General features: G+C 49.1%; 3 protein-coding genes, 1 long non-coding RNA gene and 1 pseudogene across 4 annotated transcripts; 3 read left to right on the top strand and 2 right to left on the bottom strand.

The window, feature by feature from the left end:
• The first annotated feature begins 25934 nt into the window (after window positions 1–25934).
• LOC146756401 (obscurin-like) lies at window positions 25935–28562 on the top strand. The gene is made up of 5 exons (XM_085524384.1): window positions 25935–25951; window positions 25984–25987; window positions 27711–27732; window positions 27771–28037; window positions 28248–28562. Exons 1-5 carry the CDS (start codon window positions 25935–25937, stop codon window positions 28520–28522), a joined length of 585 nt encoding a protein of 194 aa, XP_085380510.1. The 3' UTR covers window positions 28523–28562.
• Window positions 28563–53245: 24683 nt separating this feature from the next.
• On the bottom strand, window positions 53246–57529 carry LOC146756400 (uncharacterized). Its single transcript, XR_014937480.1, has 5 exons — window positions 57185–57529; window positions 56023–56153; window positions 54535–54606; window positions 54138–54197; window positions 53246–53373 (listed from the first exon to the last, which is right to left on the bottom strand). It is a non-coding gene; the product is annotated as an uncharacterized LOC146756400 (long non-coding RNA).
• A 1579-nt stretch (window positions 57530–59108) lies between these two features.
• Window positions 59109–114009, top strand: LOC146756399 (uncharacterized). Its single transcript, XM_085524383.1, has 4 exons — window positions 59109–59314; window positions 59389–59470; window positions 59856–60050; window positions 113897–114009. Exons 1-4 carry the CDS (start codon window positions 59249–59251, stop codon window positions 114007–114009), a joined length of 456 nt encoding a protein of 151 aa, XP_085380509.1. The 5' UTR covers window positions 59109–59248.
• A 1082-nt stretch (window positions 114010–115091) lies between these two features.
• On the top strand, window positions 115092–116075 carry LOC146756398 (olfactory receptor 14J1-like). Its single transcript, XM_085524382.1, has one exon. It carries the CDS (start codon window positions 115110–115112, stop codon window positions 116073–116075), a length of 966 nt encoding a protein of 321 aa, XP_085380508.1. The 5' UTR covers window positions 115092–115109.
• A 23763-nt stretch (window positions 116076–139838) lies between these two features.
• LOC146756397 (olfactory receptor 14J1-like) lies at window positions 139839–140877 on the bottom strand (annotated as a pseudogene).
• Window positions 140878–144179: the final 3302 nt, after the last annotated feature.

Here is a 144179-nt window from a genome sequence, read left to right as displayed (position 1 = left end):
GGCTGAGAGAGATGGGGCTCTTCAGCCTGGAGAAGACTCCAAGGAGACCTTAGAGTGGCCTTCCAGTATCTGAAGAGGGCCTACAGGGAAGGCTGGGGAGGGACTTTTCATAAGGGCAGGTAGCAACAGAATGAGGGGAAATGGCTTTACATGGGAAGAAGGTAGATTAGGATTGGATATTAGGAAGAAATGCTTTACTGTGGGTGTGGTGAGACACTGGAGCAGGTTGCCCAGCAAGGCTCCAATATGATTGCTTTGCAAGTTCCAAACTATGGCTAACAGCTAATGGAAGTCCTCAGTCCAGCAGCACAAAATTTTATATTATCTTCTTAATATTCTAATTGTGGATTTGACGTTCATATAAAGAGCAGAAGGGAAATTACTCTTAGAGCTCAAGTCATCTTTCACAGCCTGCGTCAACAAGAGCAGCACCTCACAACCTTTGGTTTGAAGACCCGGACCACAAGCTAGTTAATGATTTTACACAGAATTCCAGAGTTCAAGTCATTGTTTATGTTAGGGCTGCAATTCTACTGAAAGCCTTCCAGTTCATCACACTTCATTATCAATGGCACCACAGATACCTCACAAAGAAGCATTATGACATCACAAAGGGGCATTATGACGTCAGAAAGGGCATTATGACATAACAAAGGGCATTATGAATCACAAAGGAGCATTATGACATCACAAAGGAGCATTATGACGTCTCAAAGGGCATTATGACGTCACAAAGGGCGTTATGACGTCACAAAGTAGCATTATGACATCACAAAGAAGCATTATGACACCACAAAGAAGCATTATGACATCACAAAGGGGAATTATGACGTCAAAAAGGGTCATTATGACGTCTGAAAGGGGCATTATGATGTCACAAAGGGGTGTTATGACATCACAAAGGGGTATTGTGACATCACAAAAGAGCATTAAGACATCACAAAGGGGAATTAAGACGTCACAAAGGGCATTATGACGTCACAAAGAGGCATTATCACGTCACAAAGAGGCATTATGAAAACAAAGGAGCCTTATGACGTCTCAAATGGCATTATGACATCACAAAGGGCATTATGACATCACAAAGGGGCATTAAGACATCACAATGGGTCATTATGACGTCAGAAATGGGCATTATGACATCAGAAAGGTGCATTATGATGTCACAAAGGGTGTTATGATGTCACAAAGGGGCATTATGATGTCACAAAGGGGCGCTGGGAAAAGATCTCTGTGTGGAGATTGCTTCTACTAGAGGTAGTTCTATAAGACTGTTATATAGAGCTGTGCAGGGGCTGTAAATCTGTCTGCAGAGGGTGATGATCAGTTCCAAGTGTCTGCAGTCAATGCTCATGGACAGAACCCATCCAACCTGGCCTTGAATGCTTGCAGGCCTTGAATGGGGCATCAACAGCCTCCTTGGGCAACCTGTTCCAGTGTGTCACCACCCTCTGAGCAAAAAACATCTACCTAAGATCCAACCTATACCTCCCCAGTCTCAGTTTTAAACCATTCCCCCTTGTTCTATCACTGTCCACCCTCATAAAAAGCCATTCCCCCTCCTGTTTATACGCTCCAATCAAGTACTCAAAGGCCACAGTGAGGTCTCCCCACAGCCTTCCATTCTCCAGGCTAAACAAGCCCAGATCCCTCCACCTTTCCTCATAGGAGAGCTGCTCCAGCCCTCTGATCATCACAGTGGCCCTCCTCTGGACCCCCCCCAACAGCTCCACATCCTTCCCAGGCCTGGACACAGTGCTGCAAATATGGCCTCACAAGAGCTGAGCAGGAGTGGACAATCACCTCCCTCTCCTGCTGGCCACCCCTTTTTCAGTGCAGCCCAGAACACACATGGATCTATCTTTTCCATACGGATATTCCCATCTGTGTACATATATATACTACACCTACACCCCCACAATCTGCTACAACTCCATAGAATTTTCAAGGTTGGAAAAGACCTGGATGATCTTATGATCCTATGATCTTATGATCTGGATGATCTGGATGATCTTATGATCATCCAGTCCAACCATCGCCAATACTTCCCAGTTAAATCACATCCCTCAACACAACACCCAAACTTTTTGTGAACTTCCTAGGGTTGGTGACTCTACATGAGAGAAAAGGGCACTCAGATAAGGGATTCTGCATTTGCTATTAGCAGAGGTGGGATGAGACCGAGCACTGCCCCAGCTCCTGGGATAATGCAGAAGGGCTGAGACCTTCCAGCTGCTTCCACCCAGGGTCACACAGCAAAGCCGACCCTGCAGGAGTCTGCATCATTCTTTGCATGGCATTGCTAAGAGGAAGATCCCCCCCCTACCCTTGGCTCTACACTCCAGCTGCTGTCTGCCATCTGTAAAGCCACCACAGCTCTCCTACTGGAGTTCCCATCTGCACAGTGACAGCTTGGTTTCTTCTTACTGTCAAAGCAGCCACAGCCTCAGTGCTTCTCAAATCTCCCCTTTTCAGCTGATTTCCTCTTTCTTGTGGCTGGGCAATTCCTCCCTCTCACAGTCATCCCTCTGCCCCACTCTGTGCCCACAGACCCAGAGAGGGCACACAGAGCCAGCCCTGTCCCAGCTGCTGCTGCTTCACATCTGACAGTCTCAGGAGCTGAGATCCAGGCCGAGACAGCAATGCCCAGACATGGTTTGTAGGACGTTTGTGATAGGAAATAGGGAGGCTTGTGATTAAACCTGCCCCCTAAGGAGGAAGGCAATGCTGCCTTCAGCCCCAGCAGGCATTACAAAACATCCCCATTTACAGGAGGGTTTTAAATAGCACAATTCAGGAACTACAACTGCACAAATTCCCGCATGCCCTGGAATAAGTTTGGGAATGGACATGGTTCTACCACCTGTGCAATGCCATAGAAATAACAACCATCCACCTGTAAACCTCCATCCTCTCCCCTGCTGCACAAAGGGAAGCTCAACAGCAGTGCACAAATGTCCCAGCAATGTCTGAGCACTGCTCTGTGCATCCCAACCTGCTCATCCCATCCACTCCTGGCTGGGCAGCAGGATTGGGGTGGCACATTGCAATGGGCACAGAGGAACATGGAAGCCCCACACATGTGAGGAAGGGGCTGGCTGTGCTCCACACTCACGTTATCAGACGTGATTTGCCCTTCTGTGGGGAGCCTCTGCTCTTTCCCAGCTCATCCTCCAGCGTCTGGGACTCCAGGATCTCATTCAGGCTGTTGTTGGCTGCGGGGCAGCTCCATGAAGAGCAGCCCCTCCAACGACCGGCACACAACAGCCGCTCCCGTGCACTGCGGCTCAGCCAATCGGAGCTGGCGGAGCTGCCGCTGCCCGATGGGACCCCCCCCTCCACATATTGACCCCCCAGACGAGGAAGAGGAGGAGGAGAGCGACAAGGAGCTGCCGCAGGAGCTGACGTTGGGGCGGGGGGGCAACGCGGGGGGGGGGTCGGCAGTGGGGGGTGGGGGAGGGGGTGGGGCAGCATTACCCCCGGACCCCGTGGACCCCCCCCAGCCAAAGTGCTGCTCTCCGACCCCCGCGGGCTCTTTGTGCAGCCACTGCCCTCCAGTTATAGGACCCCCCCCCCCCATACCATATTGTTCTTTGCTCACCCCCACCTCCGGAACCCCCCCCCCACTCACCACATCGCCCCCTCCCCCCCCGGGTGGGGTTATGGGGGGTGGGGTGGGGTCGACGATGTGCCGTAAGCCGCGCCGGGGTCGTGTGACAAACCCCCCCCCCCATCAAGATGAATGGGGCGCTGTCGGGGGGGGGCTCAGCCGTAAGGATAAAGCGGGGGGGTTAATGACGGGGGGGGCAGTGCTATAGGGAACGCAACTAATCTAAGCCCCCCCCCCCACATTAACACCCCATTGTGTGTGGGGGTGGTGGGGGTGGGGCACACAATAACCCCCCCCAAAGGCCAAACAGCCCCAACACCCCCCCTCAAAGCCGCTGACTTACGCTGTGCCCCCCCTGCATGAAGGGCCCCCCCCCATCGATTGAGCCCCCCCCAATCCCATCTATAGTTGAGAGCTATGCTTTTTGTAACCCCCCCCTTTTAACGCCCCCCCCCCCCACAATGTTGTGCACGATGTGCTGCCCCCCATGAGCCCCTGACCCCCCCCTTAAAAGATGGGGTGGGGGGGGTGGTCTCGGACCCCCCCTCCTTTAAACGATGGGGTGGGGGGGCGGATTGTCACTGCCCCCCAACACCAAAATGGACACCCCCCTTTTAAAGGATGGGGTGGGGATGGGGGGGTGGGGGGTGAAGGTGATCTCGGCCCCCCCCCCATTAAAACGGACCCCCCACCCCTTTAAAGGATGGGTGGGGGTCGGTTACGGGCCCCCCCGGCGCTGTGTGTGTATATGCCCCCACCGTTTTGCTCCCCCCGTGGCGCAGTGTGCTGGGAAAGGATCTCTGTGTGGAGATTGCTTCTACTAGAGGTAGTTCTATAAGACTGTTATATAGAGCTGTGCAGGGCCTGTAAAGAGAGTTGAGGGGGACTCTAGTGGGCATATGGGGCTGTGGTGGGCAATAGGAGGACTAGGGGCTCTAGGGGGCTCTGAGGGTGTGTAGGGGTTGTGGATCAGGTTGGATCTTAGGAAGATGTTTTTCGCTCAGAGGGTGGTGACGCACTGGAACAGGTTGCCCAAGGAGGCTGTGGATGCCCCATCCCTGCAGGCATTCAAGGCCAGGCTGGATGTGGCTCTGGGCAGCCTGGTCTGGTGGATGGCATCCCTGCACATAGCAGGGGGTTGGAACTGGATGATCTTTGGGATCCTTTTCAACCCAGGCCATTCTATGACTGTACAGTTCCATAGTGGAACAAATATAATATGCTAACTATGTAAAACATGGAGTCAGACCTGTGTGATTTGTCCACACCAGGAGGTGATTAGAAAACAATTTGTAAGCTACAAAGCTGCTTGCTGGAAAGGAAAAGAAAATAAAACTACAAGAAAAAGGGAAATCATTTCTTCCTGAAAATAGGAAGAATTATAGATCTGACATGAAATTTGAGTGAAGCTCCTGATTTTATGAAGCTATTCCCATTATTTTCTTGGTGCTGTGTTTCCCAAATGAGTGGTTTCTGGCTCTGCTGCAGCACCAGTCTGCATGTGAACATCAACTCTGTTCACCATCTGGGAAGATTAGGACTTCCCTTCTCCTACCAGCACCACTGAATTACAGTTACTCAGTGGTTAAACAAAGGAATCCTTAAAGAAGGGTTTACAGCTGTCCTGTTGTCTGAAGTGCTTGGGGCATTCTGATGCTATTAAGCTCTATGTATTAACAAGTTAAAAAAGAAAAGGTAGGCATCTGATTGTTGTGACAGTTTCTAAGCGATTTGGAAAGCTGTACCACCCAACCACTCCTTCTATTTGATGGAGGTGACAAAGCTCAGTTTAATTTCTGACTGCTGTTTAAATTCTGAAGCTCGAGCTGGTTCCTGGAGCAGAAAAAGCTCGGAAGCTGTCCCTCCTACAAGCAGGCACCTCTGAGCAAAATATGACATCTCAGTTTCTGATGGTAAGGTCAGGAGATCTGATTCCAGCATCTAGCTTTTGGCTTAATACTGTGTTAGTGGGACCTTTGGCATCTAGCACTTAATGATCTTGAAGGTTTCTTCCAACCCAAGCCCTCCCATGATCCTATGATTCTGTGATTTCATTCAGGTTTATTGAGATGAGTTCTCCTGAATGTGCTGTTCTCCATATGATTATAATTGGAGTCCAGATGGGTGACTGAAACCAGACACCAAACTTTCTGATGGCCAAAATTAAATGAAATCAATCCTTTACTGTGTCAGTAGTCTGTAACTAGAGCCCATCAGGTAATTCCCAGCCTCCTGCCTGTATCAGTGCCTGCACACAGTGAAAAAGTCTGATGGGATTTTAACCTCTAAAATGTTCCAAAGCAACCAGAGGGTGAATATATTCACTATGTAAATACCTGCAGGAATAAGCTTGTCATGTATGTCCTCAGGTACCACAGTAGTTAATGGTGGGACTCAGTAGGTCATGCTGAAAGTTGAGTCTGCTGATTTTGAAGGTCTTTTGAAGGTCTTTTCCAGCCTACATGACCTTATGCTAATATTTCTGAAATTTATTTCTGTTCAGCTCCCAGAAAACCTCCCACCCAGCCCCCAACTGACCCCGTGGTGAAAAATAAAACAGAAACCTCAGTGATGCTGGCATGGTCCCCTCCGAAGATGCACCGCCCCATTCCAGTCGATGGCTACATTGTGGAATGCAAGAAACTAACTGGCTTCACCTGGGTGAGGTGCCACGAGTCTCATGTCCCCGTCCCAGAGTTCAAGGTGAGCAATCTGTCTGAAGAGGCTGATGATCAGTTCCGAGTGTCTGCAGTCAATGCGCATGGACAGAGCCCGTCTCTGGAATTCCCAGGGAGCGTGCACCTTGGTAAGCACAAAAACCCCAATGGAAATGGGTCAGTGTGTGCTGAGCAGCTGTGTTGGTTCCCTAAAGATGCTTCCTTTGACTTTAAGGATAGCAGTGCATTAACACACCAAAGGCTTTCCTTTATTCCTAGTTCTCCTATCTCCTATCAACCTCCAGCTACCACTAAAGTGATACGAGTTGTTTCTGTGACAGAGACATGAATATCCTTATATTTTGATATCTCACATGTGCAAGAGGCAGAACTTTCTGTAACAGATCTTAAGCACAGAAGTGCTTCTTCTAGCACTCATGCAAAGGGAGAAGTAGAAATGTACCTATGATTTAATCTTCCATCTCTAAATGAGATACCAGACTTGCATCTAAAGAGCATTAAGACATACATGTTCTTCCTTAGACCCAGTCCTGGCTGTGAAATCCCCCCTAACAACTGGTGAAGCTGTACCTGGAGGGGATGCCATGTTTACTATTGACCTTACAACAACGTGCAAGCATGCCAGCTGATGAATGTCTGCAGTTCACAGCTATTGGCCAGTGCATTCAGTCACCAGGTTTACCACTGCATGACCATAGAGCAGTACTTTCAGCTGCAGGTTCAGACAGCCTTTCTGATTGCACTGGAATAGTTTAAAAGTAGGGGAGCAATCATTCCAATAATATCTCTATCAATCAGCTTTGCATGACAAAGTAGAACAAATAAACATTCATGATGGGAGGACCTGTTTGTCATTGGGTGGAAACCTCTGCAGAAGCATGTTTAGAGCATTATTAATCAGTAGAAGGAGATGTTTGGTTGATTTTTACTTAGTAAATCCAGCAAGAAGACCAAATGAAATATCGTGAATTGCTCAGCACTGACACAATGATGAGTGCAGGAACAGAAGGTGATACTTTTTCAGAGATCTTGCAGCAAACATTGACCACGTTAGCCTGATATAAATTGAAATAACGAGGCCTTTGCTCCTGACAGGTGCTGCAGTGAGATTTACCAAGAAGAGCAAAGATGTAGAAAAGATCTGCGCTCGGCTGCGTGAGGAAGCCAAACTGCAGGCTGAGCTTTCAGACACAGGTGCTACTGTGGAGTGGATGAAGGATGGGAAGGAGCTCAAGGCCAGTGAAAATTATGAACTGCAAATTGTGGGGAAGAAACACGCCCTGAAAATTCACAACGACTCAATGGATGATGCTGCAAGTTATCAGTGCATCTGTGAGGGGGATAAAATGCTCTGTCAGCTTTCAGTGAAAGGTATGTGACAGTCTGGGCTGTGCTTTTCCTGCCCAGGGCCAGCAGACTGCATTCACCTGACTCCCCAACAGTCCAGCTGTTGTCAGACAGCATCTGGGGTGTTTTCAGTGGCTGTTTTGACTTGAACTGGCCAATCTGCTTTGTAGAGCCATTTGATTTCTGTGTTCTGTCCTGTGATTCGTCCCTAAGATATAGAGGAAATCAAGGGAAAGACAGGAAAAAGAGCATCCCAGCCTTCCTGCTCTTCTGTCAGGGTGGCCACAAGAGATGATGTCAACATCTCTTTTTGTAGCAGTGATCCCAAATGTAGAAAACACCTGTGAAGAGTCACAGGGACTAAATTGATGGAGAGCAGAACTTCCTGCCAAGGCTTGTCAGCTAGTCTTAATTTTGCTTTTCTTCTCTCTCTTTGTCATGTTAGCATAATATTTCATACTGGCAGGTCTGCCCACAGAATTAACTGGCACAGGCTGCCCAGGTAGGTGGTGGGATCCCTGGAGGTGTTCAGGAGCTGTCGAGATGTGGCCCTGATGGATGTTATCAGGGGGCATGGTGGGGTGGGTTGGGGTTGGAATCAAAGGAGGACCCCCATGTATTTCATCGGGAAGCACTACTGGTAATAAGACCTTTGGAGCAAATCCTGGTAGGGCCACGCTCAGCTGGTCCAGTCTGGAGGCTGTTTCTCCTTACTGCAGTATCTGCAGTGAAAACCAGCAGCTGCTTTTGTGTGGTTGGGCTCACATCCAGCAGTGGTGAGGGGACTACAATGATAAGAGACAGTTCCTGAAAAAATGAATGAAATTTGACTGTATGATAGGATGGAGTTAAATGTATTGACAGGATCTCAGTCATCCCAGTGTCCATCAGCTGGCTCTCGAGCTCCTAAATACAGGCATTCTGTAGAACGTTGTTGAATTTGTATTATACATGCGTGTTCTTGGAACTGCAGAACAAATGCATGCATAATCCAGACTTTGATTTTAGCAGCTCTGACTGCGCTGTCTCAACAGACCCAACTCAGTTGTGTGCGCTGTTTTGAAATGATATGTTAACAAGAAGTTGGAAAACAAGCTCAATTACCCTCAGTAAAATAGGACCGTGGACTTAGGCTTGAACTTTTGGCTAAGACAGTGGTGAGATTTTGAATCTTTGAAGTCAATTATTCCACTGTGTGTTAATAGGGGCCAGTTTTATCATCTAACTTTTGCGCTCCAATTAATTTCCATAAAGGAATTCTGTTTTTTCTTTTTTCTTTTCAGTCCTAAGTGATATCTCTATCTTTTAGGCTTGATTTGTTTGCCAGGGGGTTACAGTGCAGTAATAGATACCCCCTCCATTGATTTCCTTCTAGTTTGCTTGTTCCAATTCTTTCCTCAGTTTTCCTATTTTAGACATTTTCTTGAAGCCTTGGGCTTCTTCCTTTGGCTCTGTCCCCTGTACAGTGTATGTTCTTCAACTTGTGGAGATAAGGTAATCTGGTACGTGGTTTATAAAAGCTGCCAATTTGCCAGCTTCTGAATTAGAATCTAGCAATTAGAACTAGGATTAAACGTGCATGTTTGATCTTATGATAAATGAATGCCTCATGGTCACCAATGTCCCTGCATTTCTTTACCATCATATGTATTTTGTGTCTTCATATTTTGTTTCAGCACTGGCAAACTTCGTAATCAAAGAGACAAGTGGAGGAGTAATCAGGGCCGTTGCTGGAAAACAAGCTGAATTTGTTTCTGAGACCTCTGAAGCCAATGTCATGGTGAAGTGGTACAAAAATGGCAAAGAAATCAAGACCAGTAAGAAATTCACAATGGAAGATAAAGGGAAACTGCATAAGCTTGTGGCTTCAGCTGTAACGAAAGAAGACGAGGGAACATACATCTACACAATTGGATATGACACTCTGATTTTTGATTGAAAAGTCTCAGGTAAGTTTGTGAGGCAAACATAGGATCACAATCCATGTAAAGCACTTCAGACTTAATTCATTTTATTTGTCCAACGCTGTGGGTTTCCAGTATTTAGGACAAAGATTGCATAGCTCTATTGAAGCAATTCTGACCTTCCTGTTGTCCCTATGCAAATCCACAGTACGAGCAAATAATGTAACTGTGTTGTGATGAATTCAAGACAGCCTTAGCTCCAGCTGGGGCTGGAGTAACGGCTTGAGCCCTGACATCTGGGCTTCATTCACCTAGTTCATGTATTGCCTCAGCACTTACATCATCTTTAAACCTATGACTGAAATGGTCCTAAGTTATTAGCATGGGAATCCTGTCTCCTCTTTGGACAAATTAAACTCCACATTTGGAGAGTTGAGTGTCTCCTGCTGTACCCGAAGGACATTGTGATCTCTGAGGTGTCTCCCTGAGGTGCTGTAAGCACAGCCATTAGCTCATAGTGCAAGTAAAGCACTGTTAGGTCAAGCCTGGAGGAGTAATGCTTGTCACTGACATGTTCCTGTTCAGGGTGGAGCTGGAGGGTAAAATAACACAAGAAATTGTCATTGAAATTCAATATCTGTGAAATTCAGCTGGTTGCATTCACAGAACCTGGCGTTAAGATCTGTTTTCTGTTTTATATCTTGAGCCTATTTTCCATAACCCAGTCCTCATTTATGAACTGAAGCTCTACTGAAAGCCTTTCGCTGTGTATGCTCATGCTGCAGTGCAGCGCTTGTGACCTTTAACAGCACATTCACGTTCCTCTGATCACAGGATCCTTATGGTTGATTAAGACCCTCTAGTCCGACTGCTCACCCATCACCACCGTGATGCTCACCATCAGCTTGCTAAAAACTCAGCAGAGATGATAGATCAAGCACAACACTGGATTTGGGGTGGCTAGAGATTCCTAAGATACTGAAGGATTGCTTGCAGGTGGTGTTGGCTCAGGTATTCACCCTGCATCCCACCTGCTATTCTGTTTGGTTGAGAATCATGCATTCTGCAATTTCACTTTGTAATTCAAAGACCCTGGCTTTATCTGTTGAAAAACTGATCTAAAACAAGCCAAGAAGACTCCGTTGGAACTGGTTGATGCAGAACAAAGGCATCCCCAAAGGACAAGTTGCACTGTTTGATGAACATTATTGGATGAGAGCTAAGCTAAGATTTAAAAAGTTCTGGGGCTGTCTCTGAGCATCAAATACAGAGGAAGCCTGCATGATTCCCTGAGAATGGATACCTCCTACTTTGGTGTAGGGTTAAGGGAACACTAGCAGTAACTCCTATCACAAAATGTCGCATGGCTCAGACAAAATGCCATCAAGAGGGCTTAATTAGGAGCACCAAATGGTCGCAAGATGGTCTTAGGGCAGGGAAGTAATCTATCTATGTGATATTGATTGATGCTATTAGTTCTTAACAGCTTGACTCTAGAAGGACTGTTGTTCTTTGGTCACCTAGTTATAAAAGAATAAATGGCTCCTGTCTATTACAATTTTTAACGCATTTTTTGTTCACTGATGCCATAAATGTTCCTGGCATAGTAATTGGCCTTGGTATATTCAGTGACTGAAAGCAACAGTTGTTGCTCTAAGAAATGCAGTACAAAGCTAGGTCTGCCTGTAGCTGACAGCCATCAGCTTGCTCCTCAGGCAGGTTCTGTCTGTGTATGGGAGATCACAATGTGAACCACTGATTGATCAGCTGAGGCAAGTGTGGGGTCAGCTGTGGGAGCACAGGTGAAAGTTATGTAGCTGTGCTCCCTGGAGGGGTGGAGTTCAACTCCACCTCCTCTGAGACCTCATTTAAGGGCTGACCCTCACTGAGGCAGCATCTCTTGGAGATTGCTCACCAGGGAGGATTGCGTCAGCTCTGGTGAGTTCCCTTTTCCTTATATCTTCTGTATTTCTACCATTTTGCTTGTAATTGCTATCCTTGTTAATAGCAGCATAGTTATTGCCAATACATTTGGTGAGCCAGGCAGGAGCCACTGACTTGGCATCTAGAAATATAAGGAAAAAAAATGTCCTTTGTGTGGAAAATCTTTAATTGGTACAAGGGGGAGAAGACCACCCCCTTAGGGACATGCCTTCCTGGACAAATTCCAGGTTTTGAGGTGTCCCCATATTACCAATTAGCAACAATTATTGAACAATGGGGCCCTTTAAGAGTACCAAATAACATGGACGCCTATTGTCTAACTGATTACTTTCTAGAACTACAAAAAGATATCTTAATTACAAAAGAAAAGCGAATGGCTGCATCTATGGCAGCCTGGCCATTATTAAATGCTTTAAATCGGGCAGAGATAAAATCAAACAACATTGCACATGAAAATGAATTGTTAAAGGCCCGTATTGAAAAATTGGAGGGTGAGATCAATCTATTGACAGGAAAAAAACCGTCATTTTCTTCCTCCAACCCTCAAATTAGATACATTTCATTTAATGACGATCAAGATCCTGAAGAAATGAATCAAAATAAGATCACTAAATCTGATCTAGAAAAACCATCTGAGACGGACTCACTAGAAGTCCGTCCAGTAATAACTCAAAAAACAAAGAAAATTCAAGATCGACCAGCAGGAGTGCCTCCTGATCAATGGCCCCCTGCCGAATCTGTTTTACATGTAACAGCCCGTCCATATACGCCTACTGAACTCATGGACCTAGTGCAACGATTTAGGCAAAGGCCAAGGGAAAGTGTTCCGGCTTGGTTATTACGGTTATGGGATTCAGGGGCAGATAGTGTACTGGTTAGTGGCCCCGAAGTATCTAAGTTGGCCACAATAACAGTACATCCTGCCCTTCGGCAGAGACTGTATGCTGGGACTCAGTTCCCTGAAGAAAACCATTCAATTGTAGAATGGATAATGGCTGCTTGCCGCATGGTGTGGACAAATAAAACTGACATGCCAGTAAACACAGGGATGTGGTCTTCTATGGAAGACCTTCAAAATTATATACGCGAATTAGGTATGAGAGAGGCTATCTACGAAGACACATTCAATAGCCCTGATATGGTTAAATTTTCTGCGGGAATGAGGGACCTAATTTTACAGCAAGCACCCTCTCATATGTATGGAACCTTGGTTTCCATACTTAATCCAGTAGTATCCGCAGAGGCAGTAGTCCAACAAGCCGCCCAATTGGTAGCAGACCTCGGAGAAACTGAGCGTTTACGAGCTAAGCGCAATATCAGGGTGATTGAGGATGCCAAGGCTTTTCCAATAGTGCGAGCCAGAAGATCGGCCCCGCGAACTTCTCGGGCAGGACCTGTTAGGGTATCCCGGAAACAAATGTTTAATGATCTGCTCCGGGCAGGCGTTCAGTTTTCAAAAATTGATGGGCAGCCCAATCAGGTTCTCCTTCAGTTGTGGAAGCAACTGAAGGATGAACAAAAATTTCAGAATAAACCCAAAAGGCCAGGGATAAGATTTATAGAGCGGCGACCAACAACAACATGGAATTTAGAAGATTTTATAGTTCCAAATAGGAAAAAGAAGCCACCTCAGGTGCCTCGGGTTACGACACCGGAGGTATCGGAGGTAAAAGACTTGAATCTGGCTCAGTTCATGGCTTGACGAGGGATGTCAGTCCTCCTAGGGCCTCTAGACGGGACCGGAGGCCCTATGTGGAACTGACGATATACTGGTCCCGAAAGAATATACAGAAGGTTATGGCCCTAGTTGATACCGGGGCAGAGACATCTATAATATATGGAGACCCAACTAAATTTAAAGGTAATAGAGTGATGATTGGAGGTTTTGGGGGACAAACCATTCCGGTCACCCAAACCTGGGTAAAACTGGGGGTCGGGCGTCTTCCACCACGGGAGTACAAGGTATCCATTGCCCCAATTCCAGAGTATATATTAGGAATTGATATCCTGTGGGGTCTGGCTCTCCATACAACAGTGGGAGAGTTCCGATTGCGGCAGAGATGCATTAGTATCCGGGCAATCCAGACAATATTGAGAGGCCATGCAAAACATGAGCCTATTTGTTTGCCGAAGCCACGCCGGATTACTAATGTGAAACAGTACAGACTCCCGGGTGGGCAGGATGAAATAACAAAGACGGTGCAGGAATTAGAAAGAGTGGGTATTATAAGGCCTGCACATAGCCCATATAACTCCCCAATATGGCCAGTGCGAAAACCGGATGGAACATGGAGGATGACAGTAGACTATAGGGAATTAAATAAGGTCACGCCACCTGTTCATGCGGCTGTACCCAATATTGCCTCCCTAATGGACACACTAAGCAGGGAAATCAAAACATATCACTGTGTCTTGGATTTGGCGAATGCATTCTTCAGTATTCCAATCAGTGAAGAATCGCAAGATCAGTTTGCATTTACATGGGAAGGGAGGCAATGGACTTTCCAGGTCCTACCCCAAGGGTACGTACATTCGCCCACTTTTTGTCATAATTTAGTGGCACGTGATCTGGCTAAGTGGGAAAAGCCAAATAATGTCAATTTATATCATTATATTGATGACCTCCTGTTAACATCTGATTCGTTAGAGGAGGTGAGACAAGCAGCAGATTTGTTGATAGCTTACCTGCAGAAAAGAGGGTGGGCTATAAACCCACAGAAGGTGCAAGGTCCGGGGCTATCTGTAAAATTCCTGGGAGTAATTTGGTCCGGGAAAACCAAAGTACTACCCAGTGCGGTAGTAGATAAAGTCCAAGCGTTTCCAGTCCCTACAACATCAAAACAATTGCAAGAATGTTTGGGTATATTGGGGTATTGGCGCTCCTTTATACCTCATTTAGCTCAGCTATTAAGGCCATTATACAAGCTTACAAAGAAGGGTCAATCATGGAATTGGGGAAAGATAGAACAGGATGCTTTCCAACAGGCAAAACTGGCAGTTAAACAAGCTCAGGCGTTGGGTATATTTGATCCGACCCTCCCAGCTGAACTAGATGTTCATGTTACTCAAGATGGTTTTGGCTGGGGCCTGTGGCAACGCCAGAGTTCTGTTCGAACCCCCATTGGATTCTGGTCTCAGGTTTGGCACGGAGCAGAAGAACGATATAGCATGATTGAGAAACAGTTATTGGCTGCCTATTCGGCATTACAAGCAGTAGAGCCGATAACACAAACAGCAGAGGTCATAGTTAAGACTTCATTACCAATCCAGGGGTGGGTGAGAGATTTGACTCACCTTCCTAAGACGGGGGTGGCCCAAGCACAAACGGTGGCACGATGGGTCGCCTATCTAAGCCAGAGAAGCAGTCTGTCTTCATCTCCACTTAAAGAAGAACTACAGAAGATCCTAGGCCCAGTGACATATCACAGTGATACATCAAAAGAACCGATGGTTGCTCCACCAGAGAAGAGTCCCGTTCAGGAAGGAAGATATCCTATTCCTGAAGATGCCTGGTATACGGATGGGTCCAGCAGAGGCAACCCGAGCAAGTGGCGAGCAATAGCATACCATCCCTCTACTGAGACCATCTGGTTTGATGAGGGGGATGGTCAAAGCAGCCAATGGGCAGAATTGTGAGCCGTGTGGATGGTTATAACTAAAGAACCTGGTGACGGCGTCCTGAACATCTGTACAGATAGTTGGGCTGTGTACCGGGGGCTCACTCTGTGGATTACGCAATGGGCTACCCAGGAATGGACTATCCACGCCCGACCGATTTGGGGTAAAGACACGTGGGTAGACATTTGGAATACGGTCAAACACAGGACAGTATGTGTCTACCATGTCTCTGGTCATCAACCCTTGCAGTCACCAGGAAATGATGAAGCTGACACACTGGCCCGAATCCGATGGATTGAGAATTCACAATCTGAAAATATTGCCCGTTGGTTACATCAGAAGCTACGGCATGCTGGACAGAAGATAATGTGGGCAGCTGCTAAAGCATGGGGGCTGCCTGTACAACTATCTGATATCGTTCAAGCATGTCAGGATTGCGATGCTTGCTCGAAGATGAGACCGAGACCGTTGCCTGAAACAACATCCCACATTGCTAGAGGATATAGTCCTCTTCAGAGATGGCAGGTCGACTACATTGGGCCCCTCCCTCGGTCTGAGGGGGCGAGATATGCCCTGACCTGCGTTGACACTGTAAGTGGACTGCTGCAAGCCTATCCTGTACCAAAGGCAAATCAAGCATACACAATTAAGGCACTTACTAAACTGATGTCTGCATACGGGACACCTCAAGTTATTGAGAGTGACCAAGGGACTCACTTCACTGGAGCGATGATACAGCGCTGGGCAGAAGAAAACAACATTGAATGGCGATTCCACCTGCCATATAACCCAACAGGGGCAGGCCTTATTGAACGTTATAATGGTATCCTTAAGGCTGCCCTGAAAACAGACTCTCAGTCCCTGCAGGGGTGGACAAAAAGATTATATGAAACCGTGCGGGACCTGAATGAAAGACCTCGGGATGGCAGACCCAGTGCCCTGAAAATGTTACAAACTATATGGGCCTCCCCTCTTAGGATCCAAATTACAGGCACCGATAATAAGGTAAAACCGCAGGTTGGTACTGAAAATAATCTTCTGCTCCCTGCCCCTGAGAATTTAGAACCGGGAATCCATAAGATAAATTGGCCTTGGAAGGTGCAGGTAGGACCCAAATGGTGTGGCCTACTTGCACCTTGGGGGAGATTATTGGAGGTGGGAGGTTCAGTCACCCCCTCGGTGATAGGTACATGGCCTACTGACATCGTGGTCAATACTCCGGCCTTTTTTGCTAAAGGAACACCTATTATGTCCCTATGGCAGATCAAGACTCCTCCTCTGGTGCCAGATATAGTTATACAGCCACAGATATCTGGCCAGAGGGTATGGTATCGGAGGCCGGGACATAATCCAGTACAAGCAGAAGTATTGACCCAAGATAAGAATATGGCCTGTATCTTGCCCTGGAGGGCGGATCTTCCCCTCCTACTAGTACCCTTGAAACATCTATATTACTCCCCTTAAGATTGATTCTAAGCCTCTAGGACCATTACTCTGGACTGATGAAACACAGACGGACCTGCACTTCAAGATGATTTGTCTCCAGTAACATCTATCAAGCACTGGCCCATGGAAGATCATAAACACCCATCCAATCATCATCATTTGAATAATATCAACATCTAATGCGACGGGAGATTGTATCAGCGTCGTGATTGGGTCTCTGTAATAAGGGGAACTCACCTAATCATTGGTTCACGTTGTGAAGGGGTGGAGTGTATGGGAGATCACAATGTGAACCACTGATTGATCAGCTGAGGCAAGTGTGGGGTCAGCTGTGGGAGCACAGGTGAAAGTTATGTAGCTGTGCTCCCTGGAGGGGTGGAGTTCGACTCCACCTCCTCTGAGACCTCATTTAAGGGCTGACCCTCACTGAGGCAGCATCTCTTGGAGATCGCTCACCAGGGAGGATCGCCTCAGCTCTGGTGAGTTCCCTTTTCCTTATATCTTCTGTATTTCTACCATTTTGCTTGTAATTGCTATCCTTGTTAATACCAGCATAGTTATTGCCAATACAGTCTGGATGGAATGAAGGGCATGAAATACTGATGTGCTCATCAAACGCTGCTTGTTAGCTTAGAGACAAGGTGTTGAATTGGTTTGTTCATGTATTGCAAACAGGTTACTTAGCTGCCTTCATTTTAGCTTCAGAAGAACATGTGCAGAATACAGAATTGATTAAAAGAAATAAGAACTGTCTGCATAGAACTTACTCTTTCCTTACACAGGAGAATCAAGCACACGTTTGTATGTGAGTACCTCCAGAGGTGAAACTTGATCCCCCAGATGTAATGAGCAGAGACATTACAATCAGTTCTAACTGTATCTTCATGCTGTGCTGAATAAGCCTGAGTCAGGATGTAAACCACTTTCTCTTTTTTTCTTCAGATGAAGCCATTAATTTTGTCAGCAAGTCCAAAACGACTCCAGAAATATCAGTCAGTCCTTCTGAAGACCTGGAGCTGGTGTGTGAGGTGTCAGCTGCAAGCGGAGCTGTCGTATAGAAGAAAGATCAAATAGAGGTGAAGCAGGACCAGAGGACAACCATCATCTCCCAGGGGACGCACCGTAAGCTCATGGTCAAAAATGTGACCCTGAAAGACCAAGGGAGCTACAGCTGTGAAACAAAAGATGACAAAGCAACGTTCCAAGTGAAAGTCAGAGGTGAGAAAATGCTTGGAATCCCAGAGATAAAGGAACACTTCATTTTGTGTGTCTTGCATTTGGAGGATCAACTGACAGCCTCTCTGGTGCAAAACATTTTGGCTATAGGACTTTCTTTGTCATCTAGTGTCATAGCAACACTTTTCTACATGTGCTTTTCCATCCAGGAATGAATTACTGCAACAAACAATAGGCAAGGAGGGTAACTTGTGCAGCTCTTGTAGTCAGCTGGTGTCTGCAGGGTTACAGTGCAAGAGCACACCAGGCATGCAAGGAGTGAGAAAAGGGGAGGTGTTTGATGAGATCTGGTTACAAAATTTGAATGACACAATGAGGTGGAAAATGCCACTAATCAGACTCATAAATGGCCTGGGTTGCAAAGGCCCACAGTGCTCATCCAGTTCCAACCCCCTTCTTCCTATGTGCAGGGTTGCCAACCAGCAGCCCAGGCTGCCCAGAACCACATCCAGCCTGGCCTTGAATGCCTGCAGGGATGGAGCATCCACAGTCTCCTTGGGCAACCTGTTCTAGAGGGCCATTCCCTTCTGATTTACTGGAAATGTAGAGAGACATCAGAAGAAACAAAGAGAAGGGAGGAGGTTCAGCAGTGCATGCAGGTGTTCTAAATCTCATGTCCAAATCTGCTATCAGACTGCGAAATGTTTAGATTTATGATATGATATGAAATGATATGCCTATTCATTTCCCAAGGCAAAATAGAGGGGAAAGTATTTTCCTGTCTTAATGAGGCATCATGATGGTCCCTGTGAAGGGCAAGTATAATGAAAATGGGGAACTGGAGTAAGCTCTGCAGCAGACTACAGCAAAATGGTGTGACTGTTGTGATGTCCCTGCAGAGAAAGAAGACGTGTTTACAAACAAGGACAAGGTACAAAAGGAGGTGAAGGCTGCACTGACTCAAAATGCCACGCTGAGCTGCGAGGTGGCCCAGGAGAAGATGGAGGTGAAGTGGTACAAGAAGGGGAAACTGATCACCTCGAGCAAGAAGTTCAAGGTGGAGTCAGAGGGCAAACAGTGTCAGCTGGTGGTGATCCAGGTAGAGAAGAAAGATGCAGGGGAGTACAGCTGCGAGGCTGCTGGCCAGAAACTCACCTTCAAGATTCATGTCACAGGTAAGACAGGTGTTGTATGAAATACAGCAGAGAACAGTAAAGTAAAATCTAGTTTCTATTATACAGTGATCCAGGTGCAGTAGTCTGTGCTGAGGTTTTTTCCTTAGACTTGATTGCCTGGGTTTGTAGAAAGTATTTGGTTTCAGTATGACACAAAGACCTGTTTCAGTCTGTCTGTAGAGCAATAATTAGTAATATATGTACAGTGGAAGCAATATTCAAGATATTATTCAAATCTCTCCTGTGCCTGAGATCCCAAACTGTAATTCTTGTTCACCTAAACATTTGACTAAGATAAGTATGTGCAGTGAGGCTGGAGTGCATGTTGTACGTGCAGCCTTTCATGGCAGGAGAAGCAGGAACTTCTCCTAGTAGTACACTGCCTTTTTACTATGCCTTTATGTTGGAGGCTGCATCTGGATAGGTGAGTCTGCTACTCACAGTAAGAGACCTGGTAGAGCTGACTATTGCCAGAGCTCAAAGTAAGATAGATATCAGCAAATCACACACAAAGAACAAAGGACTGCGTTGGTGAGCATATTTCCTTTGTGCCTTTGACAGTCACAGTTGTGGCAATGGTAGAGGCCATGAGGAGTCTGTTCAGGAAGCCAGGAGTACTGTTCTGGGTCATGAAAAGGCAGCCAGTGGTTTGACTATCACACGTTTATGTGTTTTGATGTTTCACAGTGGGTCTTAAGTAAAAGGAACTCAGGTTTTGGTTGCCTGCAGGACAGATGTTCTTTTGGGTTCAATATGTTTGCATAGTGACTTGCAACCATGGGACTGGTGTTCAAGGACCCTCTTGGTTCCTTCAGTTCCTAGGATCTTTCTTGCCTAGATTTGACACTTTGTTTCAACAGATGATATTCTCTAGTGAAGGCTATTAGTTTGGGCACAAGTGGTAACCTAAACCTGTTCCAGCCTGTACATACAAACCTGCAAGTTGGTCTCATTTCAGTCCCTCAGTCAATACTTTTTCTTTTCTTCCCTCAGAGCCAAAACCTGTGTTTATAAACCAGGAGCAGGTGCAGAAAGAGGTGAGTGCTGCCCTGGCAGCAAGTGCCTCCCTCAGCTGTGAAGTAGCACAGGATCCAAGCGAAGTAAAATGGTACAAGGATGGAAGACTGCTTGCCTCCTCCAGAAAGTTCAGAATGGAATCTGTGGGCAAAACACGGCGTCTGTTTGTGGAGCAGCTGGAGAAGAAAGATGCTGGAGAATACATCTGCGAGGCTGCTGGCCAGAAGATGACCTTCAATTTGGAAACAACTGGTGAGCATTCGCTTTGGGAGCACTAAGCAGCTTTTTATGTGGCTTAGAGGAAGACTGGCTGTCTTCTACCCTGTGGGCATGGAACAGCCACAGTTCCCCCCGGAACAACATCAATGACCCACACCACAAGTTGGATTCTCCTTTTTAATGTAGTGGTAGCGAGGTGAAAATCTGGCTGTGGAATATTTTTGACTAAGGAACTTCTACTTTAATTTCTAGATGCGCTGAATTACCCTCTAGAGTGTCTTTCTGAATATATAAGCAACCATGGGTGACTATGATCCTGATTTATATCTAGGTTCAGGCTTACTTTTTCAGTTAGGTTAGATCAATAGCTCCAGAGAAGATAGGGAAATACAGCAGTTCACTGATACCATGTGTCAGAAGAATGCAGCTCAGTGCTGGGCAGTTTGCTGCTTCATTCCCTCTTACAAGTTGCACCCAAGGCTGGAAAAGACCACTGAGATAGCTGAGTCCAACGCAGCCCACCCTCACTGGACTTACTAACCACGTCCCCAGTGCCACATACCCGTGGCTCTTGAGCACCTCCAGTGACTGCGGTATATCAGTGTGGTTGCTTCAGTTGTGGGAGTTTTCAGACACTGGCTGTTGTTCTAGCGAGACAAAAAACCCAAACTGATGGAACAGTGTCTATACAGGAAGCAACTGGCTGTCCTGATGGCTGCCAACAGTTTTACACAAGGTGTGTCATGCAAGCTTGCATGAGTCTGGTTTAAAAACTTGCTGTTCTGATGGAAGGAGAGGATGTTGGTACAGGATAACTGCGGGATTTGTGCTCTCCCGACATCCAGTTGCAATCACAGCTTATTGTTGCTATAGAAAACAGCTTCTCTGTAGACAAATTGAGTTAGTTCCAATAAGTGGCTGAAGCCCTAAGTGATCCAAGGTGAAGCATGATCCAAACTGGAATTTAACTAATTGTAGTAGGGAATCCAAGCCTTAATGAGATGAGTTATTTAAAATATGAGTCCTCCATCTAAAACAGCATTGAACTCTTACCCTGGTTTATGATAGAAGTGAGAGTTTAACAGCAGAAGTCTGAAGTTATGCTCCATATTTCTCATCACTGAAGAGAATATTTGAATATATGAATTCCTTTGGCTATGTTAGAGCTCATAATGTGGTCAGCTGATGTTCTTTAAATGCTTGGAGTCTAGCAATGTGGGGAAGTGGACTGCTATTTGCTGTTGAGTTTTAGGCTGAGAAGCCTGATTTTAGAGGACCATAGACTTCCCCTTTCCCTTCCCTTCTCCTCCCCTTCTCCCTGGACTGATCCCGCATGGTTTGAGAATGAGTTCAGAGCAAGGTAAATGAGGAATAGCCATGTGAAAACCTGTTGTTTTAGTGCACTATAAAAGACACTTAGTCAAAAGACAAGTCTGTGTTCCTAGCTTAAGATTACAGGAGATCCTAGAAACAACTCAGCTGCTCAAACCTGTAGTCTGGCTGAATATTTTATTGTCAGTTATGGTCAGGAGGAGATGCTTGAGTAAGACAAATAAAAGGTCATGGGTAACTTGGTCCTTCTTGTGATATACTTCTAGGCTTTCATCAGGGAAAAGCTTAATTAGTCCAAATCATTCATCGGGGAGGCTCACTGTGACAGGTATTGGTTGGTGCAAGGTGTCATTATCTGCTCCTGTCCCAGATTACTTTAACAGCAGAACCAGCTTCCCTTCCAGCTGCAAAGAATGTTTTGGACTGGGCCATTACCACCAGAGTATCCCTCAAATATCAAGAGGATTTTTGGAACGTTATTGTCCCTAGCACAAGTAATGATAATGTGCTCAAAACAATAGGTTTTTTTAATGTTAATTACAAGTTCTAGTAAGCATGGAGAGTAGGCACTGCCTTTCATTATTCCTTACGCCAGATGCTCCTAGAGACCTCATTCCCAACTAAATCCGCATCCTTCTTTCTCCTTCTCAGAATTGCCTGTGAAAATCAGCAAACCATTGGCAGACATTAGCGTCACTCAGAAGGACAAGGTCACATTTGAGTGTGAGCTGTCCAGGCCCATGGTGGACGTCAAGTGGTTCAAGGTATGGCATGTAATGGTATTTTCCTTTCTGACTTCTCTGGAAGTGAATGAGAGCCTTTAATTTCACTTCCAAGGGATGCGAGTCTGAGCTTTTGCTTGATAGCTTTTGCATTGCTCTCTTTTCTTAGTGCTCTTTTACTTGCCCAGATCAGCACTCTTTGTTATTATGTCCTGAGTTCATTTATCAAGTAGAAATGGAAGTTTGTTTTGGGTTTCTTGTGAACTCCTGAGGTCTTGCTGCACAAAATATTGTTGGTTGGAGTACAGTCTTGAGCTTCAAGTCTAACACAGAAATTCTCAGCCAGGATTTTGTAGCCTTGTTGTGAACTGGGTTTTAGGGTGAAATCTGAGTTTTCTTTGCACCTGACAGTGTGAGAATTTGCTCTGGCACTTTGTGTAACTCCCCGGTGCTCAGCTGTTCCTTCCCTTACTTGGGGATAACATCATTTATTCAAGGTGATGTCCAAACAGGCTTGTTAACAGTCCTCCGCAGTGCTTTAAGCTGTCATAGGTCAGCCAGAATTTATGCATGTTCTATAGCCATTCCTACATGTTGAAAACACTGCACTGTGCTTAAGCTTCAGCATATGTTCCAGTAAGCACAGTTCCATTAATTCTAGGGGAGTGGGTGAATTAAGCATAGATCTGAAGGCTCCCTTTGCTCAGTGCAGAGATGGAAGGACTCATGGAGATCTGACTTGATATTTTCCCTTCTAGGATGGGAAGGAGCTCTGTCAAAGTAAAAAAGTGGGCATTACTTCCCAGGGAAATAAGAGAAGTCTCATTATTCACAAGTGTGAATATGAAGATCAGGGAACATCCACATGCTGAGCAGCCTAAGACAAGACATCAGCTACCCTAAAGGTTCATTTTATGTTTAACTGAAAGTACAAATAAATCCTATTGTGGTATTTTGCACCACGGGAAGAAATGCTTCATGGGCAGTTTGGGCATTTCTTGGTTAGTCCTTTTGGATACCTTTCTCTTTCTTCTTTATGCTCAAGACAGATTTTCCCTCCATGTGTTGCATTGGTTAAACCCCAGTTTGTAGCTCATCACCAGGCTCTGAAGCATCAGACTTGTTACTGAACACACGGGTCTGCTGTGCCCTGGTAGATGCCACCTTCCCAAGGGACGTATGAAAGGATGCTTTTTTCTGATTTCCTACTAGATGCTGTCCTCATGTGGCCACTTGGGTTCAGTGTTAGCATGAACATGAACATCTGTCCTGTCCCATGACTTTGGTGATCTCTCATTTTCTCTCTCATTCTGCAACCAGGTTGGGTTGCTGTTTCAGTACTGGCTGTTTTATGCAGCCATTCCATTTGTTCTGGTTTAGGTTCTTTTTTTTTTTTTTTTCCTTTTCTTTTTTTCAGACATCATTTCTATACAGTAGACAAAGCCAGCCTATTACATTTGATTTACAGGTTTTAGCTTTTGCTGGTAAGCATTTCAGCTCTCAGGCAGTTTTACCAACAGCTTTGAAGAGCTGAAATGAACCTGCCTGGACACGATGGTCTGTTTTTGTTGGTGTAATGAATTTATGAAGTTAAACTGATTGACCCCATAAGGTTTTACAGTGTATGACTCACGTCTGGCATAGTTATCACAGCAATGAGTTTATATACTTAGCATTTCAGGAGGCAAATGGTTGGGGATACTCTTTCATTTCCTTGCGTCTCAGAGTGAATCACTAGTATGTAAACCATCCTTCATCTCCTTTGTATTGCTTTTGTGTGTGTCTGTGTGTGGTTTCCCCTGTGAATTTCATTCTTTCCAGTTATATGTAAGTTCTCTTTTGAGCAGTGAAATTAGATGTTCGATCATCAGTCATAATGGTAAAGCTGAGTTGCCACGTTATCTGTGTCCTTTCTGTCTGGTGTCTCAATAACTGCTGCCCCACCACAATATCTGTCTAATACTTCAGCTCCATGGATGCCTCCTTGTGCAAACTGAGAGCCTGTATTTGGTGTGCATAGATCTGGGCTTACATCTGTGCTGGTAAATGCACTAGTGCATGGGCTAAGCAGTCCTGCCTCCTGTGCTGTGGGCATTGAGATGGGGCTCCTACAAGCTGCCCATTGCAAGATATTTAGAAACTAATTGCTGCGGAGGTTTCCATCCTCTTTTCAGACTAACTAAAATTTGGTTAGTGGGATCAAAACAGAAGGGGCAGGGAGGGAGAGCTGACCAAGGACTACTGATGGAACAACTATGAATCCTTGGTTCCTCAGGATTCCCTGCATCAGCAGTTGGCAACAGGAGTAAGGGGGCTCAGGAGGACACTGTAGAGTAGTGTGAAAAATGAGCGAAGAGAGTTACTAATTGATGCCTCTTGGAAAGTAGTCCAAGAGTAGTCCTCTTCATAAACTCTCCTCTTGTGTGTGGTTTTATCTTTATGAGGTGTTCATAACAAGTGATGTGTAGATCTCCCTTATCTCATAATGTCTTTGCCTGCCTGCAGTGAATATGCAGGATACTGGATCATATACCAGCTTCTTTGAATTACTGCTCATGTCAGGAGATAAAATCTGCCTATTCTTTGAACTAACACTGGCGAGGGTTAGTTATTCTGGCTACTGAGAGAATGACACAGCAGATTAAACTCTTTCATTTCCTTCTTTGTCAAATGCCTTTTCATCCAACTGTGTGTCCCATAGAAATTCAGAGCAGTGTTGGCTGAGGGAAGTGGAAATATTTATCTCCTGTGTGTATCTGCCACCCTATTTAGACATGCTGGCAGAGCGCAGAGATTGGAGGAGTTGGATTAGGCAGTAGTTTCCCTATTGCTCACAGAACCACTTTTTCTGTGGTCTCCCAGCTACCCTGTGCCCAGTGGCCTATGCAAGATGGAGCAGAAAAGGCTCATTTTATGAACAAACAGGAACCTTTCTGGTCAGATTAATACCTGTGCTCTTTTAGAGAGATTTAGGTACTAGAGATTTTAGGTACTGGAATAGGCTCCCCAGAAAGGTGGTTGAATCGCCATCCCTGGTTGTGTTTAAGAGCCTTTTGGATGTGGTACTCAGGGATATGATTTAGTGTAGGGTTTTTAGAGTTAGGGTACTGGTTAGGCTGCGATTGGACTTGATGATCTTCAATGTCTTTTCCAACCTGGGTAAATCTATGATTCTATACAGGAACTCTGCTCCTGAGGTTAATCCAAGTTGTATCCAGGCCCTTCAGAAGGAAAGGGATATAGCAGCACAGAAATATGGCCTGATTCTGACATAACTAAATGCAGACCTGGAGAGTTAAAAGGGATTGTGTGATGTTCAAAGGATTTTGAAGCAAAGATGTCCCCTAGGTAAGATTTGTGGCTGACATTCCCCATACATTGTTTGTGGGCACACAAGCTAAGGAGAGACTAGTGATGAGCATGCAGAGAAGCCAATGGTTCAGACAGGTTTGTAGTGACACGACATTGTAGAGTTCTGTCTATTTCTCCTTGGCATAGTTTGGAAAATAAAGATGAGGTAATTGGTGGTAACCAATATGGCTTCCTCAAAGTCAAGCCATGCCTGACAAACTTGGTGGCCTTTCATGATGGAGTAACAGCATCAGTGGATAATGGGAGAGCAACTGACATCATCTACTGGGACTTGTGCAGAGCATTTGATCCCATCCTGCATGACATCCTGGTCACCAAACTGGAGAAAAATGGTTTTGATGGATGGACCAGTTGCAGGATAGGGAACTGTCTGGATGGTCACACTCAGAGAGTTGCAGTGAGTAGCTGAGTGTCCAGGTGGAGGGTGGTGTTGGGACCAGTGTTATTTAACATTTTTGTAGGCAACATGGAGAGTGGAATCAAATGAACCCTCAGCAAGTTTGCAGATGACACCAAGCTGAGCAGTGCTGTTGATGTGCTAGAGGGAAGGGATGCTACCCAGAGGGACCTGGACAGGCTGGAGAGGTGGGCCCTTGGCAGCCTCATGAACTTGAGTGAGGCCAAGTACAAGGCCCTGCACCTGGGTCAGGGCAATCCCAAGCACAGGCACAGGCTTAGAGGAGAATGATTTGAGAGAAGCCTTGACCCTGAGGAGAAGAGTTGGTGTGGAGGGAGGTGTCCCTGCCTATAGCAGGGGGACTGGAACTAAATGACCTTAAAGATTCAGTCAGTTCTATTGTTTTTCTACCCTTAATTTTGCTTGAAAGGTTTTAGAATAAATGAGATTCTGGTTTCCATGAAAACTGTTTGCAGGGAGCTCCATTGTAGCTAGTAAGTCTGTCTTTAAGTTCAAGGGCAATAATGCATTGACTGTGTTGAAGAGAGAAATGACTCAGGAATGGATGATGGTTTAGAATAAAACATAATCCTACTTATTTTCTATGCAAATATGTGTAAGGAAAAGATGCTGCACTCAGTTCTGGAAATACCCTGACAAATATGTCTCTACTGTTTCACAGCTGGAGATATCAAGATTGTTAAAGCACTGGAAGATGTGGAAGTGAATGAATATGGGAGTGCATCTTTTGTCTGTGAGATTTCACACGATGAGGTTCAGACCCAGTGGTACAAAGAGGACAACAAGCTGAAGGCTGATGACAACATCAGAATGCAACAAGATGGTAGGGTGTAAGCGGGGGATCTTTCTCCTGAGTGGGGGGTGGGTTGGAGATCAAGCATATAAGACATCTGAAATGAAGTGAAGAGGGTTCAGAAGGGAGTTCCCCTTTTGTTTTGGGACTGAGGTTAGGGTGGAACAAGTGACATGGTGGGATGCTTAGTGTGGGAAGTGTGATGCTATCCCACCATCCCACACTGCCAGGAGCAGGTAGGAAATCAGTGCAGTTATTTCCAACGTGGGGGTGAACAGGGCAGTCAGTTCACCTCTCCAAAGAGGTTTTGTCTGACAGTGAGTGTGATCCTTCTGTATCAGGTACTTTGAAGGTGACGACAGCCACATTCGGTCAGTCCTTGTAGAAGCCATGTTTAGGTTCTGCTTTGGTCTGCTCCATTTCCAGTTCAAAGTCGTTGGACACTAAATGAGACAGCTGCATCTCAGTAAAAGATCTGTTTGAATAGCTGTGATGTGCTTACTATTCAGATTTACAGAGCTGAGGTTTTGTCCTTGGCTATAGCAAAGAAGTCAAATCAGGTGAAATTAATTGTATTTCTGAACTAGACAAGTTTAAGTTTGGTAGCACCTAAATTTGGTGCGGTTTGTCATTGATTTCATCTGAAAGAAACTTGCAGGCTTTTTATCTGCTGTTGTCCCCAGCGTAAGATTATCCATTCACATCCTAAAGTACTTGTTATATTTTCAACTCACTCTTATTTGAATAAAAGCCTCAACTGGGAGCAATTTAATAAGCACAAAACAAGAGCTGGACCTTGCATTTGGTAGATACTGTACAGTATTACTTCATAGAAATGTAGTCAATGGCATTCCCTATAGACAATCGTTTGTTTTATCTTTAGAGTCGTTCAAAGAACCATTGTGAACATGACATTAAATGGAATGGAATACACGCAAGGGACTTTCCTCTTCTTCCAATTGTCTTCATCCTTTCTTCTCTTCCACCCCTGCTTTGCAGATTACCATATAGAAATCACCAGGAAGTTGGAGGACAAGACAGCTTTGGAACGTCATTCTGTCATCCTGTCCTGTGACTTCAGGCCTTCTCCAAAGGTTGTGAAATGGTTCAAGGGCCGCACACCCATCGAGCCCTCTGAGAAGTACAAGATCAAGAGGGATAAGCATTCAGTAGAGCTCAGAATTCTGAAGCTGAAGCCCGATGATGCTGGTGTGTACAAGTGCAAGGCAGGAATTGCAGAGACTGAGGCCACGCTGACAGCTGAAGGTATGAGCAGGGAGGGTGGCCTCTTCCATGTCCTATTTCACCTCAGATTTCTCTCCTTGGGGTTGATTTGTGCTGTTCTCTCCTGCTAACTTTATAAATGTATTATCTTCACATAGATGATTACACAAAGATCATCTAGTCCAACCATTCTACCACATCCCAGTATCATTTATAGTAACAGTGGTAACAGTTCACCTTGTTTCCCCACAGCCCGCAATGTAGAAGTAACGAAGCACCTGCAGGATGTAGAAATTGAAGAAGAGAGCTCTGCTGTCTTCTCCTGCGAGCTGTCCCATAATGACGAGGACATGGAATGGTTCCTGAATGGCAACCTCCTTTACACCAACAATTACAATGACATCAAGAACGTTGGCAATTGCTGCACACTGACAATGAAGCAGGTTAAGCCTGAGGATGCTGGCACAGTGACAGTGAAGTCAGACAAGGTGTCAGAAAGCGCACCTGAAGGTGATAGGTGGGTCTGATCACACCCCTCCTGGATGTAAGAGATGCTAAGGAGCCCCAGTTCATTCTATTGTGCAGCAGTCCTGCTTCTAAAGCTGACCTCTCTGGGGTGACAAGTCATCAGAGGCTTTCTTCCAGTGGAAGGTTCCATTGCAGCAGATATCAAGGAAGGAGGATGGTTTTGGTGTCCTGTCAAAGCATTCCATTGCTTTTTATCATCATTTTACTTAACACAAGGAGAGTTACAGAAGCAATTTCTTTTACTGCTTCAGTAACATGCAGTGTCAATGCTGTTGTCTCCAAGGATTTATGACTGAAGGAGAGATCATTCAGTGTGTGTTTTGCCTCTGGGATGACTAATGACCAGGCTGTGAGCAACCTGATCTAGCTGTGAATGTCCCTTTTTATTGCAGGGGAGCTGGGCTAGATGGCCTTTAAGGGTCTCTTCCAATTCTAAGGAACTTGTGCCTGAAGTGCAGAAGTGGATGAATTATACCACTTCTTCATATCCTCCCCATGATTACAGAGGAAATACAACAAAACAGCATGCATGGTCTTACTGTTGTCATTTGCTTGAATACGAAGACGTCTCTTTTTTATGGTTGAGATTTTTGTTGATATGGGTCAGGAGGAACTCACACTTTTTAGCTTTCTCAATAGGCAAAAAGTTCCAGTTGCTGCAAGCCACCGAGGTAACCAATAGAGGGGCCCTGATCCCCCTTGTGCCATCGGGATGCTCTGGCACGGGATGTGCCTCAAATTCAAAGCTCCTTCCCACCTCCCAAGGAAAAGCAAAGCAACTCAAGCATCTCCTGCAAAGCTGCCCAGGAGACAGCAGGGAATGCAAACAGCTTCTGGCTGCTCCCCTGCACTCCTGTCCTAAGTGACTGACCCCTCGAGGACTGGATGGGAAATCAGTGCATGACACACGTGAGTGTGCACAGCATTGTGCAAAGCAGTGGGGATCCGTGTGTGTATGTGTATTTGTGCATGGATGGTGTTGTACACACATTTGTGTCCATGAGTGTACAAACCAGTGGTGTTGCTCAGGTGTGTGTAGGTCTGTGGGTATGTGTGCAAGGACGAGCATGCACATATATGTACGTGCACAGGGGTGTGCAGAGTGTTGGAGCTGCACAAGGACATTGTGGTACCGGTGTGTGCGTGCACTTTGGGAGTGAAAGGAAGGGGTTACACGTGTGAGTGTGTGTGCGCACAGGGCTGCACTAAGGGATGTGGTTGTGTGAGTGTGTGTGAGCACATAGTGCGTGGATGCGGTGGCACAAATGTGTGCTTGCACAGGGCTGTGCTGAGGAGTTGGGCTGCACACAGGTGCACACAAAGGGATGTTTGAACCCTTTGCCCCTAAGAACAGTTTTCCAGTGTCCCTCGTCCAAGAATTCTTTGAACAGCCTGCAGCTGACTCTCCTGAAGCTCAGGGTCCTGACTTTGCTTTTTGCCAGGCCCGCATTCCTTGAGATGAGGAACTCTAGGAGGGCATGGTCACTACAGCCCTGAGCACCTCCAGTCTTAACCCCTGCTGTGCAGCATGTCCAGTAATGCTTCCCTTCTGCTTGGTGTGCTTAATGCTTGGCCCACAAAGTTATTCCCAGTGCAGTCCAGCAGTCTCTCAGACAGCTTGCAGCCAGCCATGCTGATTTCCCAGCCTGACTGGAATCCCCCAGCAAGTTGAGAGTCAGTGAGCGCAGTGCTTCTGGTAGCTGCAGTAAGCAGGGCCCATCAACAGGCTCCCTTGACCAGGCGGCCTGGAGCAGACCCTCACCTCCAGAAGCCCATTATTGGTTCAGTCCCGAATTTTACCCGCAAGTTCTCAACGTGATCGTGGCTGTTCTTAGTCCTTTGCAGTCAGCTTCTTCATAGAGAGGGCAAATACCTTGCCCTCCGGAATTCCATAGTAACAATCATGTCTCCTTTATGTCAGGTGAGGTGTTTTTTGTTGTTGTTGTTTTTTGTTTGCTTGTTTGTTTGTTTTCCATTTTCTAGGTAGAAAATTTAATTTCTGAGCCAGGAGAAGAAGAAGTGCAACATGTAACAATCTTCCTGGCACTGTGCAGTTTGCATGAGTAGCCAAGTGCTCCTCAGGTAACGTGTGCTGCAGAGCTGACCTTGGTGGCAGGGGTTGTGTCTTCATTTTCTTCCTGTCATGTGGGAACATAAGAAGACTCTTCAGAGCAGGAGCTGCAGAGGAAGATGAACGGCATGAGAAGGTAAGGCTAGGAACCAAGGACACCTCCAGAAAGAACAGAAAAACTAAGTCATTTAAGATGCATGATGGCCGTGTGATACTGTCCATGACTGGAGGAGAAGCACATGGCTAGGAATGACTGATGGCTCTGGTGGGATGAGTGCCTACGTGCGCCGTAAAGGAGAGTTTGTGGGATGTTCTGTGGACATGTGAAGGCTGTGGGAAAGTTAAGAGAGAAAACGTGTGAATTCACAGAAGTGGTATTAGAACCTGGAATAAACCATTTGGATCACTCACATCTGAGTCCGTGCCAGATTGTCGCACTGTCAGAACCTGAGGCCTGGGATTTTCCTTTAGTAGTGCCAACTGCCTGTTGTAAATGAGAAAAGATATTACTAAACATAGCTTCCCTCCTTGTAGGTTTGATATTTCTGTCTTTGCATTCCTTTAGCACCGAGGGTGTTGATGCAGCTGCACAAATCCGCTGTACTGTCCTCCTGTTTTGCATGGAAGAATGGTAAAATAGCAATCTCTGGGTGAAATTTTGTTCAGGCGCTTTCCTTTCTGTGCTCCTAGGAAGCAATGGCTTGGAAATGGCAGTGCCGCCTGGGAACCCACACAGCAACCCAGTATCTCATTGTCTGGGTCTGTGAAAAACCACAATGATGACAAAAGATGTTTCAATTCTGTTTGTGCTGTCAGTGCAGCCCTGAGGAGCGGTGTGGGCATGGCATGGCAGGGAGAAGGGATTTCCCTTCCAATGGGAAAGTGCCTGTTCATGTGTTGGTATGTAACCAACCGCTCCATGGCCTGCCCCACGTGCTTCTGAATGGGCAGCTCAACTTTTGTGTCACTCAGGCACCTGTGGCAGAGGTCAGGATTTCTGCAGGTATGGGATATATCCCATCACTTAGTGCCTTACAAGGAGCTGAGAAGCTTTTCTTGCTCAAGTCCTGCTTAACCACCTACAATGAAGTTGATGTCATTTTTCTAGTGTCCTTCAATTCCGTGTCCGCATTTTCCCAAAAGCAAAAGAATTTGGAGGTAACCAGCTGCAGTGAAGTGAGCGATTTCAGTGCCCATTTCTGATGGTGGCAGTGAGTTCAGAGGTCACACTGAATTGACAGTGCCTGTCTCCATTCTGACAAAGGCTGTAGTTTCAGCTGACTTCCCGAGGCTGCCATACGTGGTGGTGACGCAGCCTTGGGCTTGTGCGTTTGCATGACTCCCACCTTTCCTTTCTGTGAATTGCAGGTCAGCTGGTGCTGGAAGCGGCCAGTATCTGAGTAGGGATGAAGGTGAGCGCAGGAGCAGCTGCTGAGCGGAGGAAGGAAGTCCATGCTAATGAGCTCTGAAGCATCTGCGGGTCTGGTACCAGAATAGGCAGCAGTGATGCAGGGGGCTCCCCAGCAGGAAGCTGGCTGATCCAAATGCTTGCTGAGAGTTTGGAAGCCCAAACCCTTATTGTCTCTGTAAGGGTGGCTAATAAAAAGATGTTAACCAAGATGGTGGTAAATAGTCAAAGGTTATTAGCAAAGGGAAACTCACCAATATCGATACCTTGACCAGAACGCTGAGGCAGTCTCAACTGGGGAGCAATCTCCAAGAGATGCTGCCTCAGTGGTGGTCAGCCTTTAAATGAGGCCTCAGAGGAGGTTGAGTCGAGGTCCACCCCTTCTGGGAGCACAGCTAGATTACTCTCACCTGTGCTCCCGCAGCTGACCCAACACTTGCCTCAGCTGATTAATCAGAGGTTCAAGCTGTGATTTCCCATACAGTCTCAAAGCTGAAGGCAGCATCTCCTTGATCTGATGGTGGTGTGCCTGAGTGAGGGAGTGATCCAAGCTGGATGCAGAAGAGTCATCTTAATTTCTCTGCTATTTTACTTCAGATGACACCTATTGGGTGTTGATTTCTTAAAATTTGGATCTAGGAGGTGGCCTCTCCCTTTGCTTCTGGTGAAAGCACAGAAGTGCAGCAGGAGTAGAAGATAAAGAGGTTTTCTTCGTGACAGGAACACCAATTATTTGATTCAAATGTGTAACTGTGATGAAGATGCTGAAGAACAGATCTGCCTCAAAGACATGCTTGATCACATAAGGAATGAGCATGTGATCCAAGACAGCCAGCGTGGCTTTAGCAGGGGAAGGCCATGCCGAACTAGTCTGGTGGCCTTCTATGATGGAGTGATGGCATTTGTGGACAAAAGGAAGGTAACAGATGTCATTGACCTGGACTTGAGCAAGATCTTTGACATGGCCCTCCACCACATCCTTATCTCTAAACTGGAGGGATGTGGATTTGACAGGTGGACCACCTGGTGGATAAGGGATTGGTTGAAAGGCCACAGACAGAGGGTGGTGATTCATGGTTCGATGTCCAGGTGGAGGCCGATAACAAGTGGTGTTATCCAAGAATCTGTCTTGGGACCAGTGCTTTTTTACATGGTTATCAGTGACACCAATGATGCAATCGTGTGCACCCTCTGCTGTTTGCTGAGTGTTACGGCTGACGCAGTGGAAGGAAGGGATGCCATTCAGAGGGAGCTCAACCCAGAGGTTGGCCTAGGTGAATCTAATGAGGTTCAACACAGCAAAGTGCAAGGACACTTCAGCCGGACAGCCCGGCTGAAGTGCCTTTATACTAATGCACGGAGCCTGAGTAACAAGCAGGAGGAACTGGAAACTGTGATGCACTCTGAAAATTATGACATTGTTGCTATCACAGAAACATGGTGGGATGACGCCCACAATTGGGATACTACCATCGATGGCTATAGGCTCTTTAGGAGAGATAGGCGAGGTAGGAAGGTTGGGGGAGTCGCCCTTTATGTCAGAGATTGGATAAACTGTGAGGAGCTCCCCTTGAGAAACAGTCAAGAACAGGTTGAGAGCCTGTGGGTTAGGATTAGAGATGGGACTAATAAAGGTCAGCTGGTATTAGGGGTATACTACAGGCCACCTGATCAAGGGGAGGCTGCTGATGAGGCTTTCTTGCTCCAGATGTGTGAGGCGTCTGGCTCACAGACTCTTGTCCTGGTGGGGGACTTCAACCATCCTGACATCTGTTGGGAAAACCACACGGCGAGCTGCAAGAGCTCCAGAAGGCTCTTGGAATCCATTGATGATAGCTTTCTGGTTCAGGTATTGGACAGACCGACCAGAGGTCAAGCGTTGCTGGACCTGCTGCTCACCAACGCTGAGGAGATCATCAAAGGCGTCAAGGTTGGAGGCTGCCTGGGCTCCAGCGATCATGCCCTGGTTGAGTTTGTGATCTCAAGCGATGTGGGCCTGGCAAAGAGCAGGACCAGGATGCTGAACTTTAGAAGAGCTGACTTCAAGCTTCTCAATGGAATGCTGGCCAAGATCCCCTGGCGCGCTGCCCTCAAAGATAAGGACGTTGAGGAGAGCTGGCTGCTCTTCAAGGATGCCCTCCTGGCAGCACAAGAGGTCTCCATTCCCCTGATTAAGAAAGTGGGCAGGAGAGGTAGAAAACCGGCATGGCTCAGCAAGGACCTGCTAAGAGAACTGAGGGTGAAGAAAGGGGTGTACAAGCTCTGGAAACAAGGCTGTGTCACCCGGGAAGAATACAGGGATGCAATAATATTATAATAATATAATAATATAATAACAATAATAATAATATAATAATATAATATATATAATAATAATATATAATAATAATAATAATATAGTAATATAATAATATGTAGTAATATTACATCCCGAACGCTAATCCTTAATCCTAATATAAAAATGTTAGTCTCTATAATTTAAACTTAATAAGTTATCTAAAAAGTGAGGTAGACAAGCTACAGAGGTAGGTAGTGCAATATCTAATAACATCAGTAGTTTTCTAATGATTATATCCAAGGCATCTTGGTTTTATTGGGTTTATAGGCATCTTGGGTTTATACAGTTCCTTCTTCTTCTCAAAGTTTATCATATACCCGTTGATACTCCATTTTTTCGTTAAACATTCTTTCTATCATACGCTGTAAACAACCCTGGACACACTGAAACAAACAAGGTAAGCAAATCATTAAAGCTAAAAAGAATAAAATACCTATGATTAATACTTTGAGAAACTGCTTAAGCCATGGGCCCAGATTACCAAACAGTCCCTCCAACCAGCTTCCGAATGCATCGTCTATTGCGATCTTTTTCGTGTGTTCTTGCATCCATTCCAACTTCCTATGTATCGAATCGCTGTGGTCGCTCAGATTGAAACAACACATCCCTTCAAAGTCCTTGCACCCGTGCCCTTGAGCAAGCAGCAGAAAGTCAATTGCAGCTCTATTTTGAAGAACAGCGTGTCTGATGTTGTTAACGTCCATCAGGAGTTCCGACAGGACTGCTGTGGTGACATTAGCTTGCTTCACGGACCAGCATGCCAATCTCTCAATTTCTCTTAGGGCCTGGGCTGAAGCTACTCCCGGAGCTAAGACGGATGCAAAGATTCTAGCTGTGGGACCCCACAGCTGAACCTCATCACTACAATCCTGGTCCAATGTTTTTATTGACCTTTTCTGGCATCGAGCTCGATCGATCTTTTTCATAACACTTATCATTGCAGTGTGATTGGGAGCCAACAATGTCAGCTTTCCCAAATAACACGGCCCCCCAACTGGATTCTTTGGTATCCCTTGCCAAGCTCTATCCCCACATATCAAAAATATGTCCTTAGGAAGGGCCTTGGCTGTACCATTGCAGTTTATTCCTTCCCCAGCTAAAGGTTCCTTTTGAGAACAACAACCAGAACATGCCAGATCGTCAGGGCCCCAGTAGCATGAGAGATTATAGGTGGACCCGTTAGGATGACATACCACATACTTCTGATTGTAAGAGAGCCACCTCCCACCCTGCCTTATGCATTGGTCTGCAAATCCATTCTTGGAGCCATCCCCGGAGCAGGGACGGGAGAATCCCTCCACCCTTTCAGCTGAGAAACCACAATATGCCCCTGACAAGTTATATGTGTCAAATTGAATGGGGTTAAGTAAAGTAAAGGGTTCCGACCCAGTTGTTCCCGAGAATGGTGCCCCATTCCCGAGTAGGCCTTCCCATACCCTGCGATTGGACAGTTGACCCGGTGTCCTAAAACCCGAAAAATACAAACATCTAACCGGGCGTTCCCACTTTTGAGAGTTCTTATTCCATGTTACGTTACCAACCGATTGGGATCCAAGAAGCTGCAACTCTGGTGGATCCCAGGGCAAGGAGATGTTCAAGGATCTAATAAAACATGCAGACATTCTGGCCCAGTCAGTGAATTTAAACGGTGATGTGGCTGACTGCAGGCTAAGGCAGAAATCTTTCTGCCCAGTTCGATTAGACCATGTAACCCAAATATTTTCTGGTTGTGATGTTAAGTGAGTACCCTCTCCCCCGGTAATGAATGCAATTACACAAAGACACACAGCAAGTGATACAACAGATGTCCTTCTCGTTGGTACTAGCAGCAGTTCTTTATCTGTTCTTTTTCCTTTTTCTGAAGAGTCACTTCGCGGTTGCGGCTGGCGGGTTCCCATCAACCATGCCTGAAAAGAATCCTTTATAACAGAAGTCAGCGCTTCCTTAGGCAGTTCCGATCCTTCTACTGCCCGTATCAATCGATTGGCAAACTCAGAGAATGACTCTGAGGGACCCTGCATAATCTCTGACCACGGGGCTACAGGCTCTGCTTTTCTTATAAAGTGTATAAAAGCAGAGGTAGCTGCCCCCGTGGTGGCAAGCAGCTCTCCTGGGCGGAGGTCCCTAAGCTGCCTCTCTGCAGATCCAGCCAAATCCGCAGATGAACCTGAAAGCCTCATTAAATCAGTTTTTGGATCTCCCTCCTTCCCATTTGCTGGATGCTGTGGATCGCGCGCAGCCTGTGCTAAAACAGCTTTGAGTTGTATTATCCACTCCTCCTTCCACACAGTAAACTGTACTGGTTCGAGGGCTACTCTCATAAGGCTTTCAATATCATATGGGAGTAGGGGACCTGGGGCTACGAGAGCCTCAAAGGCACTCATTGTCATCGGGGATCTCAATCCCTTTTTGTCAATCGCCTCTATAAATTGAGCAACTGCTTTTGCTTCCAAAGGTACCCAAACCGGTCCCTCCTGTTTGACTACAATTGGGAACACCGCCCAGTCCCGCTCCTTGAGCCCCACCTCTCGCATTGTATCGCAAATGTCAGTCCAATCAGTGGGCTTACGCGATATCTCTCGCTCCTCCCACTTCTCCCCCCTCCTCCGGGGAACCACGACCGACTGGGTGGGAACAGGCAATTCCTTCCGTTCCTCCCCTTTCTCCTCCCCCTTCGCGGGAGACGAAACCGACGGGGTGAAGGCAGACAGTACCTTTTGTTCCTCCCCTTTCTCCTCCCCCTCCTCGGGAGGCGAAACCAAAGGGGTAGGGGCAGGCAGTACCTTTCGTTCCTCCCCTTTCGCGGGATGAGGTCCCTCCTCCGGGGGCGGGTCTAGGGGTGGCTTAACGCCTCCACGGCGCGCCTCCCCCCATGACTCTCCCTCCCTCGGACAGGACCCACCCCCCTCAGGTGAACGAAAGCTCTGCAAACAGGGGTATAGGCGGGGATAATATGGCGGCGCCTCCCCAGATGAGGCAACTTCCGCCATCCCTTCCGGAGTTGTTTCGGGCGCCGCCATGGCCATTGTGAAAACGGCCGGCGTGGTCGGTGCCATCTTGGGTACGGAGTCGCCGCAAGGGAGCGGTTCCTCCGCACCCTCCGGGACCCCAGACGTCCCGGAACCCACCCCAAAAACCCCATTCGCGACTGCCTGGATCTTTTTCTCCTCCTTAGCCGCTTTAAGCGCACCCAGGACCAAAACCCAGGTTTTTAACTCCTCCGCCTTATAATCGTTTGTTGCTCTTAGGAGCAGGGCAGCGGTGAAAGATTCCCACCGCTCCGAATCGAGCAAATTACAAGGGGAGGGTGAAAGCTCCGCTTCCTGCAAAAAAGTAATAACGGCAACAATCTCCTTCTTAGAAGGAGCATTCCTACCGCAGTGGGTTTTACAAACCCGTAATAGTACCTTTGTGACGGAATCCATGTTTTTTCTGGTGCTCGACACCGTATGTCCTCGCACCCTTTGTATATATACCCGGGCCCAAAGTCCCACGGTCTTCCACGGTCTCACCGCAGGATAATCAGTAGCTGCAGTCAATATATCGCCCCTCCGGCGCTTCCACGGGATCTAACCGTAGGATTCGCGTCCGTCTCGCGGTTAGCCGTCGCACACTCACTCTCAGGACTGCCTCACACGGGGCACCAATTGTTGCCTTGTGTAAGGTAACCTAAAGAACTACGTCCATCATTGAGAATGTGCATCTGACGGCCCCATGACCAAGTTACACGCTGATCACACCAATATGGTGAGCTGTAAAATGGCCTTTAATGAACCGTGTGAGACCCTTATATAGGGCTCCAATTTCAGCCTCATACATATACATTACCGAGCACGGGGAGGCCTATCGCGTTACATCCCGTGAGTTCGTGCTGCCTAATACATCAACGTCCCTAAGTCTTGCACCCCCATACTTCTATGTGGGGACCAAGGAGGTAAATCCCTCCCCACTGTAAGGGTAGAGCAAGTCCGAGAGTGCCTCCTTAGACTGAATGAGTATAAGTCTATGGGGCCAGATGGCGTGCATCCCAGGGTCCTAAAGGAGCTGGCTGAAGTGGTTGCTGAGCCGCTCTCCATCATATTTGAGAAGTCGTGGCTGTCAGGTGAGGTCCCGGATGATTGGAGGAAGGGTCACGTCACTCCCATTTACAAGAAGGGGAGCAGGGAGGACCCGGGGAACTACAGGCCGGTGAGTCTCACCTCTGTGCCTGGGAAGATTATGGAACAGATCCTCCTGGACAACATGCTTGATCACATAAAGAACGAGCATGTGATCCGAGACAGCCAGCATGGCTTCACCAGGGGAAGGTCATGCTTAACTAATCCTGTGGCCTTCTATGATGGAGTGACGGCGTTGGTGGATGAAGGGAAGGCGACCGATGTCATTTACCTGGACCTGAGCAAGGCCTTTGACATGGTCCCCCATCACATCCTCATCTCCAAATTGGAGGGAGGTGGATTTGATGGGTGGAAAACTCGATGGATAAGCAATTGGTTGAAAGGCCGCAGACAGAGGGTGGTGGTCAATGGCTCTATGTCCAGGTGGAGGCCGGTAACGAGCGGTGTCCCTCAAGGGTCTGTCTTGGGACCGGTGCTCTTTAACATCTTTATTAATGACATCGATGAGGGAATGGAGTGCACCCTCAGCAAGTTTGCTGATGACACCAAGCTGAGTGGTGCAGTTGATACGGTGGAGGGAACGGATGCCATTCAGAGGGACCTTGACAGGCTGGAAAGCTGGGCTTGGGTGAACCTAATGAGGTTCAACACGGCAAAGTGCAAGGTTTTGCACTTGGGCCGGAAGAACCCCAGGCACCTGTACAGGCTGGGAGGAGTGGTCCTTGAGAGCAGCTCGGCAAAAAAAGACCTAGGGGTCCTGATAGATGAGAAACTTAACATGAGCCAGCATTGCGCTCTGGCAGCCCGGAAAGCAAATGGGATCCTGGGCTCCATCAGGAGAGGGGTGGTCAGCAGGGATAGGGAGGTGATCGTCCCTCTCTACTCTGCTCTTGTGAGGCCCCATCTGTTGTACCGTGTCCAGGTGTGGAGCCCTCAGTACAAAAAAGATATGGAGATTTTGGAAAGGGTCCAGAGGAGGGCCACGAAGATGATCAGGGGGCTGGAGCACCTCAACTATGAGGACAGGCTGAGGGAGTTGGGTTTGTTCAGCCTGGAGAAGAGAAGGTTGCGGGGTGACCTCATTGCAGCCTTTCAGTACCTGAAGGGAACTTACTCCCAGGAGAAGAGTAAACTCTTCGAAAGGGCTGATAATAGCAGGACTAGGGGAAATGGTTTTAAGTTGAAGGAGGGAAGATTTAGGTTGGATGTTAGGGGAAAGTTCTTTACTAGAAGAGTGGTTAGGTCCTGGAATAGGCTGCCCAGGGAGGTTGTGGATGCCCCGTCCTTGGAGGCGTTCAAGACCAGGTTGGACGGGGCCCTGGGCAACCTGATCTAGTAAAGGTGTATGTTTGGTGGCCCTGCTAGGCAGGGGGGTTGGAACTACATGATCCTTGAGGTCCCTTCCAACCCGGGTAATTCTTTGATTCTGTGATTTCAATTGCCTGCAAAGAAGGAAGTGTGTAGGTCCCTACTTAAGAGCGGTTGTACAGGGATGGGCTGCGGATCTGGAGTGGTAGAAGCGAATGGTCCACTCGTAATGGGAAGAAGTGTGTTGTTATCCCCTGTGCTGGGTAGCCCAGCTGCGGTCCCAGCGCTCCAGCTGTGACCTCCTCAGGGCTGAGCAGAGGGCGGGATAACCGCCCTTCACCCACGGGTGGCACCTGGCCTCACGCAGCCCAGGACAGCGTTCGGCAAGGCAGCCCGGGTGGGTTCCTTGCAGGTTCAGCCTGGTGTCCAGCAGGACTGGTGGTTCTGCTCCAGCTGGCTGACCCCAGCTGTAGCACGGCCTGTGGATGTTGGTCCCCAGGAGCAGAGATTTGCCATTGCCCTCTCTGAAGCCCGTGGGGTTCGTGTCTGGAATGCAACAGTGGCAGCAGTTGCACGGCAGTAGGAAAAAGGGGAGAGAGCGTCAAGGATGGGGAAGCGTCAACAGCTGTGCTGTTATCAATACCAACACTCAATACCAACACTTTGTTTTTCAGTTGTTTTCAATGTTAATTTATTGTTTGCAGTCTTTCTGTTTTCTATTTGAGGTTGAATTGGACGGTGATGACAATGGTCCGTTGGGGCCAGTGTGTGTCCCAGGTGCTGCCTGGCCCCAGCCTCCTCAGCTGCCCCATGGGCTTTTCTATTGCTGCCGGCGGGGTGGCCTATTCTTTGATGGTGCTGAGGCCTGTGAGTCGCCGGCCTTCCTCTTCGGGGCTCGCCGGGTCCCCTCAGGTGGGCTGGTGCCGGAGGGCCCTGCCACAGGCTCTCCTGGCTCCTCCTGAGGTGCTGCCTGCTCTGTGGTGACAGTTGCAGGGTTGCCGTGTGGGCGGCTGGGATGCCCACGAACCTCTTGTGTTGCCCTGCCCAGCATTTCGTCCCTGTTGGAGCTGGCAGGGCTGCTGGAGGGTGCTGAGCCAGGGACAGGTGGCTCCTCTGGTGTGGCAGCTCTGGGCTCTGCTGCTGTGGCCTCCTGTGCCCCAGGAGCAGGGGGGATGTTGAGGCCCAGGAAGCGGCCTGCCACCCGGCTGCACCTCCACACCGCAAAGGCGATGAAGTGCCTCACAAAGGTCACCGTGTGGCCGTGCAGGTCAGGATCCAGCATCTCTATCAGGATCCCCTCTGCCAAGCCTACGAGGAGCAGGGCCCAGATGACACTGTCAACCAGGATATTTGCCTGTGGCCCCTCGGTGCCCAGGATGCGGTGCAGGTTCTGGCGCAGCCAGGACCGCAGGGGCCGCAGCAGGGCCGGCTGCTCCCTGAAGAGGGAAGCCCAGGTGGCAGGGGAGAGGCCGCCCAGAGGATGAGGATGCGTGGGCACTGCAGGCCATGGCCGGGCTGCGTGGTGGAGTGCGGGTCTCCGTGTAGCAACGGACACCTGTGCAGCTGGTCTGACCTCCACCTCCTTGTAGTTGTCGTCCGCTTGCACGGAGTGAATGATGGTCTTCACGTCCCGTTTGCACAGCGGACACTGGGGCCTGGTGCTTGTCCACCGCTGGATGCAGCGGAAGCAGAACTGGTGGCAGCAAGGCATGGCGTATGCTGCGCTGTCCCAGTTCTCCAGGCACACGGGGCAGCGGGTCTCAAACTCTGCCTCCATCCTTCCACCAGTTGCGGTGGGCCAGTGGGAGCGGGAGATGGTAACGTGCTCCCCAGCACTAACGCTGCAGCAGCAGCAGCAGGTGACACGCTGGAAGAGGACAAGAGACATTAGTCAGACTCCGGCCTGGGAAGGGTCCCTCAAGTTGTGCCCCCCCGCTGCCAGTCTCTGTGCCGCCTACCTGCGCTGCTGCACACGCTTTTTTCTCTAGGATGTCCCGTCTGCCTGCTCCCGGCAGGCTCGGGGAAAGAACAAATGGCTCTGAGAAGGCCGCTGGGAGCTGTGCTAACAGCACCCAGAGCACTTTCCAGCACTGTCCACACTCCAGTCCTCGCACACACGCTCGGTCGGAGGCCAGGCACGAACTGCTGGGCTGAGCTGCTGCGCCCGCGTCAAAGCCGGCGTGGCCTATGGGGTCACAATCCGTTGTTGCCTGGTGATGTCTCCAACCATGGCTTGGCCAAGCTGCTGGGCGTCACCTTCGCTTGACCTTCGCTTGGGTACATCACTGCCCGTCTCACAGCGATGCTGCAGTCCACTGCTGGCTCATCACAGTGAGCCGTCCTCACCCACAGCACGTGCTCCAGCCCCAGCTCAAGTTTCTGGGCTTTTCCCAGTGCCACTGCCCTCTCCCTTCCCCACATCTCATGTGCTTGGCATGGGTGTTTCCTACCAGAGTGGGGCCTCAGCCATGTGATCCCATGATCCCCCTCAGGTCTCCCTGGCCATTACACACATGCAAAACACATATGGCGTGTAGTATTCAATAAAAGTTCATGTTTGTCTCTGATAGATGGACGTGATGATCTTAGTGGTGATTTAACACGTCATGGACTTTGAGTGTCCTGTTTTCACGCACGTAATGTTCTTGTGTGATCAGTACTTTCTGTCTTTTGTCGCATCCATTTCATTTGTCAAAAGAATTATTAATCCCTCTGAGCAATCTAAGTGTTGCATGGATATGCTATTTGAATTTTTTGGGTGCAATCATTATATTCCTTGTAGAAGGACCATGTATTGAAAAATTTAACTTGAAAGCCGTTTTTGCAATTACTGTTAATATACACTGTACCAAGTTCTGATTAGATTTAAATGGAACCAATAGTATATGTGGATATTATTTATGAATACTTTAGATATCACATCAATTGACGCTGTGAAGTAGAGCTCATGTATTTGTTGCCCAAGGCATGCATTTGCTGGGTAGTGTTAATATCCATCTTGTACTCCTGAAGAGCTCACTGTTTACAAATGGCACCTGTTCTACTGCTCTTCTGATGGTCTAGAAATGGAATTCAGCTAACTGTAAAGACTGCAAGTACTGCAGTGTTGCAAGGATCGAGTTGCAATGCTTTAATGTAGTAGGTGCCTTCTCTCTGACAGCCTTAAAGTATTTTCTTGTATGTATGTGTCATCTTCTTTCCTGAGAGTTTAAGCTCTAGGGTACAATGTTTTGGAGGTCTTGATGCTCTTTGATACAGATTTGAGAGGGTTTTTGACATTTATTGTTTCTGAAATGGTTTGATCTTGTCTTAGAGAGTCGAATGCCACAAATAGGTAAATACTATCTCCTGTTGCTGAATCATTACAACATTTATGGCATCCTGCTGGTTTTTTATTTGTTTTTTAATTTCCTGATTGATCTATACATTATTGCTGCATATGAGCTCACAGATGAGTTAACAGGTGATGAGAACTCTAATGCCGGGCAGGGCATGACTGCTCTTCATCTTGTGTAACAAAACAGGGGCTGCTACTGTGACCTGATTTTTAAAGGATATGTTGAGTGAATAAAAAGATGCCTGAAGTTGAACCCAATAATTGTGAGGAAATAGAATGTATTTTTTTTGTTAATCATCTCTTCCTCTTTTTATGAAGGGTATGGGTTTGCCAGATATTTTCAGATTCATTTCAGATAAATGATTTTGTGCTTCTGTCATTTGGTAGGTTGATCGCACAGTTTGTTTTGGGGCAGTGCCTTTGCTGAGGGATGGTGAGAGAAAGCACCTCTGGTACTATGAGTTCGTGCCACCTGGTGGCTTTGCTGGGCAGCCTGGGCTTCAGATACACAGTTAAAAACACAGGTGTAAAGTGTCTGTAAAATCCTCTACATTCCAGTACTGTAGTTTTTTTCTACTAACCCAGTGAGAGTTAAACTTTTAGTATATGCAGATCGACTTAAGCTGGTTCTTATCTTTGTTAGCAGTTTTTAGCTTGTGGTTCTTTTGATCTGATATCAATGACATAAGTCAGAGCATTTGTAAATACAGATTCTGAGTGGAATGCACAGATGGTTTGTCTCCAGAACAAAACAAGCCTTCAGTAAAAGGATTTTGTAGGTATTTATAGATAACTATTATCCTGTTGCTAATTACATACTGTGAATTTAAAGTGGAAAATATTCTTTCTTGTCTCACTTAGAATACAAAGAGGTGCCTAATGTTGTGCTGTTTCCCAGCTTCATTAATTGACTTTTTTTTTTTTTTTTCCCCAGGCGTCAGTATAGGGGTAGGTCCTGTTTAATATCTTTATTGATGATCTGAATGGGGGGATTGAGTGTATCCTCAGTGAGTTTGCAGATGACTCCTCACTGGAAGGAAGTGTTGATTTGCCTGAGAGTAGGAAGGCCTTACAGAGGGATCTGAATTGGCTGGATCAATGAGCTGAAGGCAATTGTATAAGCTTCAACAAAGTCAAGTGCCAGCTACTGCACTTTGATCACAATATCATGCCACTCCATTTTGCAGGCTTGTGGCTAGAATCTAGATTCTGGTGGTGTTCGTTGACAGCCAGATGAATGTGAGCCAGCAGTGTGCCTGGTAGCCTAGAAGGCCTGGCTTGTATCAGAAATAGTGTTGCCAGCAGGACCAGGGAGGTGATAATCTCTCAGTACTTGGCACTGGTGAAGCTGTGACTTGAGCACTGTGTTCATTTTTGGGCCCCCTCACTACAAGAAAGACCCTGGCACATGTTCATAGAATGGTAATGAGGCTGGTGCGGGGTCTGGAGCATAAGTCTTGTGAGGAGCAGCTGAGGAAGCTGGGGGTATTTAGTCCGGCGAAGAGGAGGCTTGGGGGGAGACCTCATTGCTCTCTACAACTTCCTGAAGGGGGGTTGTGGTGAGGTGAGGTTCAACCTCTTTTTGTGTGTAACTAGTGACAGGACAAGAGGGAGTGGCTTAGAGTTGTGCCAGGAGAGGTTCTACTGGATGTTCGGAGAAACAACTTCTCAAAAATAGTCATTAGGTATTGGAAAGGTTTGCCCAGGGTGATGGTGGAATCACCATCCCTGCAGACGTCCAAGAAACGTGTAGATGTGGCTCTGAGGGACATAGTGGGCATGCTGGGAGTGGGTTGATGGTTGAACTAGATGACCTTCAGTGGTCTTTTCCAACCTTAAGTCACAGAATCATAGAACCATAGAGTCATTCGTTCTTCTAAGAACCAGCTACACTCTGAAATGCTATACAGCTTGGTTGGTCCTTCTGATCCTTCTCATTTATGGCTCTGTATTATCTTATCCTCAGTGATCCTGCCGTCCTTCAAGAAAGGTGCTTTAGATATACTTCTGTTATACTTCAGCTTGATTGCTTTAAGTGTATCTCTCAATACCACAGTCCAAGGAAATGTGTGTGTACATTCTTCCGGCTAGATAAATAAATAAAAACACAAAGCATCTCTGAAGCTCGGACTCACTGTGTTTATTAAATGTTTTATTAACTTCATAATGACTCACAAAGAAACATTTTAATTTTGATTGTGTGTTTCTGTCTCTGCTCTGATTTCTGTTAAAATCAGCTTTTGGATATGTAGAGGGAGAATTTTTTCGGTGAATAAGTGTGTGTTTAGGGCAGGAATGGATGATCCTTGATTTCACATGGTAGATGTTCTTTACCTGCTCTGTACTCATTTTACAAATCATTTCATGCTGTAACAGTAAACAAATGGTGAATTCTTCATCAGATACGTCTGCTACTGTAAGGTCTTTGTCTGATTTCAAAGTTAAAGTCAGGAGTCAAACTAAAAGAAGAAAAAACTAGTTTGATAAGGACGTATAGAAATTCTGCCTTTCTGTAACACAGCTTTGTTGGAAGTAACCGCGGGAGACAAGTCTCATGCTATCATGGTCAACAAGTCTCGTTTATTAGGTGTTACAGCATCTCATTTATACAATCAGTAATAAGTTCATGCATATTGCAGAAGTAAAGCTCAGGATTGGTGGGTTACACATTACTTCATCTGACCTTTGTGGTTAGTCTTATGGATACTTTTTCTTTGCAGCTCTGTCTACACCTTGCTACACATCTTGCTTTTCCCTCAGGCCGTCCTTGCCTCTAGATACATATTTCGTCTTTAGCTACATACCCTGTCTTTTCACATCCTGATTTCTCCATAGCTGCTTAGCCCGTGATCGGCCCTAGGATAGACCGTCTTTGTCTTTAATCACATTCATTCTTTTACAATTTAACTAGTGGAATCTCTTCATGTCCTTTCTCATGAAGCCATTCTGCATAAACATTCTCCACATAGATCTGACCCACATCAGACGCACAGCAGCTCCCGCCCCATAGATCTGACCCACATCAGCCCCAAAGAAGCTCCTGCCCCATAGATCAGACCCACATCAGCCAAACAGCAGCTCCTGTCCCATAGATCGGACCCACATCACCCCCACAGCAGCTCCAGCCCCATAGATCTAGTCCCATCAGACCCACAGCTGCTCCAGTCCCATAGATCTGACCCACATCTACACCACAGCAGCTCCTGCCCCATAGATCTGACCAAAATGTGCCCCAGAGAAGCTCCTGTCCAAGAGATCTGCCCCACAGCAGCTCCTGCCACATAGATCTGACCCACATCTGCCCCACAGCAGCTCCTGCCCCATAGATCTGACCAACATGTGCCCCAGAGCAGATCCTGCCCCATAGATCTGACGCCCATCAACCCCACAGCATCTTCTGCCCCATCGATCTGACCCACATCTGCCCCACAGAGCCTTCTGCCCTAAAAATCTGACCCACATCAGCCACAGATCAGCTCCTGCCCCATAGATCTGATCCCAATCAGCACCATAGCAGCTCCTGCCCCATAGATCTGACCCTCATCAGCCCCACAGCAGCTCCTGCCCCATAGATCAGACCCACATCTGCCCCACAGCAGCTCCTGCCCCAATAGATCTGACCCACTTCAGCCCCACAGCAGCTCCTGCCCCATAGATCTGACCCACATCTGCCCCACAGCATCTCCTGCCCCATAGATCTGACCCACATGCGCCCTACAGCAGCTCCTGCCCAACAAATCTGACACACATATGCCCCACTGCAGCTCCTGCCTTACAGATCAGAACCTCATCAGCCTCACAACTGCTCCTGCCCCAAAGATCTACCCCACAGCATCTCCTGCTACATAGATGTGACCCTCATCATCCCCACAGCATCTTCTGCCCCATAGATCTGACCCTCAGCAGCAACACAGCAGCACCTGCCCCACAGATATGACCCACATATACCCCACAGCAGCTCCTGCCCCATAGATCTTACCAACAGCAGCACCACAGCAGCACCTACCCCATAGATCTGACCCACATCTGCCCCAAAGCAGCTCCTGCCCATAGATCTGACGCACATCTGCCCCACAGCAGCTCCTGCCCCATAGATCTGACCCGCATCAGCCACACAGCAGCTCCTGCCCCATACATCTGACCCACTTGCGCCCCACAGCAGCTTCTGCCTTATAGATCAGACCATCATCAGCCTCACAACAGCTCCTGCCCCATAGATCTGACCCTCATCATCCCCACAGCAGCTCCTGCCCCATTGATCTGACTCACATCTGCCCCACTGCAGCTCCTGCCCCATAGATCTGACCCACATCTGCCCCGTAGCAGCTCCTGCCCCATATATCTGACCCATATCAGATCCACAGCAACGCCTGCCCCATAGATCTCAACCACATGAGCCCCACAGCAGCTCCTGTCCCACAGATCTGACCCACATAGGCCCCACAGCAGCTCCTGCCCCATAGATCTGACCCTCAGCAGCAACACAGCAGCTCCTGCCCCACAGATCTGACCAACACCAGCACCACAGCAGCTCCTGCCCCATAGATCTGACCAACATCAGCTCCACAGCAGCACCTACCCCATAGATCTGACCCACATCAGCCCAACAGCAGCTCCTGCCACATAGATCTACCGACATGTGCCCCACAACAGCTCCTGCCCCAATGATCTGATACCCATGTGCCCCACAACAGCTCCTGCCCCATAGATCTGACCAACATGTGCCCCACAGAAGCTCCTGTCTCATAGATCTTACCCACATCAGCACCACAGCAGCTCCTGCCACATAGATCTGACCCTCATCAGCCACAGAACAGCTCCTGCCCCATAGATCTGACCCACATCAGCCCCAAAGCATCTCCTGCCCCATAGATCCGACCCACATCTGCCCCTTAGGAGCACCAACCCCATAGATCTGACCAACAGCTTCTCCTGCCACATAGATCTGACCCACATCTGCCCCAGAACAGCTCCCGCCCCATAGATCTGACCCACATCAGCCCCAAAGAAGCTCCTGCCCGATAGATCAGACCCACATCAGCCACACAGCAGCTCCTGACCCATAGATCTGATCCCAATCAGCCCCACAGCAGCTCCTGCCCCATAGATCTGACCCTCATCAGCCCCACAGCAGCTCCTGCCCCATAGATCAGACCCACATCTGCCCCACAGCAGCTCCTGCCCCATAGATCTGACCCACATCTGCCCCACAGCAGCTCCAGTCCCATAGATCTGACCCACATCTACCCCACAGAAGCTCCTGCCCCATAGATCTGACACACAGCACCCCCACAGCAGCTCCTGCTCCATAGATCTGACCCACGTCTTCCCCACAGAAGCTCCTGCCCCATAGATCTCAACCACATGAGCCACACAGCAGCTCCTGTCCCACAGATCTGACCCACATAGGACCCACAGCAGCTCCTGCCCCATAGATCTAACCAACATCAGCTCCACAGCTGCTCCTTCCCTATAGATCTGACCCACATAAGACCACAGCAGCACCTGTTCCGTAGATCTGACACACATCATCCCCACAACTGCTCCTGCCCCAACGATCTGATATACATGTGCCCCACAGGAGCTCCTGCCCCATAGATGTGACCCACATCAGCCCCACAGCAGCTCCTGCCCAGTACATCTGACCCACAGCAGCTCCTGCCCCATAGATCTGACCAACATGTGCCCCAGAGCAGATCCTGCCCCATAGACCTTACCCACATCAGCCGCACAGCAGCTCCTGGTCTATAGATCTGACCCACATGTGCACCACAGCACCTCCTGTCCCATAGATCTGCCCCACAGCAGCTCCTGCCCCATAGATCTGACTCACTTCTTCACTACAGCTGCTCCTGCCCCATAGATCTCACTCACATGTGCCCCAGAGCAGATCCTGCCCCATAGATCTGACCCACAACTACCCCACAGCAGCTCCTGCCCCATAGATCTGACCCACACCAGGCCCACAGCAGCTCCTGCCCCATAGATATGACACACACCTGCCCCACAGCAGCTCCTTCCCTATAGATCTGACCCACATAAGCCCCACAGCAGCACCTGTTCCGTAGATGTGACACACATCAGCCCCACAGCAGCTCCTGCCCCATAGATATGACCCACCTCAGCCCCTGCCTCAGAGATCTGACCCACATGTGCCCCTTTGCAGGGGGGCTCCTCTGCCTGGTGGTCATGGCGGGCCCCCTCGTCCTTCTCACTCCTAGGGCCCCCAGCTCCATCCTCCCGCCTGAAACAGGGAAAACTTCTACCCTAGCCCTCTTAGCTGCCGACATGGCTGCTAGCTGCCACAGCTGTCAGAGGCGAGTGCGTTGCGCGCGGCAGCGGTGACCAAGGTGACGTGGAGAGGGTTCTAAAATGGCGGCCGCACTGCTGGCACTGGTGTTCCACATAGGATGAGGAGGGGGCTGGTAATAGCAGGACAAGGGGAAACTGATTTAAGTTGAAAGAGGGAAGATTTAAGTTGGATGTTAGGGGGAAAGTTGTTTACTAGCAGAGTGGTTAGGCCCTGGAACGGGCTGCCCAGGGAGGTTGTGGATGCCCCGTCCTTGGGGGTGTTCAGGGCCAGGTTGGACAGGGCCCTGGGCAACCTGATCTAGTAAAGGTGTATGTCTGGTGGCCCTGCCAGGCAGGGGGGTTTGTTCTTCATGATCCATGAGGTCCCTTCCAACCTGGGTCATTCTGTGACTCTGTGATACTGGTGTGTGGCTGCTTGTCCCAGCGCGCTGACCTTTTGTCTTCAGGTTCACCAACAAGACTGTAACTGATTTATGGAGGAGGCAAGTGATGGGTGCTACTGTGTGACAATCAACATCACTTTGTGGACATTTGAAAGCACCTTCCTCCAGAGCTGTTCACCTCCAGAAGAGGGTGCTCAGAAGTGTTTACTGGCAGAAGATCTGGCTCCAGCTTGGTATGGAAAAACTGGGGAATGATACCATCGTGTCCGGTGAAGAACAAGAAGCAGGTGGGCGTCCCTGCTCCCTCTTGTCTGCTGGCAAGGTCCAGATGAGATCCCAGAGCCAGAAGCTGCCATTCCAAGGAGAGCTTACTCAAACATTTTGGATTTGAGCTGTCACACCAAGGAGAGCTGACTGAACCACGTTGGACTTATTTGTAAGTTTATACTATCATTGGAAACTGTTGCCGTGGTCACAGTCATCGTCAGCGGAACAACAACTCCTGATGACCCACCACTACTGAAGATCAATGACTGAACTACTAAACACGTCAGATCCATGCTGGTGACTCTCTCTCCCTCTTGCTTCCTATAAAGACTCCTTGATTCTTTTTCCTGTCTTTTCTATTGCCCGCCTTCCCTTCCTAATCACCCTAAATCGTAATAGCGTCCGTCCTCCAACATTTGAACCATGCTCAGGCATACACGTATGGACCTCCTCTCCTTCCTATAAATTGGAGCAGGACAGAGAACCACAAGGATTGTCAGCTCCCAAGTCATGCAAGTATTGCACACAACACAGATAACTTCATCTGTTGGCCCCGCTGTCTCTGCATACCACCAAGCGAGGACCTGCAGTGCCCAGGCGAGACGATGTGCCTGCCAGTGCAAAGCCAGCCCACGTGTGTGCAGATGGCAAGGAGCGTGTGGCACTGTGCAGCGACAGCCCTTGCCTGCCCAGGACTGCGTGTGGAGGGCGTTCTCCACTGCAGCCCTGCCCAACAGTCAGTAGGGGTGTGCGGCCATGATGGCAGTAATGAACAAACTGCTGCTTCACAAAGATCTTGGCCCAATTAGAAATCTTTGAGTAGTGCTGTTACAGCAGACAGAATGTGATAAGCGCAAGTAGTCTCCTACACTTCACATCCTTGCTACTTCATTCTGGGTGTTGTCACTGAGCAGCATCTAACACAAGTTCTGCCCTGGTCAGCTGGCTGCCTTAGCTTGAGCCCTGATGGCAACGCTGTGACGTGATGTTAGTATTGCTGTTTTCTCCTCGTCAGAATACTCTGCCTTTTGAAGGAAGCAGCTTCTTGGTTATTTTGTTTTGTTGTTGAATTTTATTGAATTAATTTACAATATCTATATTCCATATAGTTATAGATGTTTTGAATATGATCATCTGTGGTGCTGAGAATTTTTGTAGAAAAGGTATACTCAGTTCGGAAGGTGTAATAAGGATGTTAAAGAAAGAACCCCCTGTTGTATTGACCAGTGATGATGCTCCCACCCCCTGACCAATGGTGGAGAGGAGCATGAAGAGAGAGGTGGTGCTGGGGGGATCTTGGGGCTGCTGGGCCTGTCATACTTTTTCCAGGCAGAGGTTTTACAGGTGTTGCCCCCATGCCGACCCTGTGGGGGGGGGCACTCCCACATCCTGAAGGATGGAGGAGAGGAGCGGGAGGGCAGAGTTGGTGCTGTGGGGGGCTGGGAGCTGTGGGGCCTGGTATGTTTTCCCCTGGCTGTAGTTTTCTGGGTGTCGGATGATGCCCTCAAACTGCCACCCTGTGGGGGCTGCTCCAACCTCCTGAAGGATGGTGAAGGAAAGTTGGTGACAGTTCCTGGGGGGGACAGGGGGCTGCTGGGCCAGTTGGCTTCCCCCAGGCAATGGTCGTCCGTCTGTTGGATGATGTCCCCAGGTCTATACTCTGCTGGGGTCGCTTCCATCCCCTGATGGATGGTGGAGGGGAGGGTGAGGGCAGAGATGGTGCTGGAGGCTGACAGGCCTCTCAAGCTTCCCTGAGGCAGTGGCTGCCTGCGGGTGACACTTTGAGGGAGCCACTGCCAACCCCTGAAGAATGGTGGTGGGGGACAGGAGGGTGGTGTTGATGCCAGGGTGCTGCTGTTTGGGTGCCAGCCGATGACTGCAAGCTTCCAAACCAGGTGGGTCCCTCCTGTCCCCTGAAAGAGGTGTTGATGCCCAAGGTGGATAGGGGCCACTGGGCATGATGTACTTCCCAGGGGCCACGGAGCCTGGGCTGGTGGGCTACGGGGGCTGCACTGGGGGCAGCTGAGCCCGACAGCCGTCAGGCCTGGCAGGGGCCGCTCTGGTGGTGCTCTGCGGCTGGTGGGCAGATTGTCACTGCACAGGCACCGGTTGTTTGTGCCACGTCTTTTCTGTCCGGCGCACTGAGGCGAGCAAGCTGTTTGTCCAAGCGTGAGGTGTTGCTGCGGGCAATATGCTGGACTGCAGCATCTTCAGCAAGGCGCCTGCAGGGAGAGAAACATGCTGAGGGCACAGGAGAACCCCCTGCTCTCCTTCCTCACAGTGCATGATAGAGTCACTCTCAGCTCCGGGCCTGTCTCAGGCCCAGCAGTAAGAACATGCAGCAGGAATGGCGAGGCCAGTTAAATGTCTGACAGTGTCAATCTCAGACAGTGTTAGGCAACAACTAACTGGCTTCTCTATGCTGCTTTAACTAGAAATGCCTCCTTGCTCACAGGATCCCTATAGTAAAGAGAGGGGGCAGGATGGGGTTGGGGGTGAACAAGAACTCACTGGTTTATCTGCCTCCGTTGTCGGACAAGACGATAGCACAAAAACATTGCCATCAGCATGGTAACGAAGATAGCCACACCAAATCCCAGGCAGTACTTCTTGATAAAATTATTGTCTGCGGCATTTGCGTGTTCCTCACCATCCGCACCTGGAAAAACAATGTGGATCTGTTTCACCAGCTGCTGCTTTGAGTGACGTGGACAAGAACAACCACAGGAAGGATCCCGCTCCGGGCTGCTGTTGTGCCTGGTGGCTCAGGGGAAGCACAGCAAGCTCTGGAATGCAGGGTCTGTGCACAGGAGGTACTATGGAGGGTCCTGTTTCCTCTCCTTATCTGCTGAATGTGGTTCTGGTGGCCTAGTTCCCAAAAGGACAAAGTTCCTAAGTCCCTGGGAACTGGCTGCAGTGGGAGGGGAGCAACCTCTAACCACGGCCACGGAGCTCTATGAGCGGCCCTTACCTGGAGTGACAGTTGTTGTGTGCATGGCCTCTATTACTCTCAGGGGGACAGTCAGTGTGCGAACTCTGCCGTTCCAAAATGCAAGCCAGCGCATAGGTGCTCCACCTGTCTCTTTAGAAAGGAGGTAAGGGAGTGGGACTGTAAGTAACTGCTTCTCATCAGGAAGATGGTGCAGTTTCTCCACATGTATTTCTAGAAATTCAGTTTCACAAGCCTTTCAGGGAACAGACGGAAATACACCTACCACGTGCTTTGTCCTCCATGACTTTCATTAGCAGAGGGGGCAGTGTCTGCAGATATTTTCCTGTTTCCAGGGCCTCTTTCTGTTTCTCAGGACCTAAACAGAAAGCATTAAGATAACTTTCAGACAAACAAGATATTAAACTGAACGGTCTTTTCAGTGAAGTCAGTAACGACAACAGCCACCCCTGGGATGCCTGTGGGGTTCCAGCACAACTAAGGATTTAGCACGGCCTTCCCTGGAGGCACTTCTGCAACCAAAGAATGAGAACTTTTCACCACACACTGCAGCTTACCTAAACGCATAACGGCATCACTGAATGGGACAAGGGCATTGTGCGAGGGCAGGGCACACACACACAGGTGTGCATTCTCACTCACACCTGCAGACGCGCCTGGCTGACATTAGGACTGTGAGCTGGCATCTCTCAAAGGAAGTAAAATCTCATGACATGGTATGCTGTAATTTCTCTCTTCCTTAGGGACCTGCAGTGACTGGAAGGGGCTCAGGTGATGACATGGCACTCAGACCTGGGTCAAAAGTTGCAAAGCTGCAGAGAAGCCAGGTGGGCAGTTGGCTGGCACTCAGCAGCTTTCCAGATACTCTCTCCAGGCCATGTAAAACAATCTTCAGAGAAGGCATAGAAGAACATTTGGCCCCTCAAGGTTTTTTTAGTGGGGAGATCTCTGATGTATGGAGACAAAGTCAACGGGATGCTGGGAGCATGCAGCACCCAAGAAACAGTGACTACCCAAGCTTCTCATGGAGAAGAAATCACCAGGCAGTGAAAAGATGAACCCCTCCTGAACTTCCACAACCAAATATGAGCAAAGATCATGAGATGAAGACTGGTGACTTACGTCTGGCATCCACCCCAGGCTCAGGGACGCGACTTTGCTTTCGAAATGCACCAAAGGGGCCTGCAGGCACAAGAGTGATCAGACACAGGTGAGGAGAGCTTCCACTGTGCACTGGGGTCTGCCTTGTTTTTTTTCCTGCAGTGACCTGTGAGGACTGGCTGCAGGTCAGGGAATGACATGGCCCAAACAGCAAAGGAATAGGAGCAAAGACTGGCAAGGGCCGCCTTCCCACTGAAATGTGACAATTCTCCAAGTAAAGAAATACTAATGACTGATCTGTGTACGACCTTCAAAGCACAAAGAGACTTGAAAGACCTTTGGAGAGCCTTACGTACCCAAATAAGCTATTATAGCACTAATTTTTCGACTTCCAAGGAAACAGACACTCACAACTTGCCTCGGAGTTTCCCCTGAGGCACAAAAGCAGTCTCCTTCCAGTCATCTGAGGAAGGAGTACCAATGTCATCATCTAGAAGAAAGAACAGAAGAGGGATGTTCCCATTGCATGCTGTGATCTTCCTCTCCCTTAGTGACAGGGAAGGGGCCAGGGAAGGGGACAGGTAACAGGATGGGAGACTCAGGCCTTGATCGCCAAAGCTATAGAGGGGCCAGGGTGACCTGGAGCCTAGCACTCGGCAGCTTTACAAATGCTCCCTCCTGGCCACATGCAGCACCCCTCCGGGACCGCGTGGAAGAGCATACAAAGAAAAGGTGCCTGAAACACACTGGGCTACAGCTGGGGGTCTCTGTTGGGAACCAGGATTTTTCTATGGGGAGCATCAGGCAGCTGGAGCAGAAATGCTCATGCTTTTCCCAGCACACACCTTCCACGTTCTCCCCTGGCACACCCCCAGGATGAAGAGCATGCTCCACCCAGCCAGCGGCAGAGCCGTGGGAGCACAGGGCTTCCTCATGACCTTGCCCAGCTCCTGTGGTGCTGCCTGTCCCCCTTTTCCAATACCCCCCCGCCCCCATCGAAGGCAGCCTTAGGGCTATAAGGCACAGAGCCACTGGAACCAGAACCTGGGCTTCTCACTCTCATTTCCGCTTATTTTTTACCCCATCTCTGCCCACCCACCTGCTCCTGCTGCTCGCCCTGGAGCAGCACAAGTCTCCTGACAACACATGGCTATCAGTAGGAGGACGGCAAGGCAGGTGGGGGCCGTGGCCCCCAGTACTCGTGCCATGCTGCTACCACCACTGCTACAGCCACAACGAGTGCTGCTATTGGGGCACAGAACACCTAGAGCACGCAGCTGGGCATTGTGATCTTGTGGCACAAGGCAGCAATGTGGCAGGGCATAGTGACCTCACATCCCCAGGCTGCTGGCTGGGCCTCCCCACGGGCTGCTCCTCCTGTGCAGCAGGGCTGCATAGAGTGGGTGCTTGTGGCACCCCTTAGTGGGTGAGTGCCAGGCTGCTGGGGAAGAATTACTGGGAGCGTGTCCCACTGGGTAGATCTGTTCCACCGCAAGGACCAGGCTCCCCCTGGGCTTGTTATGGACGCTGAGGATTCCCAGTCATCTAGAGCAGCAGGAGACCATGGCAGATATTTTCACATTTACATTGTGGAAATATATTATTGTGGAATGGTTTGGGTGGGAAGGGACATTAAAGACCCAGAGACTCTGTCAAAGGATAAAGAAAATCGCTCCAGTGTTGTTTTTACTGCTTTGTGCAAATCAAAAGATTGCATTTTGTCTTTTAATGGCCAAAAAAGCCATTTCTTCAGGGACACTGTATTTGTTGTCACAGACTCTAACAAAAATGCAAACTGAGCTTTATCTGTAGCATCAATACTTTAGTATTTCGTATCTTGTATTTGACAGTTCCCTCCCAGCCAGTTGCCCGTGCCTTTCTCTCAGCCCATGAGAGCACCACTTACTGCCTCTGGGAACTTGGAAACTGGCAGCATGATGGCCAGCACACACACAAGGTGCTCGTGACGCAGCTCCAGACGGCTCTCCTGAGGCCCAGCTTCATTTCACGGCCACTCACGCTCTGCTGCTGGACATTCTGTAACGGAAAAGCCACCGGATGCAAATCCCATCCCTCACAGATGGTATCAGACCCCTGCTCTCATGGCAGTCACCACCGCCCGGCATTGGACAGCGCTTCCACTGCCCTTGCTCCTGCCACAAGACACCAACGTCTGCTTCTAGTTCGGCTCCACCATGGGATCCTGTTTGCAACAGAAAAACACACGGAGGCTGCCAGCCACTGCAACACGCGCTGTGAAACCCCTGGCACTGCTGAGTCCCATGAGCAGAGGAGAGAAGCGTCTGCCTGCCATGGACGGGCTGCGGCGGGATTGAATCCTGCCTTCCAATCGGGACACCTCCAGGGAGAGCCTCCCTGGGGACCCAAAGACTTACGGCAGCGCCAACACAGCAGGCAGAAACGCGACTTGCTCCTGACTGCCCGCACTGTTCAAAGCTCCCTGACTTGCGGAATCAAACTCTATAATCCAGAGATGGGTTATAAAGCAGGTATGTTTTATTCCAGCTCTGGGTGCAAGGGGGATAGCTCCTCCAAACTTGCACACCAACTTGTAAAACCGTGATACAGATATAGGTACACCTCATGCATAGTCAATGATTTCCCGTAATTCTAACATGCATCCCTTAATTCTAATACACATTCTTTATCATGCAGACCCCCTCTTGTTATCGCCCATCTTGTCAGGGAGATGCAAATATCAAAAGAGGAGTTGCAACACCTAATCCCCTTCTCGCCAGGTGTCTCAGGGAGTTCTCACTCCTTAATCTTCATCCTTCCTGCTCTTCCAGACCCACTGTCTCCATTCCCTGTTATTCTAACTAAATCATTTTCTGTAAACTACCTTTAACTATCCCCCTTTTAGCCCCCCTTTATTCTGAATTCCAGCAGAGCATCTGTTTTCTTCTTCCCTGTTCATCCCTCCCTCTCCCTCTCCCTCCCTCCGCCCTATGACGGCAGCCCTTCAAAGCAACCAACATAACCACGCCAAACCGCAGCCCGGACTCGTCCCGCTCACTGCAATCCAGACCCACTCCATCCGTACAAACCTTCATCCACGCCGTTTCTTAACCGGGCCTCAGCGCCACCCGGATCTTACAGCCAGCGAGCGGCCGGCAAACGAACGGCCGTCTTCCTCTTGGTGCCGCACAGCCCAGCACGGCCGGAGCCGCACCACACGATCCGGGCCGGGGCCGGCTCAGGCTCTGCCTCCAGGCTTTTGGGGCCGGCCGGGTGACTCTGCAGCACAGCGAGACCGTGGAGCCGGCCGGGAGCCGCCTCTGGGTGCCGGCAGCGCCGCGAGCTCCTCCCCCGACAGCCCCTCCGTGCCCCCGCACCGAGGCCCGACCCCGTTCGCAGCACAGAGCCCGCTCCTCCCGGCCCCGCTCATGGCCGCCATGGCCCGGAAGTGCTCTCCGCCGCCTGCAGGAAGCACTTCCTGTCACTGTCACGTGGCTCAGGCCGGGCTGGGGCCTGTTGGGGGGGGGGGCAGCTGCCAGATCTTCTGCCAGTAAACACTTCTGAGCACCCTCTTCTGGAGGTGAACAGCTCTGGAGGAAGGTGCTTTCAAATGTCCACAAAGTGATGTTGATTGTCACTCAGTAGCACCCATCACTTGCCTCCTCCATAAATCAGTTACAGTCTTGTTGGTGAACCTGAAGACAAAAGGTCAGCGCGCTGGGACAAACAGCCACACACCAGTATCACAGAGTCACAGAATGACCCAGGTTGGAAGGGACCTCATGGATCATGAAGAACAAACCCCCCTGCCTTGCAGGGCCACCAAACGTACACCTTTATTAGATCAGGTTGCCCAGGGCCCTGTCCAACCTGGCCCTGAACACCCCCAAGGACAGGGCATCCACAACCTCCCTGGGCAGCCCGTTCCAGGGCCTAACCACTCTCCTAGTAAACAACTTTCCCCCTAACATCCAACCTAAATCTTCCCTCTTTCAACTTAAATCAGTTTCCCCTTGTCCTGCTATTACCAGCCCCCTCCTCATCCTATGTGGAACACCAGTGCCAGCAGTGCGGCCGCCATTTTAGAACCCTCTCCACGTCACCTTGGTCACCGCTGCCGCGCGCAACGCACTCGCCTCTGACAGCTGTGGCAGTTAGCAGCCATGTCGGCAGCTAAGAGGGCTAGGGTAGAAGTTTTCCCTGTTTCAGGCGGGAGGATGGAGCTGGGGGCCCTAGGAGTGAGAAGGACGAGGGGGCCCGCCATGACCACCAGGCAGAGGATGGGTAAGAGAGCCATATTCCATCATGCCTGGACCAGCCCCGTGACCACCACCCATGTGGAGCCTATGGAGGTGGATCCACCTCCAGATGAGCGAATGGAGGTGGATCCACCTGCAGAGGAGCCCATGGAGCTGGATCCACCTGCAGAGGAGCCCATGGAGGTGGATCCGCCCGCGGCATAGCTGGCCTGGCACCACACCACCGTGCCAGGCCCCGCGCTGGCATGGTCACAGCTCCACCGTGGCTGGTCCAGGCGCTGAGCTCCTTACCCGCTGCACGGCCCCCGCCCCCTGCATTAGCTGGGTGGCATTTTTGTAACATCTGTTCCTCCTTTGGGCCTATTCTGCAGCCACATTCTGTGGGCCCCCAGTCCCATCTTTACCCTGTTTGTTCCAGTCCCTGTTTCTATAGTTGGTTTTTGGGTTTAGTTTAGTTTTAGAGTTAGGTGTAGGTTGTTGTTAGTGTTTTTGAGTTAGGCATAGGTTATTGTTTGTGTTTTTGAGTTAGGCATTGCTTATTGTTCATTTTTTAGTGTTAGGAGTAGGTTAGGAGTAGGTTTAGTGTTAGTAGTTGGTGTTTTCCTGTTAGGAGTTTGTTCCTCTTCATTCTTTAGTGTTAGGAGTAGATTGTTGTTCCCATAGTAGAGTTAGGCATAGGTTACTGTTGGTACTGTAGGGTTAGGCGTGGGTTCCTACCAGCAGCTGGCAGCAAACAGCGCTCGCTCGGTAAGCACACGTCTGCTTTCTCCCCCGGAGCCGTGAGTGTGACTGCCATGAGAGCGGAGGTCTGATGCCATCTGCGAGGGATGGGATTTGCATCCGGTGGCTTTTCCATTGCAGAATGTCCAGCAGCAGAGCGTGAGTGGCCGTGAAATGAAGCTGGGCCTCAGGAGAGCCGTCTGGAGCTACGTCACAAGCTTCCTGCATGGCCAGCGCAAGGTAGGTGTGCCTTACTGTAAGCGTGCGCTGAAGCAGTGTTGGTTAAGCACGGCTCACTCCTCTGTCTGCAACAGATGGGCTTTCTGCGCGCTTTATTGCTGTGGCCGGCGCTGAACAGCACAGCAGCAGCGAGGCCTCGAACATGTCCACAACCAGGTACGTGAATGTGAGTAAATTTAGCTGTGTGAATGATGTTATTGTTCATATTAGTAAGTCAGTATTCACATGTGTGTGATGGAGCTCAGGGATAGGTTTATTCTTGCCTGGTAAATTTTCCCTTCTTTGACACCCACCCGTCCTCTTGCTTCTCTTCCCCTCACCTGTAAGTGCAGCAATACTGAAGGCTGAGGGCTCTTCTCCGAGGCAGGCGCTAAAGGGCAATTGAAATGCAAGTTTGTTGTCCCTCTTTGTTCTTGGGTCGGTAGCCCAAGGTGACCAAGCTTCAGAGCACTTCTCTAAGTCAGCCTGGAAATGTTTCTAGCAGGAAGTAACTCCATCACAGTGCCTGAGAGTAATGATGCCTCTTTTTCCCCCCTCACAGCAGGCAGCCTCCATAAGAGAGCAGTAGAGCAGCAGGCTGTCTGTGCTATGGCTGCTGAACTGCATTTCTGGCCACCTGAGATCCCTGAGCCCATGCTAATGAAGAACATGCTGCGCCACAGACTCTTCTACGGAGCCGTTTTGCAGCTTCTCTGTGCTGGCCATCATGCTGCCAGTTTCCAAGTTCCCAAAGGCAGTAAGTGGTGCTCTCATGGGATAGGAGAAAGGCACGGGCAACTGGGTGGGAGGGAACCATCTGTAACTGTTGCCAGCAGCCTGGAGGTGCCAGCTCAGTCTTCTCCTGTGGCTACTGCTGCTCCCTATGAGCTGCCAGGCACAGGGTCCTCCCGCCCGTGCAGGGACCGCCTTGCAGGAAAGGGCTTTATGCTCTGGTTTGTGTGGGATTTGGGGAACGAGACAGGGGTGGAGTTTCTTGTGTGCCCGACTGTCAGGAAGGCGGTTCCCAGTTCTGGCAGCCCAACGTGCCCAGCAGGGTGACTTGAGCTCCCAAAGCGAGCCGCCAACCAGTTGTTAGCTGAGAAGGTTCCCTGAGCGTTTCCGAATTGATTCTTGTAGGACTCGGAGAGTCTGGGGACTGAGACTTGGGAGAGAGTGAAGAAAGCTGAGGCAAGGCAAGCGCTGCTCAGCTGAGGAAGAAAGCCGAGAAGGAAAGCAGAAAGCAACGATGATGGCCTGAGCAAGAAGCTACAAAGGACAGCAGAACCACCTGCAGCGCTTCCTCGGAGGTGGCACCAAAACCTGCTGACTGAACAGTCCAGTTTACCGGCACAGCCGTGCTTTCCCTGTCATGGACGGTGGAGATGATGGAAGTGAACTGGACAGGAAGGACTTGTGCTGCGTTAGAAGCAAAGAGGGCTTCACCTGTGCAGGACTTGGTGTACGGCAAGAGCTGGAGACGCTGCGTTCCTTCAGGGTGTGTCTCTTGAGGTCCAGGCCTGGTGTAGGGTTAGGTTGAAATAGGGCTGGCTGGGACTGGAGAGGGAGGAGGTGACGTAGCCCTGGGGTTTGGCTTCTCCTTGGGTCTGACTGGAGGCTGAGTGACTGATTGCTAAGCGGAAATCCTGGGCACTGGGGCTTCATTTTGGGGTGTGGGCGGGGTAATAAATAGAAGCCGAGTCCTTTTGTACGCAATAAAATTGAAGCGAACTTTCTAAACCTGGTGCTGCCTCTTTCAGTAGCTGGTCAGAACGTCCCTCGCTCGGGCTGGCAATCACAGGGCGATGAAGCGGTCGGCTTCACGTCTCTCCCTTGACATGGTGCAGTGCAGGTTTTCCCCTGTTTCCTTGTTGGTCTTCCCAACCTGTGGCCTTTCAGCCAACCCGTAAGTGCTGGTGACAGGCTGTGAGCATCTCCTTGCTCTCTGAGGACTGACAGAAAGAAACCAGAGGAGGGGAAGCAGCCCGGCAGGAAGAAGGGTGTCCCGTGCTCAGCCCGTTGAGTTGGCCTCTCTTCCCTGAGGGTTCTTTCAGCTTCTGATGCACCGTGTGCTGCTGTTTGCCCTGGGAAGCCCAGCTGCACGCTGGCAGCCGTGGCCTGTGCATCAGCCTCCCCTTGAGGCCCAAGGAGTTGTTTGTTTTTATGTATTCAGTATTGGTGTGGCATTTTGTTGTTTTGTTCAGCTTTGAGATCAAGGGGTAATTTAACACCGTTGGAAGTAATTGGGGTTCAGGAGTAGCACATGCAGAATTTTGATCACGCAGCAAGTTGTGATTTCTACTGTGTTGAAGAACTGGCACACACATATACGCCTGCAGCCGGAGCTTGATTGACTCTCGTCAATACGGCCTTCCAAAGCCCGGCCCTGGGGAGCTGTCCAAAAATTTTCCAACATTTTGTATTACCTAAGTTTATTTTAAACAGCCAAGGAGGAGTAATCTCTTAAAGGCTTTTTTAAAGGCATTGGACTAGGTTTTGATTATCACGTCTCAGGAAGCTTCTGCATTCCACCTAGTGCTAATGGGATAAATCAAGAGCAGATTACACAAGAGATTCAGGCCTTGCTGCCAGTCTTTTATGAATCAGAACTTTGTTTCATGTTGCCAGATATTCTGGTTTCCTTTTCAGGAGATTCCTTTGCTGTATATTAAGAAGGCCAAGGGCATCCTGGCCTGCATCAGAAACAGTGTTGCCAGCAGGAGCAGAGAGGTGATTGTCCCCCTGTTCTCAGCACTGATGAGGCCGCAGCTCGAGTGCTGTGTTCAGTTTTGGGCCCCTCAGTGCAAGGAAGACATGGAGGCCCCGGAACGCGTTCAGAGGAGGGCAACAAAGCTGGTGAGGGGTCTGGAGCACAGGCCGTATGAGTTGAGGCTGAGGGAGCTGGGATTGTTCAGCCTGGAGAAGAGGAGGCTCAGGGGAGACCTCATTGCTCTCTCTAACTTCCTGAAGGGAGGCTGTAGTGAGATCCGGATGTAGTGTGTAGGTCAGATCTATGAGGCAGGAGCTGCTGTGGGGCAGATGTGGGTCAGATCTATGGGGCAGGAGCTGTTGTGGGGATGATGTGGGTCAGATCTATGGGACTGGAGCTGCTGTGGGTCTGATGGGGGCTAGATCTATGGGGCAGGAGCTGCTGTGGGGAAGAAGAGGGTCAGATCTATGGGGCAGGAGCTGCTGTGGGGGTGATGTGTGTCAGATCTATGGGGCAGGAGATGCTATGGCGCTGATGTTGGTAAGATATATGGGGCAGGAGCTGCTGTGGGGTAGATGTGGGTCTGATCTATGGGGCAAGAGCTGTGGTGGGTCCGATGTGGGTCATATCTATGGGGCGGGAGCTGCTGTGTGGCTGATGCGGGTCTGATCTATGGGGCAGGAGCTTCTTTGGGGCTGATGTGGGTCAGATCTATGGGGCGGGAGCTGTTCTGGGGCAGATGTGGGTGAGATCTATGTGGCAGGAGCAGCTGTCGGTCAGATCTATGGGGTTGGTGCTCCTAAGGGGCAGATGTGGGTCGGATCTATGGGGCAGGAGCTGCTGTGGGGCTGGTGTTGGTCAGATCTGTGGGGCGGGAGCTGCTGTGTGGCTGATGTGGGTCAGACCTATGGGGCAGGAGCTGCTGTGGGGCCTATGTGGGTCAGATCTGTGGGACAGGAGCTGCTGTGGGGCTCATGTGGTTGAGATCTATGGGGCAGGCGTTGCTGTGGATCTGATATGGGTCAGATATATGGGGCAGGAGCTGCTATGGGGCAGATGTGGGTCAGATCTATGGGGCAGGAGCTGCTGTGGGACAGATCTAAGGGGCAGGAGCTGCTGTGGGGCACATGTGGGTCAGATCTATAAGGCAGGAGCTGCTGTGGGGCACATGTGGGTCAGATCTATGAGGCAGGAGTTGCTGTGGGGGAGATGGGGGTCTGATCTATGGGGCAGGAGCTGCTGAGGGTCAGATCTATGGGGCAGGAGTTGCTGTGGGGCACATATGGGTCAGATCTATGGGACATAAGCTGCTGTGGGGCTGCTGTGGGTCATATCTATGGGGCAGGAGCTGCTGTGGGGATGATGTGGCTCAGATCTATGAGGCAGGAGCTGCTATGGGGCAGATGTGGGTGAGATATATTGACAGGAGCTGCTGTGGGGCTTATGTGGATCAGATCTATAGGGCAGGAGCTCCTGTGGGGCAGATGTGGGTCAGATCTATGAAGCAGCAGCTGCTGTTGGGCACATGCATGTCAGATCTGTGGGGCAGGAGCTGCTGTGGAGATGATTTGGGTGAGATCTCTGGGGCAGGAGCTGCAGAGGGGCTTATGTGGGTCAGATCTATGGGGCAGGAGCTGCTGTGAGGCTGATGAGGGTCACATCTATGGGCCAGGAATTGCTGTGGAGTAGATATGGCTCATATCAATGGAGCAGGAGATGCTGTGGGGCAGATCTATGGGGCAGAAGCTGCTGTCGGGTACATTTGAGTCAGATGTATGGGGCAGGAGCTGCTATGGGGAGATATGAATCTGATCTATGGGGCAGGAGCTGCTGTGGGACAGATCTATGGGACAGGAGCTGATGTGGGGCTGATATGGGTCAGATCTATGGGGAAGGAGCTGCTGTGGGGCAGATGTGGGTCAGATCTACGGGGCAGGAGCGGCTGTGCGTCAGATCTATAAAACAGGAGCTGCTGTGGGGCTGATGTGCGTCAGATCTATAGGACAGGAGCTGCTGTGGGGCTGATGTGAGTCAGATCTATAAAACAGGAGCTGCTGTGGGGCTGATGTGCGTCAGATCTATAGGACAGGAGCTGCTGTGGGGCTGATGTGCGTCAGATCTATAGGACAGGAGCTGCTGTGGGGCCGCTGTGGGTCAGATCTTTGGGGCAGGAGCGGCTGTGGGGCAGATCTATGGGACTGGAGCTGCTGTGGGGCACAAGTGAGTCAGATCAATGGGGCAGGAGCTGCTGTGGGGCACACGTCGATCAGATCTATGGGGCAGGAGCTGCTGTGGGGCTCATGTGGGACAGATCTATGGGGCAGGAGCTGCTGTGGTGCTGATGTGGTTAAGGTCTATGAGACAAGAGCTGCTGTGGGGCAGATGTGGGTCAGATCTATTGGGCAGGAGCTGTTGTGGGGCACATGGGTATCAGATCTTTGGGGCAGGAGCTGTTGTGGGGCACATGTCGGTAGATCTATGTGGCAGGAGCTGCTGTGGGGCAGATGTGGGTCAGATCTATGGGGTAGGTGCTGCTATGGAGCTGCTGTGGGTCAGATCTATGGGGCAGGATCTGCTGTGGGTCATATGTGGGTCAGATCTATGAGTTAGGAGCTGCTGTGGGTCAGATCTATTGGGCAGGAGCTGCTAAGGGGCACATGTGGGTAAGATCTCTGAGGCAGGGGCTGAGGTGGGTCATATCTATAGGGCAGGAGCTGCTGTGGGGCTGATGTGGGTCAGATCTACGGAACAGGTGCTGCTGTGGGGCTTATGTGGGTCAGATCTATAGGGAAGGAGCTGCTGTGGGGCAGGTGTGTGTCATATCTATATGGCAGGAGCTGCTGTGGGGCTGGTGTGGGTCAGATCAATGGGGCAGGTGCAGGTGTGGGGCTGATGTGGGTCAGATCTATGGGGCAGGAGCTGGTGTGGGGCTGATTTGGGTCAGATCTATGGGGCAGGAGCTGCTGTGGAGTAGATGTTGGTCAGATCTATGGGGCAGGAGTAGCTGTGGGGCATATGTGAGTCAGATGTATGGGGCAGGAGCTGCTGTAGTGCAGATGTGGGTCAGATCTATGGGGCAGTTGCTGCTGTGGGGTAGTTGTGGGTCAGATCTATCGGGCAGTATCTGCTCTGGGGCACATGTGAGTGAGATCTATGGGGCAGGAGCTGCTGTAGTGCAGATGTGGGTCAGATCTATGGGGCAGGAGCTGCTGTGTGTCAGATCTATGGGGCAGGAGATGCTATGGGGTAGATGTTGGTCAGATCTATTGTGCAGGACCAGCTCTGGGATATATGTGTGTCAGATCTATGGGGCAGGAGCTGCTGTGGGGCACATGTGGGTCAGATCTATGGGGCCAGAGTTGCTGTGGGGTAGATGTGGGTCAGATCTATGCGGCAGGAAATGCTGTGGGGCTGATTGCGGTAAGATCTATAGGGCAGGAGCTGCTGTGAGGCAGATGTGGGTCAGATCTATTGGGAAGGATCTGCTGTGGGGTAGAGGTGGGACTGATCTATTGGGCAGGAGCTGCTGTGGGGCTGATGAGGGTCAGATCTATGGAGCAGGAGCAGCTGTGGGGCACATGTGGGTCAGGTCTATGGGACAGGTTCTGCTGTGGGGCTAATTGGGGTATGATCTATTGAGGCAGGAGCTGCTGTGGGTCAGATCTACGGGGCAGGAGCTGCTGTGGGGTTGCTGTGGGTCAGATCTATGGGGCAGGAGCTGCTGTGGGGCACATGTGTATCAGATCTATGGGGCAGGAGCTGTTGTGGGGCACATGTGGGTCAGATCGATGGGGCAGGAGTTGCTGTGGGGCACATGTGGGTCAGATCTATGGTGCATAACCTGCTGAGGGGTATATGTGGGTCATATCTATTGGGCTGGAGCAGCTGTGGGTCTGATGAGGGTCATATCAATGGGGAAGGAGATGCTGTGGGTTAGATCTATGGGGCAGAAGCTGCTGTCGGGCATATGTGAGTCAGATCTATGGGGCAGGAGCTGCTGTTGGTCAGATGTGGTTCAGATCTATGTGGCAGGAGGTGCTGTGGGGCTGATGTTGGTCAGATCTATGGGGCAGGAGCTGCTGTGAGGCTGATGAGGGTCACATCTATGGGCCAGTTATTGCTATACATCTGACTCACATATGCCCGAAAGGAGCTTCTGCCCCATAGATCTAACCCACAGCAACAGCTACCCCATTGATATGACCCACATCTGCCCCACAGCAGCTCCTTCCCAATAGATATGAACCACATGTGCCCCACAGCAGCTCCTGCTCCATAGATCTGACCCACAGCTTCTCCTGCCCCATATATCTGACACACAGCAGCTCCTGCCCCATAGATCAGACCCACATCTGCCCCACAGCAGCTCCTGCCCCATAGAACTGACCCACATCAGCCCGACAGCAGCTCCTGCCACATAGATCTTACCCACGTCTACCCCACAGCAGCTCCTGTCCTACAGATCTGACCCACATCAGCCCCACAGCAGCTCCTGCCACATAGATCTGACCCTCATCTGCAACACAACAGCTTCTGCCCCATAGATCTGACCCACATCAGCTCCTGACACATAGATCTGACCCAGATCATCTCCAGCCTTAGAGGTCTGACCCTCATCAGTCCCACAAGAGCTCCTGCCCCATAGATCTGACCTACATCTGCCCCACAGCAGCTCCTGCCCCATAGATCTGACCCACATCTACCCCACAGCAGCTGCTGCCCCATAGATCTTACCCAGATGTGCCCCAGAGCAGAGCCTGTCCCATAGATCTGCCCCACAGCAGCTCCTGCCCCATAGATCTGACCCAAATCAGCCCCACACCAGCTCCTGCCCCATAGATCTGACCCACATCAGCCCCACACCAGCTCCTGCCCCATTGATCTGAACCATATCAGCCACACAGCAGCTCCTGCCCCATAGATCTGACCCACATGAGCCCCACACCTACACCTACCCATAAATCTGAACCACATGTGTCCCACAGCAGCTCCTGCCCCATAGATCTGACCCACAGCAGCTCGTGCCCCATAGATCTGACCCACCTCTGCCTCACAGCAGCTCCTGCCCCATAGTTCTGACCGACAGCAGCTCCTGCTCAATTGATCTAAACCCCATCAGTCCCACAGCTGTTGACAAATAGATCTGACCCACATCAGTCCCACAGCAGCTCCTGCCCCATAGATCTTACACCAATGAGACCAACAGCACCACCTGCCCCATAGATCTGACCCACATCAGCCCCAAAGCAGCACCTTTCCCAAAAAACTGAACCAAATCAGCCCCAGAGCAGCTTCTGCCCCATAGATCTGACCCACAACATCTCCTGCCCCATAGATCAGACCCACATCTGCCCCACAGCAGCTCCTGCCCCATATATCTGACCCACATCTACCCCACAGCAGCTCCTGCCCCATATATCTGACCCACATCTACCCCACAGCAGATCCTTCTCAATAGATCTGACCCACTACTGCCCCACTGCATCTCCTGCCCCATATATCTGACCCACAGCAGCTCCTACTGAAATGATCTAACCCCCATAAGCCCCAAAGCGGCTCCTGCCCCATAGATCTGACCCACATCTACCCCACAGCAGCTCCTGCCCCATAGATGTGACCCACATCAGCCCCAGAGACTCTCCTGTCCCATAGATCTGTCCCACAGCAACTCCTTCCCCATAGATCTGACACACAGCAGCACCTGCCCCATAGATCTGACCCACATCAGCCACACAGCAGCTCCTGTCCCATAGATCTGCCCCACAGCAGCTCCTGTCCCATAGATCTGACTCATATTTGCCTGACAGCAGCATCTGCCCCATAGATCTTACCCACATAATCTCCACAGTAGCTCCTGCCCCATTGTTCGGACCCACATCTGCCCCACATCAGCTACTGCCCCATATATCTGACCCACGTCAGCCCCACAGCAGCTCCTGCCCCATAGATCTGACCCACATCAACCCCACAGCAGCTCCTGCCACATAGATCTGAATCACATCTGCCCCACAGCAGCTCCTGCCCCATAGATCTTACCCACATCAGCCCCACAGCAGCTTCTGCCCCATAGATCTGAACCACAGCATCTCCTGCCCCAAATATCTGACCCACATCATCTCCACAGCATCTCCTGCCCCATAGATTTGAAGCACAGCATCTCCTGCCCCAAATATCTGACCCATATCTGCCCCACAGCAGCTCCTGCCCCATAGATCTGACCTACATCAGCCCCCAGCAGCTCCTGGCCCATAGATCTTACCCACATCATCTCCACAGCATCTCGTGCCCCATAGTTCTGACCCACATCTGACCCACAGCAGCTCCTGCCCCATAGATCTGACCCTCATCAGAAACACACCAGCTACTGCCCCATAGATCTGACCCACATCATCCCCACAGCAGATCCTTCCCCATTGATCAGACCCACATCTTCCCCACAGCAGCACCTCCCCCATAGACCCGACCCACATGTGCCTCACAGCAGCTCCTGCTCCATAGATGTGACCCACATCAGCCCCACAGCAGCACCTTCCCTATAGATCTGACCCACATCATATCCACAGTAGCTCCTGCCCAATAGATCAGTCCCACCTCTGCCCCACCTCAGCTCCTGCCCCAAAGATGTGACCCACATCTGACCCACCTCAGCTCCTGCCCCAAAGATGTGACCCACATCTGACCCACAGCAGCTCCTGCCCGATACGTCTGGCTCACATATGCCCGACAGCAGCTTCTGCCCCATAGACCTACACCCACAGCATCTCCTGCCCCATTGATAAGACCAACATCAGCCCCACAGCAGCTCCTGCCCCATAGATCTGACACACATATACCCCACAACAGCTCCTGCCCCATAGATCCGACCCCCCTCAGCCCCAGAGCAGCTCCTTCCCCATAATTCTGACCCTCATCTGCCCCACAGCTACTCCTGCCCCATAGATCAGACCCACATCTTTCCCAAAGCAGCTCCTGCCTCATAGATCTGACCCACATCAGCCCCACAGCAGCTCGTCCCCCATAGATCAGACCCACATTGCCCCACAGCAGCTCCAACCCCATAGATCTGAACAACATGAGACCCACTGCAGTTCCTGCCCCATAGATCTGAATAACATGAGACCCACTGCAGCTCCTGCCCAATAGATCTGCCCCATGGCAGCTCCTGCCCCATAGATCTGACCCACATCTACCCCACTGCATATCCTGCCCCATAGATCTGACCCACAGCAGCTCCTGCCCTAAAGATACGACACACATCAGCCCCACAGCAGCTCCTGCCGCATAGATGAGACCCCCATCAGCCCGAAACCATCTTCTCCCACATAGATGTGATGAAAATCTGCCCCACAGCAGATCCTGCCCCATTGTTCTGACCCACATCTGCCCCACAGCAGCTCCTGCCCCACAGATCTGACCCACATCTGCCCCACAGCAGCTCCTGCCCCATAGATCTGACCCACATCTGCCCCACAGCAGCTCCTGCCCCATAGATCTGACCCACATCTGCCCCACAGCGGCTCCTGCCCCATAGAACTGACCCACATCAGTTCCACAGCAGCTCCTGCCCTATAGATCTGACCCACATGTGCCCCAGAGCAGCTCCTGACAAATAGATCTGACCCACATATGCCCCACAGAAGTTCCTGCCCCATCGATCTGTCCCTCATCAGCCCCACAGCAACTCCTGCCCCATAGATCTGACCCAAATCAGCCCCACAGCAGCTCCTGCCCCATAGATCTGACCCACATATGCCCCACAGCAGCTCCTGTCCCATAGATCTGACCCACATCAGCCCCACAGCAACTCCTGCCCCATAGATCTGACCCACATATGCCCCAGAGCAGCTCCTGCCACATAGATCTGACCCACATCGGCCCCACAGCAGCTCCTGTCCCATAGATCTTACCCACATCAGCCCCACAGCAGCTCCTGCCCTATACATCGTACCCACATGTGCCCCACAGCAACTCCTGCCCAAGGACCTGACACACAGCATCACCTGCCCCATAGATCTGACCCACATCTGCCCCACAGCAGCTACTGCCCCATAGATCTGACCCACATCTGCACCACAGCAGCTCCTGGCCCATCAAGATGACCCATATCTACCCCACAGCAGCTCCTGCCCCATAGATCTGACCAACATCAGCCCCACAGCAGCTCCCGCCCCATAGATCTGACCCAAATCATCAGCCACACAGCAGCTCCTGCCCCATAGATCTGACCCTCATCAGCCACACAGCAGCTCCTGCCCCATAGAACTGACCCACATCAGCCCCACAGCAACTCCTGCCCCATAGATCAGATCCACATCTCCCCCACAGCAGTTCCTGCACCATAGATCTGACCCATATCTACCCGACAGCAGATCCTGCCCCATAGATCTGGCCCACATCAGCCCCATAGAAGCTCCTGCCCCATAGATCTGATCCACATGTGCCCCACAGCAGATCCTGCCCCATAGATCTGACCCACAGCATCACCTGCCCCATAGATCTGACCCACAGCATCTCCAGCCCCATAGATCTGACCCACATCTGCCCCACAGCAGCTACTGCCCCATAGATCTGACCCACATCTGCACCACAGCAGCTCCTGGCCCATCAAGATGACCCATATCTGCCCCACAGCAGCTCCTGCCCCATAGATCTTACCAACATCAGCCCCACAGCAGCTACTGCCCATAGATCTGACCCAAATCATAAGCCACACAGCAGCTCCTGCCCCATAGATCTGACCCTCATAAGCCACACAGCAGCTCCTGCCCAATAGAACTGACCCATATCAGCCCCACAGCAACTCTTGCCCCATAGATCAGACCCACATCTGCCCCATAGCAGCTCCTGCCCCATAGATCTGACCCAAATCATCCCCACAGCAGCTCCTGCCCCATAGATCAGACCCACATGTGATCCAGAGCAGCTCCTGCCCCATAGATCAGACCCACATCTGCCCCACAGCAGCTACTGCCCATAGATCTGACCCACATCTGCCCCACTTCAGCTCCTGCCCTATTGATCTGACCCACATCTGCCCCACAGCAGCTCCTGCCCCATAGATCTGACGCACATGTTACCCACAGCATCTCCTGCCCCATAGAAATGTCCCACATCAGCCCCATAGAAGCTCCTGCCCCATAGATCTGACCCACATCAGCCCCACAGAAGCTCCTGCCCCATAGGTCTGATCCACATGTGCCCCACAGCAGCTCCTGCCTCATAGATCTGACCCACATCTACCCCACAGCAGCTCCTGCCCAATAGATCAGATCCACATCTCCCCCACAGCAGTTCCTGCCCCATAGATCTGACCCATATCTACCCGACAGCAGATCCTGCCCCATAGATCTGGCCCACATCAGCCCTATTGAAACTCCTGCCCCATAGATCTGATCCACATGTGCCCCACAGCAGCTCCTGCCTCATATATCTGAACCCCAGCAGGCAAACATCAGCTCCTGCCCCAGAGATCTAGCCCACATTGTCCCACCGCATCTCCTACCATATAGTTCTGATCCACATCATCTCCACAGTAGCTCCTGCCCCATAGATCTGCCCCACAGCAGCTCCTGCCACATAGATCTGACCCACATATGCCCCAGAGCAGCTCCTGCCCCATAGATCTAACCCACATGTGCCCCACACAGCTCCTGCCACATAGATCTGACGCACATGTGACCCACAGCATCTCCTGCCCCATACATCTGAACCACACCTTCATCAGAGCAGCTCCTGCCCCATAGATCTGACCCCCTTGTGCCCCACAACAGCTCCTACCCCATATATCTGATACACATGTGCACCATAGCAGCTCCTGCCTCATATATCTGAACCTCAGCAGGCAAACATCAGCTCCTGCCCCATATACCTGAGCCAAATCTGCCCCACAGCAGCTCCTGCCCCATAGATCTGACCCATATCAGTCCCACAGCAGCTATTGCCACATAGATCTGACCCACAGCAACTCCTGTCCCAAAGATATGACCCACATCTACCCCACAGAAGCTCCTGCCCCATGGATCTGACCCACATATGCCCCAGAGCAGCTCCTGCCCAATAGAAGTTACCCCCATCAGCCCCACAGCATCTTCTGCCCCATAGATCTGACCACCATCTTCACCACAGCAGCCTTCTGCCCCATAGATCTGACCCACATGTGCCCCACAGCAGCTCCTGCCCCATTGACCTGACACACATGTGCCCCATAGCAGCACCTGCACCATAGATCTGACCCACCTCTACCCCACAGCAGCTCCTGCCCCATGGATCTGACCCACAGCAGATCCTGTCCCAGAGATCTGCCCCACAGAATTTCCTGCCCCTAAGATCTGACCCACATCTGACCCACAGAATTTCCTGCCCCTAAGATTTGGCCCACAAGTGCCCCACAGCAGTTCCACCCCCATAGATCTGACACACATACGCCCCACAGCAGCTCCTGCCCAACAGATCAGAAGCACATCAGCCCCACAGCACCTCCTGCCCCATAGATCTGACCCCCATCAGCCCCACAGCACCTCGTGCCTCATAGATCTGACCCACATCTGCCCCACAGCAGCTACTCCCCATAGATCTGACCCACATCACCCCAACAGCTACTCCTGCCCATTAAATCTGACCCACTTCTGCCCCACAGCAGCGCCTGCCCCATAGATCAGACCCACATGTGATCCAGAGCAGCTCCTGCCCCATAGATCAGACCCACATCTGCCCCACAGCAGCTACTGCCCATAGATCTGACCCACATCTGCCCCACTTCAGCTCCTGCCCTATTGATCTGACCCACATCTGCCCCACAGCAGCTCCTGCCCCATAGATCTGACGCACATGTTACCCACAGCATCTCCTGCCCCATAGAAATGTCCCACATCAGCCCCATAGAAGCTCCTGCCCCATAGATCTGACCCACATCAGCCCCACAGAAGCTCCTGCCCCATAGGTCTGATCCACATGTGCCCCACAGCAGCTCCTGCCTCATAGATCTGACCCACATCTACCCCACAGCAGCTCCTGCCCAATAGATCAGATCCACATCTCCCCCACAGCAGTTCCTGCCCCATAGATCTGACCCATATCTACCCGACAGCAGATCCTGCCCCATAGATCTGGCCCACATCAGCCCTATTGAAACTCCTGCCCCATAGATCTGATCCACATGTGCCCCACAGCAGCTCCTGCCTCATATATCTGAACCCCAGCAGGCAAACATCAGCTCCTGCCCCAGAGATCTAGCCCACATTGTCCCACCGCATCTCCTACCATATAGTTCTGATCCACATCATCTCCACAGTAGCTCCTGCCCCATAGATCTGCCCCACAGCAGCTCCTGCCACATAGATCTGACCCACATATGCCCCAGAGCAGCTCCTGCCCCATAGATCTAACCCACATGTGCCCCACACAGCTCCTGCCACATAGATCTGACGCACATGTGACCCACAGCATCTCCTGCCCCATACATCTGAACCACACCTTCATCAGAGCAGCTCCTGCCCCATAGATCTGACCCCCTTGTGCCCCACAACAGCTCCTACCCCATATATCTGATACACATGTGCACCATAGCAGCTCCTGCCTCATATATCTGAACCTCAGCAGGCAAACATCAGCTCCTTCCCCATTTACCTGAGCCAAATCTGCCCCACAGCAGCTCCTGCCCCATAGATCTGACCCATATCAGTCCCACAGCAGCTATTGCCACATAGATCTGACCCACAGCAACTCCTGTCCCAAAGATATGACCCACATCTACCCCACAGAAGCTCCTGCCCCATAGATCTGACCCACATATGCCCCAGAGCAGCTCCTGCCCAATAGAAGTTACCCCCATCAGCCCCACAGCATCTTCTGCCCCATAGATCTGACCACCATCTTCACCACAGCAGCCTTCTGCCCCATAGATCTGACCCACATGTGCCCCACAGCAGCTCCTGCCCCATTGACCTGACACACATGTGCCCCATAGCAGCACCTGCACCATAGATCTGACCCACCTCTACCCCACAGCAGCTCCTGCCCCATGGATCTGACCCACAGCAGATCCTGTCCCAGAGATCTGCCCCACAGAATTTCCTGCCCCTAAGATCTGACCCACATCTGACCCACAGAATTTCCTGCCCCTAAGATTTGGCCCACAAGTGCCCCACAGCAGTTCCACCCCCATAGATCTGACACACATACGCCCCACAGCAGCTCCTGCCCAACAGATCAGAAGCACATCAGCCCCACAGCACCTCCTGCCCCATAGATCTGACCCCCATCAGCCCCACAGCACCTCGTGCCTCATAGATCTGACCCACATCTGCCCCACAGCAGCTACTCCCCATAGATCTGACCCACATCACCCCAACAGCTACTCCTGCCCGTTAAATCTGACCCACTTCTGCCTCACAGCAGCGCCTGCCCCATAGATCAGACCCACATGTGATCCAGAGCAGCTCCTGCCCCATAGATCAGACCCACATCTGCCCCACAGCAGCTACTGCCCATAGATCTGACCCACATCTGCCCCACTTCAGCTCCTGCCCTATTGATCTGACCCACATCTGCCCCACAGCAGCTCCTGCCCCATAGATCTGACGCACATGTTACCCACAGCATCTCCTGCCCCATAGAAATGTCCCACATCAGCCCCATAGAAGCTCCTGCCCCATAGATCTGACCCACATCAGCCCCACAGAAGCTCCTGCCCCATAGGTCTGATCCACATGTGCCCCACAGCAGCTCCTGCCTCATAGATCTGACCCACATCTACCCCACAGCAGCTCCTGCCCAATAGATCAGATCCACATCTCCCCCACAGCAGTTCCTGCCCCATAGATCTGACCCATATCTACCCGACAGCAGATCCTGCCCCATAGATCTGGCCCACATCAGCCCTATTGAAACTCCTGCCCCATAGATCTGATCCACATGTGCCCCACAGCAGCTCCTGCCTCATATATCTGAACCCCAGCAGGCAAACATCAGCTCCTGCCCCAGAGATCTAGCCCACATTGTCCCACCGCATCTCCTACCATATAGTTCTGATCCACATCATCTCCACAGTAGCTCCTGCCCCATAGATCTGCCCCACAGCAGCTCCTGCCACATAGATCTGACCCACATATGCCCCAGAGCAGCTCCTGCCCCATAGATCTAACCCACATGTGCCCCACACAGCTCCTGCCACATAGATCTGACGCACATGTGACCCACAGCATCTCCTGCCCCATTCATCTGAACCACACCTTCATCAGAGCAGCTCCTGCCCCATAGATCTGACCCCCTTGTGCCCCACAACAGCTCCTACCCCATATATCTGATACACATGTGCACCATAGCAGCTCCTGCCTCATATATCTGAACCTCAGCAGGCAAACATCAGCTCCTGCCCCATATACCTGAGCCAAATCTGCCCCACAGCAGCTCCTGCCCCATAGATCTGACCCATATCAGTCCCACAGCAGCTATTGCCACATAGATCTGACCCACAGCAACTCCTGTCCCAAAGATATGACCCACATCTACCCCACAGAAGCTCCTGCCCCATAGATCTGACCCACATATGCCCCAGAGCAGCTCCTGCCCAATAGAAGTTACCCCCATCAGCCCCACAGCATCTTCTGCCCCATAGATCTGACCACCATCTTCACCACAGCAGCCTTCTGCCCCATAGATCTGACCCACATGTGCCCCACAGCAGCTCCTGCCCCATTGACCTGACACACATGTGCCCCATAGCAGCACCTGCACCATAGATCTGACCCACCTCTACCCCACAGCAGCTCCTGCCCCATGGATCTGACCCACAGCAGATCCTGTCCCAGAGATCTGCCCCACAGAATTTCCTGCCCCTAAGATCTGACCCACATCTGACCCACAGAATTTCCTGCCCCTAAGATTTGGCCCACAAGTGCCCCACAGCAGTTCCACCCCCATAGATCTGACACACATACGCCCCACAGCAGCTCCTGCCCAACAGATCAGAAGCACATCAGCCCCACAGCACCTCCTGCCCCATAGATCTGACCCCCATCAGCCCCACAGCACCTCGTGCCTCATAGATCTGACCCACATCTGCCCCACAGCAGCTACTCCCCATAGATCTGACCCACATCACCCCAACAGCTACTCCTGCCCATTAAATCTGACCCACTTCTGCCCCACAGCAGCGCCTGCCCCATAGATCAGACCCACATGTGATCCAGAGCAGCTCCTGCCCCATAGATCAGACCCACATCTGCCCCACAGCAGCTACTGCCCATAGATCTGACCCACATCTGCCCCACTTCAGCTCCTGCCCTATTGATCTGACCCACATCTGCCCCACAGCAGCTCCTGCCCCATAGATCTGACCCACATGTTACCCACAGCATCTCCTGCCCCATAGAAATGTCCCACATCAGCCCCATAGAAGCTCCTGCCCCATAGATCTGACCCACATCAGCCCCACAGAAGCTCCTGCCCCATAGGTCTGATCCACATGTGCCCCACAGCAGCTCCTGCCTCATAGATCTGACCCACATCTACCCCACAGCAGCTCCTGCCCAATAGATCAGATCCACATCTCCCCCACAGCAGTTCCTGCCCCATAGATCTGACCCATATCTACCCGACAGCAGATCCTGCCCCATAGATCTGGCCCACATCAGCCCTATTGAAACTCCTGCCCCATAGATCTGATCCACATGTGCCCCACAGCAGCTCCTGCCTCATATATCTGAACCCCAGCAGGCAAACATCAGCTCCTGCCCCAGAGATCTAGCCCACATTGTCCCACCGCATCTCCTACCATATAGTTCTGATCCACATCATCTCCACAGTAGCTCCTGCCCCATAGATCTGCCCCACAGCAGCTCCTGCCACATAGATCTGACCCACATATGCCCCAGAGCAGCTCCTGCCCCATAGATCTAACCCACATGTGCCCCACACAGCTCCTGCCACATAGATCTGACGCACATGTGACCCACAGCATCTCCTGCCCCATACATCTGAACCACACCTTCATCAGAGCAGCTCCTGCCCCATAGATCTGACCCCCTTGTGCCCCACAACAGCTCCTACCCCATATATCTGATACACATGTGCACCATAGCAGCTCCTGCCTCATATATCTGAACCTCAGCAGGCAAACATCAGCTCCTGCCCCATATACCTCAGCCAAATCTGCCCCACAGCAGCTCCTGCCCCATAGATCTGACCCATATCAGTCCCACAGCAGCTATTGCCACATAGATCTGACCCACAGCAACTCCTGTCCCAAAGATATGACCCACATCTACCCCACAGAAGCTCCTGCCCCATAGATCTGACCCACATATGCCCCAGAGCAGCTCCTGCCCAATAGAAGTTACCCCCATCAGCCCCACAGCATCTTCTGCCCCATAGATCTGACCACCATCTTCACCACAGCAGCCTTCTGCCCCATAGATCTGACCCACATGTGCCCCACAGCAGCTCCTGCCCCATTGACCTGACACACATGTGCCCCATAGCAGCACCTGCACCATAGATCTGACCCACCTCTACCCCACAGCAGCTCCTGCCCCATGGATCTGACCCACAGCAGATCCTGTCCCAGAGATCTGCCCCACAGAATTTCCTGCCCCTAAGATCTGACCCACATCTGACCCACAGAATTTCCTGCCCCTAAGATTTGGCCCACAAGTGCCCCACAGCAGTTCCACCCCCATAGATCTGACACACATACGCCCCACAGCAGCTCCTGCCCAACAGATCAGAAGCACATCAGCCCCACAGCACCTCCTGCCCCATAGATCTGACCCCCATCAGCCCCACAGCACCTCGTGCCTCATAGATCTGACCCACATCTGCCCCACAGCAGCTACTCCCCATAGATCTGACCCACATCACCCCAACAGCTACTCCTGCCCGTTAAATCTGACCCACTTCTGCCCCACAGCAGCGCCTGCCCCATAGATCAGACCCACATCTACCCCACAGCAGATCCTTCCCAATAGATCTGACCCACATCTGCCTCACAGCAGCTCCTGCCCTATAGAACTTACCGCAATCAGCCCCACAGCAGCTCCTGCCCCATATACCTGACCCAAATCTGCCCCATAGCAGCTCCTACTCCATAGATCTGAGCCACATCATCCCCACAGCAGCTCCTGCCCCATAGATCTGACCCACATATACCCCACAGCAGCGCCTCCCCCTTGGATCTGACCCACATGTGCCCCACAGCAACTCCTGCCCCATAGATCTGACACAAATGTGCCCCACATCATCTCCTGCCCCATAGATCTGACCCCAATCAGCCCTACAGCAGCTCCTGCCCCATAGATCTGACCCACATCAGCTCCACAGCAGCTCCTGCCCCATAGATGTGACCCTTAGCAGCCACACAGCAGTTCCTGCCCCATAGATCTTACCCACATTGTCCCACATCATCTCCTACCACATAGTTCTGACCCACATCATCTCCACAGCAGCTCCTGCCCCATAGATCTGACCCACAGCAGCTCCTGCCCCATAGATCTGACCCAAATCAGTCCCACAGCAGCTCCTGCCCCATAGATCTGATCCACATCCGCCCCACTACATCTCCTGCCCCATAGATATGAAACATACCTGCCCCACAGCAGCTCCTGCCCCATAGATCTGACCCACATATACCGCAGAGCAGCTCCTGCCCCATAGATCTGACCCACATGTGCACCACAGCAGCTCCTGTCCCATAGATCTGATGCCAATCAGCCCCACAGCAGATCCTGCCCGATAGATCTGACCCACATCAGCTCCACAGGAGCTCCTGCCCCATATATCTGACCCACATGTGATCCAGAGCAGCTCCTGCCCCATAGATCAGACCCACATCTGCCCCACAGCAGCTACTGCCCATAGATCTGACCCACATCTGCCCCACTTCAGCTCCTGCCCTATTGATCTTACCCCCATGTGCCCCACAACAGCTACTGCCCCATAGATCTGATACACATGTGCCCCATAGCGGCTTCTACCCCATAGATCTGACCCACATCAGCCCCGCAGCAGCTCCTGCCCCATATATCTGACCCACATCAGCTCCTGCCCCATAGATCTTACCCCAATTAGCCCCACAGCAGCACCTGCCTTATAGACCTGACCCACATGTTCCCCACAGCAGCTCCTGCCCAATAGATAAGAACCCCCTCTGCCCCACATAGGTCCTGCCCCATTGATCTGACCCACCTCTACCCCACAGCAGCTCCTGCCCTATAGATCTTTCCGCAATCATTCCCAGATCAGATCCTGCCCCATATATCTCACCCACATCTGCCCCATAGCAGCTCCTGCCCCATATATCTTAGCCACATCATCCCCAAAGCTGCTTCTGTACCATAGATCTGACCCACATCTACCCCACAGCAGCTCCTGACCCATAGATCCGACCCACATGTGCCCCACAGCAACTCCTGCCCCATAGATCTGACCCACAGCAGCTTCTGCCCCATAGATCAGACCCACATCTGCCCACAGCAGCTCCTGCCTCATTGATGTGACCCACCTCTACCCCACAGCAGATCCTTCCCAATAGATCTGACCCACATCTGCCTCACAGCAGCTCCTGCCCTATAGATCTTACCGCAATCATCCCCACTGCAGCTCCTGCCCCATAGATCTGACCCACATATTCCCCATAGCAGCTCCTGCCCCATAGATCTGAGCCACATCATCCACACAGCAATTCCTGCCCCATAGATCTGACCCACATATACCCCACAGCAGCGCATGCCACATAGATCTGACCCATATCAGCCACACAGCAGCTCCTGCCCCATAGATCTGACCCACATGTGCACCAAAGAAGCTCCTGTCCATAGATCTGACGTCAAGCAGCACCACAGCAGCTCCTGCCCCATAGATCTGCCCCACATCAGCTCCACAGCAGTTCCTGACCCATAGATCTGACCTACATCTGCCCCACAGCAGCTCCTGCCCCATAGATCTGATACACATGTGCCCCACAGCAGCTCCTGCCCCATAGATCTGACCAACATCAGCCCCAAAGCAGCTCCTCCTCCGTAGATCTGACCCACAAGAGCTCCTGCCCCATAGATCTTACCCCAATTAGCCCCACAGATGCAACTGCCCCATAGATCTGACCCACATTGTCCCACATCATCTCCTACCACATAGTTCTGACCCTCATCATCTCCACAGCTGCTCCTGCTCCATAGATCTGACCCATATCATCCTCTCAGCATCTCCTGCCCCATTGATCTGATGCACATCTGCCCCACAGTAGCTTCTGCCCCATAGATCTGACAGGTCTCCCTGGCCATTACACACATGCAAAACACGTATGGCGTGTAGTATTCAATAAAAGTTCATGTTTGTCTCTGATAGATGGACGTGATGATCTTAGTGGTGATTTAACACGTCATGGACTTTGAGTGTCCTCTGTTTTCACGCACGTCAAGTTCTTTTGTGATTAGTAATTTCTGTCTTTTGTCGCATCCATTTCATTTGTCAAAAGAGTTATTAATCCCATCGGTTCTTCCAGTGGTTATCTTTGATGTCTATGGCGCTCCTTGTGTCATTAGCCCCGTTCTCTCATGAAATTCTTTCATTCCTACGAGCCAACTTCTAATGTTTTGCATGCCATCTGACACTCCAGTTCTTCAGGCATTGTTGCCTGTAGGTAATATGAGAAGTAGTGGTTGATGGTTGTTGAATTGTTTCATTTTTGAATGAATTCTGATGGCAAACAAGCAGCGTTCCGTTTGATGAGACTGTACACCAGGCTGTGACAGCTTGTGTTGTGATGTGAGGTGGAATTAGATGGAAGAACATTAGCAGGGGGAAGATTGAGTGAGGGACTGAGTGAGTGTTGGAGCTCAGTATGCTTCATAGGGAGCATGGGAATGACGGTGGAGTTCTTTATTCCGTAGTGAGGCTGGAGAACTTTCTGTTCACCAGATGTGCAGTAAACCAAGGGTACGTACTACCGTGTTTAAGAACCAGCTGTGTTGTCTTAGGAACGTGGTGTGGATAGGCACGGAAAGATTTTTGTCTGGTTTTGTCTTCTGTAGAGACATTTCAAATGCCTGCAAAGAAGGAAGTGTATAGGTCCCTACTTAAGAGCGGTTGTACAGGGATGGGCTGCGGATCTGGAGTGGTAGAAGCGAATGGTCCACTCGTAATGGGAAGAAGTGTGTTGTTATCCCCTGTGCTGGGTAGCCCAGCTGCGGTCCCAGCGCTCCAGCTGTGACCTCCTCAGGGCTGAGCAGAGGGCGGGATAACCGCCCTTCACCCACGGGTGGCACCTGGCCTCACGCAGCCCAGGACAGCGTTCGGCAAGGCAGCCCGGGTGGGTTCCTTGCAGGTTCAGCCTGGTGTCCAGCAGGACTGGTGGTTCTGCTCCAGCTGGCTGACCCCAGCTGTAGCACGGCCTGTGGATGTTGGTCCCCAGGAGCAGAGATTTGCCATTGCCCTCTCTGAAGCCCGTGGGGTTCGTGTCTGGAATGCAACAGTGGCAGCAGTTGCACGGCAGTAGGAAAAAGGGGAGAGAGCGTCAAGGATGGGGAAGCGTCAACAGCTGTGCTGTTATCAATACCAACACTCAATACCAACACTTTGTTTTTCAGTTTTTTTCAATGTTAATTTATTGTTTGCAGTCTTTCTGTTTTCTATTTGAGGTTGAATTGGACGGTGATGACAAGGGTCCGTTGGGGCCAGTGTGTGTCCCGGGTGCTGCCTGGCCCCAGCCTCCTCAGCTGCCCCATGGGCTCTTCTATTGCTGCTGGTGGGGTGGCCTCTTCTTTGATGGTGCTGAGGCCTGTGAGTCGCCGGCCTTCCTCTTCGGGGCTCGCCGGGTCCCCTCAGGTGGGCTGGTGCCGGAGGGCCCTGCCACAGGCTCTCCTGGCTCCTCCTGAGGCGCTGCCTGCTCTGTGGTGACAGTTGCAGGGTTGCCGTGTGGGCGGCTGGGATGCCCACGAACCTCTTGTGTTGCCCTGCCCAGCATTTCGTCCCTGTTGGAGCTGGCAGGGCTGCTGGAGGGTGCTGAGCCAGGGACAGGTGGCTCCTCTGGTGTGGCAGCTCTGGGCTCTGCTGCTGTGGCCTCCTGTGCCCCAGGAGCAGGGGGGATGTTGAGGCCCAGGAAGCGGCCTGCCACCCGGCTGCACCTCCGCACCGCAAAGGCGATGAAGTGCCTCACAAAGGTCACCGTGTGGCCGTGCAGGTCAGGATCCAGCATTTCTATCAGGATCCCCTCTGCCAAGCCTACGAGGAGCAGGGCCCAGATGACACTGTCAACCAGGATATTTGCCTGTGGCCCCTCGGTGCCCAGGATGCGGTGCAGGTTCTGGCGCAGCCAGGACCGCAGGGGCCGCAGCAGGGCCAGCTGCTCCCTGAAGAGGGAAGCCCAGGTGGCAGGAGAGAGGCCGCCCAGAGGATGCGTGGGCACTGCAGGCCATGGCCGGGCTGCGTGGTGGAGTGCGGGTCTCCGTGTAGCAACGGATGCCTGTGCAGCTGGTCTGACCTCCACCTCCTTGTAGTTGTCGTCCGCTTGCACGGAGTGAATGATGGTCTTCACATCCCGTTTGCACAGCGGACACTGGGGCCTGGTGCTTGTCCACCGCTGGATGCAGCGGAAGCAGAACTGGTGGCAGCAAGGCATGGCGTATGCTGCGCTGTCCCAGTTCTCCAGGCACACGGGGCAGCGGGTCTCAAACTCTGCCTCCATCCTTCCACCAGTTGCGGTGGGCCAGTGGGAGCGGGAGATGGTAACGTGCTCCCCAGCACTAACGCTGCAGCAGCAGCAGCAGGTGACACGCTGGAAGAGGACAAGAGACATTAGTCAGACTCCGGCCTGGGAAGGGTCCCTCAAGTTGTGCCCCCCCGCTGCCAGTCTCTGTGCCGCCTACCTGTGCTGCTGCACACGCTTTTTTCTCTAGGATGTCCCGTCTGCCTGTTCCCGGCAGGCTCGGGGAAAGAACAAATGGCTCTGAGAAGGCCGCTGGGAGCTGTGCTAACAGCACCCAGAGCACTTTCCAGCAGCAAAGCTCGCCCTGTCCACACTCCAGTCCTCGCACACACGCTCGGTCGGAGGCAAGGCACGAACTGCTGGGCTGAGCTGCTGCGCCCGCGTCAAAGCCGGCGTGGCCTATGGGGTCACAATCCGTTGTTGCCTGGTGATGTCTCCAACCATGGCTTGGCCAAGCTGCTGGGCATCACCTTCGCTTGACCTTCGCTTGGGTACATCACTGCCCGTCTCACAGCGATGCCGCAGTCCACTGCTGGCTCATCACAGTGAGCCGTCCTCACCCGCAGCACGTGCTCCAGCCCCAGCTCAAGTTTCTGGGCTTTTCCCAGTGCCGCTGCCCTCTCCCTTCCCCACATCTCATGTGCTTGGCATGGGTGTTTCCTACCAGAGTGGGGCCTCAGCCATGTGATCCCATGATCCCCCTCAGGTCTCCCTGGCCATTACACACATGCAAAACACGTATGGCGTGTAGTATTCAATAAAAGTTCATGTTTGTCTGTGATAGATGGACGTGATGATCTTAGTGGTGATTTAACACGTCATGGACTTTGAGTGTCCTCTGTTTTCACGCACGTAATGTTCTTGTGTGATCAGTACTTTCTGTCTTTTGTCGCATCCATTTCATTTGTCAAAAGAATTATTAATCCCTCTGAGCAATCTAAGTGTTGCATGGATATGCTATTTGAATTTTTTGGGTGCAATCATTATATTCCTTGTAGAAGGACCATGTATTGAAAAATTTAACTTGAAAGCCGTTTTTGCAATTACTGTTAATATACACTGTACCAAGTTCTGATTAGATTTAAATGGAACCAATAGTATATGTGGATATTATTTATGAATACTTTAGATATCACATCAATTGACGCTGTGAAGTAGAGCTCATGTATTTGTTGCCCAAGGCATGCATTTGCTGGGTAGTGTTAATATCCATCTTGTACTCCTGAAGAGCTCGCTGTTTACAAATGGCACCTGTTCTACTGCTCTTCTGATGGTCTAGAAATGGAATTCAGCTAACTGTAAAGACTGCAAGTACTGCAGTGTTGCAAGGATCGAGTTGCGATGCTTTAATGTAGTAGGTGCCTTCTCTCTGACAGCCTTAAAGTATTTTCTTGTATGTATGTGTCATCTTCTTTCCTGAGAGTTTAAGCTCTAGGGTACAATGTTTTGGAGGTCTTGATGCTCTTTGATACAGATTTGAGAGGGTTTTTGACATTTATTGTTTCTGAAATGGTTTGATCTTGTCTTAGAGAGTCGAATGCCACAAATAGGTAAATACTATCTCCTGTTGCTGATTCAGTGCAACATTTATGGCATCCTGCTGGTTTTTTATTTGTTTTTTAATTTCCTGATTGATCTATACATTATTGCTGCATATGAGCTCACAGATGAGTTAACAGGTGATGAGAACTCTAATGCTGGGCAGGGCATGACTGCTCTTCATCTTGTGTAACAAAACAGGGGCTGCTACTGTGACCTGATTTTTAAAGGATATGTTGAGTGAATAAAAAGATGCCTGAAGTTGGACCCAATAATTGTGAGGAAATAGAATGTATTTTTTTTTGTTAATCATCTCTTCCTCTTTTTATGAAGGGTATTGGTTTGCCAGATATTTTCAGATTCATTTCAGATAAATGATTTTGTGCTTCTGTCATTTGGTAGGTTGATCGCACAGTTTGTTTTGGGGCAGTGCCTTTGCTGAGGGATGGTGAGAGAAAGCACCTCTGGTACTATGTGTTCGTGCCACCTGGTGGCTTTGCTGGGCAGCCTGGGCTTCAGATACACAGTTAAAAACACAGGTGTAAAGTGTCTGTAAAATCCTCTACATTCCAGTACTGTAGTTTTTTTCTACTAACCCAGTGAGAGTTAAACTTTTAGTATATGCAGATCGACTTAAGCTGGTTCTTATCTTTGTTAGCAGTTTTTAGCTTGTGGTTCTTTTGATCTGATATCAATGACATAAGTCAGAGCATTTGTAAATACAGATTCTGAGTGGAATGCACAGATGGTTTGTCTCCAGAACAAAACAAGCCTTCAGTAAAAGGATTTTGTAGGTATTTATAGATAACTATTATCCTGTTGCTAATTACATACTGTGAATTTAAAGTGGAAAATATTCTTTCTTGTCTCACTTAGAATACAAAGAGGTGCCTAATGTTGTGCTGTTTCCCAGCTTCATTAATTGACTTTTTTTTTTTTTTTTTCCCCAGGCGTCAGTATAGGGGTAGGTCCTGTTTAATATCTTTATTGATGATCTGGATGGGGGGATTGAGTGTATCCTCAGTGAGTTTGCAGATGACTCCTCGCTGGAAGGAAGTGTTGATTTGCCTGAGAGTAGGAAGGCCTTACAGAGGGATCTGAATTGGCTGGATCAATGGGCTGAAGGCAATTGTATAAGCTTCAACAAAGTCAAAGTGCCAGCTACTGCACTTTGATCACAATATCATGCCACTCCATTTTGCAGGCTTGTGGCTAGAATCTAGATTCTGGTGGTGTTCGTTGACAGCCAGATGAATGTGAGCCAGCAGTGTGCCTGGTAGCCTAGAAGGCCTGGCTTGTATCAGAAATAGTGTTGCCAGCAGGACCAGGGAGGTGATAATCTCTCAGTACTTGGCACTGGTGAAGCTGTGACTTGAGTACTGTGTTCATTTTTGGGCCCCCTCACTACAAGAAAGACCCTGGCACATGTTCATAGAATGGTAATGAGGCTGGTGTGGGGTCTGGAGCATAAGTCTTGTGAGGAGCAGCTGAGGAAGCTGGGGGTATTTAGTCCGGCGAAGAGGAGGCTTGGGGGGAGACCTCATTGCTCTCTACAACTTCCTGAAGGGGGGTTGTGGTGAGGTGAGGTTCAACCTCTTTTTGTGTGTAACTAGTGACAGGACAAGAAGGAGTGGCTTAGAGTTGTGCCAGGAGAGGTTCTACTGGATGTTCGGAGAAACAACTTCTCAAAAATAGTCATTAGGTATTGGAAAGGTTTGCCCAGGGTGATGGTGGAATCACCATCCCTGCAGACGTCCAAGAAACGTGTAGATGTGGCTCTGAGGGACATAGTGGGCATGCTGGGAGTGGGTTGATGGTTGAACTAGATGACCTTCAGTGGTCTTTTCCAACCTTAAGTCACAGAATCATAGAACCATAGAGTCATTCGTTCTTCTAAGAACCAGCTACACTCTGAAATGCTATACAGGTTGGTTGGTCCTTCTGATCCTTCTCATTTATGGCTCTGTATTATCTTATCCTCAGTGATCCTGCCGTCCTTCAAGAAAGGTGCTTTAGATATACTTCTGTTATACTTCAGCTTGATTGCTTTAAGTGTATCTCTCAATACCACAGTCCAAGGAAATGTGTGTGTACATTCTTCCGGCTAGATAAATAAATAAAAACACAAAGCATCTCTGAAGCTCGGACTCACTGTGTTTATTAAATGTTTTATTAACTTCATAATGACTCACAAAGAAACATTTTAATTTTGATTTTGTGTTTCTGTCTATGCTCTGATTTCTGTTAAAATCAGCTTTTGGATATGAAGAGGGAGAATTTTTTCAGTGAATAACTGTGTGTTTAGGGCAGGAATGGATGATCCTTGATTTCACATGGTAGATGTTCTTTACCTGCTCTGTACTCATTTTACAAATCATTTCATGCTGTAACAGTAAACAAATGGTGAATTCTTCATCAGATATGTCTGCTACTGTATGGTCTTTGTCTGATTTCAAAGTTAAAGTCAGAAGTCAAACTAAAAGAAGAAAAAACTAGTTTGATAAGGACGTATAGAAATTCTGCCTTTCTGTAACACAGCTTTGTTGGAAGTAACCGCGGGAGACAAGTCTCATGCTATCATGGTCAACAAGTCTCGTTTATTAGGTGTTACAGCATCTCATTTATACAATCAGTAATAAGTTCATGCATATTGCAAAAGTTAAGCTCAGGATTGGTGAATTAGACATTACTTCATCTGACCTTTGTGGTTAGTCTTATAGATACTTTTTCTTTGCAGCTCTGTCTACACCTTGCTACACATCTTGCTTTTCCCTCAGGCCGTCCTTGCCTCTAGATACATATTTCGTCTTTAGCTACATACCCTGTCTTTTCACATCCTGATTTCTCCATAGCTGCTTAGCCCGTGATCGGCCCTAGAACAGACCGTCTTTGTCTTCAGTCACGTTCATTCTTTTACAATTTAACTAGTGGAATCTCTTCATGTCCTTTCTGATGAAGCCATTCTGCATAAACATTCTCCACACAGCTCTCCTAAATAAATGGCCGTGGTTAAGGGCATGTTTTCAGCAGGCCATTTAGACACACGCTCCTGTCACAGCCTGCCAGATTTCCCCATCCCTTGTCTTTGTTCAGTCAGATACCTCCCAATTATCGGTCTGATTTCTGACTTTTAGGGGGATGACTCAAGTTTGCTCCATCTCACCAAAGTCTGATGGACTGTGTTCTCAACTTCTTCACCGTGATTCTATCCCTTCCTATCTTTTCATTTTCTCTTTCTTTTTCTTTTGCTATGTCGTTTTCTTCTCCTTTTCCTTTTAATTTTCCTTTTCCTTTCATCCTTTCTCTTTTTTATTTTTTCTTTTTCTCTTTCTCTTTCTCTCTTTTTAATTTTTCATGCTCAGTGTGTGAAATACTCACAAGTCCTGTTCAGTTTTACGTTGATACCTCCCAACTCCCTGGTTGATCTATCCCAGGGAGATTACTGGAATTTTCTCCATTCCTCAAAAATCTGTTGTCAAGTCCTTCACCATGATTTTATCTATCCCATCCTATCAGTGTCTAACTCATTTCTTGTGCAAATATTCCCTAAGAAAGATAAACCTCAATAGAAGCAGCTTGGACGTGGCATGCAATTGATCACTGTGTTTTTCTGTTCATTCAGTTGCATCACTTTTCCTTCTGTTTGTTGGCCATAAATAAAGAGAAATCTTTCTTTTTCTGTGTGCAGCTGGTTCTCTGTGGAAAGCCAGTGGGAGTTTGTACAAAGGAGGTTTAACACTGAGTGGGTGACAACAGAGAAGAGTGATGTGAGGAAAAGTGATGCAAGTCCCATGGGGCCAATGAGAGTAGAAGAGGGGTGGGGAGGTTGAGGAGGAACTTTGTCCACACAGCAACAGAATAGAACTCATTGGGGACATCCTGCATTGACATCAGTTGCAAAGTGCTTCTTTAACTTCTTGTATAAAACAAACTATAAATAAACAGACATTAAATGCATTTTGGATTCTTGTTCTTTAAGCTCTCTCCATTTTGCTGAACACGTTCTGAAAACCTGAAGAAGACAACAGGAAGGCACAAGGCACAAGAGGCTCTTTAGTTTATAATGGGCCCCAGGGTGCATTTGGTGCTGAGTCCATCAACCTCCAGTGCAGAGAGAAGTTTGCATAAAGTACTTGGCAAGACAAAGTCAGAAGTAACAGTGAAGTTTCTTGGAGTATTAATGGGCCCACTGAGGGCCATTAGCAAGCAAGCTTCCCAAGGGACTTGTTAGAGCAGATAATTGGAAGCCATGACTCCAGTCAGGCAGAGGCACTGGTATGGTGGCTCTGATGCTAAGAAAATCCTCCTTTGTCTTAAAAAGCAAACAGGACAAGACCTGATTCCCAGACCCTTGGCATGGAGATCCTGTCTCTCATGTTGGCTCAGGGCACTTCCTGTGGCAGTGAGTTGGAAATCTATATGATGTTAAGTGAAAGACATGGGAAGGGAAGATCCCAGGCTCTGCATGTGTTGCAGAAATGCTGTCAAGTTCATAACCCACATGTGCCCTGTGTCTCATCACAGGATGTGGGATGTGAGAAGGGCCCCGTCTGAACAAGCAGTCAATCCCAATGTAACTCTGAATCTCTGATCTCTCAGTTCCAGTGCCCCCCTGTGCACACTCCCCCATAGTTTGATGCACTTGATCTTCTGCGGTGCCCAGAAATGCACCCAGTGCTGCAGGTGAGGCTGCAGCAGTGCAGAGCAGACAGGGACGACCCTTTCCCTCACCCAGATGGCAATAACTTACTTGATGCACTTCATGGGACCATTGGCCTTCCAGTCAGCTGTCATGACTCTTAACTTACTTAGATGCAATTGAAATGAGAGCCCAAAGCATACTAAGGTGTCATCATTGAAAGAACGTAGGTGTTCCGTAGCTTTGAAATGCCTTGGACTCCAGAGTATGCCAAAGATGGAGCAGAACAGAAGATTTGCCTCTTCTGTAGTGAGCTCATCCATTTAGTAAGCAGAATAACACTACATGCTACATGGGGACAGTTGCTCTACTCTGCTCTGCTCTGCTTTGCTCTGCTTGCAGGGGAATGGAGCGGGGGGTTGCTCTCATGTCAGTGCAGATAAACTCACTTTCTCTTTAACCCTTTTTCCTCTGTGAACTATTCCACTATTTGTACCCTCAGATACACTTCCACATTCCCTCAACAACACTTCCATATGCCATTAACAATTATGATTTCTTATACCATAAGAACAGTTTGTCAAACAATACAGTTCTTCAGTTCCCATAAACACTGTTAATACCATATATCTTTCCATTAACAGTTAGTATTCTTCAGTGATAAACACCTTGCCACAGAACCAGCACTGACTGGCCCTCCTCCCTCTCACGCTTCCTCACAGGCAGAACATAGTATTACGTAAATGGGTTGACACTCATTAAATAGGATAATAAAAAAGGCTTTTGAAATTATGTTAAGAATAATATGAAGACTAGTGAGACTGTGGGTCCCTACTAAGTGAGGGAGGTGTTCTGGTAATGGGAGTTGTTGAGAAGGTAGAGATACTGAAGGCCTACTTTGCTTCTGTCTTCAGTGTAAAAGCTCTCCTTCAGGAATCCCAGACCCTGGAGCTTAGTGAGAGGGTATGGGGAATGGAGGACTTGCCTTTAGTCAAGGTAGAGTTGGCCCATGAGCGCCTAGGCCACAACAATATTCAGAAATCCATGTGTGCTGAGGGAGCTGGCAGAGATGACTGCAGAACCACTCTCTATCATCTTTGAGAGGTCTTGGAGAATGGGGGAGGTGCCTGAAGACTGGAGGATAGCCAGTGTCAATCCTGTCTTCAAAAATGTGTATGAAGGAAGATCTGGGTAACTACAGGCCAGAGAGCCTCACCTCTGTCCCTGGAAAGGCGATGGAACAGCTTGTGCTGAATGCCATCTTCAGACAGTTGGAAGAAAAGGAGGTTATCAGGAGTTGTCAGCATGGGTTTACCAAGTGGAGGTCATGTGTGACCAACCTGGTAGCCTTCTATAACACTGTTGCTGGCTGGGTGGATGGGGAGAGAGCGGTAGATGTTGTCTACCTTGATTTCAGCAAGGCTTTTGATACTGTCTCCCACAATATCCTTATAACAAAGATAAGGAAATGTGGGAAAGATGAGTGAACAGTGAGGTGGGTTGAGGACTGTCTGACTGAGAGAGCACAGAGGGTGGTCGTTGTCAAAGCAGAGTCCATTTGGAGACCTGTAAGTAGCGGTGTTCCCCAGGTGTTGGTGCTGTGCCTGGTCTTGTTCAGCTTGTTCATAAGTGACCTTGACAAGGGGATAGTGGCCACCCTCAGCAAGTTTGCTGATGATTGGCTGACACGCCTGAAGTCTGTGCTGCCATTCAGCGAGACCTGGACAGGCTGGATAGATGTGCAGCAAGAAACCAGACGAGGTTCAATGAAAGCAAGTGTAGAGTGTTGCACTTAGGAAGGAATAATTGCACACACCAGGACAGTTTGGGGAATGAGCTGCTGGAGAGGAGCTCTGTAGAGAGGGACCTGGGTGTCGTGATGTCAGTGTGTGGAAATATGAGTAGGGGAAATGAACAGAAACTGGAGCATAGGAATTTCTGCACGAATTTGTGCAAGAACTTCTTTATGGTGAGGGTGATGGAGCACTGGAACAGGCTACCCGAGGGGGTTGTGTTGTATCCTTCACTGGAGATATTCAAGACCCGCCTGGACGCCCACCTGTGTGCCTACCTGGTGTTCCCCAGGGGTCTGTGCTGGGGCCTGTCCTCTTCAATATTTTTATTGATGACCTGGATGAGGGCACTGAGTGCATCCTATATAGGTTTGCTGATTTCACCAAATTGGCTGGGAGTGTGGACCTGTCTGTCATTAGCAAGGACCTACTGAAGGATCTGGACAGGCTGGAGATCTGGGCTGAAGCCAATGGGATGAGTTTCACCAAGACCAAATGCCACGTCCTGAACTTTGGGACCTGGCATGGACTGCCAAGGGTGGGGGTGGATTCACCGACCCTGGAGGTGTTCCAGGAATCATTGGACATTGTGTTGAGGGCCATGGTTTAGTGGGAGCTATTGGTGATAGGTGAACAGCTGGACTGGATGATCTTTTAGGTCTTTTCCAACCTTGGTGATTCTATGATTCTATGATATCCTGTACTTGTATGAGTGCCCTCTTTGAGCAAATACTCTCTGAGAGGCCTCACCACATGTCAGGAATTAGTCACTGACCACCTGAAATCTGTTGTTAAACAGCTGCTGCCTGGGGCAGGGGAACACAGCTCCACTGCACAACTGAATGTTTCTGATGGTGTTTTGTTTCAGGATAGCCAAGGCAGGGGGTTTCCTTTTCCTGTTCTGAGGGAATCTTAATTTTCAGTAGACATGGATAATTCACTCAATCTGCAAACAGGCAGTTTTTTAGGATTCACACTGAATGGCACAGAGGCTGTTTTTGGGGCTCTAAGAGCAGTTGGGTTAAAGATATGAGACATGAAGCACATGAAAATATCCAGGGAGGAGGGATAAGAAAAGAAGAGGAAGGTTAGAGCTCCATATGCTGCTTCTGCTTAAAGAATGCTGAACAACATGAAATTAAATGCAAGTAATGGTGCTAAATGTACACTATTGTAGGAGAATGAAAACATTTCATATTATAGCAGGAGGAGTGTCTCTGAGAATGGTCTGGACTTGTCATTATCTTCTGCACTCTGAGCAGGACTCCAAGCCCAACAACAGCAGATGCCCAACAGCAGCTCCATCAGCGAGTTCCTCCTGCTGCCGTTGGCAGACACGCGGCAGCTGCAGCTCCTGCACTTCTGGCTCTTCCTGGGCATCTACCTGGCTGCCCTCCTGGGCAACGGCCTCATCAGCACAGCCATAGCCTGCGACTGCCACCTGCACACCCCCATGTTTTTCTTCCTCCTCAACCTGGCCCTCCTCGACCTGGGCTGCATCTCCACCACTCTCCCCAAAGCCATGGCCAACGCCCTCTGGGACACCAGGGCCATCTCCTACACAGGATGTGCTGCACAGCTCTTTTTCTTTCTCTTCTTCCTCTCAGCAGAGTATTCCCTTCTCACCATCATGTCCTATGACTGCTATGTTGCCATCTGCAAGCCCCTACACTACGGGACCTTGATGGACAGCAGAGCCTGTGCCACCATGGCAGCAGCTGCCTGGGGCACTGGGGTTCTCTATTCCCTGCTGCACACTGCCAGTACGTTTTCACTGCCTCTCTGCCAAGGCAATGTTGTCAACCAGTTTTTCTGTGAAATCCCCCAGATCCTCAAGCTCTCCTGCTCAGAATCAAATCTCAGGGAAGTTGTGCTTCTCTTTTTTACTGCCAGTTTAGCCCTTGGCTGCTTTGTTTTCATAGTTGTGTCCTATGTGCAGATCTTCGTGGCCGTGCTGAGGATGCCCTCTGAGCAGGGACGGCACAAAGCCTTCTCCACGTGCCTCCCTCACCTGGCTGTGGTCTCCCTGTTCCTCAGCACTGGTGTTTTTGCCTACCTGAAGCCCTCCTCCATCTCCTCCCCACTCCTGGATCTGACAGTGGCACTTCTGTACTCAGTGGTTCCTCCAACACTGAACCCTATTATCTACAGCATGAGGAACAGGGAGATCAAGCACGCTCTCAGGAAGGTGTTGCAATACACACTATTCCAGCTTCCATAAAATGCACAACTTCCTCATAGGATTCCCAGTGATGGTTCTTTATGTTCAATGCATCTTTGGTTGTTTGATTACGTGAGATATAGCAACGTAAAAAAAATTTTAAAAAAAATAAAAATAAAAAAAAAATTGAAGTCATAAAGAAAAATGTATTACACTTTCTTCCTACCTAATTTCCATTTTTTCACTCCAAGAGCTCATGTAAACATGTAACCGGATTCCCTGAATACATTTGAAGATACCTAAAATGTTTTCAAAAAAGACATTTGCTTAGGTTTTCTGTTTTCCTACTTTGTCTGGATTTGGGGAGGTACAGCCACAGACAGCAGCTCAACGTGCTCTTTTCATTTCTGATCTCTTTACACCACCACAGTGCTCTCGAGCCCTCTCATTTGTGCAGTCCTGAAGGTCTTGTGTGACTCACGATAGTCCTGTTGCCTCTATAGCAGCAATCCAGTGCTGCAGTCAGTAGCCGGCAATATGAACAGGTCTGTTAGAGCTGATCTCCTTGCTGGCACTGCCATAACAAGAGAGCTGCTTTAGAGTAGGACCAGAGAACTGGAGGGAGGCCTCTTCCAAAGCTGGTGTAAGGAATATACCTCAGGAGCTGCTCCCTGAGAAAACCTCGAGATCTTCTGGTGCTCTTCAGTGCGTGACCGGATAAACTGAATAGTCCCAAGGAGATCAGTAAGAGACTTGGGGCAGTGCTGTGGTTTAAATTTTATGGGTTGAGATAAAGAGAAAAAGAAAAGGATAATAATTATGACAAATGTATTTATAAATATATAATTAGTATATTTTCACACATATACAACATATTCAGTTGCAAACATATATGCACAGATACTAAATACATATGCATATCTGTTTGCAAGTCCAGGACTAGTTGCAGGGGTTTTAACAGCCATAGGGTTCACTGTAGGAGCTGTACTGACTTTCAGGCTGTTGCTGGAGTTGAAGCGACCTCAGAGTTCATTGCCAGAGCTGGAACCACCACAGGACATGTGACGAAGTTGGAGCAGCCACTGGGCTCATTGGAGGGGTTGGAGTGACCACAGGGCTGAACCTCCTGGCACAGTGCACCTCACCTGGGAGGAATTTGTAGGATTTTCTTATTACCATACCTGGAACAGCTACAGGACCTGTAGCAGGAGTGACTGCAGAGCTCATTATGAGGGGTGGAGTGACAGCGGGATCTGTCCTACAGCTTGGAACAACTGCAGGACACGTGGCAAAAACTTCAAACTGCTGCCGGGTCTGTGCCAGGAGTTGCAGAGGTCGCAGCACTTTCAGCATTTCCAGGTCACTGAATCTGGCACACTGCAGTCATGTATGTGTTTTGGGGAATTACCAGAGCCACAGCAGACCTGCCCCCAATATTCTACCAGTTTCTCAGGATCCTGCAGTTGCTCGGAGATGAAGTTCCAAAGCCCCGGCGGTGCCCACCTCTCCAGGAAGCTGCCCAGACCGTCCCACACCCGCTGCCATGCAGAGCCTTCTCACCTTGGGGCAGATCTCTCAGTGATATTCCTGAATAATTGTTTAACCTCAATCCTAGAATCCTAGAACCACCAAAGTTAGAAAAGGCCTAAAAGATCATCCAGTCCAACTGTTCACCTATTACCAATAGCACCCACTAAACCATGTCCCTCAACGCAATATCCAGTCACTCCTTGAATACCCCTGGGCTCCCAGAGAAGACAATGTAAAATGTGTAATTCCTAATCATACCAACAGTATTACTTCCAAAACCCAAAGATGACCACAGAGCTGACTGTGCACAAAATTTCATTTGTCAGCTGCCAATTTTATCATGATACAAATCAAGGTCAAACAGCATAGCAAAATAAATTCCCTAATCCAGCATCCCGAGTTGACAATTAATGTAGCAGGGAAAACAAGCAAAAGCAAGGAGCTGTGCATTGCAGCTTCATGAGAAGACTCAACAAGCTCCACAAACAGGGAAACAATCAGCGTCATGGCCTGCAGTTCTCCAGCTTGCACAAAGCCCTGTGTTATCTCGCTCTGGACAGATGTGCTGTTATCTCAACCCTTGGAGCCTCTCATCGGGCACCCGAATGATGGTGGTTGTTGAATCCAGCATGTGGCTCAGCAGCACACAGTGCTTTGTGCACTGCCCCATTCCCAGTGGGATGGGGAAGAGAATTGGGGAAAAAAAGTACAACTTGTGGGTTGTAACAAAGCAGTTTACTAAGAGATATAAAAGGAGAGGAGTAATAGTTATCACTGTATATCTGTTGATATGGAATCGTATGTAACAACTGATGCACAAGCACTTGCTCATCACCACCAGACTCATGCTCAGCTGGGCCCTGGGCAGTGAAAAGAATGAGATGAACTGCCACCGCTTTCAATACAATTTCTGCTTGCTGTCAGGTGCTACAAAACATCCCTTTGGCCACTTCCAGTCATCTGTGCGCAGTCTGTTCCTTCCCAGCTCCTTGAGCACTCCACTGACCATGGCCTTGGCTCTGTAGAACACTGCTTAGCAGCAGCTGTAAACATCAGAGTGTTATCAACATTGTTTTTCTCTTAGAAAAAAAACACTGCACCATAGCAGACAGTCTGAAGAAAACAATTCCATCCCAGCTGTAACTCAGATACCTGCCTGTCCCCCTCCTCTTGTTCTTCCTGATCAGGAAGCAAGGAACAGACTCTGCTGCTCTCCACTTTGAGAACTTTCCATCAGTTCTCAGCTGGCTCCTCTGCCATCCTCAGGCAGAGCTCAGTGCCCTCTCACAGACAGCAGCAGCATTTCTTCATCTTCATTGCCTAATCATAATGAAGAGCCTGTACCTACTTTGCTACAGCTCAGAGGTGGAAACCATCCCACCATGTCTCTGTGAGACAAACTAGACCCTAGGCCCGCAAAGGCACAGAGATTTGGAGTTCGCTGAGTGAATGTTTGTGGTCCTCTCATTAGCGTAAAGACTCTTCAGAAAGCATCCCCTTCCAGAAGCATGTTTTGATTTAGCCTGGCTGGGCCTTGCATCGACACTGTGGTACTGGTGTTCAGGGCCTTGCTCAGAAGCAGCACCCTGCATGAAAGGAAGTGCTCTGTGGTTTTCTCTTGAGTTGTCCCGTTTATTTCTCATGCTACCCACACTGGTCTACAGGCAATTTTGGGCAGCAGCAGGTTGGGGTTACCCCCAGAGGGTACATAGTAAGATTTAGGATGGGGTATTGGCAGTAAGACCTTCTCTGAGGAATCCTCCCACAGTCCTATGGAACAACTCAGAGGCTTTCCCTGCAATCTCCAACAGCAACATCATCCCTCAGCCCTTCTCTGTCACATCCAATTCCCCTCCCTTCCCACTTCGGACCTGGTTTAAAGCCCTTTAATCAATCAGTGCAGGAGCATTTCAGATGGGGTCATGGAGGAGGCAGACTGCCATTCTTGGGGTGGCCATTTTCCCAGGAGGGCATGGTGGGAGGGCTTGTCCCGTCCAGTTCAACCAACACTTGTATCCACCCAGCAGAAGGCTGTGCCCTCTGTGTCCCACTTGAACTCTGCATGGAGCTTACAGTTGACAGGGACATGGCTGAGAAGCTCTGGGCATGGACTAATGGACAAGGAAGTAAGGTAGCTTCTTAAATTCCTCCCTTCATACCTTAGCAACTTCCTTGTAATCTCCCCAAGTATCCTGTCCTTTCTTCTCAACGACGGAGATTCTCTTTTTCTTCCTGAGTCTCAACAGTTTTTCCCAGTTCAACTACACTGGTCTTCTTCCCCTATGGCTCACCTGATGGCATTCAGGGACAGCCTGATCTTGTGCCTTTAAGATTTCCATCTTGAGGAGTATCCAGGCTTCCTGGACCCCTTTACCCATACGGAGCGACTCCCAAGGGACCCGTATTACAAGTGTCCTGAACAGGTCAAAGTCCGCCCTCTAGAAGTTCAGGATAGTAGTTTTGCTAGTCACCCTTCTGACATCTCCAAGAATAGAGAATTCTACCATTTCATGGCCACTCTGCCCAAGACAGTCCCCAACCTTCTAAACTCCTACCAGTCCTTCACTGTTAGTGAAGAGCTGGTCTAGCAAGGAACCACATCTGGTGGGCCTTCATACCAGCTGCGTAAGGAAGCTGTCTTCCATACAATCTAGAAACCTCTTGGACTGCTTCCTCTGCTCTTTATTATATTCCCAGCATATATCAGGGAGGTTGAAGTCTCCCAAGAGAATGAGTGCTGGCGATCGTGCAACTTCAGTAAGCTGCTCATAGAATGCCTCACCCATCAATTCATCTTGATTAGGTGGTCTATAAGAGACCATTAACAAGATGTCACACCTACAGGCCTTTCCCCTGATCCTTACCCACATGCGCTCGTCTTGATTGTTCTGAAGCCTAAGCTTTTCAACATCAAAACTCTCTTCAATATAAAGGGCCACACCTCCACCCTTCCTTCCTCATCTATCCCTTCTGAAGAGCTTGTAACCATCCATCGCAGCACTGCAGTCATGGCAGTGGTCCCACCATGGGTCGGTAATAGCAACTAGGTCATGGTTTGTCAGATGCACAGTTGCTTCCAGCTCCTCCTGCTTGTTGACCAAGCTGTGTGTGTTGGTGTAGATGCACTTCAGCTGAGGCATCTGCCTCTCTCCCAGCTCAAGAAGCGTTCCCCTAGGCTCATCTCTGGTGAGCCTTGTTTTGTCCCCTCCCCCATCGTAGCTAGTTTAAAGCTCTTTCGATAAGCCCTGCTACCTTCTGTGTGAGGATTCATTTTCCCCTTTGAGACAGTTGGGTTCCATTCATGGATAACAGACCATGGGCCAAGTAAACTGCCCTGTGATCAAAGAAACCAAAATTTCTGACTCAATACCAGTCTCTGAGACAACTGTTCATTGCTTTGCTTTCCAAGCCTGCTCCGTGTCCCTCACTGCCACTGAAGGTATAGAACAAAAAATCACTTGATCTCCCACTCTGTGAACTAAATGGCCTAAAGTCCTGAAATCTCATTTCATAGTTTGTAGTCTTATCTAAGAAATTTCATTACTGCCCACATAAATTATGAGTAGTGGAAAATAATCAGTGGACCTAACCAGCATGGGGAGTTTCCTTGTTATGTCCCTGACCTGAAACCAAGAAGGCAGCAGACTTACTGACGGCTCGGGTCCAGTCTGCAAATGGGGCCCTCTATTCCTCTGAGAAGGGAGTCACCCACCACGACCACCCTTCTTTCTTTCATGGCAGAGAAAGTCACAAGGCTTGGTAGTGAGTGCCTTGCATTAGGCTCCCTCCTAGGCAAATCCTCCATTGCCTCCCCATTCTTATCTCTTTCAGATTTCAGAGTGTCAAACCTGTTGCTTAGAGGGAGCAGGGGTAGAGGGCTATGCAGGCATGGGGGGGCTCCTGTGACGTTGAGTTGGGACTCTCTTCCAACCCTCCTCATCAGTCAGGTCTGTCCGACTGTGACAGGTCAGGGAGTCAACCACTTTTCTGGGGGTATCTGCGTGGCAGCCTTCCCTCGGGGATGCCAGCAAGTCACTCCACCAGCCCATCTCCAGATCACACTCCCTGATGCTAAACTGTGAGTAAAACCTTGAATAAAGTGAGAGTTCACCTAGACAAAAGTATGAGTAGAAACCTGGATTGACGTGAGGGTAAACCCAGAGTAAAACCAGGATCCCATCCATCATCATGCTCAGCCTCTAAGGGGAACATTTTCCAGTGTTGCTGTGTAAAAATAGGTTCCTCACATCTAACCTATGTCTCCCCTTTTTAATTTAAATCCGTTTCCATTTGTCCTGTTATCATCAGACCATCCCATCCTTATTCTAGTGTTAGGCATCTCATCCTCAGATGGAAACCCTAGGGCTGAATTGGGATCAGTTTTTCAAAGAACCACGGGAGCTGCAAGTTCACCTAGCTGAGTTCAGATGTGCACAGTGAGGTGTCTGTGTGTGAGTCCCTCATCTGAATCCTTGGTTTTTATTCCACAGGGACTGCACTGCTCGTACACAGTCTCTCAGTGATGCCCAAGGTGCCTTGGGTGATCCTAGTTTTGTGCTAGTGCTTGTAAACTGTGACGGAAAATCTATGAGATAGACACCTCCTTCTGGAGCATCAGCTGAGGGCCAGAAGGGAGGTATTCTTGGCCATCCTAAATACCACTGCAGCCCCGTGCTTAGGGCACCCATTGTGTCTTTTGCACCTGACCCCATGGAGTACATAGTGATATTCAGCTTATCAAAAGGATGAGCTCAGAACAGAAGAGGCAGATTTTCCTCTCTGCTCCATCTGTGGCATAGTCTGGATTTCAAGGCATTGCAAAGCTATGGCACATCTACGTTCTTGCACTGATGACACTTTAGCATGCTCTGGGCTCGCATTTCAATGGCATCTAATAAATCTAGGGTCATACCTGTTGACAGGAAGCTGGCAAATGTTGTCACATTGTAAGGAAGAGCAAGAAAGATGACACGGGCAACTATGGACCTGTCAGTCTCACTCCAGTGCCTGGTAAAATTATGGAGAAAATGATGGTGGGAGTTATGGAAAAACAACTGAAGGACAGGTCACAGACAACACAAGATACAGAGGGGAAGGTCCTATTTAATTTCAGGTCTTTTTATGACACCTTTATCCATTGAGCTGAACAATGGAAGGCAGTTGATGCAATCCTTGAGGATTTCAGTAGAGCTTTTGATACTATTTCTCCAGCACCCTTCTGGACAGAAATTCCTGCATACAGCTAGACAGAAACAGAACGTGGTGTGTTGTAATACAAGAAGAATTTTACAGAGCAGCAGCCATGGATTGAGATAAGGAGTTCAGAGAGCAGCAGCTGCGGAGCAGGATAAACAGCATGAGAACAAAGGACATCTCTAGGAAAAGAATGAACGGCTCGTGGCTTTGAAGGGGGGTTATAGGGTTGTTATTGCAGTAGCTTTCCTCCAATTAGCGTGTGTGATTTTTGGACACCCTTGTCTGTCTCCTTTAAAATCATGGCTTTTCGGGCAATAAACTGACGCAGCTATATGTAACTATATTGGTGTTTGTCTGTTTGTCCCAGCACGCTGACATTTTGCCTTTCAGGTTCACCAGCAGTGGTGGGTGAGCAGTTGGCCAGTAGTTCTGTCCCAAAGGATTATAGTCAGTGGGTTCCATCGGGCTGGTAGATGGTCACTTCCAGAGTTCCCCAGGGTTCCATTTTGGGGCCACTTTCATGTTTATGCAGATGACTTGCATGCAGGACTAGAAGACGTTCTGAGCAAGTTTGCTGGTGAGACCAGATGAGGAGGTGCTGTTGCCTCCACTGAGGGTGGAGAGGACTTGCAGAGAGATGTGGACAAGTTAGAAAACTGGGTACCAGTTGGTACTAAGCACCAAGTGCATAACGCATAACAAGTGCCTGATTGTGCACCTGGGTATGGGCAACCCTGGACATAAACACTGTCTGTATATTGGACACATTAGAGACGTCTGACTGAAAAGGATTGGGGGTCCTTCTCAACATAAAATTTTAAGTGAGTCAGCAGTGTGCCCAGCCAGCCAAGAAGGCCAACAGTCCCCTAAAGTGCATCAAGCAATTTATTGCCAGCTGGGTGGGAGAAAAGTTTGTCCCTCTTTGCTCTGCACTGCTACAGCCTCACCTGGAGCACTGGGTGCACTTCTGGGCAATGCAGAACATAAAGAACATCAAACTATGGGAGAGTGTGCACAGGAGGGCACTGGAACTGAGAGATCTGAAGTTCAGAGTTTCACTGGGATTGACTGCTTGTTCAGACTGGGCCCTTCTCACACCCCACATCCTGTGATGAGACACAGGGCACATGTGGTGGGATACGAACTTTAACAGCATCCTTGCACCACATGCAAATGCTTTTCCCAGTGCTTCAGTGTTCCACCACCCATTGCTTTCAACATAGTTTTCAACACCTTATTGTATCTTTTAATTTTACCAGAAGCTGGTGCATGGTAGGGGATATGATAGATCCACTCAATGCCGTGAACTTTGGCCCAAGTATTTATTAAGGGAATTTTTGAAATGTGTCCCATTATGAGACTCAGTTCTTTCTGAGATGTCATGTCTCTATAGGACTTGTTTCTAACAACCCAATATTGTGTTTCTGGCAGTAGCATGGGGTACTGCATATGTTTCAAGCCACCCAGTGTTTGCTTCCACCATGGTAAGCACAAAACGCTTATCATTATGAGATCCTGGCAAGGTGACATCATTCACCTGTCACTCCTCCCCATATTTATACTTTTGCCTTGGCCTTCCCCCCAGAGAGGCTTCATATTCTTGGCTTGTTTAATTATGGCACATGATTCACAGTCATGAATAACCAGTGCAATAGCATCCATAGTTAAGTCCACCCCTCAGTCTCTAGCCCAATTATATGTTATGTCCATTCCTTGATGGCCTGAGGTCTCATGGAACCATCAAGCTTGAAATAATTCACTCTTGTTCTGCCAGTCCAAGTCTATTTGAGCCACCTCAATTCTGGCAGCTCGATCTACCTGATGGTTGTTTTGTTGTTCTGCAATAGCCCGACTCTTGGGCAAGTGTGCATCCACGTGACACACCTTTACAATCATATCTTTTTTTTGAGCAGTTATGTTTTTCTACAGTTCAGCAGCCCAAATAGGTTTACACCTCCGTTGCCAGTTATTTTGTTCCCACTGCTGTAACAACCCCCATAAGGCATTTGCCACCATCCATGAGTCAGTATAAAGATACAGCATTGGCCACCTCTCCCGTTCAGCCACATCTAAGGTCAGCTGGACAGCTTTTACCTCTGCAAACTGACTTGATTCTCCTTTACCTTCAGTGGCCTCTGCAACCTGTCGTGTGGGGCTCCAAACAGCAGCTTTCCATCTCCGATGCTTCCCTACAATATGAAATGATCCATCAGTGAAAAGAGCATATTTCTTTTCATTTTCTGGTAATTCGTTGTATGGTGGGGCCGCTTTAGCACATGACACCTCTTCTCCTGGTGATGTTCCAAACTTTTTATCTTCAGGCCAGTTCATGATCACTTCTAAAATTCCTGGACGATTGAGGTTCCCCATCTGCGCTTGTTCTCTAATCAGTGCAATCCACTTGCTCCAGGTGGCATCGGTAGCATGATGGGTGGAGGGAACCTCCCCTTTCAACATCCGGTTCATCATTGACAGTCGAGGTGCCAGAAAGGGCTGCATTTCAGTACCAGCTACTTCGGAAGCAGCCCGAGCCCCCTTATACGTGGCTAAGATCTCCTTCTCAGTTGGAGTGTAGCACTCTTCAGACCCCTTGTACGCTCAGCTCCAAAATCCCAGGGGTCAGCCTTGGGTCCCTCCTGAGGCTCTTTGCCACAAACTCCAAGTGGGACCTTTCTCTCCAGCAGCAGTATAGAGGATGTTCTTTACATCCTGTCCAGTCCGTACTGGCCCCAGGTCCACGGCACAGGCTATCTCCTGTTTAATCTGTTCAAAAGACTGCTGCTGCTCTGGGCCCTATGCAAAATCATTCTTCTTCTGCATCACCTGATAAAGGGGGCTTACAATGAGGCTGTAGTTTGGAATGTGCATCCTCCAAAAGCCCACTGCACCCAGGAAAGATTGTGTCTCTTTCTTGCTAGTTGGTGGAGACATGGCAGTGATTTTGTCGATCACTGTTGGGATGTGATGACATCCATCCTGCCACTTTATACCTAAGAACTGAATTACCTGGGCAGGCCCTTTTACTTTGCTTCACTTAATAGCAAAACTGGCTCATAGAAGAATTTGAATTATTTGCTCTCCAGCACAGCAGCACTCAGTGGGGGTGTGACCTCATTCAGGCCACGGTAGTCTACTGTCAGCCTCCATTCTCCACTGGCTTTACGCACTGGCCATATGGGACTCTTAAAAGGTGAGTGAGTTTTACTGATCACTCCCTGATTCTCCAACTGGCGAATCAAATCATGAATGGGGAGCAAGGAATCCCTGTTGGTGCGATACTGCCGTCTGTGCACTGTCTTTGTAGCAATCGGTACCTGCTGCTCTTTTATTTTTACTCGTAGCAGCCTCACAACAGACGGGTCCTCTGACAGGCCAGGTAAAACTGACAGCTGCTTAATGTTGTCCATATCTACAGCAGCGATTCCAAGGGCCCAGTGATACCCCTTAGCATCCTTGAAATGCCCTCTTCTGAACTAATCAATACCAAGTATGAATAGAGCCTCTGGGCCAGTCACATAGGATGTTTTTGCCAGTCTTTGCCAGTGAGGCTTACTTCAGCCTCCAGCACAGTCAATTCTTGAGAGCCCCCAGTCACTCCAGAAATATGGATTGATTCTGTCCCTTCATGACTGGAGGGCATTAGGGTGCACTGTGCACCGGTATCCACCAGTGCCTTATATTTCTGTGGTTCTGATGTGCCAGGCCATCAAATCCACACAGTCCAATAAACTCTATTATCCCTTCCACTCCCTTGACTGAGGGCAGGGCCCCTCTATTGGTTACCTGTGATAACTGGAGCAGCCGTACTGGTGGTTGGACTGTTTTGTAGTTCCTTCACCCGTGCTAATAGTACAGGAGTAGGCTGGTCATGCCACTTCCTTATGTCTTCTCTGTGGTCACGTAGGTAACGCCACAAGGAAACATGCAGTGCAATTGTACTGTTGTTCCTTGCTCGATCTGGAAAGTGCTTGTGTCTAATAGCTGAGATTTATAATGATACACATAAAGGCTTTATGATCGTTAATTTCTTTACGATCTCTCGCCTTCAACTGAAGCAGCAGCTAGGCCAATTACCAAGTGATACCAAGGAGATGAAGTGGCAAAATGGTGATTTATTGAAACAGACACATCCTTATATAACCTACGCCTTTTGGTCTACACCCACTGTATTACACTAAGATTCTTCCAGAATATGGGGAAGGGCCTGTCACATCACAACAAGCTACCGTCCCAGCTGTCCCAACAACGAAGCAACCAGGTAACAAGAGATTCATTCTGGTGCCATGTGTACTCCTTTCTTACGCCTTCGATTTCAGTCATCTTCAGGGGTCGACAAACAGTAATAGAGATTTCCTCCTCATCACTCTCTTCTTCATGCCACTTTTCCTTTTGCCTTTCTTGGTACTGATCCAGACCTGTCACCTGGATCTTCTGTTGCCTCCTCCTCCACTTCTTTTTTCCGTTCTAGACGTGAGGACATCCATTTCCATTTCTTGCCTTCCACAGGAGCAACTGATATTGTTACTGGTGCCTCCTGTGACTGATCAAAATTGACTTGGGGATTTCCCTTTTTGGCTTGAACCTCAGCTCGGAACCTCTCTCTTTTCGGAACAGTGTTCTGTAGAGCACGGTAAGCACAAGCTAAGCCCCAAATAAGTCGTACCCCCTTAGATCTATCTAGGCTGCACCATCCCTAACTCAAATACTGGCTTAGTTTCTTGGGATCCCACAGGTGTTCAAGAGTTAAATCCCATGACATTGCAGGCCCCCACGTCTTGGCGAACCTGAAGGCAAAAGGTCAGTGTTCTAGGACAAACAACCACACACCAATATAGTTAATTATAGCTGTGTCCATCTATTGCCTGAAAAGCCGTACTTTTATAGCAAACAAACAAGGGTGTTCAAAAATCACACGCACTAATTGGAAGAAAGCTTCTGCAATAAGAACCCTAAAACCCCACTTCAAAGCCATGAGCCTTTCATTCTTTTGCTAGAGGTGTCCTTGGTTCTCATGCTGTTTATCCTGCTCCGCAGCTGCTGCTCTGTAAAGTGCTTATCTTGATCCATGGCTGCTGCTCTGTAAAATTCTTCTTGTATTACAACAGAATGGCAGTTCCCTGGGGTCTCCAGCACACCCCCAGCCAGCTGGCAAATGCCGCTGAGGACCTTTAGGAAAGAAATGCCCTGGGTAGTGACAATGTTTACTGGACAACTGTGAGCCCCACAATGGGTCTCGTACCTGTGTGCCATCTTCTGAACACCAGTAGCATGGTGTAGATGCAAGGCCCAGCCAAGCAAAATCAAAACATGCTTCTGGAAGGGGATGCTTTCTGAAGAGTCGTTACACTAATGAGAGGACCACAAACATTCACTCAGCTAACTCCAAATCTCTGTGCCTTTGCAGGCCTAGGGTCTTGTTTGGTTCACAGAGACATGGTGGGTTGATTCTCAGCTCTGTACTGTAGCAAATGGGGTACAGATTCTGCATGACGGATGGGCAAGGAAGAAGAGAAAAGGCTGCTGCCATCCATGAGAGGGCACTGAGCTCTGCCTGGGGATGGCAGAGGAGCCAGCTGAGAACTGATGGAAAGGGCTCAGAGAGGAGAGCGGCAGATTCTGTTTGCTTCCTGATCAGGAAGAACAAGAAGAGAGGACAGGCAGGTATCTGAGTTACAGCTGGGATGGAATTGTTTTCTTCAGACTGTCTGCTGTGGTGCAGTGTTTTGGTTCTTGGAGAAAACCATTGATAACACTCTGATGTTTACAGCTGCTGCTAAGCAGTGTTGTACAGAGCCAAGGCCATGGTCAGTGGAGGGCACATGGAGCTGGGAGGGAACAGAGTGAGGACAGCTGACTGAAAGTGGCCAAAGGGATGTTCTCTATCAGCTGACAGCAAGCAGAAATTGTATTGAAAGGGGTGGGAGTTCATCTCAGTCTCTTCACTGCCCAGGGTCCAGCTGAGCATCAGTCTGGTGGTGCTGAGCAAGTGCTTATGCATCAGTTGTTACATACGATTCCATATCAACGGATATATAGTGATAACTATTACTCCTCTTCTTTTATCTCTCTTAGTAAAATGCTTTGTTACAACCCAGAAGTTGTATTTTTTTTCCCAGTTCTCATCCCCATCCCACTGGGAATTGGGCAGTGCACCAAGCACTGTGAGCTGCTGAGCCACATGTTGGGTTCAACAACCACCATCATTTTGGTGCCTGATGTGAGGCTCCAAGGGTTGAGATAACGGCACATCTGTCCAGAGAGAGATAACTCAGGGCTTTGTGGGAGCTGGAGAAGTGCAGGCCATGGTGCTGATATGTGTGGATGTGCTCCCTATGTGTGGAGCTTGTTGAGTCTTCTCATGAAGCTTCACTGCACAGCTCCTTCCTTGGCGCTTGGTTGCTGCATTAGGGTATTTATTTTGCTATGCTGTTTGACCTCAGTTTGTACCACGATAAAATTGGCAGCTGACAAAGTGAAGTTTTGTGCACATTCAGCTCTGCGGTCATCTTTGGGTTTTGGAAGTAATATTGTCCATATGATTAGGAATTACACAATTTACATTGTCGCCTCTGTGAGTCCGGGGGTGTACTGGATATTGTGTTGAGGGACATGGTTTAGTGGGAGCTATAGGTAATAGGTGAACAGTTGGATTGGATGATCTTTTAGGCCTTTTCCAGCCTTGGTGATTCTATGATTCTAAGATTGAGGTTAAACAATTATTCAGGAATATCACTGAGAGATCTGCCCCAAGGTGAGAAGGCTCTGCATGGCAGAGGGTGTGGGACGGTCTGCGCAGCTGCCTGGAGCGGTGGGCACCCCCAGGGCTTTGGAACTTCATCTCTGAGCACCTGCAGGATCCTGAGAAACTGGTAGAATATTGGGGGCAGGTCTGCTGTGGCACTGGTAACCCCCAAGAGGCACAAATGACTGCAGTGTGCCAGATCCAGAGAGCTGGATCTGCTGACAGTGCTGCAGCCTCTGCAGCTCCTGGCACAGACCCTGCAGCAGCTCCAAGGTTTTGCTACACGTCCTGCAGTTGCTCCAAGCTCTGGGACAGATCCCGCTGTCACTCCATCCCTCATAATGAGCTCTGCAGTTACTTGTGCTACGGGTCCTGTAGCTGTTCCAAGTATGGTAATAAGAAAATGGTACAAATTCCTCCCAAGGGAGGAAGTACAGCCCTGCGGTGGCTCCAACCCCTCCAATGAGCCCAGTGGCTGCTCCAACATAGTCACAGGTCCTGTGGTGGTTCCAGCTCTGGCAATGAACTCTGAGGTCACTTCAACTCCTGCAACAGCCCAACAGCCACTTCAGCTCCTACAGTGAACCCTGTGGCTGTTAAAACCACTGCAACTAGTCCTGGACTTGCAAACAGATGCGCATAGGGATTAGTTCATATATGTTTGCAACTGCATATGTTGTATATGTGTGAAAATATACTAAATATATTATATGTGTATAAATACATTTGTCATAATTATTATCCTTTTCTTTTTGTCTCAACCCATAAATCTTAAACCATAGCACTGCCCCGAGACGCTTACGGATTTCCTTGGGACTATTCAATCTGATCTGGTCACACACTGAAGAGCACCAGAAGATCTCGAGGTTTTCTCAGGGAGCAGCTCCTGAGGTATATTCCTTACACCAGCTTTGGAAGAGGCCTCCCTCCAGTTCTCTGGTCCTGCTCTAAAGGGGCCCTCTTGTTATGGCAGTGCCAGCAAGGAGACCAGCTCTGACACAGTATTGCCGGCCACTGACTGCAGCCCTGGATTGCTGCTGTAGAGGCAAGAAGACGGTCGTGAGACACAGAAGACCTTCAGGACTGCACAAATGAGAGGACTTGAGAGCACTGTGGTGGTGTAAAGAGATCAGAAATGAAAAGAGCACGTTGAGCTGCTGTCTGTGGCTGTACCTCCCCAAATCCAGACAAAGTAGGATAAAAGAAAAGCTAAGTAAAAGTCTATTTTGAAACCTTTTTAGGTATCTTTTAACGTATTCGGGGAATCTGGATACATGTTTACATGAGCTCCTAAAGTGACAAAATGAAATTAGGTAGGAAAGAATTTAAATTCATTTTTATTTATAAGTTCAATAACAGTTTTTTTGAACGTTGCGACATCTCACATAATCAAACAATCTAAGATGCATAAAACATGAAGAACCACCACTGGGAATCCTATGAGGAAGTTGTGCATTTTATGGAAGCTGGAATAGTGCTTATTTCAGCAACTTCCTGAGAGCGTGCTTGATCTCCCTGTTCCTCATGCTGTAGATAACAGGGTTCAGGGTTGGAGGAACCACTGAGTACAGAAGTGCCACTGTCAGATCCAGGAGTGGGGAGGAAATGGATGGGGGCTTCAGGTAGGCAAAAGAAGCAGTGCTAAGAAATAGGGAGACCACGGCCAGGTGAGGGAGGCACATGGAGAAGGCTTTGTGCGGTCCCTGCTCAGAGGGCATCCTCAGCACAGCCATGAAGATCTGCACATAGGACACCACTATGAAAACAAAACACCCAAAGGCTAAACTGGAATTAAAAAATAGAAGCACAACTTCCCTGAGATTTGATTCTGAGCAGGAGAGCTTGAGGATCTCGGGGATTTCACAGAAAAACTGGTTCACAACATTGCCTTGGCAGAGAGGCAGTGAAAACGTACTGGCAGTGTGCAGCAGGGAATTGAGGACCCCAGTGCCCCAGGCAGCTGCTGCCATGGTGGCACAAGCTCTGCTGTCCATCAAGGTCCCATAGTGCAGGGGCTTGCAGATGGCAACGTAGCGGTCATAGGACATGATGGTGAGAAGGGAATACTCTGCTGACATGAAGAGGAGAAGGAAAAAGAGCTGTGCAGCACATCCTGCATAGGAGATGGCCCTGGTGTCCCAGAGGGTGTTGGCCATGGCTTTGGGGAGAGTGGTGGAGATGCAGCCCAGGTCGAGGAGGGCCAGGTTGAGGAGGAAGAAGTACATGGGGGTGTGCAGGCGGCGGTCGCAGGCTACGGCTGTGCTGATGAGGCCGTTGCCCAGGAGGGCAGCCAGGTAGATGCCCAGGAAGAGCCAGAAGTGCAGGAGCTGCAGCTGCCGCGTGTCTGCCAACGGCAGCAGGAGGAACTCGCTGATGGAGCTGCTGTTGGGCATCTGCTGTTCCTGGGCTTGGAGTCCTGCTCAGAGTGCAGAAGATAATGACAAGTCCAGACCATTCTCAGAGACACTCCTCCTGCTATACTATGAAATGTTTTCATTCTCCTACAACAGTGTACATTTAGCACCATTACTTGCATTTATTTTAATGTAGTTCAGCATTCCTTAAGCAGAAGCAGCAGATGGATCTCTAACCTTCTTCTTATTATCTTATCCCTTCTCCCTGGATATTTCCTTCTGTTTCTTGTCTTATCTTTACCCCAAGTGCTCTTAGAGCCCCCTACCCCAGCTTCGGTGGCATTCAGTTTCAGTTAGATAATGCTAACTGTTTTTATGATAAGTGAATTATTCTTGCCTGCAGAAAATGAAGATAATTACAATTGGTTCCATCCTTAGGGAAGGGGTAGACTGAGAGCACATCATGTGTGACTGTTCACAAAACAAGCAATTGATTGACGAAAAATTCTCTGATATCTGACAGCCCCTTTTAGATTTCTGACTCCAATTCTCTTTGCCTCAGAACAGGAAATGGAAACCCCTTGCCTTGGCTCTCCTCTTGCAAAGTGCCCTCACAAACATACTGTTGTGCAGTGGAGCTGTGATCCCCCTGCCCCAGGCAGCAGCTGTGGCAGCACAAGCCCTGCTGGGGGCTCCTTCCCCCCACACGTCTCCCCGCAGCGCCCTGGGCAGCTCCCCGGGCAGGCTGAGTGCTGAGCCTGGCAGGCGGCAGAGTCCCATACCCGGCACACAGCCCCTGGGGCACAGCAGGGACCCTGCTCTGCAGGACAGCCCTGGGCACCCACCTGCAGCCCCGGCTGCACAGCCTGCAGCCGTGCTGGGACATGCAGCCCTCAGGGCTGTGCTCTGACACTGCAGCATGGTAACCCTCAGCTGGAGCGAAAGGCTTTTTCCACAGTAAAAAACATGCAGTACCTGCAGACCGATGTGCTATGGAATGACCAAGATTAAGTTAACCCTCTATGAAAAGCAGCTGCATGGTCTTCATTGAGACTTACCCTGTCATGGTCTGTGAGCAAACCTCCTGCAGTGAGCCCGAAGCCCTCTCACACCACACACATCCTGTAAGCTCTCTCCAGTTTCTCTCTTCTCTTCTTCTGTCACCTGCAGGCTGTGCTGTGCACAAGAGCTGCTCCTGGGCACAGCTGTCTCTGTGCAGCTCAGCTCAATTTTATGAGCTCCCTGTGTCCTTGGAGCCTGGACAAGCAAGCAGCAGATTATGTCATTTTTATCCTTCCCACTCATCTCACCAGACATGTCCCTGGGTCCTCATGGCCAACAGCTCCTGAAAGACAACAGCGTCATAACTGTGCTTTGAAATCCGCTCAATTAACCACCACATGTCCAGTGGTCAGTGAGTGACTGGAAACATATAGCAAGTACTACCAGAGTTCATTTGATGAAGCAAAAAGGGAACCCAGACAAGGACGGGGAGGTTTGGACTTTCCCTGTGCAGGGCAGTGATCCAGCTGAGGCAGTGCAGGAGTCTCATCCCTTGACAGAAATCCTGGAGCTGAAATGGGATTCAGCTCCCTACACACCCACAGGAGCTGGGATTCCTCTGGTTCAGTTCAGAAGTGCACAAGGAGTTGCCTGCATGTGAGCTCCTGCTCTGAGTCCTCAGTCCTTCATACAGGAGGCAGTTGTTCACACACAGACACTGGGTGATGCCCAAGTGCCTGGGCTGCTCCTGATGTGTGCCAGTGCTTGTAAACTGTGTGGGAAGTCCCTGTTCTCTGCTGCATCTCATACTCTCTGTCAATGAAGGTCTGGTAGGAACTGTGAAGGTCAAAGGGGCATCAGGCCAAGTGCAAGATGCAAATGGATCTCTTTTTATTTATTTATGTATTTTGCTCTATCTTGCCAAAGACTGATGGATTGTGCTGTCAAATCCTTTACCGTGATTCTATCTAGCCCTTCCTATCTTTTTCTCTCTTTTTTTTTTCTATGTTGTTTTCTTCTCCTTTTTCTTTTCTTTTCCTCTCCTTTTCTTTTTCCTTTTTCTCTTTCTTTTTTTTGTCCTTTTTCTCTTTCTCTTTCTCTCTTTTTTTATTTTTCATGCTTTTTAAAAAAGCATGAATTCTGTACGATGTTCATTAATGTCAGTAAAAGTAACAAAAAAAGTTGAAGACAAAGATAGAAATCAAGAAGAATGTGTTAACCCATCTCAATTTTTGTAATACTTGTAAGTCCTGTTCAGTTTTAAGTTGATAACTCCCAACTCCCTGGCTGATCTATCCCAGGCAGATTACTGGAATTTGCTCCATTCCTCAAAAGTCTGTTGTCAACTCCTTCACCGTGATTCTATCTATCCCATCCTATCTGTGTCTAACTCATTTCTTGTGCAAATATTCCCTATGAAAGATAAACCTCAATAGAAGCAGCTTGGACATGGCATGCAGTTGATCACTGTGTTTTACTGATCATTCAATTGCATCACCTTTCCTTCTGTTTGTTGGCCATAACTAAGGAGAATTCTTTCTTTTTCTGCATGCAGCTTGTTCTCTGTGGAAAGCCATTGGGAGTTGGTACAAAGTAGGTTTAACACTGAGTGAGTGACTGCAGAGGAGAAGAGTGATGTGAGGAAAAGTGATGCAAGTCCCATGGGGCCAATGTGAGTAGAAGCGAGGTGGGGAGGTTGAGGAGGAACTTTGTCCACACAGAAACAGCATATAACTCATTGGGGATATCCCGGATTGACAAAGTGCTTATTTAACATCTTTTATAAACCCAACTGTAAATAAATTGAAAATAAATGCATTTTGGATTCTTCCTATTTGAGCACTCTCCAGATGTCTTATCATTTTCCTGAACATGTTCTGAAAACCTGAAGAAGATAACAGGAAGGCACAAGACACAGGAGGCTCTTTAAGCTATAATGGGCCCCAGGGCGCATTTGATGCTGAGTCCATCCTCCAGTGCAGAGAGAAGTTTGCACAAAGTGCTCAACAATACAAAGTCAGAAGTAACAGTGAAGTTTCTTGGAGTATTAATGGGTCTACTGAGGTCCATTATCAAGCAAGCTTCCCAAGGGACTTATTAGAGAAGATAATTGGAAGCCATGTTTACAGGCAGGGAAAGGCACTGGCATGGTGTCTCTTATGCTGAAAAACTTATCTTTCGTCTTATGAAGCAGAAAAGCCATGCCCTGAACTCCAGACCCTTGGCAGGGAGGACCTCATTCTGACTAAGGATTCTTCCTGGGGCAGTAGGATTGAGGTCTGTATGATGTTAAATGAAAGACATGGGGACAGAAGATCCCAGGCTTCGCATGTGGTGCAAGGATGCTGTGAAGTTCATGTCCCACATGTGCCCTGTATTTCATCACAGGATGTAGGATGTGAGAAGGGACCCATCTGAACAAGCAGTCAATCACAGTGAAACTCTGAACTTCAGATCTCTCAGTTCCAGTGCCCTCCTGTGCACACCCTCCCATCGCTTGATGTCCTTTATGTTCTGCATTGGTCAGAAGTGCACCTAGTGCTCCAGGTGAGGCTGTAGCAATGCAGAGCAAAGAGGGACAATCCTTTCCTTCACCCAGTTGGCAATAAATTCCCTGATGCGCTCCAGGGTACCGTTGGCCTTCCTGGCTGCCTGGGCACATTGCTGACTCACTTCCAATTTGATGTTGACCAGGACCCCCAGTCCTCTTCAGTCAGAGCGTTCTCCAGTGTCCCTTATACATTCTCTGTTTATGTCCAGGTTTGCCCCTACCCAGTTGCACAATTAGGCACTTGTTCTTGTCAGACGTTATTCACTTGGTGATTAGTACCAACTGGTACCCACTTCTCTGACTTGTCCACATCTCTCTGCAAGTCCTCTCCACCCTCAGTGGAGGCAGCAGCACCTCCTCATCTAGTATCATCAGCGAACATCAACAAAAAGTCTTGCATGCAAGTCATTCGCAAAAACATGACAGAGAAGTGACAATAAAATGGAGCTCTGGGGAACCCTGATAGTGACCATCTACCAGCCTGTTGGAACCCATTGACTCTAATCCTTTGGGCCTGACCTACCAGCCAACATCTCACCCACCACATTCTGTTTCTGTCTAGCCATATGCAGGACGTTCTGTCCAGAAGGGTGCTGTGAGAAATAGTCTCAAAAGCTCTACTAAAATTCTGAAAGATAACATCAACTGTCAACCCTTGGTCAACCAATTCACAAACATTGTCATAAAAAGACCTATAGTTAAACAGGAACTTCCCCTCGGGAATTTGTGTTGGCTGTGACCAATGACACAATTGTCCTTCAGGTAATTTTCAATCACTCCCACCATCACTTTCTCCATAATTTTACCAGGCACTGGAGTGAGACTGACAAGTCCATAGTTGCCCCTGTCATCTTTGTTGCTCTTCCTTACAATGAGACAACATTTGCCAGCTTCCCGTCAACTGGTATGACCCTAGATTTATTTACATGCCATTGAAATGCGAGCCCAGAGCATACTAAGGTGTCATCATTGTAAGGACATAGATGTGCCAGCGCTTTGCAGTGCCTTGAACTCTAGAGTATGAAACAGATGGAGCATAGAGAAAGACTGGCCTCTTCTGTTGGTTAGCAGAATAACACTACATGATACATGGGGTCTCTGCTCTGCTGGGAGTGTGGATGTGCCTGAAGATAGCAAGGCCTTGCTTAGGAATCTGGACAGGCTGGAGAGCTGGGCTGAAGCTAATGGGATGAGGTTCACCAAGACCAAGTGCCACGTCCTGAACTTTGGGACCTGGAATGGACTTCCCAGTGTGGGGGTGGTGGATTCACTGACCCTGGAGGAGTTCAAGGAATGACTGGATGTTGTGTTGAGGGACATGGATTAGTGGGAGCTATTCGTGATAGGTGACCAGCTGGAGTGGATGATCTTTTAGGTCTTTTCCAACCTTGGTGATTCTATGATTCTATGATATCCTGTCCTTGTATGAGTGCCCTCTTTGAGCAAACACTCTCTGGGAGGACTCAGCACATGTCTGGAATTAGTCACTGACCACTAGAAATCTGGTGTTTAATTCAACAGATTTTAATGTACTGTCATGATGCTGTTGTCTTTCAGGAGCGGTTGGCCATGAGGACCCCGGGACACCACAGGGGAGATGAGTGGGAAGGATAAAAAATGACATCATCTGTTACTGATATGCACTGGGCTCCTCAGATACAGGGAGCTCATAAATGTGGGCAATATTTTAGCTGTGCCAAGGGGCATCTCTTGTGCGCAGCACAGCAAGGCTGGGGCTTCATCAGCAGTTGACATGAGGATAGAAGAGAAGGGAGAGAGAGTGTACAGAGTTCACACAGTGTGAGCCTGCTGTGAGCTGACTGCTGGAGCATTGATAACAGACCACAGCATGGTAAGTGTCTAGCAGTAGGCAATGGAGCTACTTTTCCTGGAGGGATCACCAATCTGGGACACCCCATAGCTGATCTGGCTGCAGGCACCGCATGATTCTTTACTATGTTAAAAGCCTTCTGCTCCAACTGAGGGCTTCTGTGCTGCAGTATCAGACCACAGCCATGAGGGCTGCGTGTCCCAGCACGGCTGCAGTCTGTGCAGCCGGGGCTGCAGGCGGGTGCCCAGGGCTGTCCTGCAGAGCAGGGTCCCTGCTGTGCCCCAGGGGCTGTGTGCCGGGTATGGGACTCTGCCGCCTGCCAGGCTCAGCACTCATCCTGCCCGAGGAGCTGCCCAGGGCGCTGCGGGAAGTCGTGTGGGGGAAAGGAGACCCCAGCAGGGCTTGTGCTGCCACAGCTGCTGCCTGGGGCAGGGGGATCACAGCTCCACTGCACAACAGTATGTTTGTGAACGGTCTTGGCAAGAGGAGAGCGAAGGCAGGGATTTTGCAATTATTTTTCTGAGGGAAAGCAGAAAGGACTGGAGGCAGAAATAGAATAGGGGCTGTAAAATTTAAAACACAGCTATGTTACTCACAAGTATTTCTTCAGTCAATTGCTTGTTTTGTGAACAGTGACACAGGTTGTGCTTTCAACCTCTCATTTCTAAAAGGAAAGAATCAGTTTGTTGTTATCTGAAGACTTTAATATTGCACTTACCCTGCAAACAGGCATATTTGTCTAAGACATATTGAAGTGCAAAAAGGCTGGGGCTGGGGGTCTAAGAGAAGCTGGAGTAAAAATATGTGATGAGTAAAGGGCACCTAACAGGAAGGTATTCAGGAGTCTGGGATATGATTATGAAATGAGAAAAAAGTAAGAGCTCCTTAATCTTCTACTTCTGTAGTGATGGTGAAGTTCACGAAAATAAATTGGAGTTATGGAGTTAAATGAAAATTATCCAAAGGTAAATGAATACATTTCACAGTACAGCAGAAGAACTGTCTCTGAGAATGGTCTGGACTTGTCATTATCTTCTGCACTCTGAGCAGGACCCCAAGCCCAGGAACAGCAGATGCCCAACAGCAGCTCCATCAGCGAGTTCCTCCTGCTGCCGTTGGCAGACACGCGGCAGCTGCAGCTCCTGCACTTCTGGCTCTTCCTGGGCATCTACCTGGCTGCCCTCCTGGGCAACGGCCTCATCAGCACAGCCGTAGCCTGCGACCGCCGCCTGCACACCCCCATGTACTTCTTCCTCCTCAACCTGGCCCTCCTCGACCTGGGCTGCATCTCCACCACTCTCCCCAAAGCCATGGCCAACGCCCTCTGGGACACCAGGGCCATCTCCTACACAGGATGTGCTGCACAGGTCTTTTTCTTTCTCTTCTTCATCTCAGCAGAGTATTCCCTTCTCACCATCATGTCCTATGACCGCTACATTGCCATCTGCAAGCCCCTGCACTACGGGACCTTGATGGACAGCAGAGCTTGTGCCACCATGGCAGCAGCTGCCTGGGGCACTGGGGTTCTCTATTCCCTGCTGCACACTGCCAGTACGTTTTCACTGCCTCTCTGCCAAGGCAATGTTGTCAACCAGTTTTTCTGTGAAATCCCCCAGATCCTCAAGCTCTCCTGCTCAGAATCAAATCTCAGGGAAGTTGTGTTTATCTTTTTTAGTATCAGTTTAATCTTTGGGTGCTTTGTTTTCATAGTTGTGTCGTATGTGCAGATCTTCATGGCTGTGCTGAGGATGCCCTCTGAGCAGGGAAGGCACAAAGCCTTCTCCACGTGCCTCCCTCACCTGGCTGTGGTCTCCCTATTTATCATCACTGGCTTTTATGCCTATCTCAATCCCTACTCTGTCTCCTCTCCATCCATGAACCTGATGGTGGCAGTTATGTACTCAGTGGTACCGCCAGCACTGAACCCTATTATCTACAGCATGAGGAACCAGGAAGTCAAGGATGCAGTGAGGAAAGCGATGTCCATATGTGTTTCAAAAACATTGAACTTCCCATCTTTTCTAATTCATGACAAGTAATGCAGCTTTTTACTGTTGCAAACACTTTGTTTTATTTAGTTTTGATCAATTTTTATAATTGTAATGTATTAAATGTTATTCTTTTTTTTTTTTGCTAAAATATAATTATTGAAATAAATTCCTCTTATCTTGTGCCTTTGTTGTGTAGCCCAGAGACACTGTATATAATGAACCAGGCTCTCTGTGAACCTTAACAGAATAAAGGACGTGCAGTGACTTTGTCTGTCCTCCTTCTTGTGAGACATTTATGGAGGTCTTGGGGTTGGATGTGCTCAGAAACCCACAGTCCAGCAGGAAGCAAATAGCTATTCATCAAACTGTGCAGTGACTTCAGCCTGCAACAGCTGATGGGCCATCCCGGGTCTCCTGGCTGGGGTCTGTGTTTTCAGGCTCACATCTGTCAGTGCCTCTGACAGGCCAGCAGCAGCAGCTGATTTGCACATTGGTTGTCACGTCCCCTCTTCATCATTCCCTGTGAGACCCTGCACAGGACAAGTTCTTGGATATGGGTTATCACGTCAGAAGTTTCCAAGCTTCATAGAATCATAGGATCATAGAACTACCCAGGTTGGAAAAGACCTTGAATATCATCAATTCCAACCGCAGCCTAACCATGGTACACTAACTCTAACAACCCTCTGCTAAATCATATCTCTGAGCAGCACATCCAAAAAGCTCTTGAACACATCCAGAGACGATGACTCAACCACCACCCTAGGGAGCCTATTCCTGTGTTTAACTACCCTTTCTGTAAAAAGGTGTTTTATAATGTCCAGCCTGAACTTATCCTGGCACAACTTGAGGCCATTTCCCCTCATCCTGTCACTTGTCACCAGTGAGAAGAGAATTGCCCCACTCTCACTGTAAGCCCCAATCAGATCCCTCAGCCTCTCCTCATAGGGTTGATTTTCCAAGCCCTTCACAAGCCTCTTTGCCCTTCTCTGGACCTGCTCCAGTACCTCCATGACTTTATTGTTCTGAGCTGTCCAGAAATGAACACAGTACTCGAGGTGAGGCCTCACCAATGCCGAGTACAGGGGTAGGATGACTTCCCTAGTCCTGCTCACCCCACCATTCCTGATCCAAGCCAGGATGCCATTGGTCCTCTTAGCCACTTGGGCACACTGCTGGCTCATATTCAGCCAACTGTCCATCAGCACACCAAGGTCCCTTTCCATCAGGTAGCTTTCCAGCCACACCTCCCCAAGTCTATATGGTTGCCTGGGGTTGTTGTGACCAAAATGCAGGACCCAACAACTGGTCCCATTGAAGCTCACGCCATTAATCTTGACCCATAGATCCAGCCTATCCAGGTCCCTCTGTAATGCCCTTCTCCACTCAGGCAAATCAACACTCCCTTCCAACTTGGTATCCTCTACAAACTTACTGAGGGTGCACGCAATCCCCTCATCCAGATCATCAGTGAAGAAATATAGAAGATACACAAAATAGCTTCCAAAACCCAAAGATGAACTCAGAGCTGAATATGTACAAAACTTAATTTTATCAGCTGCAAATTTTATCATGATATAAACCAAGGTCAAACAGCATAGCAAAATAAATACCCTAATCCAGAATCAAGAGTTGACAAATAATGCAGCAGGGAAAGGAAGCAGCAAGCAAGGAGCTGTGCACTGAAGCTTCATGAGAAGGCTCAGCAAGCTCCACAAATAAGGGAACAATCAGCATCATTGCCAGCAGTTCTCCAGCTCCCACGAAGCCCTGTGTTATCTCACTCTGAATAGATGTGCTGTTATCTCAACCCTTGGAGACTCACATCAGGCACCAAAATGACGGTGGTGGTTCAACCCAGCAGGCGGGTCAGCTGCACACAGTGCTCTGTGCACTGCCCCATTCCCAGTGCGATGGGGAGGAGAACTGGGAAAAAAAGTACAACTTGTGTGTTGTAACAAAGCAATTTACTAAGAGAGATAAAAGGACAGGAGTAATAGTCATCACTATATATCTGTTGATATGGAATTGTATGTAACAATTGATGCACAAGCACTTGCTCAGCACCACCAGACTGATGCCCAGCTGGGCCCTGGGCAGTCAAGAGAGTGAGATGAACTCCCAACACTTTCAACACTCCTTCTGCTTGCTGTCAGATGGTAGGCAACATCCCTTCAGCCACTTTCAGTCAGCTGTCCTCACTGTTCCCTCCCACTTCCTTGAGCCCTCCACTGACCATGGCCTTGGCTCTGTACAATGCTGCTTAGCAGCAGCTGTAAACACCACAGTGTTATCAACGTTTTTTTTTCACCTAGAACCAAAACACTGCACCATAGCAGGCAGTCTGAAGAAAAAAATTCCATCCCAGATGTAACTCATATTCCTGCTTTTCCTCCTCCTCTTGTTCTTCCTGATCAGGAAGCAAGGAACACAATCTGCTGTTCTCCTCTTTGTGCCCTTTCCATCAGTTCTCATCTGGCTCCTCTGCCATCCCCAGGCAGAGCTCAGTGCACTCTCACAGATGGCAGCAGCCATTTCTAATTGTCCTTGGCCATCCGTCATAAAGAATCGGTATCTGCTCTGCTACAGTTCAGATGTGGGAACCATCCCACCATGTCCCTGAGAGACAAACAAGACCCTAGGCCTGCAAAGGCACAGAGATTTGGAGTTCCCTGAGTGAATGTTTGTGGTCTTCTCATTAGTGTAAAGATTCTTCAGTAAGCATCCCCTTCCAGAAGCATGTTTTGATTTAGCCTGGCTGGGCCTTGCATCTACGCTGTGGTACTGATGTTCAGGGCCTTGCTCAGAAGCAGCAGCCTGCATGAAAGGAAATTCTCTGTGGTTTTCTCTTGTGTTGTCCCGTTTATTTCCCATGCTACCCGCACTGGTCTACAGGCACTATAGGGCAGCAGCAGGTTGGGGTTACCCCCAGAGGGTACACAGTAAGATTTAGGACGAGGTATTGGCAACAAGACTTTCTCTGAGGAATCCTCACACAATCCTATGGAACAACTCAGAGGGTTTCCCTGCAATCTCCAACAGCAACAACATCCCTCAGCCCTTCTCTGTCACATCCAATTCCCCTCCCTTCCCACTTCGGACCTGGTTTAAAGCCCTTTAATCAGTGCAGGAGCATTTCAGATGGGGTCATGGAGGAGGCAGACTGCCATTCTTGGGGTGGCCATTTTCCCAGGAGGGCATGGTGGGAGGGCTTTGTCCCATCTGGTTCCACCAACACTTGCATCCACCCAGCAGAAGGCTGTGCCCTCTGTGTCCCACTTGAACTCTGCATGGAGCTTACAGTTGGCAGTGACATGGCTGAGAAGCTCTGGGCATGGATTAAGGGACAGGGAAGTAAGGTACCTTCCTAACTTCCTCCCTGCATGCCTTAGCAACATCCTTGTAATCTCCCCAAGTATCCTCTCCCTTCTTCCGGAGGATGGAGATTCTCTTTTTCTTCCTGAGTCTCAATAGTTTTTCCCAGTTCATCTGCACTGGTCTTCTTCCCCTATGGCTCACCTTACGGCATTCAGGGACAGCCTGATCTTGTGCCTTTAAGATTTCCATCTTGAGGAGTGTCCAGGCTTCCCATAAGGAGCGACTCCCAAGGGACCTGTGCTACAAGTGTCCTGAACAGGTCAAAGTCCGCCCTCTAGAAGTTCAGGATAGTAGTTTTGCTAGTCACCCTTCTGACATCTCCAAGAATAGAGAATTCTACCATTTCATGGCCACTCTGCCCAAGACAGTCCCCAACCTTCTCAACTCCTACCAGTCCTTCACTGTTAGTGAAGAGCTGGTCTAGCAAGGAACCACCCCTGGTAGGACTTCATACCAGCTGCGTAAGGAAGCTGTCTTCTATACAATCTAGAAACCTCTTTGACTGATTCCTCTGCTCTTTATTATATTCCCAGCATATATCCGGGAAGTTGAAGTCTCCCAAGAGAATGAGTGCTGGCGATCGTGCGACTTCAGTAAGCTGCTCATAGAATGCCTCACCCATCAATTCATCTTCTTTAGTCAGTCTATAATAGACCAGTAGCAAGATGTCACACCTACAGGCCTTTCTACTGATCCTTACCCACATGCACTCGTCTCGATGGTTCTGAAGCCCAAGCTCTTCAACATCAAAACTCTCTTTAATATAAGGGGCCACACCACCACGCTTCCTTCCTCCTCTATCCCTTCTGAAGAGCTTGTAACCATCCATCACAGCACTCCAGTCATGGCAGTGGTCCCACCATGAGTCGGTAATAGCAACTAGGTCATGGTTTGTCAGATGCACAGTTGCTTCCAGCTCCTCCTGCTTGTTGACCAAGCTGCGTGCGTTGGTGTAGACGCACTTCAGCTGAGGCATCGGCCTCTCTCCCAGATCAAACAGCATTTCCCTAGGCTTATCTCTGGTAAGCCCTGTTTTGTCCCCTCCCCCATCGTAGCTAGTTTAAAGCTCTTTCCATAAGCCCCGCTACCTTCTGTGCTAGGATTCACTTCCCCCTTTGAGACAGTTGGGTTCCATTCATGGATAACAGGCCATGGGCCAAGTAAACTGTCCTGTGATCAAAGAAACCAAAGTTTCAGGCTCAATACCAGTCTCTGAGAAAACTGTTCATTGCTTTGCTTTCCAAGCCTGCTCCGTGTCCCTCACTGCCCCTGAAGGTATAGAACAAAAAATCACTTGATCTCCCACTTTGTGAACTAAATGGCCTAAAGTCCTGAAATCTCTTTATAGTTTGTAGTCTTATCTAAGAAATTTCATCACTGCCCACATAAACTATGAGTAGTGGAAAATAATCAGTGGACCTAACCAGCATGGGGAGTTTCCTCGTTATGTCCCTGACCTGAAGCCAAGAAGGCAGCAGACTTCCTGACAACTCGGGTCCAGTCTGCAAATGGGGCCCTCTATTCCTCTGAGAAGGGAGTCACCCACCACGACCACCCTTCTTTCTTTCATGGCAGAGAAAGTCACAAGGCTTGGTAGTGACTGCCTTGCATTAGGCTCTCTCCTAGGCAGATCCTCCATTGACTCCCCATTCTTATCTCCTTCAGATTTCAGAGTGTCAAACCTGTTGCTTAGAGGGAGCAGGGGTAGAGGGCTAGGCAGGCATGGGGGGGCTCCTGTGACGTTGAGTTGGGACTCTCTTCCAACCCTCCTCATCAGTCAGGTCTGTCTGACTGTGACAGGGCAGGGAGTCAACCACTTTTCTGGGGGTATCTGCCTGGCAGCCTTCCCTCGGTGATGCCAGCAAGTCACTCCACCAGCCCATCTCCTCATCACACTCCCTGATGGTAAACTGTGAGTAAGACCTTGAGTAAAGTGAGAGTTCACCTAGAGAAAAGTATGAGCAGAAACATGGACTGATGTGAGAGTAAACCCAGAGTAAACCCATGATCCCATCCATCATCATGCTCAGCCTCTGAGGGGAACATTTTCCAGTGTTGCTGTGTAAAAATATAGGTTCCTCACATCTAACCTATGTCTCCCCTTTTTAATTTAAATCCATTTCCATTTGTCCTGTTATCATCAGACCATCCCATCCTTATTCTAGCATTAGGCATCTCATCCTCAGATGGAAACCCTGGGGCTGAATTGGGATCAGTTTTTCAAAGAACCACGGGGGCTGCAAGTTCACCTAGCTGAGTTCAGATGTGCACAGTGAGGTGTCTGTGTGTGAGTCCCTCATCTGAATCCTTGGTTTTTATTCCACAGGGACTGCACTGCTCGTACACAGACTCTCAGCGATGCCCAAGGTGCCTTGGGTGATCCTAGTTTTGTGCTAGTGCTTGTAAACTGTGACGGAAAATCTATGAGATAGACACCTCCTTCTGGAGCATCAGCTGAGGGCCAGAATGGAGGTATTCTTGGCCATCCTAAATACCACTGCAGCCCCGTGCTTAGGGCACCCATTGTGTCTTCTGCACCTGTCCCCATGGAGTACGTAGTGATATTCAGCTTATCAAAAGGATGAGCTCAGAAGAGGCAGATTTTCCTCTCTGCTCCATCTGTGGCATAGTCTGGATTTCAAGGCATTGCAAAGCTATGGCACATCTACGTTCTTGCACTGATGACACTTTAGTATGCTCTGGGCTCGCATTTCAATGGCATCTAATAAATCTAGTGTCATACCTGTTTACAGGAAGCTGGCAAATGTTGTCACATTGTAAGGAAGAACAAGAAAGATGACACGGGCAATTATGGACCTGTCAGTCTCACTACAGTGCTTGGTAAAATTATGGAGAAAATGATGGTGGGAGTTATGGAAAAACACCTGAAGGGCAATTCGGTCATTGGTCACAGACAACACAAGATACAGAGAAGAAGGTCCTATTTAATTTCAGGTCTTTTTATGATACCTTTATCCATTGAGCTGAACAAGGGAAGGCAGTTGATGTAATCCTTGAGGATTTCAGTAGAGCTTTTGATACTATTTCTTCAGCACCCTTCTGGACAGAAATTCCTGCATACAGCTAGACAGAAACAGAACGTGGAGTGTTGTAATACAAGAAGAATTTTACAGAGCAGCAGCCATGGATTGAGATAAGGAGTTCACAGAGCAGCAGCTGCGGAGCAGGATAAACAGCATGAGAACAAAGGACATCTCTAGGAAAAGAATGAATGGCTTGTGGCTTTGAAGGGGGGTTATAGGGTTGTTATTGCAGTAGCTTTCCTCCAATTAGCGTGTGTGATTTTTGGACACCCTTGTCTGTCTCTTATAAGTCTGGCTTTTTGGGCAATAAATTGACGCAGCTATATGTAACTATATTGGTGTTTGTCTGTTTGTCCCAGCACGCTGACATTTTGCCTTTCAGGTTCACCAGCAGTGGTGGGTGAGCAGTTGGCCAGTAGTTCTGTCCCAAAGGATTATAGTCAGTGTATTCCATCGGGCTGGTAAATGGTCACTGTCAGAGTTCCCCAGGGTTCCATTTTAGGGCCACTTTCCTTTCATGTTTATGCAGATGACTTGCATGCAGGACTAGAAGATGTTCTGAGCAAGTTTGCTGATGAGACCAGATGAGGAGGTGCTGTTGCCTCCACTGAGGGTGGAGAGGACTTGCAGAGAGATGTGCACAAGTCAGAGAAGTGGGTACCAGTTGGTACTAAGCACCAAGTGCATAAAGTATAACAAGAACAAGTGCCTGATTGTGCACCTGGGTATGGGCAACCCTGGACATACACACTGACTGGATATGGGACACATGAGAGAGGTCTGACTGAAAAGCATTGGGGGTCCTTCTGAACATAAAATTGGAAGTGAGTCAGCAGTGTGCCCAGGCAGCCGGAAGGCCAACGGTACCCTGGAGCACATAAAGCAATTTATTGCCAGCTGGGTGGGAGAAAAGTTTGTCCCTCTTTGCTCTGCATTGCTACAGCCTCACCTGGAGCACTGGGTGCACTTCTGGGCACCGCATAACATAAAGGACATAAAACTATGGGAGAGTGTGCACTGGAGGGCATTGGAACTGAGAGATCTGAAGTTCAGAGTTTCACAGGGATTGACTTCTTGTTCAGACTGGGCCCTTCTCACATCCCACATCCTGCAATGAGACACAGGGCACATGTGGGATAGGAACTTCACAGCATCCTTGCACCACATGCAGAGCCTGGGATCTTCCGTTCCTATGTCTTTCACTTAACATCATATAGACTTCCAACTCACTGCCACAGGAAGTGCCCTGAGCCAACATGAGAGACAGGATCTCCCTACTTCTGGTCTTGCTTGACCTGTCTGCTTCGTAAGGCAAAGGAGATGTTTCTTAGCATGCCAGTGCCTTTGCCTGCCTGTAGTCATGGCTTCCAGTTATCTTCTCTAACTAGTCTGTTGGGAAGCTTACTTGGTAATGGCCCTCAGTGGGACCATTAATACTCCAAGAAACTTCACTGTTACTTCTGACTTTGTCTTCTTGAGCACTTTGTGCAAACTTCTCTCTGCACTGGAGGTTGATGGACTCAGCACCAAATGCTCACTGGTGCCCATTATAACCTACAGAGCCTCTTGTGCCTTGTACCTTCCTGTTCTCTTCTTCAGGTTTTCAGAATGTGTTCAGCAAAATGGAGAGAGCTTAAAGAGCAAGAATCCAAAATGCATTCATTGTCTATTTATTTATAGTTTGTTTTATACAAGAAGTTAAAGAAGCACTTTGCAACTGATATCAATCCAGGATGCCCCAATGAGTTCTGTACTGTTACTGTGTTGACAAAGTTCCTCCTCAACCTCCCCATCCCACTCCTACTCACACTGGCCCCATGGGACTTGCATCACTTTTCCTCACATCACTCTTCTCCTCTACTGTCACCCACTCAGTGTTAAACCTCCTTTGTACCAACTCCCACTGGCTTTCCACAGAGAACCAGCTGCACACAGAAAAAGAAAGAATTCTCTTTATTTACGGCCAACAAACAGAAGGAAAGGTGATGCAATTGAATGAACAGTAAAACACAGTGATCAACTGCATGCCATGTCCAAGCAGATTCTATTGAGGTTTATTTTTCTTAGGGAATATTTGCACAAGAAATGAGTTAGAAACAGATAGGATGGGATAGATAGAATCACGGTGAAGGATTTGACAACAGACTTTTGAGGAATGGAGAAAATTCCAGTAATCTCCCTTGGATAGATCAGCCAGGGAGTTGGGAGGTATCAACTTAGAATTGAACAGGACTCGTGAGTATTTCACACACTGAGACGGGTTAACACTTTCTTCTTGATTTCTATCTTTGTCTTCAACTCTTTTTTTCACTTTTACTGACATTAATGAACATCTTTCAGAATTCATGCTTTCTTTAAAGCATGAAAAAATGAAAGAGAGAAAGAGAAAAAAAAAGAAATTAAAATAGAAAAAGGAAAAAAGAAAGGATATGGAAAGAGAAAAGGAAAAAGAAAAGGAAAAAGAAAAGGAAAAGGAAAAGGAGAAGGAAAAGGAAAAGGAAAAGGAAAAGGAAAAGGAAAAGGAAAAGGAAAAGGAAAAGGAAAAGGAAAAGGAAAAGGAAAAGGAAAAGGAAAAGGAGAAGAAAATGACATAGAAAAAGAAAAAGTAAGAGAAAAAGAAAAGATAGGAAGGGATAGATAGAATCACAGTGAAGGAGTTGACAACACAGTCCATCAGTCTTTGGCAAGATGGAGCAAATTTTAGTCATCCCCCTAAAAGTCAGAAATCAGACAGATAATTGGGAGGTATCTGACTGAACAATAAGAAAGGGATGGGGAAATCTGGCAGGCTGTGGCAGGAGCATGTGTCTAAATGGCCTGCTGAAAACATGCCTTTAACCACGACCATTTATTTAGGACAGCTGGAGACACCTGGAGGATGAGGGATCAAATAGGCAGCAGGGAAGAGCAGCGGTGGGCACCGGGATTTAGTCACAGGGCAATGATGGCACTGGCATCGCTGTCTGTGTCTCTGTACCTGAAAGCATCTGAATTAAAGGAAAAAAATAAATAAATAAATAAAAGACACAAAATCCCTACAAAGACTCATATTTACAACTAAAAATGGAACAAGACTCATGAGAATTTCTCATGTTGAAAAGGGTTAACACATTTTCATTGATTTCTATCTTTGTCTTCAATTCTTTGTTTCAGTTTTATTGACATATATGTTCATCTTTTAAGCTTACAGCCTCAAAATAAATAAATAAATACATAAATAAAATTAGATCCTTTTGTCTTTTGCACGTGGCCTGATGCCCCTTTCACCTTCACAATTCCCACCAGACCTTCCATGCTGGAGAGTATGAGATCCAGCAGAGCACCTCTCCTCTTTGGTTCCTCCATGGCTTGGTCAAGAAGCTGCCATCTGTGCTCTCCATGGATCTGCTGGATGCCACATGCCCTGCTGTGCTGTCCCTGCAGCACATACTGGACTGAAAAAGGCTCCCAAATGGGACAATGGCCAGACAACATGAGACTCCCATCTGTCTGCAGAGGGCACCTTCCATTTACTCTCCCTGATCAGGAAGACAGGTACAGACACTGTTGGTCTCCTCTGTTGGCCATTTCCATTAGCTCTGACCTGTCTGTTCTTCCATCCCCAGGCAGAGCTCAGTGTACTCTCACAGAGGGCAGTCGCCCTTCCTTGTCTCCTCACCCACCCATCCTAAAGTCTCTGTATCCCCCTTGTGCTACAGTGCAGTTGTGGAAGCCATTCAACTGTGTCCCATGGTCCAAACAGGAGCTCAGGCCTGCAGCTCTACCAAGATTTCTAGCTTCTTGTGTGTTGGTGTTTGCATTAGTTCAAAAATACAGGAGTAAACATCCTCACTGGAAAGCATCACTGGACTTAGCCGGACTGGAGAGCTCATCCATGGTATTAGTGCGCAGAAGGTGGCACACAGGCAATAGACCGATTGTGGGCCTTGGAGTTGACATAGCAACATGGTCACAGCATGGGCATGGCTTTGCTGAAGGCCCTGTGCTGCACTTGCAGCTGCATGTGAATTCACCAGACAGCCGGTGCTATCCCCTCTCTGGCCCTCAGCTCATGCCCAGGAAGGAGGTGTCTATCTCAGGGATTTCCCACACGGTTGACAAGCTCTGGCACACATCAGGAGCAGCCCAGGCACCTTGGGCATCACCCAGTGTCTGTGTGTGAGCAGCTGCCTCCCTGCTGAAGGACTGAGGACTCAGAGCAGGAGCTCACATGCAGGCAACTCCTTGTGCACTTCTGAACTGAACCAGAGGAATCTCAGTGTTACTGTGTGTCCATTGGGAGCTGAATCCCATTTCAGCCCCAGGGTTTCCAATTAGGGATGAGATGCCTGCACTGCCTCAACTAAATCACTGCCCTGCACAGGGGAAGTCCACCTCTCTCTGTCCTTGCCTGTATGCCCATTTTGTTTCATCACAGGATCTCAGTTATCAGGTCTGGAATCAGTCACTGACCACTGTACACTTGGTATTTAATTCATCAGATTTCAAAGTACAATCATGATGCTGTTGTTTCTCAGGATCTGTTGGCCAAGAGGACGCAGGGACATCTCAGGGGAGAAGAGTGGGAAGGATAAACATGACATCCTCTGATGCTGAGCTGGGCGGGGCTCCTGGGACACAGGGAGCTCATACAAATGGGCAGTGCTGCAGAGAGACAGCTGTGCCCAGGAGCAGCTCTTGTGCACAGCACAGTCAGCAGCTCCCAAAAGGAGAGGAGAGAAAGGGGAAAGAGCTTCCAGGATGTGTACGGTGTGAGCAGGCTGGGAGCACACAGCAGGAGCATTACTCACAGAACATGACATAGTAAGTCTCACTACAGACCATGCAGATGCTTTTCATTGAGGGTTAACCAAATCAGGGACATCCCGTAGCAGATCTGGCTTCAGGCACTGCATGTTTCTTTACTGTGTTAAAAGCCTTCTGCTCCAGATGAGGGCTTTCGTGCTGCAGCATCAGAGCACAGCCCTGAGGGCTGCGTGTCACAGCACCGCTGCAGGCGAGTGCCCAGGGCTGTCCTGCAGAGCAGGGTCCCTGCTGTGCCCCAGGGGCTGTGTGCCGGGTATGGGACTCTGCCGCCTGCCAGGCTCAGCACTCAGCCTGCCCGGGGAGCTGCCCAGGGCGCTGCGGGGAGACGGGTGGTGGGAAGGAGCCCCCCGGCAGGGCTTGTGCTGCCACAGCTGCTGCCTGGGGCAGGGGATCACAGCTCCACTGCACAACGGAATGTTTCTGAGGGCACTTTGCAAGAGGAGAGCCAAGGCAGGGGGTTTCCATTTCCTGTTCCGAGGCAAAGAGGTTTGGAGTCAGAAATCTAAAAGGGGCAATAAGAGTTCTGAGAATTTTTCGTCAATCATTTGCTTGTTTTGTGACCAGCCACACAGGCTGGTCTTTCAGTCTCCTCATTCTCGAAGGATGGAAACAATTCTAATTTTCATCATTTTCTGTAGGCATGAATAATTCACTTATCCTGCAAACAGGCAGCGTTTTCTAACAAACTGAATAGCACAGAGTCTGCGGTTGAGGGCTGTAAGAGCAATGGGGGTAAAGATATGAGACATGAAACAGATGAAAATATCCAAGGAGGTGGGATAAGAAAATAAGAGGAAGGTTAGAGCTCCATATGCTGCTTCTGCTTAAGGAATGCTGAACTACATGAAATTAAATGCAAGTAATGGTGCTAAATGTACACTGTTGTAGGAGAATGAAAACATTTCATATTATAGCAGGAGGAGTGTGTCTGAAAATGGTCTGGACTTGTCATTATCTTCTGCACTCTGAGCAGGACTCCAAGCACAAGAACAGCAGATGCCCAACAGCAGCTCCATCAGTGAGTTCCTCCTGCTGCCGTTGGCAGACACGTGGCAGCTGCAGCTCCTGCACTTCTGGCTCTTCCTGGGCATCTACCTGGCTGCCCTCCTGGGCAACGGCCTCATCAGCACAGCCGTAGCCTGCGACCGCCGCCTGCACACCCCCATGTACTTCTTCCTCCTCAACCTGGCCCTCCTTGACCTGGGCTGCATCTCCACCACTCTCCCCAAAGCCTTGGCCAACGCCCTCTGGGACACCAGGGCCATCTCCTACACAGGATGTGCTGCACAGCTCTTTTTCTTTGTCCTCTTACTCTCAGCAGAGTATTCCCTTCTCACCATCATGTCCTATGACCGCTAGGTTGCCATCTGCAAGCCCCTTCACTACGGGACCTTGATGGACAGCAGAGCTTGTGCCACCATGGCAGCAGCTGCCTGGGGCACTGGGGTTCTCTATTCCCTGCTGCACACTGCCAGTACGTTTTCACTGCCTCTCTGCCAAGGCAATGTTGTCAACCAGTTTTTCTGTGAAATCCCCGAGATCCTCAAACTCTGCTGCTCTGGCTCCTACCTCAGGGAATTTGTGTTTCTCATTTTTAATGCCAGTTTAGTCTTTGGCTGCTTTGTTTTCATAGTGTTGTCCCATGTGCAGATCTTCATGGCTGTGCTGAGGATGCCCTCTGAGCAGGGACGGCACAAAGCCTTCTCCACATGCCTCCCTCACCTGGCCGTGGTCTCCCTATTTCTCAGCACTGCCTTTTTTGCCTACCTGAAACCCCCCTCCATTTCTTCCCCACTCCTGGATCTGACAGTGGCAGTTCTGTATGCAGTGGTTCCTCCAACACTGAACCCTATTATCTACAGCGTGAGGAACAGGGAGATCAAGCACGCTCTCAGGAAGGTTTTGCAATACGCACTATTCCAGCTTCAATAAAATGCACATCTTCCTCACAGGATTCCCAGTGATGGTTCTTTATATTTTATGCATATATACTTTTTTGATCATGCATGATACAGAAATCTGGAGAAAAATGTTGCAAATTATTTCTGTTCTTTCCGGCCTACTTTCCATTTTCTCACTCCAAGAGCTCAAGTAAACATTGAACCAGATTTCCTGATTAGCTTAAGAGATAAATAAAAAGTTTTCAAAATTGACTTTTCTTTATCTCTTCTCTCTTCCTACCTTGTTCGGGTCTGGGTCGGGGGGACAGTAACAGACAGCTGCACAACATTCTCTTTTCAATCCTGCTCTCTTTACACTGCCACAGTGCTCTCAACTCCTCTCATTTGTGCAGGCTCAAGGACTTGTGTGTCTCACAACAGTCCTGTTGTCTCTACAGCAGCAATCCAGGGCTGCAGTCAGTAGCCGGCAATACGAATGGCTGTGTCAGGGCTGGTCTCCTTGCTGGCACTGCCATAACAAGAGGGCTGCTTCAGAGCAGGACCAGAGAACTGGAGGCCTCTTCCAAAGCTGGTGTAAGGAATATACCTCAGCAGCTGCTCCCTGAGAAGACCTCAAGATCTTCTGGTGCTCTTCACTGTGTGACCAGATCAGATTGTATAATCCCAATGAGATCAGTAAGAGACTCGGGGCAGTCCTGTGGTTTAAGGTTTTGGGGTTGAGATAAAAAGAAAAGGATAATAATTATGACAATATATATATACATATATAATATATTTAGTATATTTTCACACATATACAACATATGCAGTTGCAAACATATATGAACTAATCCCTATGCGCATCTGTTTGCAAGTCCAGGACTAGTTGCAGGGGTTTTAACAGCCACAGGGTTCACTGTAGGAGCTGAAGTGGCTGTTGGGCTGTTGCAGGAGTTGAAGTGACCTCAGAGTTCATTGCCAGAGCTGGAGCCACCACAGGACATGTGACTATGTTGGAGCAGCCACTGGGCTCATTGGAGGGGTTGGAGCCACCGCAGGGCTGTACTTCCTCCCTTGGGAGGAATTTGTTGCATTTTCTTATTACCATACTTGGAACAGCTACAGGACCCGTAGCAGGAGTGACTGCTGAGCTCATTATGAGGGATGGAGAGATTCAGATTCTTCTATGAGCCAGTTTTGCTATTAAGTGAAGCAAAGTAAAAGGGCCTGCCTAGGAAATTCAGTTCTTAGGTATAAAGTGGCAGGATGGATGTCATCACATCCCAACAGTGATCGACAAAATCACTGCCGTGTCTCCACCAACTAGCAAGAAAGAGACACAATCTTTCCTGGGTGCAGTGGGCTTTTGGAGGATGCACATTCCAAACTACAGCCTCATTGTAAGCCCCCGTTATCAGGTGATGCAGAAGAAGAATGATTTTGCATAGGGCCCAGAGCAGCAGCAGGCTTTTGAACAGATTAAACAGGAGATAGCCTGTGCCGTGGTCCTGGGGCCAGTACGGACTGGACAGGATGTAAAGAACATCCTCTATACTGCTGCTGGAGAGAAAGGTCCCACTTGGAGTTTGTGGCAAAGAGCCTCAGGAGGGACCCAAGGCTGACCCCTGGGATTTTGGAGCTGAGCGTACAAGGGGTCTGAAGAGTGCTACACTCCAACTGAGAAGGAGATCTTAGCCATGTATAAGGGGGCTCGGGCTGCTTCCGAAGTAGCTGGTACTGAAATGCAGCTCTTTCTGGCACCTCGACTGTCAATGATGAACCGGATGTTGAAAGGGGAGGTTCCCTCCACCCATCATGCTACCGATGCCACCTGGAGCAAGTGGATTGCACTGATTAGGCAACAAGTGCGGATGGGGAACCTCAATCGTCCAGGAATTTTAGAAGTGATCATGAACTGGCCTGAAGATAAAAAGTTTGGAACATCACCAGGAGAAGAGGTGTCATGTGCTAAAGCGGCCCCACCATACATCGAACTACCAGAAAATGAAAAGAAATATGCTCTTTTCACTGATGGATCATTTCATATTATAGGGAAGCATCGGAGATGGAAAGCTGCTGTTTGGAGCCCCACACGACAGGTTGCAGAGGCCACTGAAGGTAAAGGAGAATCAAGTCAGTTTGCAGAGGTAAAAGCTGTCCAGCTGACCTTAGATGTGGCTGAACGGGAGAGGTGGCCAATGCTTCATCTTTATACTGATTCATGGATGGTGGCAAATGCCTTATGGGGGTTGTTACATCAGTGGGAACAAAATAACTTGCAACGGAGGTGTAAACCTATTTGGGCTGCTGAACTGTAGAAAAACATAACTGCTCAAAAAAAAGATATGATTGTAAAGGTGTGTCACGTGGATGCACACTTGCCCAAGAGTCGGGCTATTGCAGAACAACAAAACAACCATCAGGTAGATCGAGCTGCCAGAATTGAGGTGGCTCAAATAGACTTGGACTGGCAGAACAAGAGTGAATTATTTCAAGCTTGATGGTTCCATGAGACCTCAGGCCATCAAGGAATGGACATAACATATAATTGGGCTAGAGACTGAGGGGTGGACTTAACTATGGATGCTATTGCACTGGTTATTCATGACTGTGAATCATGTGCCATAATTAAACAAGCCAAGAATATGAAGCCTCTCCGGGGGGAAGGCCAAGGCAAAAGTATAAATATGGGGAGGAGTGACAGGTGAATGATGTCACCTTGCCAGGATCTCATAATGATAAGCGTTTTGTGCTTACCATGGTGGAAGCAAACACTGGGTGGCTTGAAACATATGCAGTACCCCATGCTACTGCCAGAAACACAATATTGGGTTGTTAGAAACAAGTCCTATAGAGACATGACACCTCAGAAAGAACTGAGTCTCATAATGGGACACATTTCAAAAATTCCCTTAATGAATACTTGGGCCAAAGTTCACGGCATTGAGTGGATTTATCATATCCCCTACCACGCACCAGCTTCTGGTAAAATTAAAAGATACAATGGGGTGTTGAAAACTATGTTGAAAGCAATGGGTGGTGGAACACTGAAGCACTGGGAAAAGCATTTGCATGTGGTGCAAGGATGCTGTTAAAGTTCATATCCCACATGTGCCCTGTGTCTCATCACAGGATGTGGGGTGTGAGAAGGGCCCAGTCTGAACAAGCAGTCAATCCCAGTGAAACTCTGAACTTCAGATCTCTCAGTTCCAATGCCCTCCTGTGCACACTCTCCCATACTTTGATGTTCTTTATGTTCTGCGGTGCCCAGAAGTGCACCCAGTGCTCCAGGTGAGGCTGTAGCAATGCAGAGCAAAGAGGGACAAACATTTCTCCCACTCAGCTGGCAATAAATTGCTTGATGCACTTTAGGGGACTGTTGGCCTTCTTGGCTGGCTGGGCACAATGCTGACTCACTTAAAATTTTATGTTGAGCAGGACCCCCAATGCTTTTCAGTCAGACGTCTCTCATGTGTCCAATATACAGACAGTGTTTATGTCCAGGGTTGCCCATACCCAGGTGCACAATCAGGCATTTGTTCTTGTTATACTTTATGCACTTGGTGCTTAGTACCAACTGGTACCCAGTTTTCTGACTTGTCCACATCTCTCTGCAAGTCCTCTCCACCCTCAGTGGAGGCAACAGCACCTCCTCATCTGGTCTCACCAGCAAACTTGCTCAGATCATCTTCTAGTCCTGCATGCAAGTCATCTGCATAAACATTAAAGGAAAGTGGCCCTAAAATGGAACCCTGGGGAACTCTGACAGTGACCATTTACCAGCCCGATGGAATACACTGACTATAATCCTTTGGGACAGAACTACTGGCCAACTGCTCACCCACCACTGCTGGTGAACCTGAAAGGCAAAATGTCAGCGTGCTGGGACAAACAGACAAACACCAATATAGTTACATATAGCTGCATCAATTTATTGCCCGAAAAGCCATGATTTTAAAGGAGACAGACAAGGGCGTCCAAAAATCACACACGCTAATTGGAGGAAAGCTACTGCAATAACAACCCTATAACTCCCCTTCAAAGCCACGAGCCATTCATTCTTTTCCTAGAGATGTCCTTTGTTCTCATGCTGTTTATCCTGCTCCGCAGCTGCTGCTCTCTGAACTCCTTATCTCAATCCATGGCTGCTGCTCTGTAAAATTCTTCTTGTATTACAAAACACCACATTCTGTTTCTGTCTAGCTGTATGCAGGAATTTCTGTCCAGAAGGGTGCCGGAGAAATAGTATCAAAAGCTCTACTGAAATCCTCAAGGATTACATCAACTGCCTTCCCTTGTTCAGCTCAATGGATAAAAAGACCTGAAATTAAATAGGACCTTCCCCTCTGTATCTTGTGTTGTCTGTGACCTGTCCTTCAGGTGTTTTTCCATAACTCCCACCATCATTTTCTCCATAATTTTACCAAGCACTGTAGTGAGACTGACAGGTCCATAGTTGCCCGTGTCATCTTTCTTGCTCTTCCTTACAATGTGACAACATTTGCCAGCTTCCTGTCAACTGGTATGACCCTAGATTTATTAGATGCCATTGAAATGCGAGCCCAGAGCATGCTAAAGTGTCATCAGTGCAAGAACATAGATGTGCCATAGCTTTGCAATGCCTTGAAATCCAGACTATGCCACAGATGGAGCAGAGAGGAAAATCTGCCTCTTCTGAGCTCATCCTTTTGATAAGCTGAATATCACTACGTACTCCATGGGGTCAGGTGCAAAAGACACAATGGGTGCCCTAAGCACGGGGCTGCAGTGGTATTTAGGATGGCCAAGAATACCTCCATTCTGGCCCTCAGCTGATGCTCCAGAAGGAGGTGTCTATCTCATAGATTTTCCGTTACAGTTTACAAGCACTAGCACAAAACTAGGATCACCCAAGGCATCTTGGGCATCACTGAGAGACTGTGTATGAGCAGTGCAGTCCCTGTGGAATAAAAACCAAGGATCCAGATGAGGGACTCACACACAGACACCTCACTGTGCACATCTGAACTCAGCTAGGTGAACTTGCAGCCCCCGTGGTTCTTTGAAAAACTGATCCCAATTCAGCCCCAGGGTTTCCATCTGAGGATGAGATGCCTAACGCTAGAATAAGGATGGGATGGTCTGATGATAACAGGACAAATGGAAATGGATTTAAATTAAAAAGGGGAGACATAGGTTAGATGTGAGGAACCTATTTTTTTACACAGCAACACTGGAAAATGTTCCCCTTAGAGGCTGAGCATGATGATGGATGGGATCATGGGTTTACTCTGGGTTTACCCTCACATCAGTCCAGGTTTCTACTCATACTTTTCTCTAGGTGAACTCTCACTTTACTCAAGGTTTTACTCACAATTTACCATCAGGGAGTGTGATCTGGAGATGGGCTGGTGGAGTGACTTGCTGGCATCACCGAGGGAAGGCTGCCAGGCAGATACCCCCAGAAAAGTGGTTGACTCCCTGCCCTGTCACAGTCAGACAGACCTGACTGATGAGGAGGTTTGGAAGAGAGTCCCAACTCAATGTCACAGGAGCCCCCCCATGCCTGCCTAGCCCTCGACCTTTGATCCCTCTAAGCAACAGGTTTGACACTCTGAAATCTGAAGGAGATAAGAATGGGGAGTCAATGGAGGATCTGCCTAGGAGAGAGCCTAATGCAAGGCAGTCACTACCAAGCCTTGTGACTTTCTCTGCCATGAAAGAAAGAAGGGTGGTCGTGGTGGGTGACTCCCTTCTCAGAGGAATAGAGGGCCCCATTTGCAGACTGGACCCGAGTTGTCAGGAAGTCTGCTGCCTTCTTGGCTTCAGGTCAGGGACATAACGAGGAAACTCCCCATGCTGGTTAGGTCCACTGATTATTTTCCACTACTCATAGTTTATGTGGGCAGTGATGAAATTTCTTAGATAAGACTACAAACTATAAAGAGATTTCAGGACTTTAGGCCATTTAGTTCACAAAGTGGGAGATCAAGTGATTTTTTGTTCTATACCTTCAGTGGCAGTGAGGGACACGGAGCAGGCTTGGAAAGCAAAGCAATGAACAATTGTCTCAGAGGTTGGTACTGAGCCAGAAACTTTGAGTTCTTTGATCACAGGACAGTTTACTTGGCCCATGGCCTGTTATCCATGAATGGAACCTAACTGTCTCAAAGGGGGAAGTGAATCCTAGCACAGAAGGTAGCGGGGCTTGTCGAAAGAGCTTTAAACTAGCTACGATGGGGGAGGGGACAAAACAGGGCTTACCAGAGATAAGCCTAGGGAAATGCTGTTTGATCTGGGAGAGAGGCCGATGCCTCAGCTGAAGTGCGTCTACACCAACGCACGCAGCTTGGTCAACAAGCAGGAGGAGCTGGAAGCAACTGTGCATCTGACAAACCATAACCTAGTTGCTATTACCGACCCATGGTGGGACCACTGCCATGACTGGAGTGCTGTGATGGATGGTTACAAGCTCTTCAGAAGGGATAGAGGAGGAAGGAAGGGTGGTGGTGTGGCCCTTTATATTAAAGAGAGTTTTGATGTTGAAGAGCTTGGGCTTCAGAATGAAGTGCATGTTTGTAAGGATCAGGGGAAAGGCCTGTAAGTGTGACATCTTGCTAAAGGTTTCTTATAGACCGCCTAATTGATGGGTGAGGCATTCTATGAGCAGCTTACTGAAGTCGCAAGATTGCCAGCACTCATTTTCTTGGGAGACTACAACTTCTCTGATATATGCTGGGAATATAATAAATAGCAGAGGAATCAGTCCAAGAGGTTTATAGATTGCATGGAAGACAGCTTCCTTACGCAGCTGGTATGAAGGCCTACCAGGGGGGGTTCCTTGCTAGACCAGCTCTTCACTAACATTGAAGGACTGGTTGGAGTTGAGAAGGTTGGGGACTGTCTTGGGCAGAGTGGCCATGAAATGGTAGAATTCTCTATTCTTGGAGATGTCAGAAGGGTGACTAGCAAAACTACTATCCTGAACTTCTAGAGGGCGGACTTTGACCTGTTCAGGACACTTGTAGCACAGGTCCCTTGGGAGTCGCTCCTTATGGGTAAAGGGGTCCAGGAAGCCTGGACACTCCTCAAGATGGAAATCATAAAGGCACGAGATCAGGCTATCCCTGAATGCCATAAGGTGAGCCATAGGGGAAGAAGACCAGTGCAGATGAACTGGGAAAAACTATTGAGACTCAGGAAGAAAAAGAGAATCTACGCCCTCTGGAAGAAGGGACAGGATACTTGGTGAGATTACAAGGAAGTTGCTAAGGTATGAAGGGAGGAAGTTAGGAAGGCACATTATTTCCCTATCCCTTAATCCATGCCCAGAGCTTCTCAGCCACGTCACTGCCAACTGTAAGCTCCATGCAGAGTTCAAGTGGGACACAGAGGGCACAGCCTTCTGCTGGGTGGATGCAAGTGTTGGTGGAACCAGATGGGACAAAGCCCTCCCACCATGCCCTCCTGGGAAAATGGCCACCCCAAGAATGGCAGTCTGCCTCCTCCATGACCCCATCTGAAATGCTCCTGCACTGATTGATTAAAGGGCTTTAAACCATGTCCGAAGTGGGAAGGGAGGGGAATTGGATGTGACAGAGAAGGGCTGAGGGATGTTGTTGCTGTTGGAGATTGCAGAGAAAGCCTCTGAGTTGTTCCATAGGATTGTGTGAGGATTCCTCAGTGAAGGTCTTATTGCCAATACCTCGTCCTAAATCTTACTGTGTACCCTCTGGGGGTAACCCCAACCTGCTGCTGCCCTATAGTGCCTGTAGACCAGTGCGGGTAGCATGGGAAATAAACGGGACAACACAAGAGAAAACCACAGAGAATTTCCTTTCATGCAGGCTGCTGCTTCTGAGCAAGGCCCCGAACATCAGTACCACAGTGTAGATTCAAGACCCAGACAGGCTAAATCAAAGCATGCTTCTGGAAGGGGATGCTTTCTGAAGAATCCTTACACTAATGAGAGGACCACAAACATTCACTCAGCTAACTCCAAATCTCTGTGCCTTTGCAGGCCTAGGGTCTTGTTTGTCTCACAGAGACATGGTGGGATGGTTCCCACCTCTGAACTGTAGCAAAGTAGGTACAGACTCTTCATTACGATTAGGCAAGGAAGATGAAGAAAGGCTGCTGCCATCTGTGAGAGTGCACTGAGCTCTGCCTGGGGATGGCAGAGGAGCCACATGAATACTGATGGAAAGGTTTCAAAAAGAAGAGCAGCAGATTCTGTTCCTTGCTTCCTGATCAGGAAGAACAAGAGGAGGGGACAGGCAGGAATCTGAGTTACAGCTCAGATGAATTTTTTTTCTTCAGACTGCCTGCTATGGTGCAGTGTTTTGGTTCTAGGAGAAAATCATTGATAACAGTCTGATGTTTACAGCTGCTGCTAAGCAGTGTTCTACAGAGCCAAGGCCATGGTCAGTAAAATGCACATGGAGCTGGGAGGGAACAGAGTGAGGACAGCTGACTGAAAGTGGCCAAAGGGACGTTCTCTATCAGCTGACAGCAAGCAGAAATTGTATTGAAAGGGGTGGGAGTTCATCTCAGTCTCTTCACTGCCCAGGGTCCAGCTGAGCATCAGTCTGGTGGTGCTGAGCAAGTGCTTGTGCATCAGTTGTTACATACAATTCCATATCAACGGATATATAGTGATAACTATTACTCCTCTTCTTTTATCTCTCTTAGTAAACTGCTTTGTTACAACCCAGAAGTTGTACTTTTTTTCCCAGCTCTCATCCCCATCCCACTGGGAATGGGGCAGTGCACAAAGCACTGTGAGCTGCTGAGCCACATGTTGGGTTCAACAACCACCATCATTTTGGTGCCTGATGTAAGGCTCCAAGGGTAGAGATAACAGCACAACTGTCCAGAGCGAGATAACTCAGGGCTTTGTGGGAGCTGGAGAAGTGCAGGCCATGGTGCTGTTATGTGTGGATGTGCTTCCTATGTGTGGAGCTTGTTGAGTCTTCTCATGAAGCTTCACTGCACAGCTCCTTACTTGGTGCTTGGATGCTTGATTAGGGTATTTATTTTGCTATGCTGTTTGACCTCAGTTTGTACCACGATAAAATTGGCAGCTGACAAAGTGAAGTTTTGTGCACATTCAGCTCTGTGGCCATCTTTGGGTTTTGGAAGTAATATTGTCCATATGATTAGGAATTACACAATTTACATTGTCGCCTCTGTGAGTCCGGGGGTGTACTGGATATTGTGTTGAGGGACATGGTTTAGTGGGAGCTATTGGTAATAGGTGAACGGTTGGACTGGATGATCTTTTAGGCCTTTTCCAGCCTTGGTAATTCTATGAATCTATGATTGAGGTTAAACAATTATTCAGGAATATCAGTGAGAGATCTGCCCCAAGGTGAGAAGGCTCTGCATGGCAGCGGGTGTGGGACGGTCTGGGCAGCTGCCTGGAGCGGTGGGCACCCCCAGGGCTTTGGAACTTCATCTCTGAGCAACTGCAGGATCCTGAGAAACTGGTAGAATATTGGGGGCAGGTCTGCTGTGGCACTGGTAACCCCCAAGATACACACATTACTGCAGTGTGCCAGATCCAGAGAGCTGGAAACGCTGACAGTGCTGCAGCCTCTGCAACTCCTGGCACAGACCCTGCAGTATAACCAAGTTTTCTACACATCCTGTGGCTGCTCCAAGCTCTGGGACAGATCCCACTGTCACTCCATCCCTCATAATGAGCTCTGCAGTCAATCCTGCTACGGGTCCTGTAGCTTTTCCAAGTATTTTGATAAGAAAGTGAAACAAATTCCTCCCAAGGGAGGTGCACTGTGCCAGGAGGTTCAGCCCTGTGGTCACTCCAACCCCTCCAATGAGCCCAGTGGCTGCTCCAACATAATCACATGTCCTGTGGTGGTTCCAGCTCTGGCAATGAACTCTGAGGTCCTTCAACTCCTGCAACAGCCTGAAAGTCAGTACAGCTCCTACAGTTAACCCTCTGGCTGTTAAAACCCCAGCAACTAGTCCTGGACTTGCAAACAGGTGTGCATTGGGATTAGTTCATATATGTTTGCAACTGCATATGTTGTATATGTGTGAAAATACACTAAATATATTATATATGTATAAATACATTTGTCATGATTATTATCTTTTTCTTTTTCTCTTTATCTCAACCCAAAAACCTTAAACCACAGCACTGCCCCAAGTCTCTTACTGATCACATTGGGATTATTCTCTCTGATCCGGTCACTCACTGAAGAGCACCAGAAGATCTTGAGGACTTCTCAGGGAGCAGCTCCTGAGGTATATTCCTTACACCAGCTTTGGAAGAGGCCTCCAGTTCTCTGGTCCTGACCTGAAGGGGCCCTCTTGTTATGGCAGTACCAGCAAGGAGACCAGCTCTGACAGACCTTTTCATATTGCTAACAACTGACTGCAGCCCCAGAGTGCTGCTGTAGAGACAACTGGACTGTTGTGAGACACACAGGACCTTCAGGCCTGCACAAATGAGAGGACTTGAGAGCACCGTGACACTGTAAATGAAGCAGGAATGAAAACAGCACGTTGTGCTGCTGTCTGCGGCTCTACCTCCCCCAGACCCAGAGAAGGTAGGAAGACAGAAGAGCTAAGGAAAAGTTTACTTTGAAAGTATTTATTTATCTCTTAACCTATTGAGGGAATCTGGTTCCACATTTACACGAGTTATTGGAGTGCAAAAATGGAAAGGAGGTAGGAAGGAAGTGAAATAATTTGCAACATTATTTGCAGAATGCTGTATAAAACACAATCAAACAATCAAAGATGCATAAAACATAAATAGCCATCACTGGGAATCCTGTGAGAAAGTTGTGCATTTTATGGAAGCTGGAATAGTGCTTATGGCAACACCTTCCTGAGAGCGTTCTTGATCTCCCGGTTCCTCATGCTGTAGATAATAGGGTTCAGTGTTGGAGGCACCACCGAGTACAGAACTGCCATCATCTGGTCTATGGGTGGGGATGAGAGTGAGGGGGGCTTCAGGTAGGCAAAAGCAGCAGTGCTGACAAACAAGGAGACCACAGCCAGGTGAGGGAGGCATGTGGAGAAGGCTTTGTGCTGTCCCTGCTCAGAGGGCATCCTCAGCACGGCCATGAAGATCTGCACATATGATGCCACTATGAATAAAAAACACCCAAAGAATAAACTGATACTAAAAAACAGAAGCACAAATTCCCTGAGGTAGGAGGCTGAGCAGGAGAGTTTGAGGATCTGGGGGATTTCACAGAAAAACAGGTTGACAACATTGCCTTGGCAGAGAGGCAGTGAAAATGTACTGGCAGTGTGCAGCAGGGAATTGAGAACCCCAGCGCCCCAGGCAGCTGCTGCCATGGTGGCACAAGCTCTGCTGTCCATCAAGGTCCCGTAGTGCAGGGGCTTGCAGATGGCAACGTAGCGGTCATAGGACATGATGGTGAGAAGGGAATACTCTGCTGAGATGAAGAAGACAAAGAAGAAGACCTGTGCAGCACATCCTGTGTAGGAGATGGCCCTGGTGTCCCAGAGGGTGTTGGCCATGGCATTGGGGAGAGTGGTGGAGATGCAGCCCAGGTCGAGGAGGGCCAGGTTGAGGAGGAAGAAGTACATGGGAGTGTGCAGGCGGCGGTCGCAGGCTATGGCTGTGCTGATGAGGCCGTTGCCCAGGAGGGCAGCCAGGTAGATGCCCAGGAAGAGCCAGAAGTGCAGGAGCTGCAGCTGCCGCGTGTCTGCCAACGGCAGCAGGAGGAACTCACTGATGGAGCTGCTGTTGGACATCTGCTGTTGTTGGGCTTGGAGTCCTGCTCAGAGTGCAGAAGATAATGACAAGTCCAGACCATTCTCAGAGACACTACTCCTGGTATACTATGAAATGTTTTTATTCTCTTACAACAGTGTACATTTAGCACCATTACTTGCATTTAATTTCATGTATTTCAGCATTCCTTAAGCAGAAGCAGCATATGGAGCTCTAACCTTCCTCTTATTTTCTTATCCCTTCTCCCTGGATATTTTCATCTGTTTCAAGTCTCATATCTCTACCCCAAGTGCTCTTAGAGCTTCTGTGGCATTCAGTTTCAGTTAGAAAATGCTGCTTGTTTGTAGGATAAGTGAATTATTCATGCCTATTGTTCACAAAACAAGCAATTGATTGACGAAAAATACTCAGAACTCTTATTGCCCCTTTTAGATTTCTGACTCCAAAACTCTTTGCCTCAGAACAGGAAATGGAAACCCCCTGCCTTGGCTCTCCTCTTGCAAAGCGCCCTCAGAAACATACTGTTGTGCAGTGGAGCTGTGATCCCCCTGCCCCAGGCAGCAGCTGTGGCAGCACAAGCCCTGCCGGGGGGCTCCTTCCCCCCACCCGTCTCCCCGCAGCGCCCTGGGCAGCTCCCCGGGCAGGCTGAGTGCTGAGCCTGGCAGGCGGCAGAGTCCCATACCCGGCACACAGCCCCTGGGGCACAGCAGGGACCCTGCTCTGCAGGACAGCCCTGGGCACCCACCTGCAGCCCCGGCTGCACAGCCTGCAGCCGTGCTGGGACATGCAGCCCTCAGGGCTGTGCTCTGACACTGCAGTATGGAAGCCCTCAGCTGGAGCAGAAGGCTTTTTCCACAGTAAAGAAACATGCAGTGCCTGCATCCAGATCTGCTATGGGATATCCCAAATTAAGTTGACCCTCTATGAAAAGCAGCTCATGGTCCGCAGTGAGACTTACCCTGTCATGGTCTGTGAGCAATGCTCCTGCAGAGAGCATGCAGCCTGCTCACACCATACACATCCTGCAAGCTCTCTCCAATTTCTCTCCTCTCCTTCTGTCACCTGCAGGCTGTGCTGTGCACAAGAGCTGCTCCTGGGCACAGCTGTCTCTCTGCAGCTCTGCCCACTTTTATGAGCTCCCTGTGTCCCAGGAGCCTGGGCAAGCAAGCAGCAGATTATGTCATTTTTATCCTTCCCACTCGTCTCCCCTGACACATCCCTGGGTCCTCATGGCCAACAGCTCCTGAAAGACAACAGCATCATGACTGTGCTTTGAAATTCGCTCAATTAACCACCACATGTCCAGTGGTCAGTGACTGATTGGAGACATATGGGGAGTGCTACCAGAGTTCATTTGATGAATCACAAAGGGCACCCAGACAAGGAAGGCGAGGTTTGGACTTTCCCTGTGCAGGGCAGTGATCCAGTTGAGGCAGTGCAGGAGTATCATCCCTTGACAGAAATCCTGGAGCTGAAATGGGATTCAGCTCCCTACACACCCACAGGAGCTGGGATTCCTCTGGTTCAGTTCAAAAGTGCACAAGGAGTTGTCTGCATGTGAGCTCCTGCTCTGAGTCCTCGGTCCTTCAGCTGGGAGGCAGCTGCTCACACACAGACACTGGATGATGCCCAAGGTGCCTGGGCTGCTCCTGATGTTTGCAAGTGCTTGTAAACCGTGTGGGAAATCCCTGAGATAGAAAGCTCCTTCCTGGGCTTCCGCTGAGGGCCAGAGAGGGGATAGCACCGGCTGTCTGGTGAATTCACATGCAGCTGCAAGTGCAGCACAGGGCCTTCAGCAAAGTCATGCCCTAGGAGTGTTTGTGCTGCTATGTCACCTCCAAGACCCACGATCGGTCTAATGTTTGTGTGCCACCTTCTGCACACTGATACCATAGATGAGCTATCCAGTCAGGCTATGTCCAGTGATGCTTTTCAATTAGGATGTTTACTTCTGTGCTTTTGCACTAACGCAAACACCAACACACAAGAAGCTAGAAATCTTGGTAGAGCTGCAGGCCTGAGCTCCTGTTTGGACCATGGGACACAGTTGAATGGCTTCCACAACTGCACTGTAGCACAAGGGGGATACAGAGACTTTAGGATGGGTGGGTGAGGAGACAAGGAAGGGCGACTGCCCTCTGTGAGAGTGCACTGAGCTCTGCCTGGGGATGGAAGAACAGACAGGTCAGAGCTAATGGAAATGGCCAACAGAGGAGACCAACAGTGTCTGTACCTGTCTTCCTGATCAGGGAGAGTAAATGGAAGGTGCCCTCTGCAGACAGATGGGAGTCTCATGTTGTCTGGCCATTGTCCCATTTGGGAGCCTTTTTCAGTCCAGTATGTGCTGCAGGGACAGCACAGCAGGGCATGTGGCATCCAGCAGACCCATGGAGAGCACAGATGGCAGCTTCTTGACCAAGCCATGGAGGAACCAAAGAGGAGAGGTGCTCTGCTGGATCTCATACTTTCTGGCATGGAAGGACTTGTGGGAACTGTGAAGGTGAAAGGGGCATCAGGCCATGTGCAAGATGCAAATGTATCTCTTTTAATTTATTTATATATTTTGAGGCTGTAAGCTTAATAGTTGATCATAAATGTCAATAAAACTGAAACAAATAATTGAAGACAAAGATGGAAATCAATGAAAATGTGTTAACCCTTCTCAACATGAGAAATTCTCATGAGTCTTGTTCCATTTTAAGTTGTAAATATGAATCTTTGAGGTGATTTGATGTCTTTTTTTTTCTTTTACTGAAACTACAATGTTTTCCAGAACTGTGTTCGCTGGACACAAATGCTTTCAGGTTCAGAGACACAGTCAGCAGTGCCAGTGATAATGCCCTGTGACTATAGCCCGGTGCCCAGCACTACTCTTCCCTGCTGCCTATTTGATGTGTCTCATCCTCCAGGTGTTTTCAACTCTCCTAAATAAATGGCCATGGTTAAGGGCATGTTTTCAGCAGACCATTTGGGCACACACTACTCCCACTGCCCTCCAGATTTCTCCATCCCTTGCTCTTTGTTCAGTCAGATACCTCCCAATTATCTGTCTGATTTCTGACTTTCAGGGGGATTACTGGAATTTGTTCCATCTCCCCAAAGTCTGATGGAATGTGTTGTCAACTCCTTCACTTTGATTTGATCTATCCCTTCCTATCTTTTCTTTTTCTTTTTCTTCTTATACTTTTTCTTTTTCTCAATCACTGTCTCTTTTTTATTAAGGCACGAAGTCTGAAAGATGTTCATTAATGTCAGTAAAAGTGAAAAACAGAGTTGGAGACAAAGATATAAATCAATGAGAATGTGTTAACCCATCTCAATGTGTGAA

The sequence above is a fragment of the Coturnix japonica genome, chromosome 27 (genome assembly GCF_054131305.1).
Source record: "Coturnix japonica strain WE chromosome 27, WE-NBRP24, whole genome shotgun sequence".
NCBI lineage: Eukaryota > Metazoa > Chordata > Aves > Galliformes > Phasianidae > Coturnix > Coturnix japonica.
Note: the sequence above shows the minus strand (reverse complement) of the source record. Positions and strands in the feature narration are given on the sequence as shown.

Excerpts from the sequence above, each read along its gene's own strand:
- LOC146756401 (XM_085524384.1), top strand. Across the intron at positions 27,733-27,770 it reads ACTTTCCTCTTCTTCCAATT|ATTACCATATAGAAATCACC; the intron begins GTCTTCATCCTT and ends CCTGCTTTGCAG. Across the intron at positions 28,038-28,247 it reads GGCCACGCTGACAGCTGAAG|CCCGCAATGTAGAAGTAACG; the intron begins GTATGAGCAGGG and ends GTTTCCCCACAG.
- LOC146756399 (XM_085524383.1), top strand. The coding sequence starts at position 59,249 with ATGAAGCTGGGCCTCAGGAGAGCCGTCTGGAGCTACGTCACAAGCTTC. Across the intron at positions 59,471-59,855 it reads TCGAACATGTCCACAACCAG|CAGGCAGCCTCCATAAGAGA; the intron begins GTACGTGAATGT and ends CCCCCCTCACAG. Across the intron at positions 60,051-113,896 it reads TTTCCAAGTTCCCAAAGGCA|CTGTGCCAAGGGGCATCTCT; the intron begins GTAAGTGGTGCT and ends GCAATATTTTAG.
- LOC146756398 (XM_085524382.1), top strand. The coding sequence starts at position 115,110 with ATGCCCAACAGCAGCTCCATCAGCGAGTTCCTCCTGCTGCCGTTGGCA.